The 116578-nt window shown below is 41.4% G+C and overlaps 1 protein-coding gene across 1 annotated transcript; it reads right to left on the bottom strand.

Moving 5' to 3' along the window:
* Nucleotides 1-6032: 6032 nt before the first annotated feature.
* On the bottom strand, nucleotides 6033-116312 carry adgrb3 (adhesion G protein-coupled receptor B3; the record flags this gene model as incomplete). Its single annotated transcript, XM_084561149.1, has 30 exons — nucleotides 6033-6436; nucleotides 7771-7875; nucleotides 8743-8778; nucleotides 8912-9591; nucleotides 11105-11144; nucleotides 11920-12015; nucleotides 12295-12466; nucleotides 12697-12795; nucleotides 13140-13225; nucleotides 14349-14415; nucleotides 14817-14886; nucleotides 16593-16743; nucleotides 23164-23266; nucleotides 23394-23497; nucleotides 24410-24536; nucleotides 34960-35003; nucleotides 35508-35613; nucleotides 37720-37795; nucleotides 39353-39499; nucleotides 45879-45987; nucleotides 48647-48715; nucleotides 50618-50812; nucleotides 51857-51963; nucleotides 57818-57919; nucleotides 58515-58679; nucleotides 60466-60630; nucleotides 61351-61515; nucleotides 66741-66902; nucleotides 69492-69602; nucleotides 115559-116312. 30 exons carry the CDS (start codon nucleotides 116310-116312, stop codon nucleotides 6248-6250), a joined length of 4602 nt encoding a protein of 1533 aa, XP_084417275.1. The 3' UTR covers nucleotides 6033-6247.
* Between the last annotated feature and the right edge of the window lie 266 nt (nucleotides 116313-116578).

Raw genomic sequence — 116578 nt, 5'->3', positions numbered from 1 at the left:
ACAGTTTAGCTAGCTTTAGCTTTAGTTTCGGCCCCTTTTTCTAACCTTTGCTTGTTTTAATTTAATGCAGGTGAGATATGGGATTATTATTGAAACTGATTTTATAGATATTAAAATGAAACATGGGAGAATATGCTAACTCCACACCGAAAGGCACCAGTCGGCCGGCCTAGAACATTTTTTGTTGTTAGCGTCAGTGCTAACCGCTAAACCACTGTGCTGCCCCTTCAAGTAAACAAATCAAACATCAAAGTTGTATGTAATGGGACTCATGCTTGAACAATATGCTTAAAAGTACTCATGATTTTTGTCTAGGTCTGATAGTTCACGAGTTGCGACTAAATTACAATAGCAGGCGTTACCAGACGTGGAGCTGGATGGTAAGTTAATGTATTGTAGTTTAGTCTTATAGATTCATCTTTGTAATTCTATAACATACTGTATCTGAGGATGTTAATTGATATTTCCAGCAGTCCTATCTGTTCATTGTGTCTTTGCACTTCCTACAATAAGTTACCCACAGTCGTTAGCTTGTTGAACTGTTAGCCTTGCCCTTGGGAGCAACAGAAGGCAACAGTTGCCTAGCAGCGGTTTTCCCACAACTTTCGGCCGATGTTACCAGTTGGATTGCCGAGTAGTTTCATAACCACAAGCTCCATAGTTCCATTTGTAGGCAGAATAAGTCCAGACCCTAGTGTTTTGCTACCTTCAAATTGGGCAGTCCAAGTCTGTAACTGGAGATTTTCAGTAAAGTCTGATTTCCCAAGTTGCGGCATTTGTGGACGTTTAATAAAAGCTGAGTGGTGAGTTAAAAATTGTAGTTTTCTTGTGGGTTTTTTTCTTAGTTTTATATTATGTATGAGTAAAATACTGACATTCACAGCGGTCTCATAATTTGCATTTTCTATATTAAGTTACCTGTTCGCTTGTTACCCCAGTTACTGGTTGTTAGCTAATTAAACTGTTAGCCCCTGTGGCTTCTGGACGTCAACAGTTACCTAGCAGTGGTGCTCTGACGACTGTCGACTGAACATCAAGCATTTTCTGCACATGTTGTGACCACAAGTTCTCAAGTTAATAATAATTAATACCACCGGTTGTTATTCTTATTCAAACTTAGTGATTGAGTGAAAACTTATTTTGTTTTTTTAAGGCCAGTGCAGGTCCTGCCTGCAAGTAATACTATGACAAATTATAGCAACAATTTGTTTTGTTTTTTTACACCGGAGCGTAGAGTTCATAATCACAATCAATAATTCTGTGAGTGAAAAATCCTGCAATCTGAAACTCATTAAAACGCAATATTCTAGTAACTAAGACACATGTGAAATGAGACGTATGAAATGCATCCTTTGCCCGCTCTGGGTGGATTTGCAATTAAATTGTGTCCAATTAGAGTGTAACTTGTGCGTACGTTGTAATAACTATTGTTCCAGCCTGCTTTGAGTTAAGCCATCATGTGATGTGCCACCCGCACATTCACTAATAAACCAAATAAGCCTTGAGCCAAAAAAAAACATCAGCCCTAGGACTGTAGCGGAGAGGATTGTGTGATCAGAGGGATATTGCTGCTCAGAGTGCGACTCCTCTTGTTATCCCTTGTTTTCAAAAAGCCGGGCTTGTCTCATCTTTCCTCTCCACCGTGCGTCTCTTCTTAGACTCCTCCTGCAAGTTTGTTCGGGAACGCTGAAGACAGATGTAATGAATAAATGAATGAATCTGCTCGGGAAAATATAGCTATTTTCACAGGAAGCTGCAGTGTTAGATCTGCCAGAGGGCCGCACATAACAAATGCGTTTGATTTTGTTTTCTTTTGTCATACATACATACATGCATATATACATACATAGATTAGAATGCAAATTGAGTTTGCTCAAGTATTGAATCTTTTCTCCATTCATCATTGGTGTGATCTTCATTGGGTTGTCTTGGCCAAGTCGTACAATGATTTGAAGAGCTCATACTGTATTCTGCTGAATCCATTATTATTATTATTATTTTGGTTGTCTTGTTTTTGCCAGGACGTCCATGGCTCATGCTCCTGACACCAGCCCAGACTTTCTCCGGCCATAACATTTTTGCTGTGGAAAGTTGGTATGTGATTCTCTCTGTTGGGAACTGATTATGTCCTGGCAAAGATCTGTTGGACATTATGTGATGAAAAAATGTGGTCAAAAAACCCCAAAAGAAGTAGAATAAGAAAGAAAACAGGAAGAAAATGGCAGAGATAGATGAAGAAACAAGTCTTTCGAATAGCAAGTGTAGCTTCAACACCCCACCAGATGGTTCTCCTGACAAGAACAAAGTTATCTGAATTTACTGTTATTATGAACTGAGTTACCACCAGATGTAGCAGCTGGATAAATTTAAACGTCTGGATAACAATATTCTTGGATTGTTGCAGTACTAATAACATACATTAGCACAAAACGAGCATGTTTCTCCATTACCATGTTGACAAAAGTATTAAAAACTTGACAAAAACATGCTTTCATAGTACATATAAAACAAAAATGTGTGATTAATTTGTCTTATTGGAGGTTAACTATGGAAATGATGCGATTAATACATATTTTAATCTATTAACAGCCCTACTGATTTTACCCGTGTTTATAGGCGTGCATGAATATATAATGAACAACCTCGAAATTTGAAAGAAACATTCTGGGGACATGTGAGACTTAACACTGTGGAACCTTTACGTATGTAGGGATGGTTTAAAATACGCCAGTCAAATTGTTTGGGCACCCTAGGGTTCAGATATCAAATAATCCAACTTTTGGGTACTGTAAAGGAATCACAGATCACTACAGCCACTGTCGGGGGCCTCTGTAGCCATCGTCTATCTTACTGCTCCACACATTAAGAGACTGTAATGCATTATACAGTGCATGGCAAGAAGCCTGCTGTGGAGTTTTCCCAGGTTTCATTTTTACTGAAACTTTGGAAAACTTTTCGTTCACTTCCAAATGCAACTTTTCCGGAAAGTACAGTCGTATTTTACATTTTGAAACTAAGAAGTGACTAAATAAAAACAGATATTTGTTGCAGTGTGATATCATGACGTGGGCAGATTTATCGGTACATGTTGAAGTAAGATACCTACAATCAAAACTTTAATAGCAATGAATATAATCCTTGGAAAAGTGCAAAGAGTCCAGGTTTCTATTGCAACCCCTTCAACAATAGTGTCCCAAAACACATTCACAGCAAATAAACAGAGCTATTACTCTTTTTGCCAGACGTTACACCATTTTTCACCTTTTCATTACGTCCTCCCCAACTTTATTCCAGGATAGTTTGTGTGATTTTTGGGCGGCCTACGGGCTTTACCTCCTCTGACAGGCTCTTGATAGAGGAGCAGTTTGCCTCACCCCTCGGGCCCTGCCTCCGGGGAGGATAGTGATGCAGAATCAATGTAATTATGTTGATTCAGTGTCCGCAGCCCCAAAGCAGGTTTACCTCGCCGCCGTTATGGGCCCGCGGGACCCGCCGCTCACAAGCGAATGACGACTTGTCTTGCACGCTTGTCAACATGCTCCGGCTCCATTTGCAAAGAACTGAACACGCGGCGAACATTTGCCGCAGTGATTTGTTTTTAGCAATATTATGCAGGACTTTCATTAAATGTGGAATATTAAATTGTTAAAGGTCATCGTCGTATTCCATATTACTTTCATTAATCGAGCCGCACAGAGATTAATCTCAGCTCGAGGAAGACTTCAGAGAGAGAGAAGTAATCCCAAATTAAATGAAAGTATGTTTTCATTTTGGCATTTTCTCCTTAATGGCTTGCAGGAAGTGTAGTGCAGAGGGAATATGATAGCTGCACAGGGACACATCTAGATATGGTCTGAAGTGCCTCTAGTTGAAAGATTTTTGTAAATTGTGAAATGCAGAAACAGTGAATTGATCCACACTAAGGCTACAGGATCAGTGCTGATAAGCAACTTTGATCCCAACCACCTTTAGGAGTCTACATTTGAAAACCATCAGCTCACATAAACTCATAAATAATATCTGCAGACAAGTTTTACCTCTGTGGAAATAAAATGCAAAACAGCAAAGGGATGCATTTATACGGTTATAAAATGTGGCATGAAAATAAATGACAAATAAAAGGAACTTTGCAAGCATGGGTGCTTCGGTTTAGATCCTGTGGTGCATCGTACAGCCTGAGCCTGAACCACATGACTGCGTCTGTCTCCCAAGCGCCAACGTTGGTCTATTCCTTTACAAATGAGAAAATGCATTTATTCCAGAGCACCATTAGAGTACCAATAAAGCTGTGCGATACGTTGTCTTTTTAAAAATGCTCTCCGGCTGCTGAAGTGAGTCATGATGCGCCCTCAACACAGACACCCAGACGCTTATATGCATATCGTGCTTTGCATGAAAAAGAAAAAAAAAAAGAAGAGCTTTCATCATGAAACATATAACCAGAGCGGCGGGTTTAAAGGCACTGCATTTTATTTCACCCTAGCTTATTAATGAAATAAAAGCCCCGCTCACAGAGCCTGTAACAGGCAGCAGTACTGTATATAATTAACCTAATTATGTCTGGTAGTCTAAATTGAAATGCACCGTAAATTCAGACATTAACGTCTAGACTGAGCTCTGCATTTAATCATCTTGATTTACGTTGTGCTGACGTCAGAGCGCAGCCGAGTCCTCATTCAAGCAAAACCATGTATAATATCTGGTTTTTCCCCCCCATCTTGTCCATGTTCTTCACCGACGATGGCAATCTAAGGCCCTCCTCCTCCTCTTCCTCCTCTTCTGGTGGGCCACTGCTTCTTGGCGCTCTCGCCGCCGGAGTGCCAGCCATACTGGCAGCACCAGACAGAGCAAACAAGATTTCCCCCCTAAGCCCTCACAGCCTCCTCCCATTAGCGCTCCGTCTCGAACCTGTCTGCCCGAGAAGACTGATCTTATCAGCTGAGTCTTCTGGAGCCACAGGGACCTATTAGGGGTTTAAATGTTTCCTATCCAAATTCAGAAGTCGGATATGGGGGAGGATTTATGTGGGGAGGCAGGAAACTCGACAGCAAACCTTCAGTCAAGGTGAAGGTTTCAAAAAGAATGACTTAGGTTAAAGAAAAGGAAATCACAGGAAGGGAAATACAGGAGAGGACTTTTGTGACACTTTTTAGATGATCCAGTCTGAAACTAAACTAAAGACAAAGTAAGAACATTTTCCCTGAGCTGCATTCGATCCGTTTCGCCTCCAGTCACATGTCCAACATCTACATCCAAACATTAAATTAATCAAGCAAGGTGAGTGACCACGACATAAACTTGACACAACCTCTGAAGCAGTACGAACATATTTCCTCTTTTATTTACATTCCTTTTCAAATGTTAACATTTTTCGCTATAACTTTTGATCAGGGTGGCATTTGTTGTTTTTTTTTTTTTGTTGTTTTTTTCATTTTATTTTTTTTCTCTCTTCTCATTAAAATAAATTGGCACGAGTAAAACATATGTAGACAAAAGTTTATTTACACCATACAACATTTTGTTTTTAAATATTTTATACAGAGCTGCAGATGAGAGAGCTTGCTGGGATCCTTCAAGCAGATTCTGCAGTATTAAAGTTGTGAAATATATTATTTATATAAAAGTGAGTATTATCTTTATTGCATTTAAAGCAATGAAGAATGTAGCTTGACAAACATTCATTTTAATATGACAGAAAAAATCCTCTTTGCCTCCCATGTTTTATATTATAAAGTAAAAAGTGTAGTAATGGCCAAACAGACTGTTATAAACTTTTTAAAAACCTGCATAAATATATACATTGTGCTCCCGGGTCCGGTTTTTATGAAATCAAAACCAGACCCGATGAAGCTGGGACGACATGGCATGTCACTTGCTTTGTGAGGTTTCGTCTAGAGAGATTACCTTTTATTTTATTTTATTTTTTTCCCGCCAATTCCTCAACAGATAATTTGAAACACATGATGGTAAATATTGTACACCAGGCTGCCCCACACTAAGTACACTAGTGAGAATACAAAAAGTAACACTGATGTTTTTATCCCTTTTTTTTTTTTTTTTCGTCTTTTCTCCTCTTGTTCTCTCTCACCAGTCCTTATATTGTATTGGCACATAATGTCCCTGCCACACTCGTATTATCCAGATATGTATGCCAAGGCTGTTAGAAAAGTCTGTTGCTTTATTCAGTGCAAAATACATCCCTTTCTCCTCCTTTTTTTCTAGTTTGCATTTTCTCCTTCTTCGCCCTCTAGACTTCTGTTTGGAAGTCTCCCTCCTGGACATCTAAGGGTAAGTTGACACACTTTTCCCACTCCGCGGCCGTCATCTCCAGTGAGTCCTTGGTGTCAGATTCTAGTACATTCATAGTGGCGTAGTTCTGGTACTCACAGGCTGGATTGTAGCTCTCCCATGGGTTCTTGTTTGGCATTGCCTTGTCCTGTGAACATGGCCAGTGGGGTGTGATATTAGTGGCATGACATCCTCTGCGGCTCAACTGTTATTTTTCTTTGCACAAAAATATAAAAAAACAACTTTTCCAGTGAAGTCGCTTCATTCGAGAGGGCATTATATGAACTCCTACTCGTTGCTAATTGAAAAGAATGGATTAATGCTGTGGAAAGCATCAAATAACAAAAGATAATGGCAGTGTATCAAATGTGAACATGCTTTACGCTAAGTATCATGGAGTCGTAGCAGAACTGTGTTTTCCCCAAGCTCTGAAACTGGCACAGTATATGGGCTGCATGTGTGAGCAATTCATCTGAATGTGCTCTCATTGACGGTCCTAAAGACACTATTGCAAATAAGGGAGAGACGCTGCTCCCGTTCAGGGAATATAAAATGGATACTAATGTCTATAGCCAGCTCTGCAGCAGATTCATTTAGGGGAAAAAAGGAAAAAGAGAAGGTGGGGGGAGTGAAAATGTACTGTACTTATCTTTTCTATACAAAATAACTTGCAGTGGTAGCTGAGCAACTGGCCTCAAATTGCATTGTACTGTAGGGGGCGATTGAAATACGAGTGAAAGGGGATTATACGCAGCCAAGAGGCTACTGCATGGCTGCCAGTGTCTAATAGCCTGGCCGCGTTTGGTCACGAAGCACCTGATACAAGAAAATAACGCGGCTCGTCTGAGACAGATGGATAAAGCTTGACATCCCCATTGTCTACCGCTCCAGCCAGGTGTGGAGACAGATGGTGAGACGTTTGATTCGCGGCAAGGTCAGGAAGGATTCTCAGGAATTAGCCTGACTTTGAGATCAGGAGCGTGGCAAAGAAAAGTTTCCCCGCCACACACATACACACCCATACATACACACAGCTGCTGCTGTAAGGTAATATTTGTATAGATGCTGATAGATTAAATAATCCGCCATGCATTAATGGAAAAACAAATGATGGGGTTGCTAGGTAGATTAATGTGCATGTAAATAAAAGTGCATTCATGGCCTTGCATTGGAATGGATGCACTCTACTGCAACAAGATTACCAAAGGTCCCTCTTCACTGACATTGGCCTTGTGGAGAAAATGCTTTTAAGCTCCTCGCCAGCTGCTGGCAGCTCCACTATGTATATAGGAAGTTTCATGTCTGCATGTATACTTCAGCTATATAACCACTCATTTGCACAATCACACATTATGTGTCCTGCAGGATATCTGGGTATCTGGATGTTGCTCTCTCGCTCTCTCGCTCTCTCTCTCTCTCTCTCGCTCTCTCTCTCTCTCTCTAATTGGCTGACAGACACCCCCCTGGTTTCCTGTTACTCACCATGCTGCCCATATTTGGTATGTCTCGAAATCGGTCCAGGGTTTGAAATTTCTGATTCAGTTCCTGGAACAGCTCCATGTGTCTTTTCCTGGTGTGCATGACTTTCTGCAATGGCAAGGGTTTTTTCTTTGGTATTGACAGCCAATAATGCAAATGCATCTTCCTCTCCACCCCCTCCAACTCTGATCAATTTGTTAGTGTCATGGTAGTTTACGTATAGGCCAGGTTTGAAACAAATCTACCGGACGCTGCATATATACAGTATATATGGACACACGGAGCGGCTGCCAAAATAAAGGAAAGACCGAGATAATTAAAGTTACAGGACACTCAAAGTCTTAACATAATTCTTTAGTGATACATTGCCTCGTTCAGGGTTTTGTCAGTGTAAGGGAAATTCCTACAATCAAACCTTGGCACGCAGCTTGCATTTCGAGCACTGGAGTCCATCTAATCTGCAGCAAGGAGCCCAAATAGCCTGCAGAAGCCTCCCGTTTCCTTTATTTTGACAGAGCTCACGGTATATATGCAGTAAAGCCTGGGTTAACAATGCAAAGGTAATGCGAAAACCTGCCATAGGGGGTTTTTGAATATGTGTTTGCAAGCCAATAGAATCACTGCTGAAACCAGTGGTAAAATCAGATGTGAAATGCAGTGCAAATGACTTCAAAAGCATACATTTTGGAAATCAACATATAGCTAATGGATGTAGGAGATGGAGGAGGACAGGATGTAGATGGGAACTGTTGCCCTGTTTGTCAGTTGACAGCCTTGCTTTTACCTTAACTACACAGCGTGTCAATAAATCTTGTCGCGCCAAGGCTGTGTAACTCCAATAAGCTTAAGAGGCACAACAAGTACTAATAAATCAAATGACAAACTGCAAAAAAATAGCTTATCTCTGCATAAATAAATAAAAGAAAATGCTCAGGTGCATGTGCAATGTGGAGAAACGCCTTGTTTTGTACGTACCTCAAAGTCCAAATCAGAATACCGCGACTTTCTTCTCTGTAAAAATAAAACATGAAAGGTATTAATTTATAAAAAAAGGCATCAGCTTAAGAAGATATAAATTTTAAGATGTGAGGTGCTTGTTGCAGCTCTGTGTCCTCTGTGTTTGATCCGACATGAGAGTATGTACCTCTAGAGAGCTCATAGATATTGTGGACCCTGTCTCACTCCTAGAAAGCCCCGCAGACTCTTCCATCTCGGCGAGGAAGTTCTTAACAGCCGTGCGAGGTTCAAAGGGCAGGTTTTGCATCTGCTCTGGAGCGCTAGGATAGTGCTGCTCCAGGTTCACATTCATGTGGTCCAAGCCTGACGGGCTGATATTGAAGTCAGGGCTCATCTTGTAATGCATTAGCCTCTCGTGTGGCAGCGTATCCATAGTGATGTTCATCTTGGTGTCATCTTTCAGGAGGGTGGGCAAGGTACCCGACCCCGACACCACCGCCGCAGAGGCACGAGGCATGACTATGTAGTCCGTCTCCATCATCTGGCCCTGCACCGGATGGCCCTCCATGTCGTGACCGCCCATGTCTTGGTCACTCTGGCGCATGGCGTCGTCGGTGCACAGGTAAACGGTGCGACGCATGTCGGCGTTGCTGTCGGCCATGCACTGCTCTTTCAGCTCGCTCACTCCCATCGGCATGTGCAGCGCCGAAGGCTGCTGGATAATCACTTTGGAGATGATGTTGCCTGGCAACGTGGAGTAGTTGAGGCCCTCGGGGGCCTTCTCATCCTCCTCATCATTGAGGGAAATGCGGGAGAGGGTGCCTGTTATGGTGGCGGCGCGACAAGAGCCCATGTCTTTGTGGAGTGCTGCGGGGCAGGGTGATACAAGGATTAGTTTCTCAGTAATGAAAGTGGTGTCACAGTTTGTCTGAGATTATCCAGCATATGACTAAAGGAACAAGATAATTCAAATCAATATGAAGGAATGCTCAAAGGGATTTGTGCTGCAGAAGGAAAACTGTAATGGCAGGATAAATAACTGTGAATATGCACTGTGTGACATTACACCAAACACAAACATCACACACTGGCGTCTCCGGAGACTGTCACTGTAAATAAGCTAGTATGGCTTCACCCTCTCCCTGAAGTCCCTGCTGCTATACAGTATCTAGCATCCTAGCGCTAGTGCAGAGATTGGTGATGACCTTGTGGCGCACCAACTATTCTACCAAGAAACGACACTTATCTATTTCAAAACACCTTCTGGTTATAGGAACACCCGATCCTCTCTGCTGAGCAGTTTAATCATAGCCTCATGAATCCCAAGGAATTATGTGGTCTGTTCACAAAAGGACTTCAAGGACAATATAAGAACAACAAACAAGCCGCAATATTTCTATTTGAGACTGATTTAATGCTTAGTGTGGACACGGGGAAAACAGCCTGGCGTTCGTGCTGAAGACTCCCTTTGATCAAAGTTTACACTTGTATTCTGCAGGGTGACGCTGCAGAATATTACCTCCGCCGCTGATAATAACCCCTGCTTGTAAACAACCATCTTAAACTCCGTGAGCACCGCAGAGCAATCTGCGAAGTGCATTTCTGTCCTGACTGCAGCTCTACTTTAGTCGGAACCTGGTCATGATTTATAAATGACACCTGTCTGCTCTTTTTATTTTTTTTTTTGTATCGACTGTGTCCACTTTAGTTTTACAAGACCGCGCGGCGTGAAGTAGCGCGGGTCAGAAGGAGCCAGACGGTCCTTTTCATCTCTTAACAAGCTGAGAGGTCTGAATAATGGTCAGCTTGGTAATTCCCCGCAGATCCATTAAGGATGTACTCTTCATTGTTTTGGAAGGGATTTGAGAAAGACGACTCTCCGGGCTCTGTTAGTTGCCACCGCTGGTAACATGCGGGACGACTTGCACAATCTCTCAGGAACATTCATTCACAACTGTTTTATTAAATCATACGCCCAGAACCAGACATAGTCTACCAACTATTACTGCGGCTCAAGAGTACAAAAGAATTCAGGAAGCTATGAAATAATAGTGAAAATCCTCCCGAAGTCAGACACATGGCACCTATTCTGTGTCAACGTGTTAATAAAAAAAACATAATTGCATTGCGCCAAAGGATGACAAAAGCTACCGCTATTCCCATTTATTGCAGTTAGTCCAATCCAAAAAATCCAACAGCTCTCTTTGTGCTGTTTTGTTCTCAGATTAAAGTCAGTGTTTTGGTAACTGTGAGAAAACTCCTGTGGGGATTGCTGGTTGTTATATAACCCGAGCTATTTTTTTTTTTGTCTCTTTGGCTTTTGTCTTTTAACATGCAAGGCAGGAAGAGTCTTGTTAATAAGACACCATCTGTTCCGTACCTGATCGGCAGGCGATGTCCACATCTTTCTCGAAATCCGTCTGTATGTGGAGAGGACAGTCAAATGGTTAGACGGAAAAATCTGCAATAGCCAGTTTGATTTTTTATATATATATATATATTTCCAAGAGGAGAAGTTATATCTATCAACCAAAAAGTGTGTTAAAAGAAATGAGCTGCAGTGGCCGGGAAACATTTCGCGCCCGCCGCTAATGATTGCATTCAACCAGGGGGCCCTGACACCATTCTGCTGTCGTGAAAACTATTTCACTCAGAGGGGCATTAGAATACTAATGGAAGATCATTGCTATGATGTGCCAGTGGCATCGTCGCCGCCGCCGTCGTGCTAGATGAACAGACTGCCGCACCGTTTCAAGGGTCAGGCAGGAGAGCCGTCCTCTATTTCCCAGAGAGAGGAAATGAGAGGGATGCATGGCAAACACGGACGGGAAGTTCAATCAGACCGAAAATAAAGGATCGTGCTCGGGGTCCAAGAAAACCAAAGGGAACTAAGGCCATTTATCATAGGGCCAAGTGTCCACCCCGCATGTAATTATAGCTTCACAAAAGCGTTTTGTGGAAAATTATAAACCTATGGGAAACGAGGATTCATGGTTTAGAGGCCATAAAAAAAATGGAAAAAACAAACACAACTAACAATATCAATAAAAAACGCATGAAGCGCACAAGTTAAATTAGGGTTAGTGGGGAATAAGCGGGTGTGCACGAGTATTATAAATAACCGGGGAACATTCGGTCCGCTTAAATTACAGAGCATCTAACGGTAGCAGATAACAGGGGGGTAACCGAGCCTACCATTATCTGAGCATGCCCATTAGGGAAGGTTCCTGTAGCATCGCCGCTGATTGGATCTTGGCAGTTTCTGAGCCGACATCTGAAAGCATCCTGGACCTAAGCACAGGAGGAATCGGGTTTTCTGTCATGTCCAAAATATTGTCCATAGAATCCATTGAAAGTTGCTTTTTGTTGTGAAGTCTCTGCCAAGTTATAAAACTGAAATTGCACCATGAAAACCTAAATATATTCTGTTTTCTGTTTATGTCTAGGACTTATAAGCAAGTTCAATGCTTAATCATCCATCAAGTCATCTTTAGCAGATGTAAAAGAGATGCAGAGGCACTAAAAAGACGTCAGAAGTGAAAATACAGGTGAAGCTAAAGCATCGCCTACCTCTCTCCGTAGGATACAGTGCACCATCACTATGACAAAACCCTGCAGCGAGTCAAAGACTGCGAAGAGGATCTGAAACAGGATGGAGCGCTTGTCCGTCATGGCGAGCACAGCAGACATCCAGGTCAAAGCCAGCAGAGGTAGGACGACACAGGAACTCCACAGGGACGCCCTGAGAGAGGAGAGGAGAGGAGAGGAGAGGAAGGGGTCACGTAGAGGAAACAAAAGCGGGCAAACTGATCACATGTCGTGCGTCTGGCGAAATCTCAAATGTATTCCTGTGCTGTGGGTTTGATGTACTGTGGATGCAAGTGCGGGGCGAATATGCAGCAGTGGAGTGCGACAGAGAGAGACTCCCTGTAGCATCGTCTTATTGATTCACGGACACTGACAGGCACTTACATTGCATTGCTAGCTGTAGTTGCTGATAAAGCAGTTGTTGATACAACACCACATTTGGCACACTTGAGAGTTAATCCTGTATGCGGCTCACTCATCTGTCTGTGGGACATAGAGACAACATCATGACAAGCAACGCTTACAGCCACAAACCCGACTTTAAACCCCCCCCACTCCCCACCCGTCATATTAGCAACAGCAGTGGTGGCCAATGTGTGGGCGTTGTTAATGATTTTCATCTTGGACTGATTCTGCCAAAGAGACGCGAAGCCATGTTGCTCCCAAGAGGGATCTGACCTCTTTATGTTTATGCCTCTAATTTCTAGAAAAGGAGGTCTAAATCTCCATATGTATGTAAAAAAAAAATATATATATATATGTATATTTTTGCATGGATGAAGAAGTTAAGAAGAAAAGTAGGTACTAACAAGGATGTGCTGTCATACCCTGCTCGATGCTTCAGCTTCTTGTCCAGAATGCCGTCTCTGGACACGAGTTTATTAAACACTAAGATGCCGATCACCATGTTGACCTGTCGCGGGAAACAAAAAAGGAACGTTTGCCTTCAACAGATCAACCGAGACGAGATGATATCCAAGCCGGTATTTAATGCAGCATTTCATTTCCCATCATGACATTCTCCACGGGTGTAGCCAGTGATTGATGGCATTATTCCACTGCGCCCCAACCCACCCCCCACCCTCCACCTCTATCTGCACTGAGCTTTGACCTCTGGCTTCTATTGTTTGTTCTTCTCTGTGACATTTCAGCCACTGGATGAGGCATGCTCTGCGCACTCAGCCCGGCACAACCGCCTTAAGAAAAGATCTGCCTGACAAGAAGCACTCGTCTTCTCAAAGGCACCTTCTCCTATTATTAGAAGAAGACGCAGGGAGCTTTACAGTAGCCCGCCAGAACCGCTCTTTTAACACATTTCCAATCCCTGCAGCTGAGATAAAGAGCTCATTAAGTATTTATGCAAATACAATTGGGTGAGTTTTTATATTCAGCAAGCCTTGTTACTGAGAGGGATGTTTGATTGTGATGTTACAGTATCAATACAGCGATGGCGGCGTTCTCGCTGCATGTTTCTGCCCTCTTTGCTGCGGCTTCCTCTGAAGCTGAAAACCCCAGCACAGCAAGACTTCGCGTCTTCGTGTCACCGACGCACTAACTGAACCGTTTAGCAATGTGCTGCATATCTGAAATAATTTCAAATCCCACCGGAGAGCAGAAGTTTTGACAATGAAAAATATTATGATATATTAGAGTCCTCTGTCCCTCCGACGCCGCCGATTTGCATAATCACATCCTTTGTGTAGTTTCCTCTGTACAGCTATGTAAATACAAGATGATTACACTGCCACAGTATATTAGATTTTGGACAAATCTAATGCATAAATACTTAATAACCTCAAAGCTACATGGAGAACCATTATGGAAAATGAAAGGGAATTTCTCGAGCACGGTGCCTGATGGGACGCTCATTACTTTGACTGTGTCTTGTTAGACATTTTCCCAGCGTCGATAAGTTGAGTTTCGCTTCCACTGTGCTTTCTAAGTAATTTGAAGATTATTTTTCTGCATTTCACTTATATACTCGGCATATATACACACAAGAAGTGGACACTGGTGACTGGAGACTGGAGACGTACCAGAACAACAGCAGCTGCGGGTCCAACGAAGGCATACAGGAGCCCACCCTCCAAAGAGAGCCAACAGCTGCGGGGAATAGCAAGGGAGAAAAAAAACAAAAACAGTTACCTCTCACTAGGGCATTAACATTCAAGTTAATGGTGCACACCAGCGTACAATTGTATTTTCCTCAATTGTCAGGGGAGAAGTGCCATATGCTGTAACTCCATACCCAAAGTTTCACAGAGGTAATAAAATGCTGAAGAGATTCTAAGCAGTGCTTATGCGTTCGGTATCCAGCAGGGATACAGCTCGCATGAAATTGGGGTCTTGCTGCGCTATTTTGAAATTTGATTGGGATCATGGGAGTTTGTTTATGGCCTTATTTAGGAGGAAAAAGCCACTACAGGCGCGTTTAATCATTACTCCTAAGTGTCACCATGAACGCACTGTGCGCGCACTGAATAGAGAATATGAAACAAACTTACTACAAGGGTGTCCCGTAGCCTTTTGTTTTGGTGAATCCCATTGAAACTGCAACAACTAAAGCTGGTAATCCTTTAAAAGAGAAAACAATCAATAGTTATCCGGCGGTTCTAGTCGCTTGTCAGAGCCGAGAGCATAAACCCACTTCAAACGCGGAGAAAGTCAGCCGCCGAGCCTCGCAGTCATTAAACAAAGTGCAACTAGATTGATTCTATTAGAAGGCACAGTATGAGGCTGCACAGACATCTGAGAGTATATGATCGTCTGTATGCATTTCAATCAGCGCATTGTGCAGCATTGCATTCTGAAGAGAGCAGACTTGCGAGAAGGATTTAACAAAATGGCAGCAGGGCATCGAGTCCAGGAATTTCATCAGCGCACTGTAAGAAATTTCACCACCCTCCACACCTTTTTGTAAGAAGGGTTTTTTTGCTGTATGGCTCCTCATTATGGATCGGTGTAATTGATTCGGTCCTTACTACTGTGTGCTCAGAATATTAACATTTTTTTCTTTTTTTTTTCGCCTCCTCTCAGATCAGCGCAGGCAGGTGCTATTGATGTAATCAGTTTCCTGGAGGCACGAGGCGAAGACCCTGTGGCCATCCAGTGCCTCTCTGCAGTGCTGAAGAGGTAAAGAGTGCCGAGTGTACACAAGCATGTCATAAATCACAGCGCAGGGCGAGAGCCTGGTGGAGACGCCGCACTTCAAACAGGCTGAATCAAGAGACAACAGGTACCGTGTGCTGCGTGTCGCTTTTTAAATCGCTTCAGTTTGAAGATTACATTTGATTTTCAAGTCGTTACATGTAAAAGAAACAGCATCTGCGCTCCGTACTATGATGCATATTTACTGTTGTCATGCAACAAGTAATAGTGTTTTTTTTTTAACCATCAAATTGTATTTTTATTTTTTCATAGATCGACGTGATTGTACAACAGCCTTTGTCCGTTCTTTTTTTTTTTTTTGCAGCATGCAGTGGCACCGCAATGACTAAGAGAGCCTTGTTTGTTGCTAGGTAACAAGAAGAATGAGTGTGGGCTCTTTCATAATCAAATTGATTTTTTTATTTTTTTATTTTTTTTAAAGGAGAGATTTCTAGTAGTCTGTAAGAACGGACTGTTTGGACAGGGATTCAGGTTGACATTTATCAAATGAACGGAAATCGTGATACAGATATTTTACCTGCAGGTCTTTATTGACATTTTTTTGTTTTTGTTTTTTTCCACTGGATGTGGTTAATATCTGTCACGTTGCAGATCATAAATATATCGTGTTGCTACCTGTATTTACAGGTGATTAGACTCTCTGAAGCATTTCAAAATATGTATAATCCTGCAGCTCATGCACGAGCACACACATTCATTTTAGCTTTTCCAACTGTCCATTCTCATAAACTCTCAGATTAAACGTATTCAGCTGCAGCGTACTGTAAATGCCTGGCGCCCACCCTGTTTATCAGACATAAGGTCACTGCAACCTGCTACTGGAGAGCAGCACCAGTCTGTCTCTACTCCCCCCCCTCCCTCGCCCCCCTTTTTCCGACTGCTCAAGGCCGGTCCATTTACCCGGCCCTCAGAGAGCTTGACTGGAGCACAAAAGCATCACAACAAAGCGACTGACAGGGCCGAGATCTAGCTGCCCCACAGAGAGGACGAGTAAGCGGACGGAGAAGACGCTCGGAAAGCAATCCCCGCCTGCTACATTGTGAGAAAATGGCAGCTGCGAGCTAATGATGGGAGATAATGGGGAGGTTTAGGGAAACATGCTGCTTGCTTACCCCAGCCCAGGCACAGAAAGCGCTTGCGGATGAGCCTGGTCCGAACCTTGCCCGTCACTGCCATGTAGCTCTGCCAGGCCTCTGTGAGGACCCAGCAGAACGATGCCAGGAAGAAGAAGTGCAGAAAGGCTGTCGTCATGATGCAGACGCCCTATTGATTCGAGAAAAAAAAAAAAAAAAAGAGGCACAGAAAGACATTAGCGATGGCTTTAAACTGAGCTCTACATTTTTGAGAAATGCAGCTTCAACACAGCTAATATAAAAATAAAAGTGCACCGCTGCATAACAAACTGCAGACTCCCTTTCCTGTAAAGCAAAAGACTCCCTGCAGATACACATCAGTCATATTGATATTTCTTTATGTCCTTGAGCTATCCTTGCAGCAGCATTTGCCCGTCCAGACAGTCCACAGAACCGTGTGCAGTGAATGAAACAAAGCGTCAGTTTGAACGAGCAACAGAGGTGGCAGGGTGGTAGTAGTTAAGATCAGTGCCGGGCTAGCTGACACAGGAAGCCGTGGCGTAGCATTCCTCCGCACTAACCCACATTAGTATGCTGGGGATCCCACCTGGAGGCATGTGAGCCAAGGTCAAGTGTTTTACACAGACATGAGCGGGGAGAAAAACACACAACACCGCCTAAATGATGCACGGTGCATGTGTCAGAGGCAGCAGACTGCATTCAGACTTGACAACGCCGCTTGCACTTTTCAGCTTCATTAGCTTGTCCATCTTTGTTTCGCGGAAAGCCATCACCAAATGGGATTGTTTAGAAGAGGATTAGAAATAAGGAAGTATCCTCGGGAATCTTGTCATCGCACACTGACACTCGTGAGTGAGGAGAGATTAAACTTTTTTTTTTTTACGGTTCAGGATTGTTTGCACTGCGAGGCCGCGGTAATCTGAGCAACGCAGTACAAAGAGGGAAAGATCTGAGTGTATCATCCCGTCCCTGGGTGTCCGCGGCACACTGTGAGATCTCCCGTACGCCTTACGTTCCCACTGAGTAAGCTGCTCTCAACCCAGCCGCCCCCCCCCCGTTGTGTTCATGGGGTTCACACGAGACAATAATCCAGCATTACTTCATTCCTGGGAAATGGGAAATTCAGTTTCAACTGCGCACGTGAGGGATATTAATCACAAGGTTGTGGATTCAAGCATGATGCGTTCAGGCGCAGTATGTATTTCATATATCCATACTTAAATGCAGTATAGTTTTGTTTTCTTGAGTCTAACAGCATGTTGGCTTCAAATTATTTTTTTAAAATTAATCTCTAATTCAACATTACCTTCACATCTGTCAGTGTGGATTGTGCCAGGTTAGCACTAAACGGTGAGAGCTAGCAAAGCATAACGTTTAGCCCGTTTTGACAGGTTCCAGCTGTTAAATAATCAGCAGTGAGAAAGTTTACACATTTTCCGATGCTGAAGTGCTTAAGGGCTACATTCCAGCCTCGTAAACGTACCTGCATCTGCCTGTGAGACGCAAATGTCGCATAGGTTAAGGAAAAACTGTTGTTGCTTTGGTGAGGCTGACTTTACAGCTGAGATTGCTGCATTCATCAAAGCAACGCAAATAAATCACAAGACGTGACGCTCCCTTGACACCTGGCCACCTGCTCGTGTGGTGATTACAGGTGCGTAAGGAGGTGCTTTTATAGAAATCACAAACGTTCCTTGCTCTGAATCTTTGTTTGACGAGCGGGAACTAGCATTTACGGGCCTCCTTCTGCAATATCGCTTCCTTTTCGCTAAAGATTTAGGAATGTTAGCACGCCGATGTGCTGTCAGTGTTTACCATTGCTTGATCACAAAAAGCATCTATGAGGAGATCTTATATGAAAGTATAAGGGAGACTAAAAGGGGGGGATTCTTGCGCTGTCCAAGGTGCTGAAAATAGTCTTGCCTTGTTTCCTGGAAACAGGTCATATGCAACGTCACATGTTTCACGGGTTCACTTGGATGCCTACACCGCCCGGCCTCATTAAGTCCACTAAAGTGAAAACATTTGAAAAGACAGGAGACGTACGGGACGAGGATATGATGACAGCGACGACTGGACGCGGGCGCCCACATTAAAAAAAAAAAGAAAAAAAAAAGCGAGGTTGAAACCTAGAGTTCACGTTGCCCTTTAGAAAGGCAAATGCCGGGAGATGTTGAGCGCACTGTGTCAGTATCCATGGAAACAGAGGAGCTGAAGGAAGGGACCACATTAAAACGTGGCAGAGCTGATAGACGTGGAGGTATGGGGTAGGTGCCGATGGGGGAGCGCTGCTGAAGATGAGGGCCAGAAATTTAAAGGATTAGCCTGAGTTCAGCTAAAAGGTCTGGGGTCGAACCTCCGTGCTATCAAATATTAGGAAGGGGGAAAAGACGCGTTACTGGAGTGAAACATGAAGAAGGGAGTTCAGCGTTGCTTATGGAGAGGCTGTGAACACCTTCTTTATGACTGAATTAAAACAAAATTGACTTGGTGATTACACTATTTTTCTTAGGGCTCTGTGCATTATTTATTTTTACTTACGGATTCATCCACTGCTTGTATAACTTTCAATCCATTAGCAGCGTCTTCATAAATCGTGTTAAGCACTTAAAGCAATTAGTTTGATAAGGAAAAGCGCATTAACTGTACTGTATCTACAGTACAGAGGCTTGCGGAGACTGACTTTTATCTCCCCGGCTGCTCTGAATCAATGTAGGAGGAGGAGGCCGGTTGTTATTTTGACTGAAGCACCCCTCCTTCTGAACCAAGCAACAAGTGCAGCCGCTGCTTTATAGAGTAGGTGCTTGGGTGGAGGACATTAAAAACTCCAAACAAGCAAGTGCTAGTGGTGGGGTGGTGAACCACAGAGAGAAAGAGAGAGGGAGAGAGGGAGAGAGAAATAAAACCACGCTGAACAAAATGGACTGCAGTCAGAAAATGGCTCCTTCTACTTCCCTTTTGGGTGCGTGTACCTCACAAGAGCCTGAAGTGAGCTCATCTTTGTAACGCTTTCTGCCTCCTTTGTCACAATATGTAACTCTCCCAAGGCTCCAAACAATGCACGCAATTAGATGCTCAAACATAATTCCTGACGGTACAAATATGCCGCCATGTGTGCAGGTATGAGCTGTACGTGGCTTCGATATGATTTAATTACAGCCTCTAACCTTCAGCTGGAAGGAAAGGATCAATTAAAGCCTTCTTTCCTGCAACTCATTATAGCGGAGGTCAGGCTTTGTGTACTTCATATATACTAGTCCTCACATGGGCACGTTGCAGATCTCAATCACGCCTGCTTCATGTGAAGAGATGTCGCGTTTGCAAATAAGTCATTCTTTGCTTCAATTAACTCAAGACGGTCCTTTGTAAGAATGCATTTGAACACTTTCGCTAAATAATGCCGCGTTAAGTTGAATGCTCAGCTCCTTGTTTGTCCTTTTTGCCGGCTTATAGCAGCTTTAACGAGGCCATCTGTGCTCGCACGAAACATGCAGCATTCAAACAAAAGGTGACAACTTTTGCAGACACGTCGCACAAAGTTGCTCTTATTCCAGCGGACTTTGGAAAACCTTGACCACCTCCCACCTAATGTTTTTTTGTTGTTGTTGTTTTTTTTCCATTCCCCTCATTATAGTATGAACATTTTGCCAAATTCGGCCTCCCTTGGCCCAAACCAACAGCCTCTACCTCTCTTTGTTTGTCTTCTTTCTTTCTATAAACCCGAGATGAACAACGACGGAGGACAAAGGGATGGGGAGCAGACAGCCAAAGGTGACTCACTGACTTCCCGCTCCCTGAGGACACCTCCACAGCAAAGAGATGATTTCTATTAGGTGATGAGCAACTCTGAATCCGCAAACAGTGGAGCCAATTATATGCACTTCTTACAGGAGATGGAGGAAAAACAAGTGAGGCAGTGTCAGGCAGCGTGGCAATTAAACCCACACAGGGACTGTGATTTCTCCTCTTGCTGGCCGACCACTCAAACGCTGGCTCCTACGGTATGTCGGATCAAACGCATGAAATATTTCTCAAATATTATCACAGCCGGGTGTTCGATACGGAACAAAGTGACGACAGCGTTAAATCCGGGAAGATTCATGCACAGCGGCGCCGAGCTTGACCACATATATTTTGGCGGCGATGGATTGTTTGCTTTTGAGGCGTCCAATTAAATCTAAAATCCTAAGGGTTTCATTTAAATACTTGACAAGCTATGGTCTGGTGTTCTTTCAGGCTTTCAGTTTGTCTATTTTTGAAAAATAACTACATTTTCTTGCTCGTGAAGACAAAAACAACAGCTTTATGTGCAGCAGCGGCAGCATTTGATATCACTATGTGCATTCCTAGAAGCACCTGGAGGATTAATTAAACCTACATTCATCGATTTTATTTCCCCGCTCGGCTTGCTAACAAGCTATAAGCATATTGCTAACCTATTAGAAGGTGTGGCTAGTCAACAGTTGAGTGGTTGTCAGCACTTTTTTAAGGCTGTGTTTCTTTCCGCCTGATAAACGTTTGTCCAATTATCACTCTCCTTCTAACTGCATCCACTCCTGCTCCAGTATGTTCACAAGCTAGCTGCCGAATTCGTGTCATAACAAATTTAGCTAAAAGACACTAAAACGTTCAACAAAGCTGATGCTCAGTCTTTTGACGGACTGTTCACATGAACACATCGATTCGTGCTGCTTTAATGTTAAGTACTAATAACAACGTCGGCCCATTACAAACGCATTTGTCGATGCGGCTGTAATTTGGCACCCCGCTTCGGTTTAAGAGAAGCCGAAATGACATCTCCAGTGTTTCGGCAGCTTTTCTGAAAAGCACCTAATCTCCCTGCAGATTTCGTGGACAGATATCTAATTAGCCGCATGCAGAGGGAGAGAGAGGGTTCCGTGTTAAGTGGTGGTCCTCGTGATCAAGACAGGAGATGACTGGATTAAATGTGACAGGGCTTCAAATCAGCTCAGCTTAAAAAAAAAAAAAAGCCCTGAAGCATTGTGGATTCATATTCTTGGCTATTACAGTGTGCCGGATATGTAAGGGCCAGTGAGGAAACAGATGAACTTAAAAATGTGTGTGTGGAATTAGGTGGAAGCATTTTAATTTATGAGTCTGGTCTAATGTGAGCCTCAGCTGGTGCTAGGCTCATCCGCTCCTATAGAGTCTTATGTTATACATGTGAACCGAGCGCTGTCGTACCAACAAATGCATTTTTAACGATAGAATACTTTCACAGACACACATTTTTCTGCAAGTGTTTAAAGCCTTTTAGCTCTAATTTAGATGCAACGGTGATCTACAATTCCCCCGCGTAACAATGTCCAAAATGTTAAAAGACCGGCTTGTTAACGGGCCAAAAAACTAAGGAGAGCAGATTAATGAGGAGAAGCAGTGGGAGATAATGAGATGAGGAGGAGATATTAAAAAAAAAAAGCAGTGTGTGCCTTGCAAAAGGTAAAGACACACCGAGAAAACGGTTACACAATGAAATGTCTGTAATCGGATGTGTCATTCTGAAGCGCTGCCAAATGACTGAGAAGGGCATCTGTGTGGGCAGCTTGTAAATCCCAACTACTTTTTGCCAAACAATCTTTTACATTAGCCATTTGTTTACTGGCCAGTTACGGCTCTGGCCGGCGGGGGGTGGGGTGCGTTTTCCTGGAAGCGGTCCTTCTTTTTTTGCTTCTTTACAGCAGTTGTGCTTTTGAGTCCTGCTGCGACTGGATCTGAGATTCGGGCTCCTTTCACATCTCCATGTCTGATGGTCTGGAGTCAGTAAGGCGCGATGCACATAAAATCCAAGTATGAGAGCTGATAATTGCTCATTTCAACCACCCAAGTTGGAGCGGGCATCCTGGCGTGCGCCGCGTCGTCTGACTATCGCGGCGTGTTAATGATTTCACCGCTTTATCTGAACCCCAGGAACGGGACTGGCTTCCATATTTTATCTCAAAGTGATCCAGCTCTCAGTTCATTTGGTTTCCTTTATGGCCTCCTACTTTTAATTGCCATTAAATGCCGTCCCTGTTTCGGTGCCAGCGTATTTGGGTTGTCTCAAGTTTAACAGAGGACAATGTTGCACCTGAGTAAAGACCAGTGGTGCTGTGCCAATGTGGAGTAGATGTACATCTTTTGGAGGCATTAGGAACAATTTATTATCCATTTGGATTGAACATGAAGGGCGAAATCCAAAATGAAAAAGAATAATTTACTTAAAGTGGCAGTTATCTAAGTGTTATGTAATGTTATATACTCTCAAAGACAGAGCCAATATCTGCTATTCAAAAGGTGATATTCAGTGGATTAGGGGTTTGGCAAATGAGGCCCTGACTGACTGTTGATTCAAATCTAAACCTTTAAAAGACAAACTGATTTATTACCTCAACACACACAAAAAAACTGCACAATACATCTGCTGGAACACGGCGCAAAGCCAACCTAAAGATCTCCGAGCTGCGTTGAACGCGGACAAGGCCGCGGTCGAGTGTCACTCAGATCTTTTTCCCGAATGCGCCATTACCCTGAATCAAATTGCGCCACACTTGTGTAAACCGTGTCCAATAAATCCTTAAACGACACTTACGGCATTGTGGGTCTGCGTTTGTCCGACGAGGATCAATATGTTCGAGCAGATTATAGATAAGCAGAAGTTGAGCAGGATGATGGACCGTTCGGAGCGGATGTATCTGGGGAGAAAACAAAAGCAAGCGAATGATGAGCGCGTCTCCTCAAGCTCTTAAGTAGTAGTTTGTTTTGTTTGTTTGTTTGTTTTTTTCTAAACGTGCTGTTGTGTTAGCAAAGCGTTGCAATTACCTCCACAGCACAGCGTAGATCACTGCCAACGTGATCAAGGCGAGGCAGGACAGACCACAGCCAACTATCAGTGTCACAGATGGGACCCCTGAGTACTCCATGGTCTGTGGAGAAGACAGAGCAAGACAAACTGGTCAGTGGGGGGCGGGGGGTGTTGGATGTGGTTCACGCTGGACAGTATTGGAGAGAGGAAACCAATCAAAAACAACCACCAACCACCAAGCTGACTGGTCCACAGTGGATTCTCTAATTTACTGTGTGGTTTGAGGTGCATGCGTGGGCTTACAGGTTGTTTGGATAGAAAACTTTCCATCTATTGTACATTGTGTAACAAAAAAAAAAAAAAAAAAAAAATGCACCAGCCATATTTGAAGTCATGTGAGCTGGCCAATCACAGGCTTTAGACACGAACATGGCTTCACTCATGACATGGTGAATCCAAACGTACACAGTCTGATTATGATTCTGCTGCTGCACGATTCAGGTGACAGATTTCCTTCTCATCCAACAGAGGCCAGAGTGTAAGTACTCTGTGTTCTCAGGCTTAATTAGAAATTACAGGCTTCTGTTTCCTTTACAGTGGTCTAATTTCAACAACACGAGAGCTCAAAAACGTGGTTGACACAATCCCACCTACACATCGTGTCAGGGTTTTTGGGGTTTTTTTCCTACTGGTTTATGAGAAGCAGAATGCAAATGCTAAACTTTCATCTTTTATCTCTGAACAAACGTGCATTAGACTGATGAGGAGACACCCAAGCATGCACACACACACACACACACACACACCCTCAGCGTGCATGCCCTTACACTCAGTTACCCAAATCTATGCACAAACTAGAAAATCTCCCTTTACAGCTCAAACACTATTTAAGGGGATTAGCACAGCAAAGATTCAATTTCCATCCTCACCAGCTGACACACACACATACACACACACACACACACAGACACACGCAGCTTTCCTCCTTTACCTATAAAGCCCACACTGAATAACAAATCAATAGCCTACTTACTATTTCTCTTGGTTGCTGAGCCAAAATGGCGAAGGTAGATACACGATCACATAAGCATTTTGTATGGGATGCATCTGTGAGCACCGTTTTACATCCTTTTGAGGACCAGGCTCCCCAAGAATCGTTCCTGCAAAGGAGGAGGCAGAGGCAATTAGATGGTTTTTTTTTTGTTGTTTTTTCTTCTTTTTTTTTTTTGGTTAAATCCAGCGGTGGCACGACTTCACGGGACGCATCGACATCGCTTCCGATCGGCTTCTTTTTTTATTATCACTATTACCCGACCGCTGAGGCGAACCGAGAGCAGATTGTCACGTATGTGTGTTTAGAGAAGAGGAGACCCAAAAAAAAAAAAAAAAAAAAAGGGAAGGAAGAAGGAAAGCGGACAGACAAATCGACGCGGCTCTCGTGTGGCTACGAGCAGCGCTTCAGCTGGAGCAGGGAGAGAGAGGCAGGGAGACGCGGAGGAGGGGGAGGAGGAGGACGCACGGAGCTGTCCAAGCAGACCGGTGCTGATTGATTCGCTATACGCAGATAAACACCAACTATATCAAAACACAATTATCCCCCCCTCTCCATGACACCACCGATAAAAGCGTTTATATTTACCTGAACGCGTCTCTGCGTAATTTCTATTCCTCTAGATATTCTCCCCAATCGACTGTATTCCTGTTTTTTCTTTCTTTCTTTTCGTTCCTCTTTTTTTTTTTTTTTTTTTTAACCCCCCCCTTCAGCTGTTTTAATTAGCAGCTTGTGGATGCTTCCTTAGGGGGATTTTCACCCTGGAAACGGTGGACAGCATCAGATTGATACTCTGTTCCTCTCTGCTGGCGTGGAGAAGGGGGGGTGGTGGTGGTGGTGGGGTGATACAGTGGAAAAATAAACGCACGTTGGCGCAGGATCTGCTTGTACCGCTTCGGGTCTAGCGGTGTGCCGGGAATAAACTGCGTTTTAGGATTATTCTTGAAAACCATTTTTTGTTCTTTCTTTCCCCCCCCCCCCCACCCCTCACCACCGCCGCCACAAGAAAGTTGTCGCTGCGCGGTGCGAAGCGATCCGCTAAGAATCACACACACACACACACACACACACACACACACTGCAGAACCGATACCACCCCGCGGAGGAAGCGCAAATGGTTGCAGCCAGTCCCTCACTTCACACCACTAGTAGGTGAAATGAAAGGAGCGTCTCTTTACCATTTGTCATTCAACTCATCTTTTCTTTTTTATTTTTTTTTTATTTTTATCCTCACTGATTAAAAACCCCGATTGTCCAAACTTTACAATCTGTTTTCAGATCAAATCTCCGCCGCAGTAACCTGCTATTAATTAAGATTCGTGTCACAAAGCAAACACTTGTTGTGCCTCTTTTCTGTTTTTTTTTTTTTTTTTACCCCCTCTACTCTTCGTGGCATCCTCTCATGACAAATAAGGCAAAACAAGACGCATACGCCGCTGATTTAGGACGATAGGCGGCTGGCTGTTGATTTGTGTGAGCGGCAGTGTGTGTGTCTGTCTGTCTCTCTGTGTGTGTGTGTGTGTGTGTGTGCTGTGCTGTGCGAGGCAATCCTGCTTTGTCATTTGATCAATATGGCAGCAATATTTATTATTCCTGGAAGGGGCCGTGGAGCCAGTTGCAAATTTCCAACCGGTCCTCGGAGCTGTCTGTGCACAGCAATAAAACGATAAATGAACCTTCACCATGTCCCCCACCACCACCACCACCACCTCCTCCTCCTCCACCTCCTCCACCACCTCCTCATCGCTTCTTCTCTTAACTGGGCTGTGACTGTTCTGTGTACACAATTGATTCATGTCCCTTTGCGCGCAAACAAGCCAGCTGAAGGGCTCTTATTCTGTGGTTCAACAGGCATACAGCTAAACTATTCAGTGGCAGAGAAGGGGGAGGGAGGGTTCCTTAGAAAAGCATTAGTTTAATTTGATACAGAACTATATTAAACAGTTGGAACTAAACGCAACAATTGTGCTAATGCCTAGTCATTATGAACTCACCAAATAAAGTTCATACGCTCTAATGGAGTGGAGGAAATATCTCATAGAGGAGCCAGCTGGAGCCCTGAGTCATGTCTGAAAAAAGTCTAACAGGATGTTCTTCAAATTTAAATTCCCGAGGACGTCTTCAACGTCTTCCCGAGCGCGACGATGTGCGTGACTATTAAAAACTAGATGCCACACTGACATGAATGTGAGCCATATATATGGGAAACAATGTGGCTGGCAGTCACTTCAGGGCATAAAAATGAAATGAAAGTCTCAATTTTAGATCAGGAATTGAAGCCTTTATATCCCAAAGACTAAGACATAAGACCAAGTCATAAGGCTTTAAATCCATGTATGTATTCTAATAAGTGTAGTCCATTAATGAGCTGTTTCTGCTTAAAGCTTGAAACTGTTTAAATTGTCTTTCCGTGTTTGCATAAGTCCAGACTAACTTGTAAGAGTCCACTTTTAAAATGTCTAAGATTAAGTTTGCATGAATACTTGAAGAAGTTACTCAGGATTGCACAGGTCCTTCTGTGCACTGTTACAGTATATACAGTATGATGGCAAACAACATTTCAATGTGGGGAAAAAAAACACACACACACGCGCATCCTTCAGCAGAGGGGATGTGTCGGCTTTTCATTGTTTGTGATACTCCCTACAGGACAGAGATATGTGGGCCGCTGTGAAGCCGGCTGGTGGCCCGGGCAAGCATCACATCCTTCACACACCTCCCCACTTGAGATCGCCCTTTGAGCGGGGTGCTGCCGCACTCTCAAAAGCCCACATGTCACATCCTGATGCGAGCCCGGTCTCCGACGCACACTTCCCGCCGACGTGACAGACCGATATCATATCCTACTTCTTGATAACTTTGGGCTGGATCCGCCGTTCCCCTGGTGAGGACTCAATCCTCGACACGATCTGTTCCTATAACTTTTGACTTTCTCAGTGTTTGCTTCCCCTTTGTGCCAGAGGGATGAAGCTGACAGGAGGAGCAGTCCCTGACTGGGGATTTATGTACTTCACGTTTGATGCGTTGTCTGACCTTATCGGGGCTCGGTGGCCCTAGAATACAAAATGCCCCCCAGAGAAAGTGTCAGCGAGACTGATGACATGACATTCATCTCACAGCCTTTGCTGACCACTTCCTGTCCATGCAGTGATGAATTGACACCTATTTTTCAAAGCTTATGGAACTTGAAATTTGTGACAGAGCTCAATCATGCTCCAATCTTTTTATTTTTCTACTTTCTTTTTTACATTTTTAGTCGTCAAGACTTGACATAAATGACAGTAGAGTGACATAAAAAGGCTCGCAAAGTTTTAGACACATTCAGTATTTAAACCTTTCAGTGGAGCTGAAACAGAGTTGGTTAACTTTGACAGCCTGAGCCCCTCCAGCTATCTTATTAGAAAATCCATGCATTATCCAGATGTCCACGGCTCATACTTCACTGCGTGAGTCAAACACCTCTTGAGCTCTTCATCCTTCCGATTGTTGAGCTGTGTCGGCTAAATGACCAACCTGAGTGTCGGTCTTTTCTCACATGTCGGGCGGCATATGATCAGAGCTCGTCATACACATCTTCGGGCATGCAGCTACTGCTTTAAATTCCTTCCTCACATTAGATTAGTCAGACACCGTGATTGGGGCTCGAAGAGGGCCTCAGGCTACGCACTTCAGGCAATTTGATAAACTCTCGAAAGACTGAAACACAATGACAGGGCAGAGGAGGGCGAGCGAGGTGGTGGTGGTGGTGGTGGTGGTGTTGGGGGAGGCTGTGCACAGGCTGTGTGGAGGGGAACGCTCGGAAATTATTTCATCCATCTTGGATCTCTTGATGACGGGCAATTTAGATCAGCCGGTGGACCACATTGTGTTAACTGAATGAGGAGAAAAGAAAAATGGGTGCATATTTCTATGTGGCGGGAAAAATGGTATTAATCACAAAGTGTGAAATCCAAAATGAGACAGACAAGTAGGAGAACCTGCAGTTTGGATTTGTCAGTGAAGATGTGAATAACTCTACAGGTGCATACAAAGTTCCATCAGGTCTATTATCAGCTGATGTTTAATGCATCCACTAGTGTCTGCATTTCATTTATTGTTAGGTTAAATGCCTAAATGCTGCAGCAAATTGTGCGTAATTGGTGAAAAATGTTGCAAACTATATGTGAAAATGCAGTTAACTGAACAAATGTGGCTTCTGTTCTGTCATATTTCTCTTTTAAAGATGCACACGCATTACAGTGCATTAATAAAAGTCTGACATAAGCGCTCGTCGCACAAAGAGCCAGTGAATAACAGCACCCTGACACCGCTGCCCTCATGTCCTACTTCGGCGTGTGCATGCGATGTGCCACAACTCGCATCATGTGCTCTCGCGCACATACATAACAACACCGCCCACCGTCAACTAATGTATACTTAGTGTCCTCATCAGTCCATCACGGGTCCTTGCTAGAGTGAAGCTTGGAATTACTGTAAACAACGCCCACGGTGTTGCTCCTTCCGCCTGCCGACGTCCTTTAGCAGCAGCACACGGGGATTATTTCAAAGAGCACAAACAGACATCCCGAGCAGAGCCAGAAGTGGTTTAATTTCATTCTGAACCAATCGCTCTCGCCGCTATCGCCTCTGTATCGGCGCGTTCCTATTCAAAAGCAAGGCGGGCTCAAAACACGACAGAAGTCTTCCCACGTGGGTGCTGAATCTGATCGAGTCTGTGTCTCTTTTTTGGGCCTGTGACGAGGAGAAAAAAAAGTTTGACTTGCGTTGATCTCAGATATGGGAATGTCAAAGAAGCTCGACGTTAAAGTTGGAAAAATATTTGAGAGCGCCTTCAAAACTAAAACTTAAAATCAATCACAGCTTTAAGTGAAAGTTGAAGACTGAGACGAAAATTCAGACTTCTAAATATGCACCGATTAGCCATAACATTATGACTACCTTCCTAATATTGTGTAGGTCTCCCTTGTGCCTTCATTACAGTTGTGACTCATCAGAGAATGGGCCTTTTGAGGGTGTCCTGTGGTGTCTGTTGGTTAGTGGGGGCCTCTGGGTCCTATGGGTTGAAGGGAGAGGCCTCTGTGGATGAAACTTGTTCCAGTGAATCCCACAGATACTTGATCGGTTTGGGATCTAGTGAATTTGGAGGCCAGGTCAACACCTTGTGCTGTTCTTCATGTTTTTATTTTTAGTTGTTCCTAAACCATTTTTGTGTGTGTGTCTGTGTCAGGCTGCATCCTGCTGGGGATGGCTGCTGCCATCAAGGAGTGTCATTGCTATGGGGTGGGGGTGCCTGGTCTGGTCTAGGTGGGTGGTACATGTCTGAGTAACATGCACACGAATGCCAGGTCTAAAAGTTTCCCAGCAAAACACTGAATTGTCACAAGATGGTCAATGTTATTTACCTCTCCTGTCAGTGGTTTTAATGTTGTGGCTGATCGGTGTATATTATAACTACATGGGTAATTTACCTGACCTGTCACAGATGCAGCGTTATAATCAGGTTGAGTATGATTACAGATGACAAAGAGACAAACTTTTTGTTAGTCGTCTGTTTCATTCAGCACCCGCTGAAAGGATTTTGTGCATCAAATAGCAAAGCGCGGTTTGTTTATAGAACACAACAGCAAAGCAGAGCTGGGCCATAAGCGTGTCAAACTGTTCCTTCTTTGGCGCTGCAGCACAGGTTTCTGTCGGTTCTCAGGCCTTGGAGCAGTTGCCAGTGTTTGGGATTTGGCCTCATTGGCTCGGATTCAGGATCTCCAGATGTTGGTGGAACCTGAAGCCGGGACAGCTGCTGCCACACCTTCACGTGTAAATGATTCATAGGCTCTGGTTCCTCTGATTTCCTGGTGTATTCCTGTTATGAGCTGCTTATGAGCTCTGACATATATAATTTTTGAAGAACTTTTCTCGTAGAAGGTTTGAAAGGTCTGCTTTTCTTTGCAACTCTAAATGTATGTACTCTTTTCTAAAACTTTTCCATTACAAGTTTCATTCGTTATTTCTAAATGTTTCATGCATTTCATTTTATATTCTGTGTTATTATTTAGTAAGTGGCTTTGGATGGTAAGCAGCAGAGTAAATCACTTTTACTGCAGCAGTTACGGCAAATGCATCACACGTTTGGCCATAAAAACTGAAAACTAGTTAACGTACTTCACCATTAAAGCAAACAATATTTAATACTAACAAAAGAATTGTAGCACTAACATGATTTACTACCTTCCGAGTGCTTTAGAGAGGAAACAAAGGGATAAAACGAGAGGATGTAGATCTTAAAAAGATAGAAAGGTGTAGTAAAAGTGTCAGCGGAAGCGCTTTAAATGTGTTTTAAGGAAGTTGCTGACTTGCACATCCTTGTTTAAGCATCAGCGAATCTTTACTGACAAAGGTTCCGTTTGATGTTTCGCCTCTACAAGGCTCTGTTGGATAATCTGATGCATTAAAATGTCAGAAAGATGCTCATATGGCTTTCCATGCACCGCGTTACAAGCGTCCGGAGGATTTTAAAAAGCGGTCTAATTGCAGGAGAATGCCAAAAGGCTGCGACTAGCGTGTAATGTCATTCTGTAATTTTCTTTCCTCCGCATGTTTAGTGGCGGTGAGGAAGAACGCGAGAGCTTGAGTTCACTTTGAAGAGATTACAATACTCTAATAAAACGGGATTAATTATCTACAATTTAAAGATCATATTTAAATAGTGTATTGTTCTATAGATGAAAATATTATTTATTTTTTTGACTTATTATGAACGCAACAGCAAATTTAACTGATCTAAAATCAGCACGGCAGTGAGATATTGGTAATTTCAAGCTTTGTCTGATAACAGAAAATATTGACATTTGGAAAAAGGAAAAAGTAATAAAAGTATATCTGCCTATTTGACCGCTTTACACCTGCAGAATGAAATATCTTTGGGCACCTTTGACACAGTTTTTGTGGGTTTTTTTGTACCCATATTTTTGTCTTATTCATTATTGTCTTCTCTTCTGCTTTAAGGCAATCACCGAGCTGGCCCGCTGAGACAGATTAAAGTTATTAGACTTTTGTCTCATGTGAAACCGACAGTAGTGGCTCTGACTGGTGAGTAATTATGCTGAATTTACTTGTGGAAGCGGAAATGAAATGATTGCTTGGTAAACAGTCATTCAGTATTTAAAGAGACGAAGGAGAATAGCCGCTGTATTCTTTGTAAGCATCATCGCATGTATTATTCCTCCAGTATGCTTCACTAAACCTAAACCTGTTTCCAGTTAGGTTGATCTTCTAGTTTGAACTAAAGTAAATAGTCCAGTCCTCCATGTCTTACAATGAGCGCACTGGTTTGGTTTGAACCAACATGGCTGACAGATGGTGCATTAGCCCCCCGAATGAGTCTAGACAGGGGCTGCTGCTTGGTAATAATAAGAGCCAACTGTTGGATATCGAGATTATTATCAAGACATGGAATCACCTAACAGCGCTCTGATTAAAATAACTCACTGTTGATCGGCGGGGTGGGGGGTGGGGGGTTGTGAAAACACTTGGTTTGTGAAAGTCAGGGAGAGAGAATGGAGCAGAGTTGTCCCACTTGCATCTTTGCAGTTCAAAAATAGACCGGTTGCCCTCAAATGCTGTGATAGAGGACAGGCCGTGCACAATCCACAAGCTAATTCAAGGTAAAAGCAACAACCTCACATAAGCTCCGGCAATAACCTCAGCTGATGTTGTGTTTTGCATAAATAAAGTAAATAACCCGAAATTAAAATTTATCTCTGGTACATGCTAATCCAATTTCACTTGAAACCCCCACGAATAAACACACACACACGCAAAGGTTTAAGTCTGTGTTGTGGCTTGCTGCACAGTGATGAGTCATTTAGAAAAATGAATCCCGTCACCCATCTAGATGCTAGACTGATCGCAGTCATAAAGATAAAGATTTCGGTCCTGGCAGCAGCAGTTTTTAATACCGCCGGTTCTTGAGCTGAGTTCAGAAGACACATGTATCGATCACTGGGGGATACAAACAGGCTTTGAGCGGCTTTGTCAGAAATGTAGAATGAGGACAGAGGCAGAGAAGCTCCTGTGCGTGCTTACAGCATACCCAAACAAACCAGGGGAGAGGCTTCAGAACATTTAGCACTGTTCCCTGGCACCCAAAGCACTAGAAAGTCTGCAATTGAAGTTGCCGTGCCTCCTGCCTGCATTCCCTGGCCCCGTGTTTCCTGAAGCCTGAGAGTCTTCAGTGGACTTGTTGAGCGACTGTCCGCCAGCCACCTCTGCTGCTGATGCCCAGCTGACACCAGGCCCGACCATCCGTCAGATACCTCTGCCAATGCCCAGTTAGATGCTGATGCCTCTGCCGTTCAGCAGCCTGTCCTGTGCCATTACCAGAGTCGCTCCTGGCCTTTAGGCTTTATGGCTATTGATTGCTGCTGTACAACTCGCTGATCTTTAACTGGCTGCCACTGCAGAAACCTCTGCCCCCCAGTCGTCTATCTACCTTGTATAACAGCCATTGACCACCATTGTGGATGCTTCCGATCTCCACTGTTCTAGACGCTGCTACACTCGAGCCATCTTAAACTCCACTTGCCAATTTTCTGCATTGTTATTCAGCAGTCTTTCTCCCTGGCAGCCCAGCCGCACGCCCTTGTTTGACCCCCGGCTGAAGACATTTCTGGTTTCCAGCTGCTCTCAGCCTGTTCAGTACCCCGGCCAACAGCTGCCCGCCCTGGTGTCCTGAATTTTCCGCAACGTGTCCCAATCTCCAGCCCACTGCCCAGAAGGTCCCGGGCAACTCAGTGGATGCATGCCACCTAAAGGTCTCCGTCCAGAGCCTGTAAGTCATCCTCCCCAGCAGTTTTGTGACCCATGTTGCCAGCCCACATTGCTGGCATCTAGAGCGTTTCTTCTTGAGTGGTTTGTCCCATCTAATTTCCGTTGGTTGTCATCTGTCTGATAACCTCCCCCTCTCCCGTCATACAGCCGGGCTGCCCACGTGAAATCGCTTTCATTCACCCCCAACCTGAGGTCTCCTTCTTTTCTGCATTGCAGCCCTCAGGTGATTTGCCTGGGTTGTCTTGCTCTTGCCACTCTGTGACAATCGATCCTTTTCCTTTTTAAGGGCAATTAGACAATACCAGTGACAGTCTCTCTTTTTGAGTGAAAATGCTCTGACATGTTCGGCTTTTACAAGCGACTTCTACTGCAAAGAAGTTGACATCAAATCAGCTTAAACCGCACTGACACATCAAACACGGGCAAAATAACCTCAAGTTAAAAAAAAAAAAGTGTCAAGCTGCATATAAAATGTTCAGGGAAGCTTTAACTAGGGGGAGATGGATAGAACAATGCATATATATTGCGATATATTTCAATTTACAATGCAATCCAGTTTATTAACATTTTTTACATGAAAAATGTGCTGAAGCTGATGCGTGCTGCTGCTTGGTTTTTCATATTATATCACTAAAGTTAAAGTAAAAGTACAGAAGTAAATGCCGCCATAAATGGGATTTACAGGAGGGGTGAACTCATGACTCACGTGTGACTCACTTTCATTTCTCATAAGAGTTTTGAGAAAGTCATGACGGCGTCTGCCACGCCGGAGCACTGCAGCTGTAGAGGCTAACTAACGCTGACTCAAAGAAACTTAAAAACTGCCCAAACAGATTTAAATCAACATGTGTGAGCGTCCCAACAAAGAGTCAACATCGCATGTCGTGAAGCTCTTTTATTTATAGCTGGTCTTTTGTAAGGGGTTGCGTCATCAAATAAGATGTTCCCCTTGATTTTCGTCCACTTCCTACAAACATGCTAGTTTATTTCCTTGCTGTCAAAGCGAATTGTTTCAGTGTCACAGAAAAATTAGTTGGATTTGATGTTGCCTTAAATGTGGGATCAGGTATCTGCTAGTGCGCCAAACTTTGTGCCGATTTACCACGTTTTGTCAAATATTGCCATATTGCTGATATTTTGCTAGCTCTGGCTCACATTTCACCTCCAGAAATCAATTATTCTTCAACCTTCTGAAACAGAAGTTGCCAACTTGCTGTTTACTGTCTACTGAAATAAAGCATGAGTAGATTTTCGTAGTGGTACGGTAGCTCAAGCTTGCATAATGTCAGCAATACGACCATGTTTAATGCAGGAAAATCCCACCAGTGACAAACAGTTTGTAGTTTGGAAGGGTGGCCCTGATTTCGACACCACCTGCCTTATAAAACATGAAACGTAAACACTAGAAACTGCATTCAAACAACACAAAAACTATAGTATACTGTACAATTATACTCAATTGTGGCTGCAGTTTAAAATCTATTAAAGGAATTGCTATTTAATCCCAGAACACTTTATCGGACCGGAACTCGATATCGATCAATACGCAAAATCCAGGCATCGGAATCGGTATCGAGAGGGAAAAAAATAGCATGAGACCATCACCTCTTGAAAATCATTCTACTACCCTGATGTTTAGAAACAAACATAAAGACCTACAGCAAAAAAAAAATAGTAAGTTCCAAAAAAGAAAGTGCATGCCCACTTACATTATGGTGCTGTCCCACAGTGCACAGTAGGGGTTCATTGTTCCCTGGAAGGCAGGAAAAGGACAAAATGCTTGGTAAATTACGACGATAATTGATCATCATTATCCTCAGCAGCACCATCATCGTTATAAATCAACTCCATATTTGTCCCTTTATAAAAAAATCTTTTGAAAATGTGTTTTATGGATCACACAGAGAGCACAAATTGGAGTATGGACAGCACCACCACACACACACTCATACACACAGCTGTTGACACGTTCAGACTTACATGCACTTTAACTGTAAGATGAATAAAACGGCCCGGATCATAAAAAGGGATTGTCCTTGTAATTATCCGAACGCAAGGCGCTCTCCTGACACCAGCTGCTTGCAAATTAATTATCGAGCCAATTAGCCGGCATTGTGTGTCGGCTAATGGGAGGTGATATGTGGTGTGGTGGTCTTTGTAGGACGCTCGCTCCGGAAAAAAAAAACAAAAAAAAAACGGCGCACGGATGTCAGCCGTCACAAATGTTGGTGTGATTCTAAATGACTGAAGTGCTTACATTCGCCAGGTGAGCCAGTTCAATCTCCAGGTGGGACTCGGTAGTTGCCTTGGGCTCGGGTCTCACAGTCACGGCGATGACCTTGGAGTTCACAACTGTGTGGTTCCTGAGTCAAACAAAGGTTTCAGAAAATTATATGGATGAATGTAAATCCAAGAACAGTGTTCATCAGTGTTTTTAAGCTTAACTGTGTTAGCATCTTGTGTATCTTTATACATTTTACAATCAGCTTGTACGTAATGCAATATTTTCCATGCTTTTGTTACGCTCTGAATGAGTATTGATACTTAAAGGGGAATCTTACAACCTGGACCTTATTTCTGGCATAAATTACGATCGTTCACTCACCCATATAACTTTTGTGTCATTTGGAGTCCGAAAAATATTCAGCCATGTTGCAAAAAACTAGCAGTAGCAAATTAAAGGTAAACAAGCTGACCGTTGCGGGTGCGCGCGGCGCTCAGAGATGACATCATCCAGGTCAGAAGTTAGTAGGTCAATCTACAGACCTCGGATGATGACAACAGGTAACTCCGGACTCAACGGGGAATAGCACTAGCGTATCATAACAAAATATAAGTGAAATGAACGAGTTTCGCGGCAGATAATGCATCATTTAGAGGCTGCGTTTCGGTGCCCCAGTCACTCCCACTATATGGATATAAAATGCTCCGCTGGATCTAAATATCTTCCAAACGACTCTAAATGACACCAAAGTTATATGGGTGAGTAAACAGTCGTATTTTATGCCAGAAATAAGGTCCAGGTTGTAAAAAACGGTAATTCCCCTTTATGGATTAGGCAGCGCAAACTGTTAAAATCTTAATTAGCCATTTTTGGGAACATTTTGTGCGCATTTACTATGTATATATTGTATATTTACATCTATTTCTATTTCTTGTAGATTTGTACATGTGCAGCTCTAATGTATTCAATTTTTATATTTATTTAATTCCTTTTTTATTTTAGTAACTATCTTATCTATTTTTCTTTTTAGTAGTTGTTTAGTCTAAGTCATAGAAGTTAAACTTCCTCTCTGTTGGCTGATCCGATCATCTGAAATCGAGTTCTTCAAATTCATTTTTAAAACTAGCCGTGTGCAAACTCAAACATCAAACACTCAGTGACAGAGGGACTAAAAAAAGCTCTCCAACAGACGTCAAAGCAGCCATGCAGGCTGTTTCCCGGTAATTGCGGGAAGCATACCAGCAAACCGAGTGAAAAGCTCGTCCGAACTCAACAAGATGGCTCTTTGTGTCATACACTTTTAAAAATCCCGCATGAAACTTTCAGAAAACATCTTGTGTGGATGACAGAATATAGTATATATAGTATTTTCATTTGAAGCTTTATGAGCACTCTCCTCTTGGAAGAAAATTGTCAGCCGCACAAAGAGAAGTAGAGGTCAGACGACAGCAGCCTCCTGAACTGAAAATATTTTCTGTCTCGCTTTTTCATACGGTACAAGTCAGTTTTCTGTAGAATGGAAATCAATGGACTAAATGGAGGTTCTCCTCTCAGAGTACGCTGGTACGCTGACAGACTTCTGACATTTAGTGGTAAGAACATCTTTTTTTTTTGTCATCTGGCAAATTGAAAATCCTCAGGTCTAATAGTTTCCACTTGATCAGCTTCTCCTCGCGTTAGTTTGTGGAGGGCAGGCTTCAGTGTCCCGTCATGAGCTCCTCTCCAGATGTACACAAAGGGCTGCTGCTCTACCTGTGACAGCTGTCCTGGAATGACCGCTCTGTCCTTGGGACGTTGTTGCCAGGGACTTGTTGATTGCGGTGTGACACCAGGTGTTTGTTTGGGACATCCCACTGCTTTACCAGACACTAATGTCATCCTTAATTAACTGCATATTCCATGCTACAGTAAATATGTTTCATTTGCTAAATTAGTATCAATACAAACTTTCTTTTATGTCTTTTTTTTTTTTTAAGATCAACTCTCTGTTAGAAGGACGGACAGGATGCAATGAATTATAATTGCTTGAAACCTAATTTCATGTCTCTGGAGTGGAACATTTCAGGGACACTGGAGCCACGGAGGCACAACGTGTTACTTCTTTTTTTTTTCTTTTTTTTCAGACTTGATCTACTACTGTGAATAAAAATGGACACCTCTGCAGCTTCCAAAAGATTTAATCTGTCTCATATTTTCTGTTGCCAGCAGACCAGAAAATACAGACAAGGAGAAATGTTGCCCTTACTTTGGTGAAGGTAGCATGAGTCCTAGAGTCTTGTAGAGGACTGTTCCCAGAATGAAGACCGGTGACCCTTCCATATCTATAGGAGGACAGTAGACGATTGTTAGACTATAGACTTATATATTTCCTTTGTAGACAACATGACAAATGGACAAGTGGACAATTAAAAGGTTTCTATACAATATGCTAGTTTTACCATAAACATATGGGTGGAGGCGGAACTGCTCCACAAAAGTGAAGCCAAAGCAAGTAGAGCTCTCCCTGGTGGCTGGCTGCAGTAGGCTATAGGTCATAAGCTCCACCCCCTCCATGTTAGTGGATGGGACTTGCGCCAAACGAAAAGACGTCGAATATTTTTTATTTATTTTTTTTCAAGGATGGTTTTTATCGTTTTAGGTAGTTAATATAATGTTGATGCATGTTCAATTATCTTTTTTTTTTTTTTTTGATAAGTTTCGTTTTAGTTAGTTATGATTTAACGCTATAGAAACAGGATGTGACATAATGACAACTAGCTGTTGCCATGCCAACCGTTCCGTAAAGCGGTCCCGTGGGACCGTGAGAGTTAAAAAAATTAAAAATAAATAAATAAGTACAGTGTATAATCCAACATATCCTCGTAACTGGTGGAGGTAGAGAACAGCGTAGTGTTAATTAAACAAAAAAGTGAGTCTGGCGGAAGTGTGTTCGGGTCAACCGGGGTCAACGATATCGCGGCTCCGCGTGCCTCCACTCTCGGACCGTACTGCGCAGACTCTGGTTCCAAACTCGCAAGATGGCGCCGCCCGTATCCCCGGGAAAATAACGTCAGTTTGGCCAATGAGAGGTTAGCGGCAACACATTGTCCATATTTATACAGTCTATGGTAGTAATGCTTGGCTTAAGTCAACCTGCTTGCCCATGCAATTTCTGCTAAATACACTCATTATAAAAAAGAGTTCCTATTTATTTATTTCTTTTGCGTCAAACCCAGTTGACTCCATTAAGAGAAGTGATGAAATCTCCCATAGAATCAGCGTCTTACACATTGACTGTATATACTAGGTCTTACACTGTCCAAATTTGGACAGTGTAAGACCTAGTATATACAGTTGGATTGGCTGGGATTGAACACAGGTTCCTAATCAATTCCTTGTTTTGTTATCTTTGATATATTCCAGATAAGACTGATTACACCAATTAACCAAATTGTTGTCCAGGTCAGATTGTGATATATATAAACTGTATGGTGGCAACTGGCAGAAACGATGACAAAAGTGCTGAGTAAGTGGAAAACTCAGTGACTGTACAAGCACAGGCGAGCAAACTGGCTCTGTTCAGGGGCTTGTAGCATTGTTTTCCAAAACAAGGAGTGGTGTAACTTAAAAGATTAAGACAAAGCCTTCAGAAGACCGAGGTGTCTGCGTGGACGTCCTGTAAGTTTAGCAACTGACTGAAAATCATTCTACTTGTGCTGAGATGTCAAGATTTCCCTTTCCGTCCATATTTCAATTCAAATATTTGACATAAATACTGTATTCTAGGACACATAATGTTTGCACGTAAGGACTGTTTGTGTAGCCCTGGCTCCTCCTGAAGAACGATGTATTGGACTAGAAGTCAGACGCTTCTGTGATATATTTGGTCTGTCGCATACCTGCTGACTGGGAAACAAAGAGGCCCTTTGGGATGACCACTTTATCTTCAGAGTTCCTGGCCCAGTCTACCATGCCTTTACGACCCTTCATGGGGAAGTTGATGTCAGTCATCACGGACACGGCTGGAAGTCTCTGGATGCTGGCCACTGCAGAATTCATACAAACAGACAAAAGAGTATTTATATGTTTGTAAATTGTCCTAATGGACCGCTATTCAAGGATGATTGAATCAAATTCAACTGTTAAATCAAATAGTTTGAAGTAACAGTGTGGAAAATACTTTTGTTTGCTTTTTTCTTTGTTCAGAGAGTTTACAGAAGAGGATCAATACCACTCTCATGACTGTACGGTAAATATGAGGCTGGAGCCGCCACTGGATCTGCCCCCGTCGGAAGGTAAAAGAAAAAAAGAAAAATAAAATACCTAGAAGCACCACAGTAATTATCGTGATATATCTTCGTCTTTAATCCGTAGAAAAAACAAAGTCAAACTGATAAATTGTGTGGGGGTTTTATGTGATGAACTATGTCTTGTTTGGGAGCAAGGACTTTGGAGAGAGCGAGGCCGTTATTACGGCTATAATGCTGCTGTAACCTGCTACATATCTCACTGAACACTGCAGATTGGGTGGGAATATCAGGGTAACAGGCTTAGATAACATCACGTCTGCTTTTCTCTTCCACGGCGCAATCTGTGTCATGGTTTCGGGTGTTCGTTTTTTGTTTTTCTTCATCATTTCCTGTTTTATTTAGAAATCTGTTCTCTCTCTGATTTTTTTTTTTAGACAGTTTCTTCCTGTCTTTGTTTAGTTTCCTGCATGCTTTCTGCAGCCCCCGTGTTTCATTAGCCAGTAACCCAGCTGTGTATAAAGACCCTTGCTGTTCAACACTCAGTTGCCATATTGTTTTTGGACTTTCAGTAGTCAAGGTGTCCTGGTATTCGTCGTTTCATTTTCCTCGTGTTACCTTCTGGATTCCTTCCTGTTGCCTGCTTCCTGTGGTTTGCTGATTGCTTTCGACATGCGAACCCTGTATTGATTTCTTTTTTTGTAGTTGTTTCTTCTTCTATCCTCCTATGTCCTATGTTTGTGTCCTACTATCCTATGATAAAGCGACAGAACTGCTATCACTAGGGCTTTTATAATGATCAGGCTAACCCAGCTCAAGAATAACCACAGGTAGCAGTTTATTCAGACACTATTTGTTTGAGTATGACAGGCCTGCATTTCAGTTTTAGGAAACCGAGAAACCCAGAAATACTGCTTTTTATTTGTCAAATTCAACTGTGTATGCAAATATGCGGGTAATTAATATGTCAAAGAAACCAAGCCAGCTGGGTTTTTGATACCTTTATGTACGCATTTACGGCAAAGTCCAAAACTAAAGCTGCCACTGGCACCCGACAACTGGTGGACAGGTAATCTTCTTAATCACTCTTTCCTCTTCTGTCCTCCCTGCTGAGTTGCCATAAAAGGCCAGTACATGCACTAAGGCGGTGACAAGGAAAATACCCAGGATCAACAGAAAAAAGGCCTTCGCATTACAAGGGGAGGATAAAGCCGCACTGTTCTCTACCTGGTATCACATCCTGTCCCAGTCAGGTGGCGCTTCAGCAAGGGGACCTGAGGCTAATCCTACCATTGATGCAAAAGCTCTATTGTTCCTTGTGCTGCGCCAGTAATACAATTTGAATCCTGGCAAGACTCCACGTTCGAGTGAAATCTGTGACGGCGAAGGTGTGTCTGTGTGTTTGGGATGATCCTGCGGTGGGCATGAAATCACAGAGCAACACGAGGCCTGCCATTTGCAAAGAGGCCGGCTCGCGGCACCAGATGTTAAGAGCAGGAGCAGGAGCGCCGAGCGTTTGTTTGTGTGTATGGCTTTAGTCGTGGGGCAAGCTGCGAAACACAACATGGTGCTGGCAAGATTGTCTTTCAGAGTTTTGGGTAATTCTGCAGGTAAATGGGGCTTTGCATTTTGCACAGATAAAGCAGCCATTTAGGACTGGGACAGTTCTCAACCCCGATCCCAGTATGGCTCATTTTCATAAGAGGGAATTATAGCATTGCTCATTACGACTGAATGCTTTCATGAGAGGTAGCGGCATTAAGTAAACTGTTGAAGGGAGACAACATAAACATTTTACACAAATAAATTTAAGAGCATTTGCTGCTTTTGTGTGTGCATAATTGAAAATAATCACTATAAATGTCAGAACATTCTCTCAACCGTGAAGCCTCTCGATGGATAGCAGAACAAAAATGACAAAAGAGCGTGATGTATTCCACCCTCAGAGCGTCATTTAATTTTCTAGCTTCACTCTGACCTCCGAGTGTTAGCTTGTAAGCAGAGAGAATAAGTTGCTGGAGCGGAGAGGCTTTTCTAATCAAGGTTATTTGACTAAAAGTAGGAGGACAGAGGACGATACAGTGGTGACAGCCAGTATTTATTTAGGTGTCAAGGGGCTGCCATAAATTAGTGACGAAATGATGCAGCAATATCTTACTCGGCCAGATGCTCACCACTTGGCTTCCACCGATGGATCCACAAAACTTTCCATTCCTTTAATCAAAAGGGCCACGAGGCCTATGAAGGCTCTGTGGAATGTGGAAAAATTACCGCCGCAAGCTACCAAAGCTCACGCAGTGTCCACTCATCATGAAAACTCTACATCTTATGCATTAGTCATGTTTTATCACAACAAAGTTTGGGTACGTTGTTTAATTTTCCAAATAACTCTTCAGTGGCAAAGTTGAGAAAGCTGTAATTATGTCTGACATTTAAAGGGGTAAAACATGTAGTCAAATTGTGCTCCAAAAAAAGCCCTTTTTAATATTTTACCACCTGTCAGGTTTTGGTTGACTGTAGCCAGAGGCAACTCGTTACTCGCTGCATCTCCACGTAATTGCTCAAAAGGCAAATTCCCCTCTCAACCTTTGTGCTTTGTTTTAAAAAAAAATAAATAAAATAGGCTGCTTTAGAAAGCAGTATTTCCAGGATTCACATGCTCTTAATAAGAGACACCTTCTGATCGATGCAGCTAAAACCAAAGAGATGGTAGTGGATTTCCCGAGGTCCAGGCCCCACCTGCAGCCTGTAACCATCAACGGGGAGTGTGTAGACGTGGTTCAGTACCTGGGTCTACATCACGATCACAAACTGGATTGGTCGTCTAACATAGACTCAGTTTACAAAAAAGATCAGAGCCGTCTCTATTTACTCAAGAGGCTAAGATCTGCCGGAAGCTGCTGGACATGTTCTTCCAGACTATCGCTGCCAGTGGCAACACTAAGAAGAAAGGCATCTTGCGACAGGACAAACTGATATAAAAGGCGTGCTCTGTAGTAGGGTAGGGGTAGATGGATATCACTGTCAGATGCAAGGACCCTGAACAAACTTCAGACCATCATGAACAATGTCCACCACCCTCGACACGACACCATAATCAGGCAGAGAAGCTCGTTCAGTGACAGGCTGCTGTCTCTGTCCTGCTGAGGAGGCCATTTGTCCCTCAGGCCATCTATCGTCATTTAACCACTAAGTAGGTTATGGAGCCAAAAAGCATATCAGAAATGTTCAAAAGTGATGGTGCACTGTGCAGTGTGTACTTGTCCAAGATAAAAGATGTAGTTTTGGCATTATTTAAAGTTAAAGTGGTAAATCTATGAGAAACTGTTTCCAGTTATCTGAGATTATTAACTGGCAATAAAAGATAAATAAATAATAATTTTATGTATTTATTTATTACTCAAGGAACCACATCACTTCCCTTGGCGAGCACTGATCAAACTCATCACCACGGAGACCGCCATGTCTTATTCCCATCGTGGAAGACTTAATCTAATACTAATTTGTAATTTGATTTAGCAATAAGGAAATCCTCCAAATGTTATCCAGAGTCACCACATTAAGTGTATCGACTATCGTGAATTGAGCCTATTCAGAATAGCACCGTTGATTTGGATGAGGCGGCAGCTTTTGTGCATCGTGAACTGTAGCATTCCTTTCCTACTGGCTTGTGTCTTGTGATTCTGTCCTATTTTTAGTTTTGTTCTCTCAGTCTCTGGATAGTACCCCTCCTTCCTCACTCCTGTATTTTGTAGGTATTTTCTCCACCTACCTACAGTGGCTCTAATGTGCTGTCATAGTATATACTGGTAAAACAAGCAGGATATATTCTAAAAACAGAATATAGTATTGGCAGAAAGTATTGGCAAGACAGTTGTGTTCCTCCGCCAACCAGGGGAGTTGAATCGTTGAAATTTTGTCGTGATTAGTGTATATCTCCTTGGGATATGGGAAAGAATGTCCTCTGATCTCTGACCAACACGATGTAATGATTTCATCCTTGTAGGAGATGTTTGTGTTAAATTTGACAACCTTTTGGCAAACACTGGTTCCTTCAAGACATTCCTGATACATTGCATTCTTAGAAATGGTACACATGTATAAGAGTATAGTATCCACACCAATCAGGCATAACATTATGAACACCATCCTAATATTGTGTAGGTCTCCCTTTTGCCTCCAAAACAGTTGTGACACATCAGAGAATGGACATGGGTCTTTTGAGGGTGTCCTGTGGTGTCTGGCTACAGGATGTTGTTAGTGGGGGCCTTTGGGTCCTATAGGTTGAGGGGAGGGGCCTCTGTGGATCAGGCTTGTCCCAGTGCATCCCACAGATACTTGATCAGTTTGGGATCTAGTGAATTTGGAGGCCAGGTCAACACCTTGTACAGTTCTTCATGTTTTTTTTTTTGTTTTTTTTAAATGAGTTGTCTCTAAACCATTTCTGTGTGTGTGCCTGTGTCAGGCTGAGGATGCTTGCTGCCATCAAGGAGTGTCTTTGCTATGAGGTGGGGGTACCTAGTCTGGTCTAGGTGGGTAGTACATGTCTGCGTAACATCCACGTGAATGTCAGGTCCAAATGTTCCCCAGCAGAACGTTGTATTGTCACAGGATGGTCAGTGTTATGCACTTAACCGGTGGTTTTAATGTTGTGGCTGATCGGTGTACAAATGAACAGACAAGCCTTAAGCTTCTGGACCAGGCCATAGTCATCATCGGCTAAAACACTTAACTGTCAATTTAGAGTCAGTTTCATGGAACAGATTTCTTCTTGTGTATAAAGCGGGGGTCGTGTGTTAATGCCTTTTTGAGCATTAGGAGGAGGCAGAGGCAATGAGTTTGCACGACTACCATTAAGCCAAATTGAAATAAGTATAAAGTAGGAGTAAGGTGAAGAAATAATCTCACATCTGTGAAAGAAGTCATTAATGCTTGGCATTATGAAATGCATTCAAACCTTATTTCCAAGTCCAAATCCATTAGTTAATTTGACTCTCACTGTGTTTCATAATGGAATTTTGATGGGTGCATTCATCGAACCGTGTTCGGTATGCTATTCTTGGGGGCTACCTATTCATCATCATGGAAATCATATACCATAAAGAGCCATCGAGTGCATTTGCTACAAGTGGGTCAAATGTTGGCCATCGCAAAAGAATACACAGTAGTGAGCCCCGCTTCTCGAGAGGAGCTGCCCACCAGCGCGGCCGCACGCGCTCACATACGCTCGCATGAATAAATCAAGACCACATTTCTATTATTCCATTCCAGTAGGACACCACCCTGAGTACGAAATGAAATGCCATAGAGACCTCAGATCATCCAAGAGGCTGCACGACAGAAGCTAAAAGAGCCCGCGGCGACGCTGGGGAAGAGAAATATTGCTCACAGACTCGTATCCAGAGATGATTTTATAATCTGGACAAAAATCAGTGTAGCAGAAAAGCTCATTACAGCTGCAAAGAATAACTTGTGATTTCACTTCCGATTTTATAGCCCTTTATCAGACTCTCCCACGCTATGTTTTTGCCATGACTGCTATGTCACAAGGAACCGACAAACAATCTCTCTTTTATTTTTTTAAGCTGCTGCACTACAACTGAACACGCTGTAGGGTACGCTCAGCTAATCAAGTCTTTCTCTGCAGCGCAATGCAGCTTCAGACGGAATAATTTCACCTTCAAGTCGGTCATAAATATTACATTTTTATTATTGTACACGAATGGATAAACAATGGCTAATTAATAAAAGCCGCCAGAAAATCGTCTACTGGACGACTTTAAATAATTCTTAATGTTTTAAAATGTACCTGTGAAGTTTATTTTGTGTGATCAATGGCTTGATCATCATATAATGTCTATCCATACTTGTGTATTATTTATTATTATATCTATTTTTTATTTCTGCATAAGAGCACTAGTCTTGTGGGAGTTGTATTGGATTGGCTGTTAAGTGTTTTTCAAAGGAATTTAGCACATCAAGACCACAAGATCAGTTTTAATCACCACTATTGATTTGCAGTAATTTTACTCCCCCACCTTAACCGCGTGCCATTTACCCTAAATTAATGAAAGTTGACACAAGGAGCAGGGAGCAGAGGACTGGGATTGTCGAGCAGAAGTAAGCGCTGGGGCGTGCTCGGCGGCTGTGGGGAGAAAGCGGGTTAATTTGTTCTCACCCAGGTTCCCAGTCATCAGATAGGCGTTGTGGAAATCCTTCATGCCCAGCCCGACGATGTGGATGAACTCCTCTATGACCTGCATGAGCTCCACTGCTCCTGGGTAGATCTAGACAAAAATGACGAGGCGGTTTTTGACGTTGCTTCAATTATCTAGCAAATCTAGCAGTAACAATGGCAGTGTAAAAGAAAAAGGTAATAGGTCAAAAAGACATATTAGAGATGAACATGTAGCATGTAGTAAAACATAAAAGCTGCAAAGTATATGAACAAATATCATACAAATTGAACAATTGTTATCCAATATGTTATTCAAAGTTATCCAGATCATTGTATATCTAAGAATATAGCCAAAAAAAAGCGACATTTGTTTTTGTATAGAGGTAAATGTATAATTTTCTTGAATCCTGAGCAAATTTTATTGTTTAATTCAATTCTTTTGCATAATTTTGTGTAATTTTCCACATAGAGCGAAATCAATTAGTTGATCATTTGACTCAATTGAGTGACTCACTAATTGTGACGCGTTTTGTTATATTCTGATTCTGTTTCTAGATCAGCGGCTCATTCGATCACGATGATATTTTAGTGCCGATAATAATTAAGCATAACTTGCAGCCCTAATTGAGCCGTTCATGCGACATCAGCATCAAAGCTGTGACCACCGGGGCTTTGCCAGCACAGTGGCTGGTTGGCTTCTCTTCTCGAAGGCCCTGCCAAGTCAAGGGTGATTGCCCCGGTTCATGTGCTGCTTCGTGGACATCAGCAGCACTCAGTGACAGAGCGTAGAAGCAGGGATTCAGCACCGCGGACAGCTCCGCGGCTCCAGTCAGCTCTTTTCCTCCCCCGAGTCAATAAATCAAACGCACGTTAATCCGATAAATGACCTTTAAAGGATTTGACCGCTGCCAATCTAGCCGCGGTGTGACAGGAGCGGCTTTGACTCCGTTTCAATTCTGAGTGGGAGCTGTTCGTACAAATATTATGGCAGGACGAATGTGTTGAGCGCACGGGCGATGATGTCAGGCAATTAGAAAGGCATCTGAGTGGCATTTAGCAATTAACACCTCACTCTGAGCTGATATTCAACAAACACCTGGGGCAGGTATTTCCCTCCTCTGTAACACCTTGTTCTGTGCATGTATGTGTGTTTGCACATGACTCTGCATGTGCCGCCGCCGCCGCTAAGGAGCCAGGCTAGCGGATCGGTGATGCTGAAGTCGAGAGCCTCTGACACAGCAGAGTGAAAGCCATAGTGGGGGAGAAAAGCACATCACGTCGCCCCTTCCGGCATGTCTGACGCAGAGTGCAGTCATGCTCATTCGGCTGGTCTCCATGGCAACCGGGCGATGTGAAGGCAGCACAGGGAAATGGCTGCAGTGGAGGTTCTGTAGACAGAGCTCTTCCTTTCCTTTGCCATGGTAACAGTGACAGGAGGTGAATATATAGTGATCTCCGCACAAAGCCAACTCTGCAGCCAGTAAAACCTCATAGGGAGGTGTTTCATGTGAGCGTTTCCGACGTCCACTGGCCGAGCTCGGGAACACTCATTAATGCAAGAGAAGCCAGCAAGTGAGAAAAAAAAAAATGTTTGACTGTGAAGTCCAAGCATCGCCTGTTGGAATCAGACGACGTCGATTAGCCACTTGGTGGAAGGAGGAAATTGGAGTAGCACATTAATATCTCCAGAAATAATTAATTATGTCACACATCTCTTCTGGGTGTTCAGTCACACAGATGACTTTTCGTATATCTGTATTTCCTCTGATCCGTCTGCCCCTGTTTCTGATGCATTCCCGCCGCCGAAACGATTTGTTTGCGCGCTCCTCTCACCGACAACGCGCCTTTACGGCCTGCCAAACTAAAGCTGCAGTAAGTAAACACCTAATTACTGCCTGCACAGACAGCCAACACTGGCACTCTTAAAGATGACTGAACGGCCTGTGCTCCCCAAGCATCTTAGCTGAAGTCAGGTGTGGAGGGGGGGAGAAAAAGAAAAAAAAAGAGAGATCTGACTTATTTCGAGGCATCACTTCAGTCATGTGTCGGCGCAGGTGACACCTAATTTAAGTCAATTTACCGGTGAAGGTGACAACAGAGCAGATGCCCTTTCCAGACTTGCAGTCCTCGCAGATGGTATCTCCGTCAGAGTCTGGATGTGCGTAATTTCGGGGTTCAGGTATTCTCAGAAAACGGTGGCAGTTTTGAAAACAACACATCTCAAGCTGGGGGGGGGGGACAGGAAGCCAATCATGGATAAACACAATGTAGAAAAAAGAGGGCTGCTCTGTGCTTAAATTTAGAGCAGCAGTGATGCCCTCTATGCTGGAGCTGCTGCGCTGTGTCAGAAAGGGAATTAAGTCTCGGCTGCACGGGTAATGAAACAGTTTTTATTTCTCTGACAAAATTCGACAATATCCAGTAATGGTTTAATCACGAACGGCTACCGTGATCTGTATCAGCTGGGTGAGACAATGTGTGTGCAGGCGTAGTGCAGCCTCAATGCTTGGACAGCTTCTATGGCAGTGCTGCTGCCACCAAGTGGAGCTCTGAGGAACTGGTTTTCTAAATCAGGCCAGATGTCACACCTGCTAGATGACCTCATATCACACGTGTAACGTTATCTTAAAAGCAGCCCGACTTTTTTTTGCTTTATCTCGGCCATTCAGATGGAGTCCCTGTAAACGGGCTTTGAGGTGAATTTTGAGGCAAACGGGCATTCTCGCAGCAGCCTGAATTATTTACCAAGCGTGCTGCCACATTCTTACCTTTTGAGCGTCTTCCCATTTCTCCTTATTTTCCTCCTCCAAGAGGTTGCTGATGATTTGAAAGAAGTTCTGTGGAGATGATGAAAGGGGAAATACGTAACACGCCCACACAAGTATTACAGGCACTGCAGCAAGATTTTTTTTTTAATGTATTTTATAAATCATGACATAAACAGCACCATTATGGATAAATCTACTGATATTTGTGATTGCTGGATTTCTATAAGGTGATAATCGTCGTCCCTGCAGGGCTCAGCATCGCCTGGAAATTTGCAGCCGAAACCGTGATGGCAAATGATAAGAGGAGAGATTGAATGTGCGCTTGAGCTCTGACAAGAAATACACCTTGAACCTCCTGCAGCTTGCAGCAAACACGCAATGCTACGGGAGAGAAGCACAAGCCGCAATCAGAAAATAAAGATGAAAGGGAATGTTTGAGCAGCTGTGTGGATTGTCTTCTTCGGCAGTGAAGAGCAGAGGCTGCTTGGGGTGCATGCCTGCAGTAGTAATAGGACCCCTGTCTGATCTTTAGCCTTGTTATTTCGTCTGGTCTACAGTGCGCCTGAGGGAGTGGCTCTCTCTCTTGACACAGGCTATCTTGTTTTCTACTTGAATGCTTATGCTCCCTCTGGTGGTAATGTGCCCACTTTAACACTGCATTAGCGCAGAGACACACGGAAGGGTTGGGCTGGCTGACTGCTCTCCTGTCTGCCCACACACTATAGCGCTCCCCTAATAACCAGAGACAGGACGCTTTCCTCGTCTCATAGATTTTCTACGGTCGGAATATCGGCTGAATGGGGCCCCGAGTCTCCCCATGCATGGCCGGCGCATTTGGGTTTCATATCTGCGGGATATTAGAAAGAGCACACGCCTTATGCCCAGTGGAAACCGTTGATGAATGTGTGTAAAACCAGCAGAAAACGAGCAGGAAAGAGCATCCCTGACATTTTGTAGTCCAAATATCACCGCGCTTTGGAAGTGCATAATTAAGTTTGGCGATTTTAATTATCCTAACCTGAAGCGCAAGATGTACCCCAATTAAATTTTCTCTCACATTCCCAAAATGCTCAAATTGTCATATAGTCAAGCAGTATAGTTCGGTTGTTTGCCCTTTCTTTATGCACTTTTAGTTTACTTTCCTCTGTTTAATAACTGGAAAATAGCATACCACCTGACAATACGGACATCTCTTCATATTTAATAAACTAAAAGATGAGCTTACCAGTCAGCAGATTTAACTGAACTTTCACGCTGTAAACCATATACTAGTTCTACTTTTACACAGAAAATAGCTGCAGGAAAAGACTCATATTTTTCAAATTTCCTGGCTCTGTTGCTTGCATCTCCGTGCAGAAGAATGACAACACAACAACCTTAACATGCTCACAAAGCCAGATTAGAACCTCCCAAACAACGGGTAAAGGAGAATTAGATCTATCAGCAATGCGCAAGCGATGCCGAACAGAAGCTTCGGCGTCACCGCCACAGCTCCCTCCATCATATTTAGGTCACTTTAAAAAAAAAAATAGCATGAACCTAAAACGACGTATAAAAAAACATAACGCGTACGCAGGGCGGCACAAAGAGGCCTTAGGAGAGTGTCTTTGAAAATGGCACGGCATAAATTGTCTTATTGGTGATGGAGACGGAGCTTTAAATCTCCATAATCTCCATCATCCTATTGACATAAAGAGGATCAAGACTGCAGTCAACCCTAACATGATGAGATGAAAAAGCTTAGGATGTGGAGGAGATCTCCTGATACAATAAAGCCATCGGCTGCTTTTTTTAATTTTTTTTCCTAGCCTTTGTGTTGTTTGTTGCTGATTTTCAAAAACGTGTTTTCACATATATTGCGGAGTTCGTAGTAAAATGTAGGAAGCGTTGGTGTTATCCCGTTAACTGTTTTACCAAAAGAAACACATTCGGCTCGATTCGTGTGCGAAAACAAATCGGACGTCCACTTACTTGCACATCGTCCGACGACGGCTCATAGCTGGCCCTCTTGAAGGTCTCCGTGACATTGCGGAGGATCTCCACTGAAGACAGCAGATCTCCAGCGTAGAAGTTCCTCCTCTGGGTGAGGTCCAGCAGGTTCTTCGTGACCTGGGACATCCCATCCCCCGCCAGCATCCTCTGGCCCTTCGCAAGGTGCCCCTGAACCTCCAAAAACAGGAGAAGAAAGAACTTGGGGCATCGGTGTCCTCAGCCGGTTTGCCAGACGCACACTAAGCTACACATTTGGAGTAAATGGAGTGCGAAAAATCAGGAAGAAAGACTCCACTCTCTAAGGCCCTTTATGTGACGCTTATATCTAAGCTGGGCCGAAATGTATTCTGCCTCGCGGATGTTTTGAAACGAGCCAATATGAATAAAAGAGTTAACTGGAGCAGAAGGCACACATTTAGGCAGAAATTGCACAGTGAAATGACATCTCACATCATTGCACAGGGTTTATGTCCATAAATACACGTTCACAGGTGCGGCGCTATATGTGCTATCTCAGCTCTTCTGAATTATTTTATTTTTAAAAGTGACGGAGAGTCACAAAAATGACCCATCCTGGCGGAAGCGCCGCTGCGGTTCCGGGCCAGAGGCGCTCAAAGGAAATCTTTTATTTAAAACGGCACAATGAAAAGAAAATATCTGAGTGTGATTAAAATGCCTCATCAGACTAGCGATGAAAAAAAAAAAAAAGAAAAAAGGACGAGAGAGAGTTCACATCCGGCTCTCGAGTTCTCAGATTTTATTTCCAGATTTAGTTTCACTGTGTTATCCTGTTTTGTTTTAATAATTTGCTCGCTATGCTTAGTTTAAATGGGCTTAAATGTGTTCTTATTTATTGTAGCTAATCCCAATGTGAGGAGGCAGGTGAGGACTAAGTCTTCTATCAATGCTGCAGAAGTACAACACTGTAAACAGTAAGTACTATTTTCATTCGAGCGTACAAACACAGATGAGAACATGCCAGAAACTCTAAATCAAACAGTACTTGGCGAGGACCATTCATTAAAAAGAAAAAAATGGCAAAATCTGTATTTTAATTTGCTCCTCTATTGAAAGTGCTTAATCTTTGGCTACACTGTGATGAGAATGGGTGGAGAGGGGGGGTTGGGGGGGTGGGGAGGGGGAGTGGGAAACACTGGGGAGGTAATTTATGATGCATTGGAAACAGAGGCTGTGAGAGGGAGCTGACTTTGCACCTACTGATTGCTGCAAGTATCTGAATTCATTTGTTATGCATCGAGCATAGCTGGGCTGCTCCCAGAAGGCCATACCGCGGTGATCCAAAGAGCAGCGTCGACTAGTGGTGCCTGTGGAGGGGAAGGAGGCAGCGACAGATTTGGAGAGGGGAATCAGCGAGGGAGGGATGAGAGGGGAGATGAGCAGAGAGCATATAAGGAGGTGGAGGGGATTAAGACCAAAAGGAGAGGCAAGAGAAAGGCAGATGGAAGAGGCAGGGAGGATGGAGTTGGATACAGGAGGAGGAGAAAAAAAAAAAGAGGAAATATGTTAATTGTTTTCACAGGAGACTTGCCCATCAATCACCCGTTAAAGTTTGCAGGGGAGTTCGAGCACGTTATAGAAAGAGGAGCTGGAAGGAACTGTTTTATTAAAATTATGACACACTCCAAAAGATTTTAATGTATGCTCTGCGTGCTGTGTTAATACAACCTACAGCTGCTTATTCAAACACGCAGCCGCTCAGCTGTGATAGCTGTCAGGCATTTAAACAGCGATCCCTAAATAGCAGAACCACCCAATATCCGCCCACATTGCCGCGTACATCCTACATAGGAGTCCAACATCGCACCTTCCCAGCTGTCGACCCGGTGGAGTGCACTTCACACATCGCCCCTCCACTCCAACACAGGTGCTTGACATCCCGAGGAAAAACTCCCACAGTACAAAACATTTCCCCCGGCATCCGTGCTTCACATAAAGCCTTCGCTATCTCTTGTTCTCTTTCTCTCTCCCTCTCGCTGTCTTTCACACGTTAACACACACAGACAGAGAGAGATCAAAACCACTCCTCCTACGCCCACCCCATCTCCTCCACAGCTACTACTTGGTGATATGCACTGTGAGTGCACACACAGCGGCGTTGTGTGCCGGGAGCGCCCAGGCAGCGCCATGAGACAACCCAGAGGGCAGTCGGCGAGGCCAACTGCTTTACACTGTGCTGAGCATCTGTCTCCTTCAAAAAAACGGCTTTACCTGGTGGGTTTATTTACTTTCATAATCCATACCTCCTACTGTTGAGGATGCCAGCAATCAAAAGAATACCTCCACATATCTATCTTTCAGATGCTCGAATAGGTGCTAGAAAGTGTATTCACTTGGCTCTGATGTCTCTTTAAGGGGAATTACAGTTTTTTACAACCTGGACCTTATTTCTGGCATAAAATACGATCGTTTACTCACCCATATAACTTTGGTGTCATTTGGAGTCGTCTTCGTCTTATTTAGATCCACGTATATCCATATAGTGGGAGTGATTGGGGCACCGAAATGCAGCCTCTAAATAACGCATTATCCGCCGCGAAACTCGTTCATTTCACCAATATTTTGTTAGGATACACTAGTGTTATTCCCCGTTGAGTCCGGAGTTACCTGTTATCTATTCGCGGACATGCAGCGTTTTTTTTGTTCTTTGGCCAGCTGTTCCTCTCTCTGCCTCCACATCCTCCTTTCAACGAGCTCCTCATCCAAAACGGTAAGGACGTCCATCATAAACAAAGTCGTCATCCACAACCTCAGAATCGGAAAAATATTCAGCCATGTTGCAAAAAAATAGCGGTAGCAAATTACAGGCAAACAAGCCGAGCGTCGCGGATGTGAGTGGGCGCTCTCAGATGACATCATCCAGGTCAGAAGTTAGTAGATCAATCTACAGACCCCGGATAAAGACAACAGGTAACTCCGGACTCAACAGGGAATAGCACTAGCGTATCATAACAAAATATTGGTGAAATGAACGAGTTTCGCGGCAGATAATGCGTTATTTAGAGGCTGCGTTTCGGTGCCCCAGTCACTCCCACTATATGGATATACACAGATCTAAATATCGTCCGAACGACTCCAAATGACACGAAAGTTATATGGGTGAGTAAACGATTGTATTTTATGCTAGAAATAAGGTCCAGGTTGTAAACAACGGTAATTCCCCTTTAAAGCCATTATAAACTGGCAAAAAGATAAAACTGTAATTATAATATTCAAGAACGATTTGAAATCTGTAATTGTAAAAGTTTCTGAAATATGCATGTGACTCTTGTCTATGCACTGATTTGAAAGATCACAGGAGGTATACTGACGATGACCACCCCCCATTAGTACGGTTGTGAAGCTTTAAGTCAGACCGAGATCTAGCTGTCACCATGTTGTTGTTTCGTTATTTTTTTTTTCGTTTTGTTATGTTGTTTTTTTTTGCGTCAGACATGTCCATATTTGGACGAGTGGAAGAGTGACTGGTGAATCTGATTGAGAGCCCGAGGACAGCTTGTCAATCACCCCAAGCCTGGCACGTCAATCAAACCTGGCGCGCCAACGAACAAAGCTCTTTTTGATGCTCAATATTTACTTTTTCTTGGAACTATTCTCTAAAGGACCACCGGCAGTTCATACCAACCAGAAGCAGTTCATTTAGCTCATGACTTAACCTATTGCCAGTATTTTATGAGAGAAGATGAATATTTTTGAATGGGAGCCAATGGTGACCGCCATTGGTATTACACACTCAGCGGCACACAGAAATATTTAATTTACATGATGACAGTTGTCCTTCTGATGACCTGCTTTTATATTAATATTGTACCGTATGATGCTCCACTTTTAATGTGAACTGAGCTTAACTTGAAGGCACAAATCTCCCAAGGCCATTTTACATTTTAATGTGAAATTTCTCGACAGTAATTCATACTTCTATAACCAAAAAAACAGGATTTTAGTAAAAGGTAAATGGTTGTAGTTTATTAGGAGTACAAAATAAAACCTAATACCACACTTGTGCCATTTCATAATAAATAAATGTCCATCGAAGGCGCTAACATGCATGACTGAGTTTAATTTAAAGAAGCTTAACCTACTTAACCTACTCATTTATTAATTTAACAGATTTCTTTCTTTTTATTTATGTATTTTCCAGTTATTTCAGAGACCTTCATTAATCTGTCATCTGTCCGTGCATCCTCTAAGTATCAAATATAGGTCAGTGGAGATGAGCTTGATCAAATCCGACATGTCTTTGTATACAGTCTCCTCAGCTCAGGTAGCGTGAGAGGAGAATTTGTATTCAAACTGTCTAAATCAGTGTTTACTGACCGAGGTGTCTGAGATAAGGCGTGTCTAAAACAAAAAAAAACACTCCTTGAGAAGGATTTTTGTGAACCTGAATGCAGTCCCGCAGAGGAAAAACAAAATAAAAATCCTTTCGATTTTATTTAGTTCATAAGACGAATGAAAGTCACTAAGTTGCAGTGAAACATCTAAACAGCAACGTTATGAAAAATCTCAGCACAATAAAAGACTAATCGCCTTCATTCTAACGGCTGGCGTCTAATTTATTTCTTCTTTCTGTTTTTTTTTTTTTTCTTTCTTTTTCCGCTTTAACCTGCGTGGAGTTTGTTTAATAGCCTGTGGTTTCGCCGCTTTAATTGCTCCCTCTTTCAGCTGGAAGACCTGAACTTTAATTGAAAATTGCGATTTGAGGCTCTCATTACACGGACGCATTTAAATAGCGTCTCGTGAACTTTTAGATGCAAAAACCTCTTCCACGCAGTAACCTCAGGCGTCGGTGGAGTAAGAAGCTACATGTAAAATCATAAAATACACAAAGAAGATATCCATATGTAATAATAATAACTACATGGCTTCAAGTTTTCATCAAATACTAAAACATACAGGCTATTAATTTATATTTAATATATAAAAATAAGATATATAAGACAAGAAAAATGTAAGCTCAGGAAACCCTGGGTATTTTTATTCCCATTTCACACAGTATCTACAACTGAGCCAGTCTGTATATATATATCTTAAAATATATCGGTTTATCCTCCTCTGTTTGATTCGGTGCGAACAAATTCATCTGCTGTTTCTATGCATCCTCTCGACTTTTCCTCCCTTTCCCGCCTCTGGTGTTAGTTGTCACCCACGATGGCCGAGGCCGAGCTGACGGCCCTGCGCTGTTCCGGTGATGACCTTGACTATGTGAATATGGTTGAGTAGGTGCTGAAGCCCCCCCACTAATGCCTTTGGACGCCCCGCACACACAGTCACGCCGCAGTCGCGTTGCATGTTTTATTACGCTGTCTTATCTGATCAATATTTCATCTTTTTTTTTTCTTTTTTCCCCTTACCTCGCTCTCAGCGGCACATTACATATCGGACTTTCCCGGGAGGAGGAGGAGGATTATCTCTGAGGCATTTCTTTTAACGTTTTTCCTCATTGTGCTTGACCTTGATCTAATTGCAGGTCAGGGGGTCGGGAAGCGTCGTTTTTATTTATGGTTTCATAATGCATGCTTTCTGAAACCGCTGACACTGGAACTCTGATTAATGGCTTTACAAGTAAACTTGACCTGACCTGAACTATTGTCTATCATGATCTTTTTTCCAGTGGTCAGTGCCAGCTTCGACAAAGGGGATGCAGTGGGCTTAAACATGTAATGTGTGATGCATAAATGCATACTGTGCATCCGGTGCTCACAGAGTCCAACGCTGACAATCGCCCAAGGACTAAGTTTTGATTTTATTGCCAACTAACACGTCGCGCTGACCTACGGGGAGCGGCAAGAGCGTATAATCTCTGGAACGGCGTCCAAATTCTGCTGCACATTAGGAAAAAAATAAATAAAACATGAGGGATAAATTAATCTTTTGTGTCCAAGGATCACTAGAACACAAGAGCCAACTGTCTCATCGTGTCTGAAGCTGGCACATAAAGAAGCCTTTTGGTGTTAAAGAAAGTCTTTATTTCCAACGGCAAAATCACACACACACACACAATCACACACACAAGCCCTCGCTGCAGGCTGGAAATAGCTTCGTAGTGCCAAACAGTTATTAGCCATAAAACTAATGTCAAGCCAGAAAGCTAATGTCATGCTAGTAAATCTGACTCCGCGTAACTTTGCTGCAGGTGAGCCATCTGTGAATGACAGCGTGTTTGCAACTACATCCACTTAGCCGGTTGGATGTTTTATGGTCGCGGAAGAAATGTCTTTTCAGAACACCAGACTGTTTTCACCACAGCTCGCTGTGTCAAACCAACATGTATTTTTAGCATCCAACAGCCGCTCATTGTCCTGTTGTGTGTTTGTCAGCGAACTGACCTTCTCCTTAAGCAAGGTAACGTGTATCGCAGCAGATTTATCAGAGGTTGCATTCGTTCTTATCCTCCCTGCATCCGCACCCCCCCTTATCTTCTTTTCAAGAGTGTAACATAACTTGCTTTCTTATGCACATGTTAAAGCTCCCGCCTAATGCCTGAAAACAGACCGCGGCGTGCCTCTCTCTCTCTTTAACGATGCCCTCAGAATCACAGCTACCATTTTTCCCACTCAGCGCACTGGCTGACGGGTGCAGCCATAAATTACAATACTGCGTGTGGAAATGGAATGAATGGATGCGTCGCTTCTTCTCCTCAGATGACGAAGCACGACTTATCTGGCACTAGATATAGTTTTTTTTTTTCTTCTTTTTATGATTGTGACGTTTCGCTGACTTTCGTCCACACTCAAAAAATATCACGCAGGCAGCTTACAAAGCAAAAGGCTTGTTGAATAACTTCTATAACTTCTGTCCTCATATTGCAGCAAAACTGATGCTGTGACACCGGTGTAAAATCGCAGGGACTATTGCAGCCGTTGGAAAACAACCACTCCCTGAAACTAAGCCGAATTTAGGTCAATCAATCACACTAGAGTAGAGTTTAGGCTCAATTCACATCATATTAAAATGTACTCCACCACTTTGCAGCCGTTCTCTTTTTATTTTACATCAGATGGATCACTTTTTATCTTAAGGGAATGAAGACAGGCAACAGCAATTAGCAGTAATAGTAGTAGGACAAGCCCAAATGAATCTACGCAAAACGAATCAGCGACGGCAGAAAGAGAACCAAGACAATGCTTCTATTTTTGTGCATGTTGCTCGTGTCCTTACCCGTGGCGTTGGGCGGGCATCTGTTAAAGGCCAGCTCTCCTGAAGGGGTCCGTCTCCACACCATTGACACTGCGTAGTCCTCGGGACAAATCTCATACGGCGCTGAAGAGCAAAAGGAATACAAGTGTTGCTTGCACATCAATGCAAAGAGTATTTTAGTATTTCCACTGTGATGCAACTATTTCTTCGCGTTGCATTGAATGGAGGTATGGAAATATAGAACATCAAAGCTGTACACTGTCAGCGAATATGAGTAGTGTCATTTAAAGACTGAACTAAAATGTACCATCTTCTTAAGTCCCAGCTTTTGTGAGTGCAACATAGTTATATTAGTTGAAAAAAAAAAGGTTTTCATGTTTTTGTGGAATACTGTTTTCTTTACTTCAGAGAAAATAAGTGTTAAGGGACTTTATGTCTAAGGCTTCACTTCACAAAGAGATTACTTTAAAAATCGCACAATAAGCCTCGATGATACCATTTCCCAGTGGGTCCCTCACCAGTGTTTTAATTTCTTAATTTACTGGGGCATATTCATAATCAATCATCCACCTATCTGAATCTCCTCTGCGCACTCCGCTTTAGCCGATCCTCGATAACGAGACATGTCATTCACTCTCCACAGAGATAATTATCCCTCCACTATCATTTAGCTTCTCTGCGGCCTCCCAGACTTAAGTCTTATTATCCTCCGGCTCACCTGGACAGCGCTGGTCGCTGCACTTTCGAACCTCTTCTCCGGTTCCGTCACACTGTTGCCCAGTCACAGCTGCCCCCTGACACACCCGGGCTCGCCTCTGCCATCCGCCGTCGCAGGATTTAGAGCAGCCACTCCAGGGACCCCAAGGATTCCACTGGCCATTAGCTAAAACGGAATCATTCTCAGTTAGAAACACACACTCAAAGAAAAAAAAAAACCAGCATATTAACTAAAAGGATATCCAATGTTTAGCTTGAGGATTTCTTTTAATTAATGTGTGATATCTGAAATTTTGAGTGCTTGTTTTTGCTCTTCATGCATTTAGTTTGTGGATGCAGTTTGTTGGCAATATTGCAAAAATCAATAAGATTACTTTGAATAATCAGGAGTATGTATATTTTACGGCTAAAAAAGCTGCTCTGAGTGGTGATTAATCCGCATCGCTTTGCCAATATTGAAGCAAATTTATGCTGAAGTTTCTAAAACCGGCAGCATGTTTTATGCCCTTGTAATGAACACAGTTAAACCGTGCATTAGACAAAAAAACTGGAAAAAGAAAAAAAAAAAAAAACAGATGCTCCCCTTCAGCAATGTAGTAAATCACATGCCCTTGTCTGAACGGAAAAGGTGCAACGCCCCGTGAGCAGGAAACACGCTCCACTCTCATTTTAACCTCAACTGGCCTCCACCTTAACATGTATGGGCATATTTCATGTCCTACAACTAACCTCTGTCAGGAGTGCTTCCAGAGGAAAGGGAGGAGAGAAAGCATCATGACCTGTTGGCTAAAACTATCTGGCGAGACATTGATCAATTCCCGGTAGGCCCCGGCGACTGTGCACGCACCCCGGCAGCTGATTCCTCAGACAGATGCATGCTCATGTGTTTCAAAGGGCTCCTTGTTCCAGCAAACCTCAAGAAATTCTTTCAATTTCAAAACAAATAGCATTGATTTAAAATCCTGCAGAGGCCTTTATTGCAGTTATTAGGCAGTTTTTGACTTGAATCAACTTTTATTTTGTAGTAACGGACTGTTGCCTTCCTGACAAAAGTTCTGGTTTTGCCTTGAACTCTTTGCCTCTGGCAGTCATCGACATTGTGCTGACTAGTGAAATGATGGATTAGATTGTGCCGTCTCACTAATGTTTGATCTCTCACCTTGGAAACAAATAAGAATTGCTAAACAGGTAGGCCTCATTAAATGAATAAATTGCATAATGCATCCTCTCATTGTGAGCAAAACAACAGTATCCCCTTCATCATCATAATAACAAATTAAAATTATGCATTCACGCGCATTCGTTAGCTATTTTAGGGGCTGAATAGTCCATAAGGTTGGATGACTGGTTACACAACACTTGGACTGACTTTCAGAAATAGAAAGAAAAAAAACACGCGCCACACACACACACACACACACACACACCAGTGAAATACTGAATAAAAATGTAGCTGTTTTACGCTGCTGCAGCGAAAATTGCATCAGGAGATTAAGAGAGTGCTCAGACCCTTCACATGATCAGACAATTCAAAGCCTGATCGAGACCACTAAGCTGACATCTTTGAGCCTCTAATACATCTGTGATGTTGACAGACAGTTTGGGAAGCAAACCCTGCATTATGTGAAAGGCATACAATATATCTAACTGGATTTTTCAAATCCAATTGATAGAGCATGGTCTTAAACATTATTCTTGATTCTTACATCGCGGCTTTGATTCTTGCTGCATGGCTGCTCAGCGCGCCACAGAAAGAGCGGGAAAGCGCAGTAAAATCAGCCTCTACGCTCAATGTGAAGTTTATAGGAACGATCGTGGTACTTATGATTGTAATGATGATGATGATCAAATGGGACGGGCTGTTCTTCGTCGCTCTCTCTTCCCTGTTTCAAATCATGATTTTGAATTTAGACATCAAAGCGGATATGGAATTAAGAGGCTCAGGATTTTACCTGTGCAGTCAGGATTATGGCACTCTCTGCTCTCTGCCCAGTGACCGCGACACTCAGATCCCCCATGGGCGGCTGCTGAGCACTGCCTGGTCCTCTGCTGAGTGCCATTGGCACAGGTCACCGAGCAATCGCTCCAAGAGCTCCACTCCTGCCACTGTCCGTCCACTGAGGCACCAACCACAACCCAACAAGCATGTCCCAAGTGAAGGGAAAAAAAGAGGGCAGACAGAAATGGGAGGAGATATTCAGATCACTATTCTCTCTCAGATTGGATGCCAATAAAATAAGTGGAAAGCAAAAAATGACATGGCTACCAGCTGGGTTTCTAATCTGTTTTTTTCCCCCCCTGCAGGCTAGAATTTCCCAGAATAACTCAAAAGTCAAAAGCAGAACAAAACACAAAAAGGGTAAAGTATAATCACAATAAGGTGCATATTGAAAGTGTCAAAAGCTCAAACTGCAGAAACAATTTTTTCCCTCCCTGGGCAGAGGAATGGCATCTGGAGTTGAGTGGTTTTCACTGAATCTCTCACCAGAGTTAAGCTAACATTTACTGGGTGGAAAAACTCATCTTTGCTAATCTGCTTACCATTCACAGGCAACTGCGGGTAAGTGATTTTGACGTCAGTATTACAGTCTTCACTCTCAACAGGGTTTCCTAAACCGCATTATAGCGTAAGCACAATTACTTTAAATAAACCCCACATTTGGATGGATTAGTCATTTTTATTTTTTACTTACCTTTGCTGTATCAATTAATCATTGTGCAGCTATAGAACTTTTCATGATCATGTTTATAATTTTACCTTTACATTCCTTTAATTTCATGCCACCATGAATAATTGTTTATATGTTTAACAGATTTAGATAGCAGACAGATTATACCTGGGCATAGGGCTATGTTGCAAAGCTTAGTCTGGGTCTCAGGTCCATCACAAGCCCTGCCTCCATGCTGGGGAGGAGCACACATCCTAGTCCTAGTGCGGTGACCTCGGCCACATGTGAATGAGCACAGGCTCCACGGTGACCACTCCTCCCATACACCGTGTACTGCGGGCACAGAAAAGGCGTCAGGCCTAATCAATGTCTCTGTCTCTGTTACAGCACAAACAAACCCCCCTCACAAACTGCACGGAGCCATAAAGGAAATAAAATCAATCAAAATAATTAGCAACACAAGCTAATGTAAGTGAAACACTGAGCACGCAGACAGAGTGGGGCTTCGCTGCGTCTCTGCACATTCATCATGCGCGCGGTAACCACACGTGCTGCTCCACGAGCGGCGCTTCGTACGGCAATAAATGTACGGAGCGAAATAAAAACGACAATCTCTCTTTCACACGCCAGTTTCAAGACAACACTAAGAATCCCGACTCTCTAACCCAAGGTAAAGGTTAGGAGCAGCAGGTCTGCACAGTGTTACACTTTGTCGAGTCTTCTTGGTTGACTGGGGATCTAATAGCAGTGGAGCTTCAGGTTAATCTGGGTTGACAGTGGTTCTGGCAATCTGTCATTACACTAACATAGTAATCATGGCTATACACAAAGCAGACAGCCCGTAACCTGGTTCCAGACCTCTGAATAACTGGAGACGTTTTACATTTTGTCAAGTGATTGATAATGAAAAGGCCTTTGAGACTAAATACCAGGCAAGATGGTCCAAATCCGAAAGGAGCTTATTGAAAAAGGTTCTTTAATATGTTTCATGTGATGTTGAATATGCCTGAACAATTTCTGGTAAAATACCAGTAATTTCCTCTTAATTAAATGAATTATAAATCTAATTTTATGTCTGTAGCATACCGTTATTTTTGACAATTTATTTTTTATTGTTTTCTCAGAGTGAAAATGTATAAATTGGAAAAATACTGTAAAACAGCAAAAGTGAGAAGCATTTTTCTTTCTTGCTTTCATTGCGGATCATAAACGTGTCCTTTTTTCCTATAAAACATTTATTCTGCTAAATATTACGAGACTGACAGAAGTTTCAAACCATCATTGTTTTTCCCATTTAATTGAAAACCATAGCTGGCAAAAGGCATCGTACCTCTTGCATCTTGGTTCGCGTGTAAGCTTAACTGGGTTCTGGTTGACAGATGGTGAGTCTTCACAGAACTGCAGAGAATATTCGCTATTGGCTCAAAGTTTTACTTTGGAGAGAGAAATATGGAAATCTGAGAGGCAGACAGAAATAAGACACCTCCTGTCTTGTCTTGGCAATAGCAGCGCTCCTAAATGTACACAAAGATTTCAAGTGATGAACACATTTTCCTCAAGATGTAAAGGTTTAACTCCTGATATTAGTTTCTGAAGCAAGTGTTGGATTCTCAGCATAGAGGGTTTTTACGGATAGAATTAAGGCCCAGAATGAACTTTAATGTGACTGAAATTGTACGACATCCAATGGAACATACTTCCTAAAGTCTACTGCATATATTATATGCTGTGAACATGCAAAAAACATCATAGCTGCAAAATCCATCTTTTCTTCTGAGCCATGATGGCGCACAGGGAATTGCAATAGGATTAGCAGACTGAAACTGATGCGGCTGTGCATTTTCACTCATTAAGAATTTTGTGGTGTTTTAACACTGAAGAACAAAAGTATAAAGGGCACAAATTGGTTGAAGGGGACACAACATATCTGGTGGCTTCTTATCATCGTTTGACTGCAAATAGGCCATGAGATCTTCAAAATGTATGTCCGACTATTTTGTCCACGGGGAATTGAAGACTCCTCTTCAGAAGGTCACAGCTTGTGCAGGAACATAAAGCCCCCGCGGTACAATATTTGGATCTCAGGATCAGATGTAGAGTAGTGGGATCCCGGGATCAAGCCCATGGTCCGCCAAGAGGGAAGCTACCCCGTGTCCCAGCCCCTGCCTCTAGGCGCTGCTTTGATGCTCTTAGCTAAGTGTCCCGTGGTGGCTAAAGCATTTACTTTGAAAATTTCGACTTCAAAGCAGGCAGTCACCACAGCTAGCGATGATAGAATAGGAAACCGTTTCTTTGTGCAATTTATCTCTGAACTGTGGCCATGAATTACAGGGATGGCCATGCGCAATCGTACGCTAGGGGTGAAATTCTTGGACCAGCACAAGATGGTGGACAAAGCTATTACATTTGCCAAGAATGTTTCCATTAAAACGTAGCAAACTCTGATTCTTTGGTTTCTCCTACCCTTCACTGGAAGGAAGTTGAACCTTTTTTAACTCGATAGAGTGCCTCTTGTGTTTGCCTATTTTTGCCGTACAGTTATTTATTGTTTGAGTGCTTTCTCTAATGACACATTGCTGTTTGGAGTAGTTTCCATTATTGCTGTGCAGTAGGTTTGCTTTTTACATGGCCAGGATGTACAGTAATTCAAAAAAGAAAAGCCATTTATCAGGTTATTATCACATTTAAAATGCCTTAAAGTGAGTCCAAATCACTTTTTTTTTTCCACAATTCACCATCAACATTTGTTTTTTGTTTTTTTATATTTGTCAATAAAAAGTGTCTTCACGTCGGCTTTTCTTTATCTTCTACTTTTTTGAGGGCATCATCTTCATGAAGCTGGCAATAATGCAATATTTTTATTCTTCACTTCCTAGTGTTCTGCTCTTCTTCTGTTTTATTTCCATGCTGATTTCTTATTTAGGAAGTTGTTGGATTGAAGGAAGTTGTTTTTTCCTAAATGAAAATATCATTTGATGTGTGTGCAATGCTCAATAGAGAAGACCTTAAACACCGTTCCTCCATGTTATAACTCCTCTGTCATCCAAAACCCGCTATAAACATACACAGCATCCAAACATTTGACTGTGGTTTAAGCGTTGCTTTCAACAAAACTGACTAGAGGTGGTATTATATTTTGAAAGAAACAGCTGCTTCCGCTTCCGCGTTTGCGTCGCATCGGGAATAACGTGCTTGCGCATGCTCAGTTGAAGGTTCGTTTACCTTGCGTTGCTAGGTGGTTAAGTGGTTGGTGGATATGGACAAGACTAAATGTTTGTGTCTAAATTAAGGAACAGGCTAACCCAAGATACGCAGTATTAAGATTCAAAGTGTGTTGTTCGACACTTTGGATGAAAAAAACAAAAAACATACACTGTGAAAAGTTTTCTTTTGATAGAAATATTACCTAAATACAAAATTAAAGGTAAGTTAAGCTAGCACTTTTGAAAGATTTAGCATATGCTTGCTTTATTTGTTTATATGCCTGACTTGGTATTTGTGTCACAACTGTGGAATTGAGTGGCATTTATAAATATAACTCACTCTTTAAACACAACAATAACAAAAGCTAGTTTTGGCTAAAGTACTACTTAACAGTAGTCCTGTATTTGCACTGTTTGTTAGCACTACATGTTAATCCTGTGCAATAGCAATGTTCACTATTATGAGATTTCCCATAGACTGGGCTGCTTTCCTTTTGCTCAACAGAGCACTAAAACTCAGGAGAAAAACAGGGAGCTCTGTTGGTTGGGGTTTTAAAGGCACTCAGTGATTCAAAGGGAATATTTTTATAAAGCAGAAATGTTGCCGTATGTTGACAGGTGCATTGTGTTGCATTCAAACTACAGTGGAGGCTCAGAAATTCCAACAGACTGATCTTTGCTGCAGCTCCCCAAAACATGGCTCAACGATGATGCTGATGTTGTCGCCGATGTTAACTAAAAGGTGAGGTAAGTGATGTGTTGTTTTTGTTTGGCATTCTGTATTTTGGGGATACCCTTCCCTGTCGGCATGCTACAGACGGCCTAAAGAAATCGATTTGTCTGCCATTTACAGCATAAGATATATACTGCGTTTCACGTTGTTCTGTGCCCTGCAGGATTTGTTTGTACTAGTTTGCTAGTCAAGTAAAGTTACTTCTGTATCAGCTTTATTTTGAGGAAAATAACAACTTCTGCAGTGTGATCCCAGTGCTAGGTTTTTAATATAAGTATGGAAAGAGAAGAAGCCTCATCTTTCAGATATTACAGGCAACGCAATTTAATAACACTGCAGGACTACAGTACATTTGATACGGCCTAAGTAAAAACCCACCAAACAGTTCACTAAATTAGACATAAAAAAAAAAGACCCAGACTTTTGTTTTCTTTAAAATTGAAAAGCACTAACGCTCTTGTGAGTAAAGTCAGTACTGCAAAAGTTTCACAGCAAGTTTTTCTGTTTTAATATGTTTAATAATGTCTGGTTCCACAATAGGCCACGAGCCTAATGCCTGCAGGTTTTGAGATATATTGAGGACAATAATGAATTCACAAGGGCAGCTTTGTGAGGTTTGGCTCAAAATTAATTGTTCTCCGTGATAATTAATGCTTGTACCTGAAAAATTTTTCTTTCTTTTTTTTTTCTTAATTGAGGGGGTTTTATGCAGCCTGCTCTTAATAATAACGGCCATACAGGAGTCACATCAAGGCTGGTATTTAGGCAAATGCTCTTTTGCAATGATTCATTCTCTCTCTAGCTCTCACTGTCCACGCACGGCAAGCGAGTGACCCTTTTGAAGATGACAAACTTCCCACTTACACACGCCACTTCTGAAAGAGAAGTACTGTACCTCACAGTTCAGAACGTCAGAGGATGCCGCTCGCAGTATTTTTGATCAGCTGTTACAATTACCTACGAGTTTGTGATGCAGTCTCTGGAGCACTACCCTTATCAGCGCCATCAAATGTCTTGACTAAACATGAGCGCAGAATCTCATTACTGAATCAACATATTTGTCTCTGTAAACAATTCCAAAAATGCATAATGGTGACTTGTGACACGCTTCCTTAGCAGATGCATACAGACAAACATTAACGCGCTGCAGTCACCAGTCAGAAAAGCATCTGATGCTGATACCTGACTGCCAGTGACTCATCTGCCATGCCATCATGGGTTGAGGAAGAAATGCCTTACAGCATGTTTGAAGAAACGCTGCCAAGCTATTTTAAAATGCGCAGTTGACCTTCAAGAAAATGAAGCTGACGCCGTATCGGTATCTACTGCTCCCTAAGCTCCATGCAGATCCACATGTCATTAAACCATTTCAATGCTGATGAATTGCCTTACAGTTAAATGAAATGGAAAACACAAAAGTGATAATGAAAACAAAACAACATTCACAAAATAACACCAAAGGAAGAAATCATTAGATTCATAGATTCAATAATCACTGCAAAAAATGATGCTTATACATTCTTAAATAGACACAATTGAAAGATTTGTTAAAACAGAACAACACATTTCCTCCCATATAAACAACAAGACATTTATATTCAAGAATCTGCGGCTAACACTACCTGGACAAGGGGCAGTGTTATTGCAAACCCTTGATTCTCTTAAAGGGCCGCTGCAGTGTGTTCCGTATGGTGAGACACATGTTCTTGTTCGCACCTGCGACCCTTGACCGCATGTTACGGAGCATGAGCTCCACTGGGACCACTCCTCTGCACCTGATTCACCTGTGTGGGAGAAGGGTGACACTAGTTAAATGCAGCAATATGGTCCTAGGGCACGGCTTTACGGGGCAAGGTGGGCAAGCTTGAGTAATATGGGGAGGGGCCAATATGAGTCAGGTGAGGTGGGATCCTAAAGATTTGCAAAAACACTATTATACAGCGTAGACTACCTTTATGTGATCTTTGATGAATACTGAATTTGTAGTGTTATTCTTCTGACTATTGATTTCATTTGCATGCAAGCACAAAAGTGTTTTGTGCTTGCAATCACTGAGAGTAGTTGCATCAACAACAATCTCTGTAGTGTAGGAGAAAAGTGTAATCAGCCTTTTTTTTTTTACAACAAATTTAAATGTGTATTTATGCAAAGATCACAGATCAAGGCATAGCTATGATTCTAAAATAAACATTAGGGTTACATCTAAGTCTTTCACTTCATTTGAATAAGAAATAATTCATGCATTTCAATAAAACTCAACAATATGCTTAAACAAAATGAGAAAATCGTCATAAACAAACAAAATTTCATAAGAACATGGTGACATGCAAGGAAGGCGACGTCGGAGAAAATAAAATGGAATTTAATGGGTGTTAGTTCTGAGAGAGGTCTTAGATGTGGATTCCCTTGCACTGCAGCAATACTAGTCTAGTTTCCTTGACAACATTGGAGCAAATTCTGTGTTTTAGACAATGGTTTTAAATGTTTTTTTTCTTTCTTTTTTTCTTTTTCAATCCTGTCTTAACCTGTTAACTCCCTGGGGTGGAGGGAAATGGGGAGGTTAGCTGTCTTTATTCAGCAGATCACAGCCATTTTTTTGTGCATGTGAAAGTGGCTCGGAGCAGACTGTCTTCAGTGCGGTCAAATACCAATTGCGAGAGCCGAGCAGGGAACGATACAGGCAGCGTTTAAGCCACGGAATGAAAATAGCTTCTGTTTCTATCGCCTGTTGCTCTTTGCAGAGACTTCGCAGTTGTTTAACTCTGCGTGTCAACTTATTATATTATCATACTCCTGACATTTGGTATCAGATTAGTAAAGGACCATAGTTGTTAAATTCATCTGTAGTTTAATTTCAGGTTAAACTGAAAAGATGAATAGGAAGAAACAGCACTGAGCTTTTCAATCTTCATGATTCGAAAGGTACCAAAAAGCCATGAAATGCTAAATAAAGCTCTACATTATGATGAGGCAGAGGGGTGATATCCAAAGCCATGATAGCCTAAATGGAAAGAAGAATAAATTATTTGGTGACGAGTGAGTGGACAATCAAATTCCTACATGAGAGTAGTCACCGAATAATTGATGTTTGATTATGTTAAACCCTCAGGTGGAGTGGTCATTTTCTTTGAGGCTTTTATGTATCAGAGAAATAATTTAATACAAAGATGAATATTTTCAATTGCAGCTCTGAATACATTTATGTCATTGGAAGTCATCAGATCATATCAGGTTTTTTTTTTTTTTTTAGCACAGTATGCTAATAGGTTTCTCAGCATGGACACGTAGCTTCAGCCAAATAGGGATCTTAACCCTGCCCTTAATTTTGTAGATCATAAAATAGACTGAAAGGTGGATCAATTTGTTAAATGAGGCAGTACAGGGAGAGTAAATTGTGTGAGAATGAGAAACAGAAAAGCACAGCGATGCGACTCGACAGGGAAACAACATACCTACGGCGTGGGTAAAATGGAGAGGAGTTAATGAGTGTATGTTAGTACTGGCATGTATAGTGTGTCTTAAATTAAAAATGTAATGGCAGGAAAGGAGGTTCTTAAACAATGACAGCAATTTAAATGGAACAACACGTGGAAAAAATGAAACATTTCCCCAAAATTAAATGAAGAATAAAAAGAAAAAAATCTAAATAAGCAGCTAAATCTGAACCCACACACTGAATAAAATGTTCTTGGTTCATATATAATAAAACAAAAGCAACTAGGAACAAATAGATAACAAATTATATAAAAAAATGAAAGCAAAATAAAGTTGAATTGACTTTTATTTTGTCTCACTACTCTCCGATTTCATTAAAAACGCTAAGGTGGTAAGGTTGGAAGATCCATTATGAATTTAGGATCATTTCAGTTTTAAATTTTCCGGATGCTTTACTTGATTATGCCACATAGCTTCTTCTTTTTCTTTTTATCTCGAAGGGCAGCATCTATCTGTTCAACTTTTGCCAAGTATGTGTTTCATATTTGGCTAAAGGGGTGGGGTTTTTCCTTTATCGAATGACATTTAATTTATTACGCCATGGAGGTAATGATTAACTACATCAGGGCCTTAGTTTTAAACTGCTGTTTAATTAATGTTCTGTGAATATACTGTATGAGCAATCCACTTGCCAACTCACTATGTGACAATAAAACAAACAGACCCACAAAACCCAATTATGCTCTATATTCAAAGCAAATACTCGCAGAGAAATGGGAAATTTATCTTCCTTGTTCATATGTGGCAATAGAGAATGAGTAGGAAAAATAATAATGCAAAACATTTCCACTTAAAAGGTGCAGTACAAGAGAGAGCATGCATGATGAAATTAAGTTTAGTTAACAAAATAAAGTAAAGAAACATAACTATTGTATTACCAGTTTGTGCCATAAATTTAGCAGATTCAGCTTGCTCCTGCAGGGCCTTTGTGTCATGAACTGATCTTGGCCGCTGACTTTTTACTGTATGCTCTCCGATCATTCCATATTCTATGGGACAAAATAGAGGTTCATATGAAAGCTAGGCTTAAACATGATCTTCTGAGAACAAAAGCTTATTACATACTTTTTTCAGAAGGTACGAAGCAACTGCAGTACATGGCTAGAAACAAAGACCACACAAGTTTGTATTTAATTTGTCCTATTCTCTATGGCATAGAACAATGCAACGAATTTATAAGGGTGAGTTGGAAGTATTAATTGAGCTTGAAAGCACAGCGCAGACACATAGCAAACATGCAGATAAACTCACATTGTATTTTCTTTTAAGACTCTAGCACTTCAACAAACCAGCTCCCTCCCTCCCCCTCTCCCCCTGTCCCTCCCTCCCTCCCTCCCTCCCTCCTGCGCACCCATAAAAGAAAAGAAAAATAAATGAAAGTAAAAATGTGTAAGCCATCAGAAAGCCACAGAGGAGGGGGTCATGGACAAAACATGCTATTGATCCACGGTTTCCTCAAAAGTTTGTCACCTTTGTGTGATTTATCTATTTATTTTTGGTTGACCCGGTCCAAAATACTGTGAGCCTTAGACAAATGTATTCTGAGCTGTAGTCATTACAATGCATGCCCTCTTTGTTTCCCGGAAAGGAACAAAGAGAATGAGTACAGTGTTTTGACGCCACACTGAGAAAAGCGATGCTAGAAGATACTGCATGTAGATGAGAATTTGCATCAGCTGTTTTAAGTAAATCCTACACACTGTTTGAAGCAGCATTCATATTTTACACACTTAAATAGCTCATGCAAATAGGTTGGAACCCTTTTAATTAAAAAAACTAGCATTACTTTTGGCAGTGTGGGCCTATAATGAGGTGATTTCATCATTTGCAAATAGGCAATACAGGTGATGCATCAACAACAGATTCACACATAACTTATGTTAGTACATTAGACAATACAATGCATCAGCCATTGATAGGGGTGTTTAAATCATCACTTCTAATGTAGTTTGCAGCCTTGGTTTACTGTGTTCCCCCGCAGCAAGCTGGAAGCCTAGAAAGACTGACCTCCCTCATACTGAGGCATAGACGGGGAAATCTGCCATCTCATCTGATCACGTTCCACACAAAGTTAGAAATTTTGCGACTAATTATACGGTGCATTACTCGACTACAAAAAAAAGATTCTTGTCTGATCCCCGCATCAGACTTTTGGCATTAACCAAATCACATCAACAAACATGTACCCTGATTGGATTAAGAAAAATAAATAAACTAATCAAGACAAAAAAAAATAAAAAATTAATAATAACTTGAGCTTTCAGCTATATTCAAACAGCATCACCACCCAGAGTACAGCATCAAGAAAACCGTGTTTACATAAAATATGGGAATATTAAGAGGGTTTAATGAAAGGAGGCAAAGCCAGCAGGTAGAGACAAACATCGCAGCCTTTTGATGCTGATTAGGATCTTCAGGACCGTGACTGCACAAAATAAAAGGCTCCAGAAGCTCGTTCAAAAGGTCTTTGGCTCTGATTTGATCGTGTCCACATCACTTTTGCTGAAATTAAGAGTGAACTCTGTGTCGCACAAAGAACGTGCTGGTACACCGATGGCTGGACAAACAGCGGGCAGTTGATCCGACGGTCAGTCATGTGAGGCTAACTACCGGTGTACACAATTTAACATGTTATCTCTCTGCTGTGCTTCATTCTCTTCCCCATGGTGTCCTAAATCATGGACCAGTCTCTCATTTGGCAGAATAAAAGGGGCCGTTTGATTCAATCATATTGAATGTCAACTACTTTGCAGGAATTTATTAAAAAAAAGCACGGCATGCAGCTTTTTAATTGATGAAACTAAACACTAAAAGCTATAAGACTGCGCACAGTAGCACTCCCATGTCTCATGGTTCAGTAAGAACAGTACCTGCTAAATTATATGGCTTTTTCAGATGCTTTTACTCTTCAGTACCATTCAGTACTATACTTCCCTGTATTCCATAGCATTGCAGCAGAAGAAAAATAAACTAGCCAGTACCAAGGAGGAAATGCCATTTATGGTGCTGGAGGCTTCTACATTCTATAACGTCCTTTTATAATACTAATCAGCATGACTGGCTTCAGGAATTATTGATCAATATCATGCTTTTCCATTATTATTAGCCTCTGCAAAACATTGATCAGCTGCCCGTAGCTCCACAGCCAGTCACACCTAATTTAATCTATCCCTCAGCCGCACATGATGAACAATGCAACAAAAGCCTTGCAACTTGTCATTAAGCGCGGCGTCGGTGAGATTGCAGAGCACGCACCGTACGACTCAAATGTCGCGCATTTTTAAACAGAAGTGTTCCAACGTCATGGAGTCATCGTATTTCATGACGCCGCTCGAGTGATTATTTCTACATCAATCTGGACTGGAAGCTATTAAAAAAAAGCTCAACCTGTTTGTACACACATTAGAACTTTCTGATCCAGTGCGTGAGATGTCAGTGAGTCTCTTTTGTTGCCACAGAGTCAAAAATGTTAATCTGAACATTGTGCTTCCAAGAGCCTGAGGTATAATGGAAAAGAGCGCAATGTCAAAACATGACACCGGAAAAGTACTGAAAAATGAGGTTTAATTGAACTACTAGGATTGTTTTCAAGCCTGTGGCCATATAACGGTAAACATGAGAGACAAACCAGAATTTTAATAACTAGAGGGGGATAGGCTGTTATCATTTGTCTGAGCAACCCGAAACAATGCGTCTTCACAGAATTACGAGGCAGGAAGCGCAGATGATGCATTTAGCATGTCATTACTTTGAAACGTTTCTTCACTTTGAGACAGCATCATTTCAAAGTTTTGGCCGGTGTTTGGAACTTTTAAACGGTGTGCTTGAAAGAAAATTAAGTTTAAGATTCATGAGGTTGTCTGTCTTTCAGTCAAGACTAAAGAGAATACTTATTATTGACATCCATCAGCCATCACGCTTCAACAACAAAAGAGAGGCAATGACATTTAAAGGAATCCATCACTGTTAGCTTTCGTTGCTTTTGGGAATGTGTGATTCATTCACTTTGTTTCGCCTGCAAACAACCTCAGTGCCTTGCGTCACTGAAAAAAGTGACAAATAACAAAAATGTCATTCTAACCACTACCACAATGCCCATTAAATATTGCATGATTGACCAGATTGAGAAATAGTGGGGTTGGTTTCCAGAAAACATATTTGAGGAGGATTTCCGGAATGTATTTAATCTAAGCCCAAATGCTCAGATGACCTTGATCGACAAATAAGCTACACCCACATTTCCCTCCACAACCGGCAACAAGGACAAAAATATAAACCTCAGTTGTACAATGAATGTGTGTATATAGCATATTATGATCCAGATCCTTTAATGAAAGTGCAGTTAACATACAGTATGTACTGACAAAAGTGATATACACTGATCAGTCATAACTTTATGACCACCTTCCTAATATTGTGTAGGTCTCCCTTGTGCCTCCAAAGCCGTTATGACTCATCAGAGAATGGATATGATCCCTCTGAGCGCGTCCTGTGGTGTCTGGCGACAGAATGTTGTTAGAGGGGGCCTTTGGGTGCCTGGTCTGGTCTAGGTGGGTGGTACATGTCTAAGTAACATCCACATGAATACCAGGTCCAGAAGTTTCCCAGCAGATCATTGCATTGTCACAAGATGGCCAATGTTATTTACTTCACCTGTTAATGGTCATAATGTTATGCCTGATCGGTGTGAAATCATTGTACATGGGGATGTAGAATTCAAATATATGGTTTCCCTTGCTGGACATTTATTTTCTTAACTTCTTTCATTGACTTATACTCAAGCAAGGTATTGTTAGGTTGTATTTTATTTACTATATGCAATGTGTGGTCCTTAATATAAAATAACCAACTCTTTTTGACTGTATAAGTTGCAGATTTATTCATGATTTTCTTTTACTTACTATATGTGCACAGAATCAAAAATTACTCCTTAACTGTAAGCAATACCACTCACTGATATTTTACACAAGCATGTTGAAACATATTTTCATACTGGATGCAAGATTTTTGACTTTTGTTCTTTGGGAACATATATATTAGCTGCTGTGAAAAACAGTTGTTGGTGACAGACAGTTAAAACAATGTGAGAGCAGTAACCACATGCACTCACACACAAGCACATTGTACATTTTTAAAAGCTCATAATTCAAAGAAAGAAGCTAAATTAGCACCCCATTCAGTAACACTCTTCCACATCAAACCTGCAATTAATATATTTTTAAAAGGTGCAAGCAAAGACGGCTTTTTGCCACCATGCTGTGCCATCGGTTAATAATGTCAGCCAATTGCCTGCTTCCTTACAGGGATTATCAACAAACCATGTGAGTAATAAAGAAGTGGGGAATGAGATCGAGCTATTTTGAGAAAAGAAATACCTTCCTCTTAACTTCAAGAAGCTGCGTGGCTACCCTAGTGATATAGGCTGCTTTGTGAGTTGATCTCACCATGAGATATGTCTGGCCAAAAGAAACTATTTTGTTCCAATGAGTTTTGGAAGCTCATCTCCAGGGTTGCATTTGTTAGCATAGCCAGCCATGCATGCTGAAACAGAAACAGCCTTGGCAGATGTGGAGCAGCCAAAACAATACAAAAAAAAAATCTTTCGCCGAATGTAACAAAATGTCTGCTCAAATTACTGGCTATGGCGGCGTAACAACTCCACCACTAAGCTGTAACCTCAGCAAATCGTAATAAATGATAGTTATAACCAGGGGATACAAGGGCTCAGAATTAGAGGCAAATGTGTTACTCCATTCATTGCGGTCCAGAAGAAGGCCATCATTGTCGTGTCAAAGGTGTGCAAACATGGATGCTGCTGGACGGTAATTTCCTGCCCAAGCCAAATTGTTTATGTAAGCCTGATTTTGTGGGCTCAAAGCTTTCCTGACCCATCACAGATCACTGACGCTTTCAAGCTTAATTAGTGGCCATATTTGCAAAGATATTCACGCTCAAATTAATTAATGCCCCGCTACTAAGTACATGCAATACACATTAAAAACAAATAAAGACTTAACGCACAATCAGAGAGAATGACGGTTCCCCGGGTCCATGACCTTTGTCATCACTGAGGCTTTGATTGACTACATTGGGCAAGTTTTAGGCTCAGGCAGTGACAGTGATCGCGCCAGCTGCAGAGAGTCCAACGGGCAGACATTTCATTTCCAGGTTCATCCTTACTCTGTGGACACGTTCCATGTGTAATTTTATTGAAAGGCTGTAAAAGCCAGCCCCATGTCCAATGACTGATGTGTCTAACCTTGCATGAAATGAGCCTTTACTCAGAAGCCCCTATGAGTGGCTTCTATCAGGGGCGCTTCACTTACTGCCCTCCACACATTCCTCCCTGACTGACTGACTGTCTGTCACAAATGCAGCTTTTAATGAGAGGCACTTCATTACTGCTGCACTTGTAAGTGGGAAACTGTAAGTTCCCAAAAATAGAGACAGTGGTTCCACACAGAACAGAAAGAGGAATACATCCGTAACTCATGCTCGTCTTTGATCTATTACTCAACAGCTGAGCTATTGAGGCTGGTCAGATGTAGTAATATTTCTTCGTTGTACATCTTTGGATAAATTAGACTGCTGTTCGAGCAATGGATTACAGAAACTGCATAAAAAGATGCCAGACTAGATGTCATTTACAAAACGGAGAAAGGACCAATTGCTAAAACAGCTGCATTACAAGAGGGTGTAGTCTTTGTGCCAACAGCGCCCGTTCACATGCTCGTTATTAACCCCTGAACATCAATGCAGAAAAATGATCACCCTGTTCTGATGGATTATGGATTTTTTTCTTTACTCTAGAAAAAAAACTACAATTAACAACAAGTATGCTACGATAAAGAGGGAAAAGAAAAATTGTAAAAACAGAAACACATTTCAAAGCAAAACAAGAAAATCAGTGTGGAATTGCATGACATAAAAGTACAGATTCAGCTACTATGTTTAATTTATTCAAACATTTTAGAGGCAGGGCAGTACATTTAAAAAAAAAATAAATAAAAAATGATAATGACTTATGATTATGATGCAATGAAGACGTGACATGTTTTAGATCCTGAAAACACTTCCAAACCCAAAGTGAATATTAGATGTTAGTCCAAGTCCGCCATTCAGAAACGGTCTTGAAAATCTACTCTTGAGTGTCCTCAATATATCTCCTTACAGCCATTATACAAACCCTTCACTGGTGGTGGGACCATATGCTTGAGCCAATGTAAAAAACTCAATTAGTCCTTCATTAAGAAAATGAGGGGGTTGCACGGAATCAGATACAAATTACGAATTGTCCTCTGAGACGTACAATTATCCATCATATTCCTTCTGCCATCTGTTTGCTTCCTGTTGACTCTCCTAATGACTTAGATTGAAGCCAAATTAGAATTCTGTGCAACTGCCACTGCACCTCATTGAAAAGTCATGTGAACTCGCCGGAAAATGGGAGGGAGTGCGTTGAGACGAGCACTCAGAATGCAGTTCGCTCTCAGTAAAGAGAGTATAATTCGTATTGGTGGTGTGTAGGCAAATGAGCGGCTACTGGAGGTTGCATTGATAATTTACAGCACAATGTTAAATCACAAGGTTATTGAGCAGTACCTCACAAAGCAACCTAGATGGAGCTCTGACGTTATCAAAGCACTGCATCAAGGAGCCCTGTTGCTGGGTGCCGTGAGCAGATCATTCCCCCTCTTTTTCCATACACTTGAGGGAACAGGCTTCAGCGATCTGTTTTGATATCATTTCAGCACATCCAGGCATGTATACTGTCAAAATCTGCACAGTTTAGATCCTGATTCTGCTGTGTAAACATTAGATTATATGAAAAGGCCACCACAAGAATCACACGCAAAGCATATTCCACATCACTATGGGTGTACAAAAAAGCCTGCTTATCACTGTCTGGGCAGATCTCGTTTTGATTTAAATAAGGAGGAGGAAAATGCAAACAGAAACAAATAAAGATACTCAGTTCCTTGTCATCTATTCTGTGTTTTTACAAAGATGTACCCTGTGCTTGATAATGTGAGCAGTGTGTCGTGCGTTGGGTTTAGCTGCATGATGCTATCAGAAAATGGATCCGCCTATGGAGCATTTTAAAGTGAAAGCAATGCCAAGATTGCAGCTTATAAGTAGAGAAAAAAAAAAAAATCACCAGCCTTTTCAAAAAGCGACACTGCTGAAGCACCCGTGACTAAAAGTGGGGCTGCTGCAGGGACACAACTGAAAGGACTACTGTGCACTGACAGAAACAAGGATGGAAGCGGATTACTAATGAAACCATTTCAGAAAGAGAAGTCAGGTTATATGAATAGTATAGAAGCGCATTGTACACTGCGTGAAATGCTGTGGCGCTCTCAAATCTGGGACACTAGTCTCCAGCATTTGATGAAAAATTCTCTTGTAGGTTCTGGCCAATCATCTCCAAATAGCATTTTCTTTTTTCCCCCTTTCAAACCAGCGGGATTTGATCTCAACACACTCCTGTAAATTGTGCATAATTGTTCTCTGAGATATGCTTTACTACAGTGTTCCTGCTAACGGGCATTTGAAAACTATGGCAGCATATCTTGGCATCAGTATAGAAACACACAACCCCAGTAGATGACCTGGCAGTCACACGCACTGCCAAGCTCAACGCCACCATGCCAAGCAATGCATCTGTCAAGTGAGAAACATGACACATTTTTTAGCACCTTTGTGACTGCAGCCAATTTTCAAAGAGCATACCTTGTCCTTTTCAGAGCCATTTTGCTTGGCATACCAAACAGTGACCTTCGATTTAATAGAGTCATGGTTTGGCATCCATAGAAATTCCTAACTAATAAAGGGAATATGATACACCGAAGAAATTAAATGAGCAAAACACAATATGGACTCTGTAACCATGGAGGCAAATGTGGTCGGATGACCATATTTCATAGCAAGATAAATCATTTCCAACAGCCACTAATGAGACTTTCATAATTCATGCTGTCAGCTTTTCCACAGCACCAATCATGTCTGATCCTTTTGCAGTGGTAAAACCCACTGCTTCAGACTGCCACCCTGCATCTATCAGCACAGGGAACATTGTGTCATATGCAAGTTAGTCATGAGGAAGATGCCTGCAACATGCCCTGTCTTGGCTCATTGGCTAAGCTCATGTTAAACCAAATACGCTCTCCAAAATAATTACAAGGACACAGATGTGACGCCGAAATGTCCTCAGAAGTCAGAACACAACAGCGGCGCAATAGGATTTTAATTTAATGGATTCTGATGTCAAGTCTGGAAACTTTAAAACCATCACCGTTATTACAAGTTTCTAAGCCATGCATGCACGGCTGTACTGAAATTTAATCCTGTTTGTGTTTTTATAACTAAGAACATGCAGTTCTTAGGCTAAATTCCATTGATGCGTGGACCGCAGTTATATCCCCAGGCACCGAGGTTAATTCACAGTTTGGGCGGGCTGGGTCATAAAAATTAACATTCTGATTAATAGCGGAGGGGTTGCGGATGGATGAAATAATAGCCTACATCATTAATGAGGAAAATATTAGCTAATTACATTGTCTAAAAGGAGGATTTTTGTCAGGCACGAGTTGGCAGACATTCATAATTTTAATACAGTTCATTTCAGTTTGGTGCAAGCTATTGTAGAAACACACGTCTCCATTTTAATTGAATTTTTGCTTTAAACAAATGTATATTTATTATGTTGCTATGTCTTCACTCATACATCCAGTTTGCCCCTCTGAAAAATTGTGGTAATCCCATTGTCTCTAAACATGATCAAATATTTTCGGTGGTGTTTGGATTGCATCTAAATGAATCCCTGCATCATTTAGCTTACCTATTCCCTCTATATTTAATATAATATTTGTCCTTTAATATGATCTTTGTCCTTGCTAGTTTCACGAAGACACTAAAATGCAGCTGTTTAGTCAAACATAAGTGATTGACCAACAGCCCACCAGGACTGGCAAACCAAGCAATAGTCTGGAGCCCTGTGGGGGAAAAAAAATGGAAAGTGGGCATGCAGATCTCCACAACCCCCATATGGGCCCTATTCTGTCTACCCTGTGACAGATTTAGCTAGTTTGGAGTGGAAGGATAGCACACGCAGGTCTTTGCCTGGGTAACCCCCAGAACCTTGGACAATATTTGTGACAATTCAGTGCAAAAGACAACATTGATTATGTTTGGTTTAACTTATGTGTTTAGACTGTATATATTTCGCTGTTTGGTCATTGTATTATAACTAACTTTGTACTTCTAATCATTTTCTGGAGAATTAAAGAGATAAACTCACCCAATATCTATTTTAAAGTGAAGCTTGCAGTCCTTCACCTTGTAGCATATTCTATTCTTTATGGAGACTGTTATAAAGTGTTGAGGGAGAAAAGGAATTTGAAACATAGGAGAGAAAACTCTGCAGGGAATCATTCCCAGGACAACAGGAGCATTTAGTTCAAGAGGCTGGGGATTTAACCACTTGATGATCTCTGCAAACCCATAATATTCCAGAAACAAAACACACCACACAAAGAACGTGTACGGTGTTTAAATCAGGCCCCTCTTAACTTCTGTAAAAATGCTCTTCTGGCCCATTTCTCAATGTGATTATGTTGACGTTAAAGGGATAACCTTTCTGTCACATACTAACCTAAATACTAAACTAAATCGTATCATCTGGTCGAACACAATGCTGGGTCTTAATGTTATGCATGCACGGTGTTATTTTTTAAACTTTATAACCTCATATCAAAGGGATGCTAAGTAGTAAAGTAACAGCAAGGAAGTATGATCTTAATTTTAAATTACGGTGACTCTTTATGAAGGATAATTTCCAGATGGCAAAGGACTGAAGGTGTGAAATAAGAAAAGGAAGGGTGCATTTTTACAAAAAATAATAATTAATTCATGTTTTCATTTTTGTATCCTGAAAAGGTTCTCAGGTTATTATCCTTTAGAGGGTAAAAACGGATGAAAGACTGTCTAGTAAACAAATAGGAGATGATTTCCATTCATTTGCAAGTTTGTCATTTTTGGGACTTTGTCCTCGACCGGGTGGCATGGTTCGTCTGTGTACAAACAGCATATTGCCAGTGTAGAAAACATTCTTGTGTGACAAAGTGATTGTAACAGAGTTGTTGTTGTTGTCGTCTGCCACATTTTTCCTGCCGTTAACTGTGTGTTCAAATGTATCACTTACATGCAATTTATAAGGGAAATCAGGTTACTGTGGTTTGGTAATAAAACTGTTGACTATGTGTCCTTGTTTTACTTTGAGACGGTTACAGTCTAGTGTGACCATACCAAAGTAAATATCCATGTGCATGTCAGTAAACAAACAGTCATGCACTAGAAGCAATAAATCAAAATTTGAATGAAAACAAACTTTCTCCCAGACAGCTGCCAGAAATGCTCCACAACCAGGAAGCAGTGATGGCTGAACCTGCTGGCTCTTCTTTAAAATCATTTCCAGCATCGCCCATTCACTAACAAAGTGAAATCAGAGCTTAAATTGGCAGTTTACTGAAGTCACGTTATGATTTCTGGACAGTGAAGTTATTCCAACTTTCAAAACGATGTCTCACTGCCATGTGGAGCTGCCAAAGAGCCTGCTTCAGCTTTAAATATAGTGTAAACAAGAGTAAAAGAAATTTGGCTCATTCGAATAGCAGGAAAAGAACGTGGTCCATGTCAGTGTAGCTGACAGAAGCAAAGAAATATGTTTAATAAGCTTACTGTAACAAAAAAGGCCAGCAACTTTCTTTAGCCTGGATCAAATCCTCAGTGGAGAATAAAATGACTTATCAGTGACAGCTCCTTGTTATATGCAGCAGCGGAGGCAGCCAAGAGTGACATTAGTATTGGAAATTAATTGTTTTCTAATGTGCACGTCTTCATCGTCCACCAATACCATGCACCATTACTGTGGTCAATTAGCCATTCAACATCATACCGTTGGCCAATGTATGGAATTGATTAGCGCTGTTCCCTGCAGCCCCCGCTGTTTCCTGCCATGTCCAGAATATTAAGTGTTATGCCAAAACCAAATGTTAGACTCAACGTACATGACTCCTTTAATTGCTTTCCACCTAATAGGAATATGTGCATCAAAACAGCTACAACACTACTGCATTTCCATCCCCATACACACAACACAAATCTTCATACAGCTGGTCAGTTTAATTAGTGTGCAAAACAATCGGTCCTTAATCTTCTTATTAAAGCTCCAATATTTTGTTCGTGGATATGGGAGAAAGTAAAGCCCCTTCAACGTAGCTTCTGGGCCTTTTCAGCTATGATGACATTAAGGATGATTGAAGTGCATTATCTGGGCACACAATGGCTGCTGTCCATTCAGCTGTGCTCTGCAGAGCAATGAAATGGGGAGCTGGCGACACACTGCAGAGGAACGTGGACTTTTAAAGGTCCATGACACTCAAGCCCCCCCAATAGCTTTGAGTGAATAGCCTGTCTAACCTATTGTCAGCGGGTTCACGTTATTGTCGATGTACCTGTCTGATATGCAGTCAAAACTCTCCGGTCTTCTGCCTCTCAGCACAAGTGCTGAAAGCATTGAAAAAAAAGAAGAGGTGATTTAAAACATATCCCTTTATTCACATCACTGATAATACCAGGTGAAGTAGTTAATTTGCAGAAAAGAATCTGTCTGCCATGGCAAGTATTCTACGTAATGTCTCCCGGTTTATTGGTGTCTTGCCTGGGTGACAAAATCAGTGTTTAAATGCATCAAAATGATCAGATACTCGTGATGATGCTATGTACATGCATTCGAAAATCAGTATACTTATTATTTACGCAAGAGACTCTCACATTTCCTTATATGAAAGGAACCACTTGTTCAGTCTGGGTTTTTCACACAACAAACAAAATGTGATCCGTCTGTGAGCCTGAATGACAAAACCATTTTCTTCCACTTCCCTTCCACTTCTGTGAGAGCAGCCTTAATGAGCCTCTCAATGCCAAAAATGTAGCCACATGTGTATATTATTTATTTTTTTCCCAAGCTCTAATCAGCAAAGGAAAAGATGCTGTCTTTTCATGCACTCTCTCGCTCTAATCTAATTAGAATTTATTAAACTAGGCAAAAGTTCAAGAGCATCAGTAGCTACTTTTTCCTCCACTAACACAGAGTGAGGTAGATAGAAAAGGTAGTAAAGGCTAGCGCGCCAAATGGGTGAAGGAACCATTTTAGTCTTGACTATCCTTTCACCTCATTATGGCATTTAGAGGCACTGACGAATGCATATTTTCCGTGTTTCCTACTGATTTTAAATGAGGCAGCACTGAATGGTCACATAAATCAACTCTTCTGAGCCAGTAATTGAATCTCCATGGACATAAGATGATATAAAAATAGAGGGTAATCGGAGGGCGCGGTGTACTATGTACAACTGTGGTATACTATGCAGACAAGAAGTAGTGCGGCAGGATTATTGCTGGATGATTTTCACCCATAAACACCGTCTACGTTGTATGAGAAGTGCACTGCTTGTGTAAAATTACATGCATAAATGTATGGAAAGAAAAGGTCGAGTGCAGAAACCCACATGTGGTAAAAAGTAAAATAAATAAATATACATACTGTATATAATTCTGCATTGCCATAGATTAATCGTTGAATCAATTTTGTTGCATGGAAACAAAGCATAAAAGAGTTAATAGATTTTACGGTTACTTCTCAGTTTGTTATATATAGTGTACGTTGCAGTTGCTGACGTGCATAAATATACATTAGATTCTATTGGAGTTTGGTGTATACATTATGTATACCCTTTACAAGAGGACTATAACTTATAAGCAAGCAAATATAAATGTGTTTTCTGTTTCTCCATTATTTTTGCTTTTTTATTTTAGATGATTCTAATGAAAGAACCAAATGTTCAGCAGCATCCCACTGGGTAGAGTTCAAGTACAACATTCTGCATATGGAAATAGAAAGACAAACTTCAAATTCTAGACAAAATATTACTACTAATACTAATTTTACTGCAGGACAAATATACAAAATACAACACACATATGTTCATAAAAGCTAGTATAGGTGACATTTTTGGTCTATTATGTCCTTATATACTGCTTTACAACAAACTCTAAGCAGAAAATGTGTTAAAATGCGGTAGAATCTCTAAACCAACACCAGCAAAGTATATATGTTTGTATGTCAATACTTCCCACAAATAGAAAACAGTGTAAATGTGAAAACACACTGCTCTGAGTTTACAGTCGCACATGCTTGAAGGCATTTTATGGCCTCCTTCTTCTTTCCCTTCCCTTTCTTCTAATGAACCAATTCTTGATGGTTCAACAGACGATTCGATTGACAAGTGGGTAAATAACAATAATGAACGTGTTTACACATCTTCGTTCAAGATCCAGTGTGTAGAATTTAGTGACATCAGGCTGACTGGTTGCAAATTGCAACCAACTGAATGCCCTTTCCTCAAACCCCTCTGGAGAAACAATGGTGGCTGCCGCTTTGACATAAAAACAAGAATGGGCTCCCTGAGCGCGAGCATTCAGTTTGTCCATTATGGCGTACTGTAGAAATATGTTGGTGAAACATTTCTGTAGGGCTCATTCTGAGGTAAGAAAAGCACAGCAATTCTTGGTTACAGGTGATTATACACTAATGAAAACATAATGTTGAACACTATATTTCATTACTGCTAATAGATTCCCTTCAAACCTACACACTGGTCATTTAAATAGCATATTTAGCATTACCTGCAAAAACTTAAATTGAATTATTCCAGTGACAGTATTTGTCTCCAATTGTCAAGATGAATGACATTAATGCTAAACAATCATTGTATTACCTGGTAAATTGAAAAACTTTGTAATAATACCAGTCAGCTTCAAATATTTCGGGTATTTGGACTGTTGGTGGACGAATAAGATACTTTAGATTGCTTATTTTTTTAAATTCCAGTTTCTCTTCCTGTTGTTGGCTTAGCAAGTAATGGGAGTAATCGATTTGTTTAAGGATTTGACAGCAACGCCGTTATTAAATGCTGACAGAATACTGATGCATGGAAAAATTTACATATTATACTGAGGACTATAGCCTACAAAGTAAAAAAAAAAAAAAAAAAGCTTTGCTACACTATGTCATTGCCTTTTTCCTTTTTATCCAGTTCTTTGTAGAAATAGTCCAACTGTTCCCACACAGCTCCTGTTATTTCCATGTCCAAGCTTATACAGGAATTCCCAGTCCCAACCAGTCAGCTACCCACCACAAAGTACAGGACATGTACCCAGTCATACAAGATGTTCACTCCTTTGGTCTTTAAGATGACTGACATATATATCTCCTTTCAGCTGCTATCTTTACTGTTCACACACACATATTCACTTACCCAGACGGCCACTACAGTTTTCTGTGCCGCCTCAGTGCTGTCAATACTAAACACTTTACTCATACCATACCAATTCACCAGACTGCGTACATTACACATTAAGACCAATTCGAACTTATAAAAGGTTTGCTATATAGCATTATTGATTAGTCTAGTCCCACAAGGCAGACTTTTATTGCTTGTTGAGGATTCTCCCATTACAAAAAAAATAAATAATCTTATGTCTACATATCCTTTTTCATGACAAAAATGTTTCCTGCTGATAATTTCTAGTGGCAATCCCTAAGCAGACAGCAGTGACATTTAGTCATACATCCAACTGCTGATACGATTTTTTGCCATTGGTAGCTGCATTAATAGTGATGTATGAAATTAAGTCAGTTCCGTCAACATAAATCAGTCTTTAAATAATGAAAGAAAGTCCACTCTCTGTACAACAGATGTTCTTCATCACTATCATCCTGTTCATAAAATGAACATCATTTTAAGTGACAGGACACCCAACAGGAGTAATGTGACGTAAAGGTTAGCTTCTCTACATACATTACTAACATAACAAGGACTGTAAGAAAAAAAAAAATATATAAAATTCTTCCACTATAACTAACAGTTTGCAGTGTTTCCCACAAAATTTCGTGAGACCCTGGTACTCTGTTTTTGGAGGATCTACGTCTAAAAGCCCCTAGTTATGATGCTACCCCAACTATTAGAAACTACGTGTACAGTATATGGCACATCCGTCTTTAAATTACCGATGTTGAAACGTGGCATTCTATGGACAAATGGAAATGTAAGATTAAATAAAGTAGCAGCGAATATAACGTATTTTAAGTAACATGTTGAATTTCAATCTAACTTTGCTAGTTAGCTCTTAAGAAGTGTAGCAAATTCACGTTACGTCTCGAGTCGTTTCCTCCAGTTTTGAACAGCTGTCTTTAAATAATTGTACATCTCCATGGTCTCAAAAAAATCAAGCACGCAAACATCGGGTGTGAACAACACAAATAGCTTCACTTTCTACGTGGGTGCCGTTTTATCCGTCAGGTTAATTTTCAGAGCAGGTGAGCGACCAGTGTGTGGAGTGTCTGGGGGCAGGCAGCTTTGGGGAGGATAAAGAGGGAGAGATGCTTTCAGGAGCAATAGGAAAAACAACGCTGCACAACGTTGTTTGAAATGTGCAGAAATATTTCCAATTCGTTATGGGACCATGGCGGCGTAAATTAGACCCTGGTGGGCCGCCATAGTATTAACATTGTATGAAAAACACTGAGTTTGTGTTGTACTGACAGACTATTCATCACTATTCATATCACAAATAAAAGTATACACATTTAAAGCAAATACTGGCCTTTGAATGACATCTGCAGTATTACTGCTCCTTTCTCAAGTGAGCAGAATAATTTGCAAATTTGCAGAATATTTGTAGTCTTTTTTTCTAATATTCAATGACATGTAAATAGCTAAAACTAATGAGCCCAGACACACTCTCCATTACTATATTTATAAGTTAATGTAAAATGCAATACATTCATTTGAAGTTAGAGTAATCAGCAATTCCGGTGTCTCTAGGCACCCCGCTGAGACAGGAGACAGGATTCATTATATGACATTCTCAATAATTCATTACAAATGAGCCGTTCCTGTTTCTCCTTGTTTTAATGTCTGGGCCAGCCATGGCTTTGCAGCTTGCATTGACTGACCTCCACCATGATCAACTTTATGATTAGCTGAGAAAGATCCTCTCTTTGTAAAAATCTCATTCTTAGTACACATCACCTACTTTCACACTTCACATTTTAAGCATGTGACACAGAAGTAACTTCCAAGGGGAATCTCACAAGAGCACAAATCAGTTGGAGATTTTCTCTCATTATCTTTCCTTGCCGGTCGCAGGCTGTGCAGTTATTCATGGGCGCAGTTTCATCTCTCACTTTCCTTTTTTACTCATTCCTCTAACTCCTTATGTGGCTTTAGAAATCTGGACAATTAACGCCCCCCCCCCCCCCCCCCCCCTTAAGAAGTACAGTTCGTTTGTAATGCACTGTACTTTTGGTAACGGAAGACTTTCATAAGCCTTGCAGATAATCTCTGATGCTCCAGTGGATCTCCTATTTCAAAAAGAGCTATAAAACTACATGTATAAAGTGCATCTGCTGAGGTTCAAAATACACTTATATCCACTTACACTGATCCAACAGAGGGATTTACATGCAGTATTTAATGCAAATGTCCTTCAGCTATTAAAACACAGCTCATAGTATTTAAAACAATATAATAATAATAAAAAAAAGGCTGCATTCCAACTACCATTGCAGTAGTATTCAAATAAATTAGTTTGTATTGTGTTGTGTATACCATGACAAATACTTGTGAGTAGACCTTACAGTGCTTCACAATAAACAAGGAATTATTGAATATACTGAATATGACATAACACAAAGCAAGTGTCTCCCAGGGAAAGAAACCATTAACCAACAAATTAGTTTGTAGATACTGCTTGTAGGAGTGATTATATAAATGTATTATATCGGCAAGAGAAGTAGCACAATAGAAAAAGTAGAATAAGTAATCCCAAGTTAACTAAAAGAAGAAAATGAATCCATTTGATGCCCATAAAACATACTGCAACTATTTTGCAAAAGGCACTTACGAATCTTTTTCGTCATGAAGTACCATCAGGTTGCTCTTTAACTATATACTATGTTCAGTCACATAAAGGACAAGGAGTCCTGAAGCAGCCTACTTGCCAAACACCTTCAAAACTTTGCTCAGGAGCAGAATTTACTTCAAATCTACAAAGACATCTAACATTAAATACTGATTTGATGTATTTGATTGTCTGACTGCAGTATAGGTCATAGGCTCCACACTAAAGTACACTCAGATACATTTTTTTGCCCAAGATAGTTTCTGTCATTTTAGGTAGTTAATATAAGGTTGATGAATACTGATCAAGTGTCTGTTCCTCTAAACTCACCATGAGGTTTCATTTATGATTGTAACTGGAATGTCTTGATAACAATTTGATAAAATTCTGTACCGGCACTCACGGTGCTATTTGGCAAATATTAGCCTGCAGACTGAACTAAGATGGGGAATATGGCAATCAGTATACCTGCTAAACAAAAGCCCTATACATTAAGAGCATGGCAACATTATCCTGACATTATCCTTTAGCTCAAAGTACCACTGTGCCCTACAGATCTGTCCTACAGGGCTGTAGAGGCAGTAGATTCACTCTAGATACTGAATAGGTATGTGAATTATATAGCTGAAGGTGTCTTATAATGAGGTACAACAAGCACATTCACGCCATCAAGCAAAGGTCTAAAAACAGAATCTCCAAAACCTTTCTGCACTGACACGATGCTTTCTTATCCACCCCCTCCTGCTTCTAACCCCAGTAGAGTCACGCCTTCTATCTATTCAGCAGCATTTCTGAGCGAGCAAGGGGAGGGCAAAGGAGACAGCAATGCCACAAGCAGCACAAAGTGCAGCTTCTGGAGTTAGAACAAGGAGACTTTTGTTTGCTAACTCAGTGGGGTTCAGTGCTCTGATGTCTGCTTGATTTAGCTTCTGTCCCGGAAAATGACTATGCTTATTAATGTCAGCTAACAAACCAGCAATATTGCTTCCACTTGCACTCTCTGCTGAAATCAGAGTAAATTACATTAAGGATTAAAAAACCGAGTGATTTTTGTTTTTGTGAGTCTTCCTGCACTTCATCACTGCATGCACTTCAGTGCAATGGGGCAGATCTGAGAGTTGTTTGTGTGATATTGAGCTGGGTCGGTTCAGATAGTCTCAGATGGGTATATATCCAAAATGGGCTAAACCAACGATCACTTATGAAACAGCTTCATAATTAAACCTAAAATAGAAGAGAAGGGATTCGCATGCCTAGCTTCTTGTTACCAAGCAACGGAGTCAACCAGTGTGCATACCACTGTGTCCATATTAAAGGCAGGGTGAGAGGAATTGGGGCTTCCTGTTTTTGTCCAAGGCTTCTTTTTGGATGTGCCCTGTTTATGGAGAAAGCAGTAGGAATGTGGACAACAGATCAAGTCCAAGCAGGGTGTTTGAAATTCCTTTAATGAGAACTTGGCTCATTTAGAGGCATTATTGAGACTCCCAGGTTGATGCGCCTCGCATCCAAAGCAGTTGGCCGGTGGGGATGGTTAGGGCAATAAATTGTCTGCAGGGTTTTTAAAACAAGTGAAAAGAGGAAGGGGGTGACAGGCAAACTGAGGGGGCAGATTTTGGCCACATTACAGACACGAGCCACAAAAACGAGATAAGACGCAAGAAATATTGACAGAACTTAATATTTGGAGTTTCGTAATGCTTTTATTTTTTAAATTAAGCACACACCGAGACCTGAATAAGGCAGCCACTTATTATTGTATGCATGTGGCAAGACAGATGAGGTCCTTGGTTGAATAATATTGACTGGTATTTCATGGCTTTTAAAAGGTGCTAATTCAGGCAATATGTAAACAGCATGCTGTCTGTCTAAACTTTTTTGCTGCACAAAGCATCTATGTTATCTTCATCTATCATTTTTAGTCTCTACAAGGGTTAATTAAAATTAATTTTGCGTGACACAACAAAGCTTGTCGTGGCTGGACTGCGCATCCTAAAAATCCTGACTCATGCAGTATTGTGAGCGCAGTGTTTCAAAGTACACAGCTGTCCCATTATGCGTATGAAAGTGGGCAGGAGACGATGTAAACGTCCAAGAACGCATCCACCCCTACCCATCGCACTCAAAACAAATATCCATCCTATGTTTATCCGCTTCTGCCAATGTGTCAAGTTCGCTTCAGTTCAGCAGCAGGGGGGGAAAGCACACGACAGCACCACCCACCTTTTTATGGCATTTGACAGCCCTCTGCATGACAGATGAGTGAGACACAAAATACATTTGAATAATGCAAGCATCCTCAGTGTGCTGTACTGTGCGGCTGAAGCTGAGCTAATGGTCAACAGGTACATGGACACATAGTCCAACTTGTGCTCCAACACCTGTCTGAGTAACACTCAATAGCAGAGGTTGTTAATTGGGGCTGCTTTTATCACTTTTTGGTGGCTCTGCACGTGTGTGCAACTCTCCACTACAACAATGGACCAAATGGGAAAGTGCTGATTTTAAACATGAGATTATTCAAAATTAAGACGTACACTGAGGTCTCTGAGGCAGTCAGAGGTGGCTGGTCCCTAGTTAACTAACCTATTTCTCTTTTATTTTTATCTAGTCTTACCTAAAGAACAGTTTCCTCCCCTCACTGCTTCATTTATTTATTTGGTCCAAGCACCTGCCTCCGCTTAATTCTGCACACATACCTAGGTGGGTGGACGGAGGTTGGGGCAAGTACTGCATACTAAACAATGGGTGCACTTACCCAGTACTCAGATTATAATTGGTTTAGAAACCCAAACACAATATCTGTAATATTAATTGTAAGTTCCACCATTTTCTTTATTTCTGACTGTCCCTTAGTGACAAGGTCAACATGTCTGCTTGCAGTTTGCCAAGGCATGACTATTGTGGTTGCCAGCATATATAAATGGGGATTGTTCAGTTCAGGTTCGCACGGATTTACAGGTATATTTGTAGGAAGAAGGCCATCCTGTGCTTACATTTCAATTGCAGCTTCCTTGCTGATTCATTCAGCACTTTCGCCCATTGAATAAGGATGTGGGTTGTAAGGCCGCGGTGACAGATATGTGGACATTGTATGTAGTGCGCAATTTGTTGTATACATTGTGTCTTATGATTGGCTTATGAATCCATGTATAACTGTTAGTAATAATACATTTTGGGGGCCATGCTAATAAAGAAGTTGCCTTGGAGGAACAACTAAAGAAGAAGATGGAGTGTTTCTGAGTGTTCTTTCTGTGCATGCCCGCCATCTTGACTTACTGTAGGTGTGTGAGGAGGTACTTTTTCTCAACTTCTCAGAGTTGGTGACTTCCAAGCTGAACTGGTCCTATGCCAAGAGAAATAACGAGAACACATGCCGAAGAGATGGCCGTGAAGGAGGATGAATGAATGATGGGTTCATCACTTTTGTTCGTCATTCTGATAAATGCGATGCTGTGTCACAAATCACATCTCGTGTGCACAGCTGACCCGTGTTCTTCAGTAGGAATGATTCCATGTGGAAACTTAACACCCAAAACCTTTAACCAGCTCAAGCTTTATTGTAGGTTTTTGTTCTACTGTGTAGACCACCTTCATTAAAACCATCTGACTATGAAGGGATGAGCTGTCAAGGGCTTTGCAGATCAGCCAAAACCCTCTCCATGCCATTAATCTAAATTAATGCCCTGACAAATATGTCATAATATTGGGTGTGAAAAATGATAAATGCTCACTTTAGCCCATCCATAATTAAGTCGCTTTAACAAAATGGCAAAATTTCAAATCGCAGCGCTGCAGTGGCCCCTGAAAGCAACAAAGGTGACCTTATGCTTTTGCTCCAAACAACCTACTAATAATGGAGATTGCCCTTTAAGAAAGGCTTGACGTGTGAAATGTGAGTGCAGCAGATGACTATGCAGTGAGTGTGAACCACATACAAATTCCAGCCTACATGTACAAGAAGCAAATTCTCCTTGCATAGCTTGTTAAAAAAGAAAAACGGTATCATTACATCAAGATATAATAAAAAAAAAGTAAATATATAGTGTTTTCTATAAATATGTTTTGTTTTCTATTTATATTATACTACACTTACTGTGCACGTACTATCAGGCTCACAGACCAAAACAATAGTATGATATAACAAATAATTCACCTAATTACTAAATGCATGAGGGTACATGAATATATTGTGACTATGATGCCTGCTTTAAATACATTTTCAGTTGGTGTTTATGCAAAAACGCAAAGAGGAAGCGTCAGTATGCTGTTGTTTAGTGGCTGCATTAAATATATGAGAATATGAATTGGGTCTAGGATTCCGCCACTGGTAAATATTCCCTCTCTAGCCAGCATCTGACAAAATTTGTAATCTGCAAGAGGCATATTGAAAAAATGGAAATGCACGCCGGCCACATTTGCATCTCGTGTAAGCAACTATGAAACTTCAAAAGAAATCTCGCAGCTGCACAATGCTTGCCTAGCTGGTTCATTACATCTGTCTCCTCAGTTGTCTTCTAGGTAAATGACATACGGTATTGTACAGCCCCAGGTGTCAACCTCTAACTAGACTAGGAGGTGCATCCACTTCATTCACTGGCCTTCCTGGTAATGAGGTGGAAGACAGTGTCAGCCTATGGCCAGCTGGGAGGCACAGTCCACTGGTGAGTCACACCAAGTGTAACAGGCAAAGCCAAGATATGGAGGAAGACTGCTGCACTCAGTCTGATGTCACAAGTGCTGGAGGACAAGCTAATAATAGGACATGTTTATGAAAATATCAAAATATAACATGCCATGGGGTGTCCTGGTTGCTCAGAAAGCAGGGACATGCAGTGTACTGTGATTTTCAGCCTGGCTCACCACCATTTTTATGCATCTCGCACCCTCCCTGGCCTCTTTTCTGTCATGTCTACGATATCCACAATTCCTCATTGAGTAGGATAACAAATGTTTACACTAAGGTGTCAACAAATGTTACTTTTCCAGGGAGACTGAAATCCAACATTTTACAACAGGAAAAGCAAAAATACAGTATGAATTATTACTATAGTATATTGCTATTTAATACGTATTCTTATTTTGTTGATTTCTTCCAAAATTGTCGAACAATTAACACAGAAAGCTTTAATAACATTAGAAAGTGATGGGGAAAAATGCATCTGATAGATCATCACTGTGTCTGAATCGATGTATTGTATTCAGGGCCATTTAAGAAACAGAATTAAAGAAGAAAAATTTGACAACCTTTGAAGTACATTTTTGACATGAGCACTGGTGCTTGCTATTTTTCATCATTAATTTGCGTTCGGGAGCTAGTGTTACAATATATGGCTTTAGAAATTAGATTTTTGATCTAGTTTTCTCTCCCACTCCCAGAGCGTTGCTGTGAAGACTTTAAAGGGCAAACTTTCCTCTGCTCGTCTATCAGAGCTCATTCTCAAACAGTTTGACGGAGCGAGTCTAGGGATGATCAGAACTAGTCCAGCGCTAGAACAGACGCTGAAATCCAGCTCCAACGAGGGTCTGTTAAACGCAAATGGATTCCTAATGAAATGTACCAATGCCCAAGAGCCAATCTGCTTTCATTTTACCGTTTAAAACCTTTCATGAAAACCTGGAGCTGGTGCCTTTGTCAAACTTTAAATCTAAAAAAAATCTGTGATGGCTAACTTGGGGTTTCTGGGCATGCTGTAATTATTGCTGTGAAAAATTTTAAATGAATCAGACTGGGCAAAACTATCTAACTTCAGGCCACGCTGAATAAGACCTTTTGTTAACATGTCTTACAGTGATTCTGGGGAACTTGAAATATGAGACGACTTAATCACAGTGTAAATCTCACTCTAAAGCAAAGTGGAGTCATTTGTAACGCATAGCAGCTTGAAAACAGTGAAGCAATTTAATTTGGTTATGATTGGTTTGACAAACAGTATGAAACCTTTTTGCAGTAAGTGCTGGTTTCATTGATTGCATGCAGCAAAATTGCTCAGCGTTTTCTGGTGAAATTATAATAAATCAGGTCTCTGGTTTTAGCAGAGCTATTTTCCCGCCCTTTGTTAAGGTACAAACATTGTTATTCTTAATGCACTGGTCAATTTTGGTATCTACTTTGCTTCTGTAGCATGTCCTCCTCTTTCAGGCTGCTGTAAAGAAAATATGCAAATTCCACATTAAGGTGTTAAGCATTTTTTATCTATTTGAAATGTGTACAAAGTAGCACAAATACCTTATTTGCATGTTCTAAAGTAAAAGGTGAGAAAATCTTTAACACTAATAAATAATTGATCAGCTGGGGAAGTTTCGTGGAGATCTTAAAAAAAAAAAAAATGTTTTCAGTAAAAGTTAGTAGAATTTCAAAAAAAAGAGACTTTTGCTAATTTTTCCATTTTTTTACTGTCTATATTTTGAAGGTCCACAGAGAGGTGTGTTCACATTTCATTAATATCTTGATTAACATTTTATTTCCCAGAACATGGGAGAAATAAATTAAAAAGAGACATCCAAACCAGTAAATAAATAAATAAAAACTTTTACCTTTTGTATGTGAGCAAAATAAATAATTCTGAATTGCAGATTTCTATTCTGGAAATATGTGCAAATTAGCTCCAATTTAACCTTCAATTTTTCTTATGTTTAAACATACAATTACAGAAATCATGTAATACAGACAAACAAATTTCCTTAATGAAAGTTTTATGGTGATATCAGTTAGGTGAAATCTTTAAATATAAATAGTGGGTTCCAGAAAAGATTTATGGAATTTTACATTGCTTGTCTTTAAAGGCCATTTCTTTCACACTATGAGCCACAAATCTCATTTTCAGTAGCTGTTGCATACTCCAAAGTTTCATTCCTGGCTTTATTTCAAAGGGCATTACAGAGATTTGTTAATATATCATCTGTAGCCGTATTAACTTCTTTTTTTTTTTTTTTCAAACTCCTGGCAAAAATTGATTTTCTTTCTGGCTATTGACAAAAAAAATGACATATCCAAAATGAATCCAAAAAGAATTATGAACTTGACTCCATCCAGTGTTCAGATTTCCGTTCTATTTAAAGTTGTGAAATAATAATACATGTTTAACTTCCCCGCAGACATTCAATTTACATTTTAACATCTCACAAGAAAATGTACCAGCATATCGAGGTAGTGACAGATTTGTGTGGGTGTTTACTCTGTCAAAGCCAGAGCTGACATTATCTGATGGGTGGCGATTATTTTTTTTCCTGGCCAGTCCGAGGTCTTGAATAATTAAACAGGATCGACGTGCTCCTGTTTTTGTTAAAGACAGGAGGTATCCTGACAGTCCCTGTTTGACAGGCTTTGACCTGCTCCGGAACGTGAGGGGCCTTCTAAACAAAGCCCGGGCTTGGTGCATTAAAAGCAGGGAGACACTGTCTAGACCAAATACCTCTTTCACACGAAGTTCACCAATGCCATTCTGTCCTGAAAGGCAGACTCGGGCAGAAATCTCATTGCTTGCTTTAGATTCATCTGTCTGGCCAGCGCTGATGGCTTCAGTCCATCTGGGAATTCAGTCAGGCTTGGAGTTACACACCTGACATGCTGCAAGAATGGACACAAACCAACACTCCCTCTGAGATCAAATTTGTTTTTTCACTGTTAATGTCCAAAAACGCTGCAAGGCCAATAAATCAATGCTGTTTCAAACTGACTCGTGAAGAAATTGATGGAGGGCGTTTGTAGGACAGGCACAAATAAAGTAGTGGCTAAACACCCAAAAAAATGTTCTCCCCTCAAGGACAAATAATGGTGTTCCTTGACTTTTTTTCTGTGGACAAGTTAGCCCTAGGGCGGAAAGTATACACAGACATTTGTTCAGTGTTTTGTGCCCATATAAAGAAACCCACTTGAGAGCCCGCTTAGCAGCTCCTTGACATGGTTAGAAAATTCATAAATTGAAAGACAAGAATTGAAAGAAAGAGAAGAACATATTCCCACTTGGTGTCAGAGAGACTGAAAAACTAAATTAGTCATGCCAGTCATAACTCAAAGCTGAGGCTCTCTGAGGCGCTGGCAAATCGGAGAGATGCAGTGCAGAGAGAAGCATGGACAACCAGCAATATTATGAAGTCGGTCAACCACAGATACAATACAATTAAAATATAGCACCCTGATTTTTGTGTACTTTTACATATTTTAAAGAATGTTTATGCACATCTTTGTATGATGACTGAATTACTAAAAATAATGAATCCTTTTAATTGAAATCATTTTCTGAGTTGTCTTCAAAATATCAAACTTAAACTCTGGTGTACCAGTGCATGCATCTGACTGCAGTGCTTGTACCTCTCTCAACACGATTTTCCTCAGTGGGTTTGTGTCCAGTGCTATTACAACTCAGATAACGATCCATCCAGTATCATCCACAACTTTACTTGCCTGCTTTGTCAATGTAACGCCTGGCTCAATATCCAAATTGTCAAATACATTTCAAAACGGTCCGCCGAGCTCACCGGGACCCTAAGGAAAGTTTCTGATGTAATTTAATCACAGCATTACCTCAGCAAGTGCAAGCAACGGAGAGGCAAGTGTGGGGAAGGTCTGACACATCAAGGCTACAGTCGTCTCTATCCAGCTGTTTCTGCTTATTGCATTTGTTTCAGCTCAGTGATACAATATTTTTATTTTATTTTACACGTAATACAACACTGCTTAAGTGTCCAAATTCAAAATAGCACACGGGACTGTGTATAGGCACATTTGCCACTTTCCGTCCATATTATTGCAATCTTCAGACATCTCTGGCCTTGGTCTGTATTAGTTCTATATCACTGACCTTGGATATTTGGTCAGCTCCCGCCAGTCTCAGTCTGAGCTTCACAGTATTATAAGTCCTTGGCCAAGTGTGCAATATGACCACAGGCGTGTGCATACACCTGTGAGGATGTGCAATGAATAATGCACTGCACTGCACTGCACTGTCTGAGACCAACTTCTTCATCTATGATGCATGCGAGAGTCTGCAGCGAATGATTTTTATTATTCGCCATGTCCGTTATCTTTTTGATTACTTGTTTAGTCTGTAAAATATCAGAAAATAGTTCATAATTTTAAATCTCAAGTAGCTTGTCCAACAGCCAGTCCATTAGTCTAAGGATATGAGGCAGATAAATGCAATATATCCTCAAAATCTCATATCACTATCCCAACTCTGGTCATTTTCAGCTCTAGACCTGCATTATACTCTAATAATTGTTCCAAACTTGGAATAAATTGTAAAGACCGAAGACTCGAATAAAATGAGCCGGGGCTAATTAAAACAGCCAGAGTATGTAAATGAAGTGCGTGGGAAATCTCCAGGGCGAGGCGGGACTAGTTACTATGGTAGCTAAGAAAATGGCAGAGAAGCTTGTTGCACACAGGAGAAGTTTGTCTAAATAAAATGACAATGTGAAAGTGTCCTTTCTTAAACCCAAACCATAATCGTTTTGTAAGTCTAACCAAATATATAACCTAACCATGTGGCCTTCAAATTCCCCACACAGTCTCTTATTTTATCTTAGTTACCTAAACCTATCCAAACTAAATCTTGGACGTAATGAAAAAGAAAATAGAATAAGAAGTCATCTACATAGAAAAGTAATTATCCCACTCAGGATGCAGACAACTACCAGAAACAATAGTCATACCAGATTTTCTTGTTCTTACGCCTCTGTCCACCTTTTCTCCTCCAAATGCTGACTTTGTCTCTCTTTATACTACCCCACATGGTCACAGACTTGTAAACGGCCTTACATATTGTTTCTGTCATTGGTTATTGACCCGTTGACCAATCGCTCACCTGTGAAGACATGCTGGAGACAGAACTCTCATCCTAAGCAAACAAACCTGTTTCAGCTTTGGCTGAAAAGAGCATGTTTGTGTACTACACCATTTGTCGTGGTTAGAACCAGAGAGAAAATGTGTTTTCGTTGCCTTTAAACATGTTATTGATTCAGTTCTGTCTTGAGTTTCTGTTCCTTCGTTTAACCAGCAGAGATTGTGTATCCGCCAGTAATCTGTAACCCATTAACATCTCCTGTCTTCTCTTTACTGCTGTGCAAGCAACATATGTCACAGCTAATATAGTTCTACGAAAGACAGTTCAATCAGTGATGTGTAAGATGGGCAAATTATAAGAAGTGCACAGCAGATGGAAGAAGAAACTGTAATGCCAAATGACGGGTGATATTCTCCCTTTGGACAAAACAGTAAGGCCTTGCGGTTAGAGATTCGCCTTAAAACAGGGTCGCACCGACACAGACACTTCGGAAACAAGCTGCTGTGATAAGCGTTGACATTAGGATGAGCAATCTCTGCATCCGTCTACTGACCCCGACCTCTGAGGCTTATTCTTATGCCTCGGTCTGCTCGGAGCACGGATAACAAAATCAGCATCTTCATCCGCTGTTTTTTTTTTTTCACTTGTCACTTGGGTCGAAGATATGCGGCATCGCTGACCCTTAGAGATGTTGATTACACTTTACAGTTGACGAACTGTAATATTCAAAGTGAACACGGAAGACAAAAAGAATAGTCTTGCCTCTGTTGGTATGAAAATAAATTCAGGCCATCATTTATCTGGAGCCACACAAAGAAAAGGAAAAAGAAAAACACACCATCATCAGCGCTTCATCTCTTGACAGCCACAAAGAACAATGTTTACAGAATCCTTTGATTTTTTTTTTCCTCCCGCAATTCAGTATGCGTATGTTCTCAATGCCAAATGGCAACGTATTCTCTCACTCTCACAGCTAATCCTTTTCTTTCGCTCCCTTCCTCCAATTGTCACCTCACATCAGAGAAGAAAGCTGCAATTATTGCACTTCAGTAACTGTTGAGACAACATCACAACAGTCGAGCTTTGGACACCGCTGAGCCGACGGTTAGGCAAGATGGTCTGAGGAGCAGAGCTCTTAAACTGTAGGATCTCAAAGCTCCAAAGCACCTGCTAAATGATGGCTTTAGATCGCCGCATGAGACCGGAGGCTATAGACATTTTCATATAAATGTGCCCATTGAGCAGTAAACCCACAGAGCTGTTCCAGGTGTCGGTGCCTAAGGAAACCTGAAGCTCCATTGTTGATGTGTGGCAGCGGTGACTGTAATGACATACATTTTTCATACCAGAAAATTAACACTTTGTTGTTGTTATTAACAGTAAAATAACAGTCAAATACCGTTCATGTTTAAATGGAATACATGTCTCTTCCAGTGTGTGACTGAGAAATTGCTAACTCTAGTGTAAAATTTCGGTCCCAGTCTTACTCCTTGTTTATCTTGAGAGAAAATATCCGGAATATTTTTTACTGTATTTGTCTTGTACATAACATGAATACAGGGTACAGCAGGCCCTAATCAGCTTTGATAAATAAATTGCTGCTGCTAATAGTTTCCCAATTAGCTCATATCAAATAAATGATGAGACTAATCAGTTTGGTTGCTTGTGCAAATAAACACTTTCGGGGGATTTTCTGTATATCTTAATGAGGACCGGGGGCGGATTGAAACAATAATTCAGGTCGGGAGTTTGACTCCTTCTAAGGTCACTCCAGCCGACTGCTAATGTAATAGATACTTTTGGCCACTGTGTTCACCTGGAAGTACAGTTATCCACCTCACAAAATATAATAGACGGAGCAACAAGTAGCCTCTTTGAACACTGTGTTCACAAGTCATAACACCTTCAAATATACAAGGCTGATTAAAAACAAGATGAGATAAAAGATTAGATCAGATGTTCAAGGGATTATCTTTATATTCCGTTATCAAAAGTTTCAAAAAGCTTCACACGTTTGGTGAAATGATTATTACGCAAAGCAAAAACGGCACAAAAATATTCTCTACATATCTTTTCAATGAATCAAAGAAACTGAACACTGGCAACTAACAGAAAGTAAATTTTGTGTGTTTAGCTAGTGCTTTCGACTGAGCTTGTTGCTTACTGGTGAACGTGTTTTATTGTGCACCATTTTTTGGTTTATTTATCCTCTCCCTCTCTTTCCTTTTCTTCCGATAGCCCACTTTGCTTGTCTACATGTTGTCGTTAGAGATTGCGCAAAATGTGCATGGCTGAGAGACATGTTGGCGTAATTTGTGCACGTGCCTGTGAAACTGCGGTGAGAGAGTTGCGACTGAATTTCTTAGAGGTCGGTCACTCATTCCTGCTTGCTGTTATTATTGCTAGTCGGTTTAACTGTTCATGGGAGGTTGAAATGACCCTAAGGCCACCGGAAAATATCCCACTGTTCACTGATATACACTGCCTGGCCAAAAAAAAAAGTCATCACCTGGCTTTAACTAAGCAAATAGGTATGAGCCTCCTATTGGATAATTACCACATGGGCAATTATCTTTCAGCTGGCAACAAGTTATTTAACCCCAACTGACGCAATGAGTAGCTTCTCATTTCTTAAACAACCATGTCGGAGACACATCCCGTGGTCGTGGAAAAGATGTTAGTCTGTTTGAGAAGGGTCAAATCATTGGCATGCATCAAGCAGAGAAAACATCTAAGGAGATTGTAGAAACTACTATAATTGGGTTAAGAACTGTGCAAGGCATTATTAAAAACTGGAAGGATAGTGGGGAACCATCGTCTTTGAGGAAGAAATGATGATTGATCATGATCAGTGTTCACTTAAACGTTTAGTGAAATCAAGTTGAAGAAAAACAACAGTAGAACTCAGGGCTATATTTAATAGTGAAAGTAAGAGCATTTCCACACGTACAATGTGAAGGGAACTCAAGGGTTTGGGACTGAACAGCTGTGTAACCTCAAGAAAACCACTAATCAGTTCTAACCAGAAACAAGGCTTCAATTCAAGGCTAGGGAGCATAAAGATTGGACTCTGGAGCAATGGAAGAAGGTAATGTGGTCTGATGAGTCCAGATTTACCCTGTTCCAGAGTGATGGATGCATCAGGGTAAGAAGAGAGGCAGATGAAGTGATGCACCCATCATGCCTAGTGTCTACTGTACAAGCCTGTGTGGGCAGTGCTGTGATCTGGGGTTGCTGCAGTTGCTCAGGTCTAGGTTCAGCAACATTATGTGCCCAAAGAATGAGGTCAGCTGACTACCTGAATATACTGAATGACCAGGTTATTCCATCAATGGAGTTTTTCTTCCCTGAAGGCACGGGCATACTCCAAGATGACAATGCCAGGATTCATGGGGCTCAAATTGTGAAAGAGTGGTTCAGGGAGCATGAGACATCATTTTCACACATGGATTGGCCACCACAGAGTCCAGACCTTAACCCCAATGAGAATCTTTGGGATGTGCTGGAGAAGGCTTTGCGCAGTGGTCAGACTCTCCCATCATCAATACAAGATCTTGGTGAAAAATGAATGCAACACTGGATGGAAACAACTCTGGTGACAATGTAGAAGCTTATCGAAACAATGCCACAGAGAATGTGTGCTGTAATCAAAGCTAAAGGCGGTCCAACCAAATATTAGAGTGTGTGACCTGTTTTTTTTTTGGCGGCGGCGGCGATTTTTTTTTTTTTTTTTTTTGGCCAGGCAGTGTATATGTGCACCAAATCTAATTTTCTTCAGGACATGTAAAACTAAGACTTGGTCCACAGTGTGAACAAAACTACTTCAGATCGAATACTGTAAACAAAACGTAATTTTGTCAGCGACATTTTGCCTTGATGATAATTTACTCTGCATTGTGGCTTCCCCTCCTTTTGTTTTCATGCATCAAAGCACAGCTACAGCATTCAGCACTGTGTGATATTTGACTTGATACGAGTGGGGGGAAAAAAAAGGTTCGCAAGCATACTGCTACACTATTACATCTGCATTTATCTTGTAAAGCCTGCAAAGTCAATTTTCACGATGGAGACACAGTTTGCTACTTATTGAGAAGGCGGTTGCACGTACGGAAACTGACCGTTCTTCAGTTTGAACAATGACTCAAGAGATTGTAAAGCAGTGCAACAGGGGTTTCCATGGATACCAGAATTCTTGGCGACGTGTACACACACGAGGATTTGCTTAATGTTTCATGTGTGGGTACCGTACATTTGTAGGAAATACTTTTACATAACAATTTACAAATGTGACTCAAATAATGATTTCTGTTGCAGCAAGTATTTCTATCATATATTCCATGTTAGCAAAATTAAAATTTTTTAGATTAAATGTTGCATTTGCAGTAAAATATAAATCTGCCGAAATCCTCCATTATGTAACTTTCTTGTCGATGCAATCTGTCTGTCAGTGCAAAAAGAAAGGTTTTGGGAGGAAGGAATCAATGAAGCATTATAAATTACTTTATGATTATTCTCCCGCTGCAGCCTCCATTGTGCATCTCACATAGCGCAGCATTAATATAAATGCTTGAATAAATGCATTTCTAATACTATGAATCAAAATATTCTGCCGCTGGACAAAAACTGCAAGCTTCGACTGCATTTTAGATTTTCTTATTTTTTTAATATTTATTGCATTTAAAACTATTTAGGGCGGATAATCCTTGGGTGTGCTGAATGTAACCCGGTGCTAAAAAAAAAAGAAACTGTTTGTGTAGCACATGAGCAGTCGATGCAGAAGGATGACCACCTCCAGCCATTACCCCTGCATTGATTCATTTTAGAGCAATTTAAAATATGCTGGAGAAGCTGGTTTGGCTTTTGCTTTTTGTAGCATCTTGCACTTGGTTTCAAAACACATAGCTGTCATTGTAGAGGAGCATGCTCACATATGTAAATGCTAAACCACAATTGATGACAACAAAATATAAAGTGATTAATTATTAAGGACAAATAACCAGAGTGGTTTTAAAGTGATTCAGAACTATTTAATGACACACAACAGATGCCATATATAATATACATTTTGACATGTACTCGATACACAGTGCATTTGGACAGAGGTTTCAAAGCAAGTAGAAATGCACCGCACAGGAAAGGACAATTTTGCAATTCTTGAGTCATCAAGAAGCAGAGGTGCAGGAAATCATTATTAATAGTGACAGAAACCAAATGTAGCTCAGAGGAGAGCTAAGAATCACAGAGCGATTATTTTCTGCATTATCACTTGAGTGCCATTTGCTCTTTATTCATTACCCTGATATAATATACACAAACACACACTCACACGTACGCACAGAGCAGCTGTGTATCACATGACCTCTTTTCACAGAAGTGTGTTTCAAAGAGACAAAATCAAAGGCTTGTAAAACTGCTTCACACATAGAAATGGTCTATTAATGTTTCCTTTGGAAACAAAGGTGCCTTTGAATGCGCCAAATCAAAGACTAAACAGATTACACAAGTGAACACAGAATTTACATGGCAGCCATATTTGATTTGCATCAGACTCAGAGTGGCAGACGCCGTCCTGCAGACGGCAGCGGAAATACAGACAATGTCTGTATGTCAAATCTATAAACGATCAGTTATTTGCCACATACTATTTAATAATGGTAATACTATGCTACCAGTCAATGAAACCTAATGATGATAAATGTAGCTAGCATTGATTACCAACATATAATATAGGTCATGAGAGATGCAATAATGAGCTCACAAGGCATAAAGTATGTGTCTAATATTAAGTATACATAAAACCGCTGTAATGCTGACAGTTAATCTACGATTGGTGCTTTGTCCTTTTAAGTACATTATTTGTATTTTGTTTGATTAATCATTGTTAAACCTCTAATCCCTTACTCATTAACTCTTTTTATAAAAGTGTATAGCATGAAAGACTTCTCAGAAAATGTGCTTGTGTTTCTATTTTCTTTTCTGGCAACTCTGTGAGGAGCCACTCATGAGATTCAAATAGTCAGACGGTCCAGAGATGATGTGGATCATGGTTGGTAAGACCACAGCATGGAGTCCGTTTCTCGTAATGAAAACTCTGCCTGACACCAAACTAGGCGTCCCCGTCATCGGAGGGAGGAAAGCTGATAGTGACTCACCATGCTTGGTTCACCTCTTGTATAATCCCATCACAGCTTGGTATTGTATGAAACTGTAATAAGAGATGAACTCTGTCAGCCACTGGTGCTTCAGTTCCGGTTGTTTCATGGAAGGATCATCACTACTAGACTGAGTTTAGTCAATCTGTTTATTCTTTGGCATAGTTCCTGCTGGAAAGTGCAGTTTTACAAGCCCAGACCTCGTCACTGTGAGCCATGTGATGTACTCTTTACTGACTGGCTTTTCCCAGTAGACTGCTTAACATGTTTAAGGTGCTTAACATCCAGCTGGAAATTACAGTTTCGCTGACCTCCTCTTGTTTTAACGTTTTGTGATCAGAGATTTGGCCTGTTGCTCCTGTAATCACCCCTCGGTGATATCACGGTGTACTGTATGCACCCCAAGGACGCTTTCACAGTATGCCATTGCAGCAAGGTGACTACATTTACCAGTCAGCAAAATGAAAGATTTGCAGCTGGTGTTAAGGTATTGTTTAAGAATTGAAATGAGCACAATAATAAGAATGCACTAGACTTAAAATGAATTCACAGAACTTTTTGCGTATACTGACTTTCTGAGCATTTTTGTTATCGGTACATGTCTGAATATAAATAATTGCAAGTGCAGTTGAACTGGAAGCTAGTAAATCAGCGCAGATTTGGGATGTCTGAACTAGCTGCGGTGGTACAGTATTGATCCAGTAATCGGAACGAAGCCGTTTTCCAAGTGCTTCTGATTCATCTGTCACATTTCATTATGATCCAGTGCTCTGAAACTCTTTCTCTTTAATACAATACCGCTGATAGCATTTAACCGTTTGACGTGTCGTCCGTATTGGCAGCATGGATCAGACTCCCTGCAGCAGACTTCTGCTAATTTCTAGGAGTGCGATTTGCTCATTTTATTTAGCTTAGAGATCTCGCCCTGATGCTGCCACTGATACGCCGAGGTGGATGAATGAACAATTACAGATTATTTAAGAAAAGATATTAAATAAGTAAAATTGTGCACGCGGGTTCTCATTTGAGTGCTTTGCAGGTTGCTGCTCAATTAATGCTGGTAAACAAAGAGGCCGTCCTCTCGGGGGGGGAGGGAAATGGCAACACGGGTCATTTGTTTAAGCAGGTGAAAATAAGCTATGTTTATGTTCAGGCTCAAATGCAGGAGAAGTGTGAACTTTTTATGACACCGCAAAGGAAATGGACCCGAGGCCATGGGTTTGAGTCTTCCTCTAACCAGAACAGCAATCGGCACGTAGCAATAGGGGTAGTTATTTAGAAACAACGTGATAATAACTCATTAATGAGTAGTTCCTGAATAACTCTGTATTAATGAAGTATTATTGAATATTTACTTCATAAATATCTGAACTGAAACAACAATTACTTACTTTAATGAGTAGTTCCTTAAAGAATTATACATTACTTTGTATTTACATAATTAATTACTCTTTTAGTGCATGCCCCTTGTAAAGTCAGTTATCATACAGAGTAGTTCCTCATTGCTTGATGTTTACCTCACACTGGCCTACCATTTGTCCCCTTATAAAAATGCGATACATCAAACTGAGTAGTTACTAAGTGTTCCCTCGTTTCTGGTTAATGACAAGTGGCTGCTACTGAGTTTCTGCTGAAGATTTGAATGGAAGTACAATTAAAGCAATAGTCTGTACTTACTCTAAAACCTTGAAAAAAAATATATATAACACACAAAGCATTTACCTGTTGCATAATCTGGATTGCGTACTATGAAATGCAATGTGAGCTGCGCTTGTACTTTCAAATGTTAGCCGGTTAAACTAAGACGGGGATGGAAGCATTTTGGGTAAAGCTTCAGTTCGCTTTGTAGAGCTGATATCAGACGTAAACTCCTATAACTTTATTTGCTCAAACCAATCGGGATGAAGGCTTATGCGATTCATGCATAAAATCCTCATGTTGTGGCATTTGTTGGCTCCAACATCAGATCAGGCAGTATGTGTTTATTGCAACAGCAAAGACAATGGATATATATCTCCAGATGGTTAGAAAATCACATCTGTGTCCCCAATCTAATTTCAGGGATAACTGTCCACACTGCTCTTTGTAGGTGATCAATAAGGAGTCATATGTTCACGCACTGTGAAGCCATCTACGCCGGTTGCCATAGTAAGGGGCTTATTATTGCATAGGTATGTTAACTGGAAGACCAGAGTAATACCAACAGGCTGCAGGCCCATCTTTTCTCTTCACGCCATAACAATGTCTAGTCGTGGTGCAGAACTCCGCCGCTGCACAAGACAGCATCAGTGACAGATGAGTTGAAGATGCGCAGCGATGTTGGCAGGCTAACCATGCTCTGAATGTGACGTCCGTGTTGTGTGTTCATCGCCAGCGGTGAAAAGGATAGTTTGAAATCTGATTCAAACAGGCAGACTGTGACACACACACACACAGTATCCAGAAATTCAAATCTGGTTTTGGCAAAGCCACGGATGTTTATTTCAAGCTCACTTGTAAATTAAGCTCCCCTGTGAAATTTGATAAACTATTCTTGATATGCCAGACATCGGTGGGTCCATACTGAGGACAGCCATCAATTACTGCCACTCAAGCTCGTTATTTTGCTCAGCCACACAAATCTGGATCCCAATTTCACTGACAAAAAAAACACCTGCAGTCAAGGCAACAATGGCCCTCCGTCCATTTTGTGTAAACAGTTATTTTATGCAGGATCACGGGGTAACTAATACACAACAGAAATCTAATAGTGAAATTGTAGTGCCAATTACAGATTATTTGTGTATCAGATCATGTGAAACCCTTTTTCATTGCATTTTTCAAACTATTTTCTTACACTTAAAATTGCCAACCTAGAAGGTTTTCAAAACCTGCAGACCAGATGATGAAAAAACGAATTACAAACTGAGTGTCTGTGGAGACGTTGCTGTTCAAAGTATAGACTGTATATAAATATGGACAACATCTTGCCACTTCCTTGCATTGGCCAAACTGACGCTATTTTCCCAGGGATAATGGTATGGTATGGCGACTGGTAGTTGCCATGGTCACATCCTGTTTCTATAGCGTAATAATTAACTAAAACGAAACTTAAACAAAAAAGTGACACTTGAACATGCTTCAACATTATATTAACTACCTAAAAAGACAGACACCATCCTTGAAATTTGGGGTGGGTGGAGCTTATGACCTATACTACAGCCAGTCACCAGGGGGAGCTCTACTTGCTTTGGCTTCACTTTTGAGGAGCAGTTCCACATCCATCTTTATACTACGAATTAAGCAGTTAGTTGCGGCCGTAGCCTTTTTTTGTTCTAAGTTCATTTTAATGCATAATAGGCCAACATCGTGACAGTTATTGGAGTATAGGTTTGTAACTAATCTCTGTTGACTAACACAACTGGCTACTATTGTTAAGTCATGATAGAAAAGAGATTCACCGCCATTAATTTCTCTCCATGCTGTGAGGGACACAGAGCTGTGGACGTGCTGACAATTTGGCACAGGAGTGCTGCAGGGTGATAATTTCTAAATCTCATTGTATGTTACACAACACTTCTCCTTACAGTGAGAGGAGCTGAATGTCCACAGTGCTCCATGGAAACATGCAGGCAGTGCGAGCAAATGTCAGCTGTCTTAGTTAGCGATGGCTGCCACCGAAATATTCCGTCCTGCATCTGTCAGGCAGTTGTGCTGACATTTGAACAACCCTTCCTTTCTTTTGAAATTTACCAAACTTGACAGTTAATATTTGTGTATCTCAACCGAAATGCGGCGGCTTTGTGATCTGAACAAATCCTGTAATTCACTAGCAATACTTACAGAACCAGAGCCATGAGGACATTTGTATTTTTTTTAGGCATGATAATTTCATGAACTGGACCAATTAGACAAACATTTAGTTTTCATGTTACTGTGAAATCGACATTGATTCATTACACATCATTACTCACAGCAAAATAATACCATTGATTTCTTATTATTTTGGCTGTTGTATGCCGCCAGCTGTTATGGCACAACAGTATATTATAGATAGTCAACTGTCTTCAATTTATTGTTATTATCCTTGCACATAAGATAAAAAACGACTTTTCATTTAAAGATAACTATGAAAAACTAATAACAATGGATAAACTGACGCTATTTTTGGGATGTGGGCAGCGCCATCATGCGACTTTGGAGTCTGCGCAGTACGGTGGACCATATGACCCGACCGCACTTCCACCAGACTCACTCGCATTTTCATTTAATTAATACTGCGACCTGCTCTAGCTCCACCAGTTACAATGAAATGTTGGATTATAGACTGTACTCATTGTTTGGTACAAAACCTGGTAGATAATGTCACATCCTGTTTCTATAGCGTCAAATAGCTAACTAAAACGAAACCTATCTAGAGAAGTGACAGTTGAACATGCATCAATAGTACATTAACTACCTAAAATGACAGAAACCATTCTTGAAAAAAATAGATAAAATGTATTTTAGTGTTTTAGTTTGGCGCAAGTCCCCTCCACTAACGTGGAGGGGGTGGAGTTTATGACCTATACTGCAGCCAGACACCAGGGGGAGCTCTACTTGCACTGGCTTCACTTTTGATGAGCAGTTCCACTGTCCATCTTTATACTGTCTATGGACTGCACATACATATTTAATACTTGAACATATGTTTAACATCTTCTACAGAATTTTGTTTCTTTAATCATTATTGCTTGTAGTGTAATATTTTAGTTCTCTTTTGTAAAAGTTAACGGTCTCCTATGAGCAAAAAACAAGACTGTGTTTTATTTGGAAAAGATGGAACAGAGGGCACCCAATAGAGTTTGCGTACGGGAGGTAGAGACAGGTGCGTTCAGTCTGGATTTTCCTCTTCCTGACAAATCACGGGGGATTTTCCTATCTCCAGCGTTATCACACAATTTCACATAGAATAGACTAAAATAACTCAAACGGCAGGTGTTAGCACTTAAGGTCTAATAGATGTTAGATTATATTTAGAAATGCATTAGTGCTTGTCGCTGCTATCTGTGCATTTTTCAAATGCTTACCGCACTAATAATGCAAAGTGTTTTCCGTGGGATGTGTAGTCTACGCGATATTGTTGTATGACACTAATTATGTAAGCGTATGTGCTGCCCTAGATCATGGAGTACCATGTAAGTTTAAAGGAAGCATCCATTACAGCTACATGAGGACACTTGCCATACCCTGCAGAGGGACCGCAACTGAGAGCGGCTACAGAAGCCCCTTGAGAAAAAAAAATTGGATTTTTCCTCCACTTTCCCACATAGACAGTGTTTTTGAGTGACAGACTCATTTGCCAGGTTTTGTGGGCGGATGTTTATGCAAATGCCTCTCCTCTGTGGGCTGAAATAGCCATCCAGTGACAGGCCAAAACTAACTGGGTTGAAATGCAGGAGCATGCAACTGAGAGGCTGAAAGCAGTGCATAATTCACATCAAAATCTCTGGCACTGCACAACAAGGGCTTGATAAAATTCTGCCACATTAAACCAGCCCACACAAAAGTTGGGATACAATTTTTTTCTAAAACAAATAAAAAAATAAAAAAGTCTTATAAAAAAAAAAACATCAGCACATTTGACAGTGTTTATCTGCACTAAGTGCTTCAAAGACTCACATCACAACTGCAAGGCAAAGCTGTAATAGACTCAAGTGAATGTTTTCTTTGAAGGATGAACGGTGTTGTTGCTCTGGCTCGATTTTGCATTCTAAATGAATTTGTCATATGAGAATCACAATCGCTGTTGTCCAAATTTGTTTTTACAACAAGCTGAACTGCTCCTCTCTGCTGTAAAGCGGAGATACCCAACCTTCATTTCACACTGAGTTCTTGTTGGATATAATGAAATCAAGTTCCCAGTGTTCCCTCTCCTCTTGAGAACGAGCCCGCAGCAATAATATTTTCTTTTGTTATGGCAGGAAATCAGAAATCATTGCGCTGAATTATGCATATGATGGCAGTAGACAAATCTAATTTGTGTAATAAGATGAGACAGCCGTCTTCATCTGCACAGATTCATTGCTTGTTATGTTTGCATTCACATAGAAACCTTTTTGAAGTCAAAGGAAACTAGATCACAACAGTGGCTATTCCTTTGATTTGTAAGGTCCACTTATCATTAACTCGTAAATTGCAAAGTAGACACTGTGTGCGCTGTGATGTGGAAGAAAGACATGCTGTTACAAATGGAAGTGTTTCCGTGACGAGCATGCATTGTTGCAGTGCAGTAGCATGCTTTCTGCAGCCTTTTTGGCAAAGAACAGCTGGAAGCTTCAGCCATGCACACGCTACAGCAGTGTGCTGTGTTACGAGATGTAAATTAAGTCGCTGCTGCAAAAGAAAATCTGCCTTTTTTTTTTTCAGTGAAATAACCTCAGTTGTTCCCACTGCTCAAAAAGACAAGAGCATATGTCATCTGGAAATATTTCAAAATGTTCTAAAATGTTTAAAATTATGCAAATTGATAGAGGCCCGGTAAATTAAACAGCTGAAGCGCTGACAGGATAAAGATCTGCTGCTTTTTTTACCTCTTTATATTTTACCTCTCTGAATTTGTAATGCTAACAGTGCATCAAACCAGCCAGTTAAACACGCTCACTGTCTACCAACGCAGCGGCGGTTCAGATTTGTCACTTTGTGTTATTTTTATTTAATAGCCAAAGCTGAAAGAGTTGAATGGGAGCCTGAATGCTAAACAGGCGGATCTGCGGCGTTTCAAGAAGAATTTATGAGCAGTTGTGGGAGCTGCTGTGCGGTGTGGAAATACAGGCACGCAAATCTACCACTGTTTGCTGTATATAAGAAAAAAATAAAACTTGCAGGTCACACACACACACTCACATACACATTAATAAATCACACGTGCACGTTTCCTCATTGCTTTAAGCAGGATTTAACCAGCGGGGATGAGAGGTGTTGCTGCCTCACATCAAAGAATTAGACACGACTGTACATAATCCATTACTCTGATTACAATCCCTGCTGTAATATGACATTATTATAGCCAACAACTGTTACTCACAAATTTTATTACAATTGTATTTAGTGTAGGCTGTAAATTTAAAAAGGAGGATTTGTCACCTCTGTTCCATGACACTGCAAAAGAGCTGGGGATGGAGTCTGGCTTGATGCACTAATTTAAGACATTTGAACCTGTCCGGGCCATTTCAAGGTACTTTGCTTTAATATGTAATTTTCTGAAGTGCTTACATTTCCTGTTACATTCCAACCCAAATATAGTCACTACTTACTTTTCTGATTGATATTTTACAAGATATATAATGACCATATAAAATAAAATGCACTTCCAGAGATTAAAATACCTTATAATATAGGAAATAGTGAAAATTAACCAAGTAAACTAATAAGATGCTACTTTAAGGCAACAGTACAGTAAACTGATAATATAATTTATAATTATAACACTAACTGACTCATTACTTAAGAGACTGTGAATGTACATTCAGCCAAGAATGCATACGTGTCAGATTGAGATGATACCTGCAAAAAGACATCACCTGTTTCCACATGAGCGGGTTTTTAACATTAAATATATCCATTATCGTTTCCGGTATGTAGTCACAATTCCTCCTTGCGATGCTTTCAGCATGGTCTGAAACCCATAAATCATGTCCTCACTTTTTAAATTGTATTTCAGGTTTTCTCCCAGACTCTCTGCATTTCACTGCATCCCGTCTGCAGCTCCGGTTGTGACAACACGGGGCTTTAATTTACTCTGAGGCAGTTTTGCGGTGCGCAGTCTGGGTGTATGGTGGAGGGTTATCACTCCGACTTCCAATTGTCATGCTGCTGAAATAGAGCCTCAAGACTGAGCTCGGCAATCCATGTCAAATGAACAACCGTATTCACAGCTGATCTGCATCCTCCCCACTGCCTGGTTATCAGTGTTAGAATCACAGCTAGGGCTGCAGTGCGTGGAAATGGGAAGTAGCTCTACTTAGAAATGAAGTGAATGTCAAAATATTTGGGATTCCTGATTAACACCAATTTACTGTGGTTGGAGCATATAAATATATTACTTTTAGGGGAACTGAGTCCTGTGAAATAGCAAATAGTGGAAAAATAAGTTGGAAACTGTTTTTTAATAATGCAAATGTCACTTCTATGTGGGATTATATACTATACATATTTACAAGCCTTATATTTCCAATATCAAGCCTCGTGTGGTAGAGCCTTATGCGTTCATGCATACTTTATCATGACTTTGGGATGGCTGGAAAATTGCAACTTTTGTGTTTCCAAAGAACCCATTCGTGTCAAGACCCTTAAACTGCTTTTAAGAACCGTGGTTCTGTGTCACGGTCTTAAATGAAAGACTCACCTCAGAGCCTCGTGAATTTTTATATCCAGAAATAACCCGGGCCATTTCAAGAGTGGACAGTTCATACATGCATATCTTTGTGCTACACGCAGCCCCACACCGCTCCGGCTACCCCAGACTCCATTATCTTTTCCTCAAGAATCTTGTGGAAGTCCTTTTTGGTGAATCGCCTGACCTCATTTCAGCGGTTTTCTATATACTTTTGACAAGACTGACAGGGACTGACCCAAAGCTGTGGAACTGATTAGAGCATAAACCGTAATCGTTACACACTCGTTTCATCTTTTTTTGAATAGGCAAAATTTAATATTTTGTACTATTAATGGATGAAGAGGATGAGCGGCTCTTCGACGCTCATCCTACAGGGCCCTACAGTCTAGCAAGGTCTTTGACTTGAACTTTCTTTACTGTTTCTATCCCACCACAGAAAGATGAATAAAAAATGGAAACTGTAAAGACAGCTACATAATCAGGAAGAAAATACTGCATCCATAAACTGAAGAGCTGAACAGAGGAACCATTAACAGGCAGTTAAACATCTGAAATTCTAAAAAGGCGCAATAACTGAGCCCACGGTTTCACGAGGGACTTGGACATGTAATATTTAGGATATTTACCATAACTAAAGAGAAATAATGCATGTCAAAGATAAAACAGATTCTGCACTGTTGATCTGAGCTCTCTCCTTCACTGAATTGGAACTAAAATGGCCTCCAAGTGTACCGAACAATGGGGGTGAGCATAATGCAGTGTGACTACTGAGTGACTTGACTGAGATCCAAAGTGAATAAAAGGCCTCACTATGTGAGGCAGCGAGCCTGAGCTGCTGCAGTGCTCAGGACTTTGGCGGGTGACAGTGCATTATAACGCTTCACACACATTTCATTTGCCAATAAATCCCATTGCCATTTTCCACATGCCACGCGGCTGCGTCGTCAGAAACTGTGATAATCAAATGAGCGTCAGCGTAAAGTCGTATTATCTTTCCCTGAAACTTGGAATTCTCCCTCCCTCTTTCAGTTTTGCAGGGCTTGACATAAATGACCTCTTTTAAAGAAAAGCTAAATAAAGAATTGATATAGATGATACATATTTCATATTGCATGTTAAGAGTAAAATCAGTGTTCACAGTTGTCTCTGAAGTGGAAAACACAGGATCAAATATGTGATGCAAGAGTCATTTCTAACCTACTTTCTGTACTAACAATGGATTTGGAGACCCATTTGTGGACTCATTAAATATTAATCTGAATATTTCACGAGTTTCAGTTCGTTGGACACATTATTGGGTTTTAGTCTTTATCTCCAGAAAGCATCTTTCTACCACTGTCACATTTATCCCCCTTTTGTCACTCTTACGTTTAATTCATGCACACCATTGAAATAGGAAATGGGGAAGAGATGGGTACAGTAGCATGACCTAAAATATCTGACAGAATTAAACTTTTCATTTTAAAAAGCCACAATAATTTATGGGGGAAAAAAAAAAAGACGTAACTGTCACAATTCCTGTCACGTTTTTCACAGAACTGCGAGAATCTTGGCATGAATTTCACTGTTCGAGGCTTCGGTAACAGCGAACGCCTTGGCGGACATGCAACAAAGCACATTCTTCTCATAACAATGACACTCCTTGACCCTAATCCTCTGAAACATTCAACCAAATCAAAGAAAATCTTCCCTTAGCAAAGCACAATGGACTCCACTCAGGGACTGACAAAGAGAATGACAGTGTGATGCTGTATTCCACCTGGAGCCAAGGGAAATTTGTGCATGGTTTGAGTAGTGCAACATGAATGTGAGGATTTGAAGCTTGCATGAATGCATCTGCTGAGGATGTGAAAAGGACATACACTTCTAAAATATCTGGTTGCAGTTGCTGTCTGGCTACTGAAAGCATCTTTACGTGCTGTCTTTCAGGATGGAGAATCTCTAAGGCTTCTTTCTAGCAGGCTTTTACTTAAAGCTGCTTTTAATTTGGCCGCTCCAAAATTCGGACTTCACCCTAGCTGGAGTCTATTTGAGCATTCGTTGAACTGACAGCAAAAGAAAATAAATATATAAATAAAAAAATCACCCAGGACTCCACAGCAAGATGGTAAAGAGTGAAGGCAGCTCATTCACTTACGAGCAGCTAAGAGTCATCAGTCTACTTGATTTTGATTGTGTGGGATGTGGTTAGAAACCCACACCAACACAGGATGCAGGGTGAAACGAAGAGAATTAGATCTGTCCTGTTGTGAGTGCCACTGTGCCACTGTGCTGCCTCCTTTTACAACTTTTATTCATGAAACGGGCGAATGTGATAAAAATAAAACTGCATAAATGAGTCATCCGAGTAGTACATCTGGACTTCGGCGTGTCACTGTGGCTTTTCAAAATGCCACAATATCAAGGAGCGCGGTCCGTCTTTTGTCTGAATAATCACCTTAAATAGTTAAGAGCTTTAACCTTTAAAATGTTGTTATCCTCAGCCTGCGTTGGAACACCAGCGGGTTATTTCAGTGGCACGGCTGGAGTACACAACCTCCAGCCCTGCTTTTCTTTGATGTGCTCCGAAGCCATCCTCTACCAGGAACCGAGAAGATCAAAGACACGCGATTTTATCAAATGAAGCTCTTGTCGACTGTTTGTAATGCTTTATTCTTCATCGGGAACACCCACCCTGTCGCCATGATGCCACAGGAGACACAGTGCTCTTTTAAACCCAGTGGTGATCTCCCCGTTATCCAGATGAAAACGGATTTATTCAAACCTCCCATCAACCGACACTATAAATAGAAGCTTGTGGAAAATCTTCTGAGAGGGGGGAGAAAAAAAAAAAATAAGCTGTGCTCTTAAGCTGTTATTAACATGCGGATAGAAAAATGCCAAATGTTATTTGGGAGCAGACAATTTTTTTCTTCTGTGAAAATAAGCAGCATGCTTCCTGGTAGAGTTTGCGACATGATCGTGAGATTCATAGATGATGAATTTATCTCATAAAATACACACACACACACACACACACACGTAGCTGAGTCATACATTCTGCTGTTACTGCACATGCCTCTTGACTGCAGGCTGAACTGTTACGGTAATTTGCATCAGATGCTGTATGCATTATCGCTTAAGGGCTCTGGTGGAAGGGTAGGCGAACGGTTTGCGCTCGTCATCCAACTTGATGGAGGTTAGCCACTTAATAAAGCATGTGGAAATTGGCAGGAAGAGCACCTCAGGTAGTATTACAAAAAAAAAAACATGCCAAAAAACTGCGACGTAGCAGCACTCTGCAGGAGTCAACTGAACAGCTGAACTACTCCAATCAATATTCATCTGTTCTTCTTGATTAGAAAACAGCCACTTGCTATCCAGGGTGCTGTTATAGCAACTGTTATTTTGGTAAATGCCACAAGGGAGCTAGCGCCATATCGTTCCTGCTATCGTTGTTTTGTTTTTTTTTGCTCCCCCCCAAAATCTGAGCATTGACTCATTATTTTTGGTTCAGCGTGCCGTGATGAACGCCCCTTCTTTCTTTTTTTTGTCGCGGTAAACGCACCTCAGCTCTGAAGTATGTGGCGTATTCCTCTGGGCTTTTTTCTCTGCTATCTGTCAGAATGCAAGCAGCTATGTGTCAAGAAGGGCTTTCTTTGTAATTCATAAAAAAAGCTACAGAATCGTGTTAACTACAAAATAAATAAATAAATAGAAAAAAACTCCCCCTGCTTGCTGGTGACAATAATGCACCATCAATGTTATGACCCTTATTTTAACAGTTTACTCTTAAATGTTCATTCAGGTGTCTACCTGTGGATGTGTGTGGACGGATGTGTGTTTTATGTACGCTAACAGATACAATAATGTACAGCCGCAAACAGGTCAGGGCTTCTGTTGTAATAGCTCAGTTCCAGCATGTTGTGAAGGCACGTTGCATTGCTCTATGGCAACACTGGAAACACATGGAAACATCCCTAAAGAACAGCTCTTAAAATGAGAATATTCTTTCATCAACGTTTTTTAACGATTTTTTTACTAAACTCCTAAACCAACAAGTTGTAAATGTTGCATTGCTTGAGCCATGTGATCCCATCAGGCACTGCTGCATCCATGATCCCAGTCGTTCCACGTGACATAGATGCCAATAAAGAAATGACGGATGTGTCCATATTGACCACATATTGGCCACTGTATGGATGACATTGACATAAATGTATAAACACACACAAGAATATATATATATATATTTTTTTTTTTTTGGATTTGCAGCCATTTTAAGTCAGAGCTGATGTGTACAAAAACAGCCATTTTAAATTCACAGCAATGCATTTTGAATTCAGTGCCACCCGAATGAAAGACCCCACCCCCCCTTCCCCAATCCTTTAGGTGGTTTGGTTTGTGCTGGTGTGGTCTTTGCTGCACCCAACTCCTCTTGCAGCTTTTGTTCTGAGCCAACTACAGTCCATACTACGTCTATGTGTGCTCTTTGTTTCATGGGCCATCACACTTCAAACATGCAATTAGGGCAAAGATAGGAGTGACTGACGTGCACATTTTTATTGATTACTGTCATATCTATGCATACAGTGGTCCATTAAGCTCTACTTTAGCATCAAGGAGGAAGATGACGCGATACTCACCTTCTTTAGGAGGCCGTTTCACTTCCGCGCTCAGATTGCAGACCTGCCCGGCTTGTAGTTGGGGTGACAAGCAACCCTCCGTTTGTGGATTTAAAGGTAAAACCACGTTGTTGAGCATGAGCATGCTCTCTGATTCTCCATCGCCTAAATGCTGAGGACATGTGCATTTCGTGTACACGATCCCACACGTCTCCACCGTCCCTTTCTCTAGTTTCAGGCAGTTTTCCAGCCACGTACAAAGCACCTGACACCCGAACTGGCTAGGGCTCGCCTTGTTCAGCACCAAAAACTCCACAATAGACTTCTCCTCCTCATCCAGCTTCTGTGGCGTCAATCCATTGTAATCGTAAGGGAAAACTCTCCGTAGCTGAACGAAATTCTTGTCATACAGCAGAAATATGTAAATATTCTTGGAGTCGCACAGGTACACTATAGACTCGTTGACTTTCAGCAACTCGTTGATCTTTTCGTGTGAGTAGTGGTCGAACTGATAAGCAAGCAAAGAGTATTCAGAGCAGCTCAAGTCTCGCTTGTATAGCTTCAGGTAGATGCTGTATTTGGTAGGGTCTGGGTTCTCCAGCGTCCATGTACAGTTTGTATAGTTCTTGGGAAACATCTCAGTCACCGAATATGATCCATAAATGACCCCCTTGACCAGAGTGGAACACCAATAATCTTGGGCACCAGTTAATCCAAACATAACCAGAAGATAGGTGGAAAATATATAAATCAACAGGTTTCGAACAGCCTTCATCCTATGTCATTTGGCCTGCAAGGGGGGAGATGAAGAGAATTACACAAAGGGATGTTAAACCAGAACCCACAAGACACATGATGGATGATCTTTGTGAAGTCTGATTGAACGGCTTCACATAGTTCTTATTACGTCCTGCCACGAGGAGGGGGGGGGAGAAGACACATTAACCTTAGCAACATGTCTTTTGCGTCCCCATCCTGCCTCCTCCATCACTATACTTTGTGCAAACATTGCCACCTTGTGGTTGCTCCCGCCGCCATTTA

The sequence above is a fragment of the Chelon labrosus genome (assembly GCF_963514085.1).
Source record: "Chelon labrosus genome assembly, chromosome: 15".
In the NCBI taxonomy this organism is placed as follows: domain Eukaryota; kingdom Metazoa; phylum Chordata; class Actinopteri; order Mugiliformes; family Mugilidae; genus Chelon; species Chelon labrosus.
The sequence above is the reverse complement of the archived record's forward strand: the minus strand, read 5'-3'. Positions and strand labels throughout refer to the sequence as shown.